Source organism: Somniosus microcephalus, chromosome 14, assembly GCF_052327205.1.
Source record: "Somniosus microcephalus isolate GS21.2 chromosome 14, FLI_Smic_1.0, whole genome shotgun sequence".
Classification (NCBI taxonomy): Eukaryota; Metazoa; Chordata; class Chondrichthyes; order Squaliformes; family Somniosidae; genus Somniosus; species Somniosus microcephalus.
Genome location: NC_141000.1, coordinates 27,389,457 through 27,516,083, shown reverse-complemented (window position 1 = coordinate 27,516,083; position 126,627 = coordinate 27,389,457). Strand labels below are relative to the sequence as shown.

At 47.9% G+C, this 126,627-nt stretch overlaps 1 protein-coding gene across 1 annotated transcript; it reads right to left on the bottom strand.

Moving 5' to 3' along the window:
* Positions 1 to 23,304: 23,304 nt before the first annotated feature.
* LOC147107394 (guanylate cyclase soluble subunit beta-2-like) lies at positions 23,305 to 101,908 on the bottom strand. Its single transcript, XM_086007385.1, has 16 exons — positions 101,855 to 101,908; positions 100,319 to 100,392; positions 90,844 to 90,938; positions 86,375 to 86,535; positions 75,256 to 75,355; positions 69,559 to 69,752; positions 60,798 to 60,909; positions 59,102 to 59,205; positions 51,777 to 51,993; positions 49,218 to 49,538; positions 40,288 to 40,436; positions 38,802 to 38,948; positions 36,997 to 37,151; positions 32,319 to 32,524; positions 30,862 to 30,954; positions 23,305 to 23,870 (listed from the first exon to the last, which is right to left on the bottom strand). Exons 1-16 carry the CDS (start codon positions 101,906 to 101,908, stop codon positions 23,719 to 23,721), a joined length of 2,334 nt encoding a protein of 777 aa, XP_085863511.1. The 3' UTR covers positions 23,305 to 23,718.
* Between the last annotated feature and the right edge of the window lie 24,719 nt (positions 101,909 to 126,627).

Genomic DNA, 126,627 nt, shown 5'->3' with positions numbered 1-126,627 from the left:
GCAAGCATATCAGTGCACATACCTGGTGGAAGGGACTTTGTGCATCTGAGGCCCTGTCACCCATTGCATCGGTGATACTCCAAATCCCACCTTCATCTGCGGCCTCTGAACGAAACTGGTCACTTTTTGGGAATACGCATACAAAGATGCGCAACAGGCTGACTAACAAGAGAGTGGAGAAACTGGTGGCTATCTGGGCGAACCTACAACTTATTGAGCCAGATACAGAAGTGTCCACCACACAGCTAGACAGTGACACAGAGGAGGAAATGGACACGTCAGAGCCAGAGTCAGAGAATCAGGAGGAGCAATGATGAGTAGAAGACTCAGAAGACTCGTGAGTAGAAGACTCAAAGGGACAAAATAAGGACAAATTACAGGCTAAATAAGCTGACGCTCTTTTTATTTTATTTTAGATGGGTCTTTTTTGTGTGGGTTCAATAAAGTTCAAAATTATAACCTAAATAAAGTTTTGAAAGCCTGTTTTTATTTGTATGGAACAGTATGTCTATTTTGATGACAAAGATAATATAAGGGTCAGAGACAAAAACCATCAGTGTACAAAAAAACTCAAAATTCCCATAAATTCCCCAAAATTCCCATGGAAAATTTCCTCTTTTAAAAATTCCCGGAATTTTGCAACCCTATTTACTATGCTTTGTGCGTTCACATACATACACTGTAAACCTATCTTAGACCATCCTGTGTTCTTTCTTAGTCTGAACCCACCTAATACCTTACTATTTCTTTCTTTAGTGCTATCCGTCTCTCCCAATCCTTTGTGCCCTTTGTTTCTCCTTTCTAATGCTACATCCTGGTGCCCACCCCCCTGCCAACTTAGTTTAAACCCTCCCCAAAAGGACTAGCAAACCACCCCACGAGGACATTGATCCCGGGGCTCTGTTGAGGTGCAACCCATCTGGCCTCTACAGGTCCCACCTCCCTGAAAACTGGCCCCAATGCCCCAGGAATCTGAAGCCCTCCCTCCTGCACCATCTCTCCAGCCACGCATTCATCTGCTCTATCCTCCGATTTCTATACTTGAAATGGAAAAATTTGCAGGGCTATCGGGAAAGAGCTGGGAGAGTGGGACTAATTGGATAGTTCTTTCAAAGAGCTGGCACAGGCATGATGGGCCGAATGGGCTCCTTCTGTGCTGTAAAATTCTATCATGCTTCTTTTATACAAAAAGGTTTCTTCTGATGACAAGAAGGCCATTGACGGGAACTCTTCAGTATAACTAACCCGCTGAAACACTCCGGGACTGGGGGAGGCCTCACCTGCTGCCACTGATCAAAAATACCAACAGCAACAAATATAAATAGTGCAAGTCGGCAGCACATAGGGTAGGTCAGAGGATCGTAGGAAAATAGGAACAGGAGTAGGCCATTCAGCCCCTCGAGCCTGTTCCGTCATTCAATAAGATCATAGCTGATCTGTACCTCAGCTCCATTTAATAAGAGCGGGGAGTGGGAGCAATTGGATAGCTCTTTCAAAGAGCTGGCACAGGCACGATGGACCAAAAGGCCTCCTGTGCTCGATGATTCGATAAGTGTAGTACACTTTATCATGTGCCTCTTCCTTTGGTAAGCTGGCCTCTTATTTGGGCTCAACAGTTTGTATGATGAAATGAAGAAGGAGTAACTACAAATGATGAAAATCTGAAATACAACCAGTAAACCCTGCACAGCGTGTGGGACGTTATCTGTAACGAGCTGTGATGAAGGGCTACACACCCGATATGTAATAACCTGTTTATTTTCGAGGTACCACACTTGGTTGCGCACTAAATAATCAAAAGTGATCACTTACTTCAGCTGAGAAAATGCTTCCTTCAGTTCGTTCTGCAACGAATTTGCCACATTGCTGAACCATTTCCATTAGAAGTGACTGCACAATGTGGGCGCAATGTATACACCATCGAACTCAGTCCATCTGCACAAGTCAGCAATGCCAACAGCGAAAACGACATATCGCCCTGCTGATGACCTGTTTATATTACAGTATAGCTTCCAGAGGCAGCTCTCAATTCAGAGGGGTGTAGTAATATTGTTGGACAACATACATTCCTGTGGAGGGAGGAAGCTCGCAAGTTGATTTCTTTCCCTCCCTCCAAGGACTTCGAGCCAGTGTCAGTAAGCAGTAGTCTCAGCCAGTGCTTGCAATCAAGGCTGCCATCTTGGTCTCGTCACAGGTGAGGTGAGTAGGGATGACACCTTCTCAAGAACAACAACAACTTGCATTTATATAGCGCCTTTAATGTAGTAAAACATCCCAAGGCACTTCACAGGAGCGATGATCAAACAAAATTTGTCACCGAGTCACATAAGGAGACATTAGGGCAGCTGACCAAAAACTTGGTCAAAAAGGTAGGTTTTAAGGAGCATCTTAAAGGAGGACAGAGATGTGGAGAGGTTTAGGGAGGGAATTCCTCAGAGATGTTGGGTCTCTGACACCTAGCCACAGTATAAGATTCCGAGGGGGATTGACAGGGTAGATGCTGAGAGATTGTTTCCCCTGGCTGGAGAGCCTAGAACTTGGGGGCATAGGGGGAGAAATTCGGTTGGTTGCGCCACCGATTAACGCCTAAAGAGGCCGAGAAGTGGGGCATTAGCCAATTTCCGGGCAGGCGCAGGGCGCCTAGCGCCTCGCCCCATATTGAGCATGCATTTAGCGCCGGCACTAAATCTTAGCGCCCGGTCATGGGCGCAGGCTGATTATGACATCATTTGAGTGTGCAACGCCTTTTGGGCGCCCCGGACCGGAAATTCAGTGGCGCCCCCCTTTGTAGCGCTTGGCGCTAATAGTGACAGCTTACCTGGAACCTTACCAAGTCGCTCTCGGGCTGGAGGAGCGTTATTTAAAGGGGACTGGTGTGGCTTAAAAGCGGCAGCCATTTTTGGAGCACAACTTCCTCGAGAGCTACAAAGAGTTGCTGAGCTGCACACTGAGAGCCATTTGACCACTGAGCCAGCGCAGGCAGATGACCTTCAGCCTTCTGACCATCACCTTGCTGTTGGTGAGCCTTGACAACAGGGAACCTTCCTGTGGGCACTTATTATGGGGGCTGAATTGGAGGGGAACGTCCTGCTGCTGAATCATCTGGAAAGGGCACTGAGATGCTGGGAGAGGGGGGCGGGCATGGCCAGACGGAGGAGGGCCAACAGACGTCGCCACAGCAGACCTTACGCTGGCAGGGTTTTCCGACAGCAGTTTTCCTACATGAACATGCCGGAGGAGCAGTGTGTCAGAAGGCTGCGATTTAGAAAGGAGGTGGTGACTGAGCTGTGCCAGCTGCTTCAGCCAGATCTGCAGCCTCAGATAAGGTGCAGGACATCTCTATCGGTGGCTGAGAAGATGCCTGCTGGCCTGAACTTCTACGCGAGTGGCTCTTCTCAGGCTGCGCGTCAGAGGCTGATCAGAAGTAGCTTCTAGGCCCCTCTCACGGAATGCTTGCTGCCATTCCAAGAACAGGAATGGAACTGGTCTGATACCCCCAAGCCTGTGAAGGGCAAGATGCATGTAAATAGCAGGCATGGCCATTGTAAATGAAGAAAGTATTTCATTACACAAAATGTGGTTCCTTCAAACATGAGAAAGCTATGGCAACAGAAAGCAAAACTAATACACTGACACACAACTGCCTCTCACACCCGGGAGACTGTCCAAAACATAAATCACATTCCGACCATCTTCCTTGGCCTTGATTCCACTGCGCCAACCAAAGCATCCAATGCCCCATCAGTGAGGCGTTCCGCCCTCTGCCTCACCCTTTCCATGTCTTGCTAGGCTGGTGCGCCACAGGTAGGCTCCCAGCACTTTGAAGGCCTACAAGGCAGTGAGTGTGTCTGGTGATGCCAATTGACCTGCCCCTTTAAGAGCTGGCCGGCGCCAGTGTGTCTCAGGGAAAGTGATTATTGACAGCACCTTCGCTGTGCCCCGCCGCCGCGAAATTGGGTTGCGCTGCCGGGTTAGCGCCTTAAGAGTAGCGTGCAGCGCCTGATTTAGCGCTGCAATCACCTTTAGGGGCGCTGCAACCCAATATCGCGCCAGGTGGCGCTAAATTTCGCCTGGCGCTGAACTTTGCGCATCACCAGGACTAGCGCCCCAAACGCGGCTATACCGAATTTCTAGGCCTAGTCTCAGGATAAGGGGTCGGCCTTTTAAGACTAAGATGAGGAGGAATTTCTTCACTCAGAGGGTTGTGAATCTTTGGAATTCTCTGCCCTAAAGGGCTGTGGAGGCTCAGTCGTTGAGTGTATTCAAGGCTGAGATAGATAGATTTTTGGACTCCAGAGGAATTAAGGGATATGGGGATAGGTCAAGAAATTGGAGTTGAGGTCAAAGATCAGCCATGATCTTTGAGGGGCCATCTGGCCTACTCCTGCTCCTAATTCTTATGTTCTAGGGGCCTTTATAATCACACAGTTGGGTTCAGTAGATTCTCCCAGACAGTACGCCTGATGATGTCAGCATTATTCACCTTTGAAACAAAAAAACTTACCAAAACTTAAAGACAAGAGGATGAAGATTAAACTTACACTCCCATCTTTAATTTACTTACATTTACCAAAAGCAAACTCTTAACCACTATGCAAGTCATTTCCTGGAGGCCTTTCTGAATAGTTTTAAGTCCTGTCCATATCATGATGAAGGATTATTAGTTTAGTTTTCTGTATTGGGTTGCTTGTGCACAGGGATGGGTAATAGTTACCAGATTGTGTATAGGCTGAAAATCCCACATCTGTAAAAATTTGTATTGGTAAAAAATCCTCCTCCTGCTAAATAATAAAAAGTATAATGTAACTAGCAACGTTTACTTCAAATGCTCAACCATCATTTCAAAAAGCCCATAGAAACAAGATAGGCGGTTTCCTCCTTCTCGAATAGCAGGCTCTCTCTTGGAGCTTGGAGATTTAACAGTCAGGGTCACATATTGTGTCATGGCCACCCTCATTGCCAATTTATAATTGGCTTAGAGAAGGCATGAAACCGGGTGCCATACCAACGACACATTGAGGACGCCCTGGAATGGAGAGGCCTGAGGACCGGTAAATTTGCCTCCCTGAAACCATCTCTCCACACCTACCTGCTTAAAGTCAGCGAAGCAATTTACCTGGCTTCAATGGTAAAGGGGGTGGTGGAAGAATTAGTTCCAATGTTAAGTACTCTGCCACAGAGCTGGTTGGGAAAGATTGCTAAATATCTCCCTGCAAAAATCCAAAATCAGCTCACAAAAAGACTTCATTTATCCCTCACATACGAACAATAACAGACAGGAAAAGACCCTCTGGTCCACCCAGCCTGCCCCACATAATTGTGATACCTTGTGTATCACGATACAGACACTCCCCACTCCACCCGAAACCATGTGATCTCCTGGGAGAGACAAAAAACCAAATAAAAACCAAGGCCAATTTGGGAAAAAAAGCTGGGAAATCTGGGAAATTCCTCTCTGACCCCCTCTTGGGTCATCAAAACTAGTTGAGATGCCCACTCTGGCCCTGATTAACGTTGTACAGTTCCTACCTCTTGTACGAGGTGATCTCTGCCCCAGCCAGAAAAAGGTCCAGGTCTCACTTGAAGGAATTCAGCGAATCAGAGTTCACCGCACGAGCCGGCAGCCTGTTCCACAGGTTCATTATTCTCTGGGAAAAGAACCACCTCCTGACATCCAGCCTAGATCTGGCCTTAAATAACTTGAGATTGTGACCCCTCTGGTCCTCCCTAACATATGTAATTGGAACAAACTGTCAACTGGAACACAACCCTTCATCATCTTATTAACCTCGATCAAATCACCCCTAAAGTCTACGCTTCTCTAAAGTGTAGACTCCCAGCTCTTCTGGCTTATATCTTGATAACTAAGCTGCTTTAAACTGGGAATTAATCTATTGGCCCTCCTCTGCACCCTTTCCAAAGACTCAAACAAGCCACTTTAATGGTACAGTAAACACTGATAACAAATTGTTATTTCTCTTTTATTAAAGACAACGGATGTTGGATAACCAGCAGGTCATACTGTTCTTGTAGCAGTGTATTGGAAGCGTGACCAAGTTTCAGAAGATAGATTTGGATTGGAATTGTTCCAGTGTAAAGTGGCTTTTGTTTGTCTGTGGCAGGGTGCGGTGAGTCTAGGAAACAATGCCATTTGCAGCGAGGAGCTGCTGCCATCCTGGGTACCACAGTACAGTGTGATCATAAAAACATTTCGTCGTGGGAATAAATTTGTTCAATTTCCAGCGGCTAGTTTGATGAAGAGATTAATTCTGCAGCACAGAACCCAAACAGAGGAATTTAATGAGCTCCACAGATACCAACATTCAGAGGTGCAAAGAAAATTAATTTCTCAGCGCTGGTGTCTATACGCATTTTGCAGGCGTTACAAAGTGTTCTCCCACTCACTGCAGATTTCAGGGCCTGAGTGCTTCGGGCTAATCAGCCATTGGGGTATCACGGAATCCTATTCATTACCCACACACGTGCATGTTCCAGCAGGGGGGTGGTCACTGGACAGTGATTAAGACTTGGGTTGATTTTCCTCTGTCTAACACCGGAACATTGATACCCCACTGCTACCCCAGCTAAGATCAGCTAACTCAGCACAGATCAGGGGCCGAACCCGAGACCTCGCTGGTCTGTATGTTCCAATTAGAGTGTGACATATATCTGCAGGTTTTACTGCCACGCTACAGGATGCATTTACCCACTGGATCATCAGGGGAGTTTGACCTCTGCCCCGATTGCCCAGCTGGATGTCCAACACCCAACGTCACAAGCATTGACCCCTGCTGTAGTTTCAGGGGTCAGCTTCATTTGCATACTGTAAGGGGGCCTAGACATTCAATGGCGCCACGCCAGTTTTTCAGGCGAAAAAGGGACGCCTAACAATCCAATATGGCGAGTGGGGCGCACGCTCGTTACATGAAGGTCCGCGCCTGCCATATTGGTAAAGGCAGCAAAAGTGCCGTCCATGTCCTGCGCCTGAAACAAACGATAACTATTTGCATATGCAAATAGAGTCCAAACTCCTGTTTGAGGCCCACTAGGCAAAATGGATCTGCCTTGCACCAGGAGTGCTCCTCCGAACTGCACCGTACTCCCCAAGACCGCTGCCAGGCCCCACTCAGTCCCCTCCACTCACCCCCCGCTTGGCCCCCTCCCCCGCCCCCCCCACCCGCTCGACCCCTCTTCCCCTCCCTCCCGCACGGCCCTCTCTCTCCCACTCCATCCCGCTCGGCCCCCTCTCTCCCACTCCCTCCCGCACGGCCCTCCCTCTCCCCCTCCCTCCCGCACGGCCCCCTCTCTCCCCCTCCCTCCCGCACGGCCCCCTCTCTCCCCCTCGCTCCCGCAAGGCCCTCTCTCTCCCACTCCCTCCCGCACGGCCCTCTCTCTCCCCCTCCCTCCCGCACGGCCCCCTCTCTCCCCCTCCCTCCCGCACGGCCCCCTCTCTCCCCCTCCCTCCCGCACGGCCCCCTCTCTCCCCCTCCCTCCCGCACGGCCCCCTCTCTCCCCCTCCCTCCCGCACGGCCCCCTCTCTCCCCCTCCCTCCCGCACAGCCCCCTCTCTCCCCCTCGCTCCCGCAAGGCCCTCTCTCTCCCCCTCCCTCCCGCACGGCCCTCCCTCTCCCCCTCCCTCCCGCACGGCCCTCTCTCTCCCCCTCCCTCCCGCACGGCCCTCCCTCTCCCCCTCCCTCCCGCACGGCCCCCTCTCTCCCCCTCGCTCCCACAAGGCCCTCTCTCTCCCACTCCCTCCCGCTCGGCCCCCTCACTCCCGCTCAGCCCCCTCCCTCACTCTCAGACCCCTCCCTCATTCTCAGCCCCCTCCTTCACTCTCAGCCCCCTCCTTCACTCTCAGCCCCCTCTCTCCCTCACTCTCAGCCCCCTCTCTCCCTCACTCTCAGCCCCCTCTCTCCCTCACTCTCAGCCCCCTCTCTCCCTCACTCTCAGCCCCCTCTCTCCCTCACTTTCTGCACCCTCTCTCCCTCACTCTCAGCCCCCTCCCTCACTCTCAGCCCCCTCTCCCCCTCACTCTCAGCCCACTCCCTCCCTCACTCTCAGCCCCCTCTCTCCCTCACTCTCAGCCCCCTCTCTCCCTCACTCTCAGCCCCCTCTCCCTCACTCTCAGCCCCCTCTCTCCCTCCCCAGCCGCTCAGCCCCCTCTCCCCCTTCCGCTCATGCGCGGCCTTCTCCCTCCCCCTAACGGGACTTTTTCCCTCCCCCTAATGCCCCCCCCCCACTCCTGCTTGGCTCCCTCTCTCCATCCCGCTCCATCTCAACTCCCTCCTGTTCGCTTCTCCACCTCACTCAGGTCCTACCTGAGGGCCGCTGCTGGCGATGCAGGGACCCCGAATTGAAATCCTCTTCGCCCTGTGAGCTGCCTTGGTGATGCCCAGCAGGTGTCTGCAGCTTGTGTAAATGAGGTTTAATATCAGGTGTGTCTCGGGCCTACCCATTCCGGTGCAATAATTGCTCCCTGTCCCCAGTCCAAATTCCAGAACCAATTCTAGGCCAGTGAGTTCCAGGCAGTGGAAGCACCTCTGGCCAAGAGCTCGCCTGTCTGTGGAGTGGGAAAGAGCTTGCTGCTACAGGAATTAAAGGCCTGCAGCAGCTAAAGGGACAGTCATCCTCACCACACTTTTGGCTGCAGAAAAGATATAACTGGCTGTTTTTTTATTAATCGTTCCTGGGATGTGGGCGTCGCTGGCAAGGCCAGCATTTATTGCCCATTCCTAGTTGCCCTTGAGAAGGTGGTGGTGAGCTGCCTTCTTGAACCGCTGCAGTCCGTGTGGTGAAGGTACTCCCACAGTGCTGTTGGGGAGGGAGTTCCAGGATTTTGACCCAGCGACAATGAAGGAACGTCGATATATTTCCAAGTCAGGATGGTGAGTGACTTGGAGGGGAACGTGGAGGTGGTGGTGTTCCCATGCGCCTGCTGCCCTTGTCCTTCTAGGTGCAAGAGGTCCCGGGTTTGGGAGGTGCTGCCGAAGAAGCCTTGACGAGTTGCTGCAGTGCATCTTGTAGATGGTACACACTGCAGCCATGGTACGCCGGTGGTGGATGGGGTGAATGTTTAAGGTGGTGGATGGGGTGCCAATCAAACGGATTGCTTTGTTGTGGATGGTATCGAGTTTCCTGAGTGTTGTTGAAGCTGCACTCATCCAGGCAAGTGGAGAATATTCCATCACACTCCTTACTTGTGCCTTGTAGATGGTGGAAAGGCTTTGTGGTGTCAGGAGATGAGGCGCTCACCGCAGAATACTTAGCCTCTGACCTGCTCTTGTTGCCACAGTATTTATATGGCTGGTCCAGTTAAGTGTCTGGTCAATGGTGACCACCAGGATGTTAATGGTGGGGGATTCGGCGATGGTAATGTCGTTGAATGCCAAGGGGTGGTGGTTAGATTGTCGCTTGTTGGAGATAGTCATTGCCTGACACTTCTGTGGCGCGAATGTTACCTGCCACTTATCAGCCCAAGCCTGAATGTCGTCCAGGTCTTGATGCATACGGGCATGGACTGCTTCATTATCTGAGGAGTTGTGAATGGCACTGAACACTGTGCAGTCATCAGCGAACATCCCCACTTCTGACCTTATGATGGAGGGAAGGTCATTGATGAAACAGCTAAAGATGGTTGGGCCCAGGACACTGCCCTGAGGAACTCCTGCTCCTGCAGCAATGTACTGGGGCTGTGATGATTGACCTCCAACAACCACAACCATCTTCCTTTGTGCTAGGTATGACTCCAGCCAGTGGAAAGTTTTCCCCCCAATTCCCATTGACTTCAGATTTACTAGGGCTCCTTGATGCCACACTCGGTCAAATGCTGCCTTGAAGTCGAGGGCAGTCACTCTCACCTCACAATATCTGAAAGATTTGAGGCAGGTTACAGAGACTTTGTGGATTCTTTGGCCTAGAAATTCAGTTTGGGGCGGCCAGCTCGCTCGCGCCCATAAAGTACCGCTGCGCGCGGAGCCACTTGCGCCCGCCGGAAATTCAGTTTCAGCGCCCCAACTCGAAGGCGGCCGCTATTCAAGGGTTTCGGCACCCCCGCTTGGGGCGCTGAAACTGAATATCGGCGCGCTAGGTGCCGCAGCGCCACCCGCTGCGGAGCGGCAGGCTGCGGTACTGCAGGCCTTCCTCCCTCCCTTAAGGGGGAGGTGCCTGCAACAGCGAGATCGCCGCTCGCTAGTGCCAGCAAATGAGCCCGGCACCACGGAGAAGTGCCGGGCTCCCGGAAAACAGCCGGCAATGCCGCGGGGGGGGGGTGGTGGAGGAGGCCGGGGAAGGAGGTGCGGGCAGGCGGCCGCCAAAAAAGCGGCCGACCGCACCTCCGCCTTAACTCGCCCCACTACCGCTACAGGACGGCCCCGTTTTCTGATCGCTGTTTGCGGCCGCTGCGGAAGAGGCGGCCGCAACTAAATATGGCGGTCGGGCCGGTAGCGGGGCACTGCGCACACCGATGACGTCATCGGTGGCGGCGCAGCGCTACTGGCTAACGCCGCCATTACCGCAGCGCTGAATATCGGCGAAAGCTCAGCAAGTGGCGCAAAAGCTCTCTTTGGGCGAAAACTGGGCGCAAAGCCTACTGAATTTCTAGCCCTTTATGTGAAACTGTTCTCGCAGGGACGGTCTGACGAAGGGAACATCAAAGAAATCTGCTGAGGTCCAGTGGTGGGTGGTGGTCTGGGTAGTCAGTGCCAACTCAACCGCCTCAACGCACATCTGGTCACATTTCACCAGGAATTACCATACCACTTAAGAATACACTGTACTAAGCAGGTTTGCCACTGAGAATAACCTCTCATTCAGAGAGTTGAAGTACCCGACTGGTTTACCATGTGCCCATGAGCTAGCGTGGTGCCCTTTCCACCCCCGGCCTTCACTTGGAAGTGGCCCTTCACTCACATCCTCATAAAGGCCTCACTTGGAATGTAATTTCCTGTTCCTCACAGCCACCTTGGGCCGGATGCCGACACTGCCCCTCATGGTTGCAAGCGGATTTGTCCCTTTTAGCTTGCCTTTATCTAGGACATGGCAGCCCAGAGCAGCAGGGAGACCCCAGCTACAAGTGGCAGCCCCCCCTGAACATGAGGTCTCTATGAGGAGGAAGCACTGCACCTTCTGTTGAGGGAATCCATCTCAAGAGTGTTGGAAATGGGAAAGAAGAAGGGAAAGTGCCAGGTAAGGGCTTGTCGTTACTTTTTTATGGCACTCTATTAATTCTGTATCATGAAACCCTCACATCATGCCTTCTACTGAAAGTGACATGAGCTTGGCTCCTTAGGGAACCATCTCTTTCTCTTCTCCTCCTCTAGATTTGGTACAAGACAAAGAAGTAGACTCCTTAGCACCCAGCAGTGCCTGTACTTTGTAGCACAGACTCACTCGCTCTATCCCTCACAAGCACCAGCCCAGAGACATCCATTGACTGCGCAGGGATGGATGTGATGGTAAAGGTGGTTTGGGAGAAAAATACACTTCACTTTGATATTTTGTTAATGGGTCTGTAGACACCCAGGGTCAACTGAAATTTTCAAGACTGAGATTGATTTTTGTTAGGTAAGGGTATTAAAGGATATGTAGAAATGGTGGGTAAGTGGAGTTGCGGAACAGATCACCCATTGAATGGTGGAACAGGCTCGAGGGGCTGAATGACCTACTCCTGGTCCTTTGTAAAAGATTAGTCTAAAATTAATGATGAAGGCTTTCTTTTGGAGAAATACGGGTTGGAAGGTTTTCTCTGCACTGTCTGTTACACAAACGTGCACCAGAATGTGTTTACAATTTTGTGTACCTGAAGGAACGGTTCTCCCCCTCTTACTGGTGATTATCAGCACAAAACAAGACTGCACGAGGCACTAATAAATGGAAAAAAAAACAAAATAGAGCAAGGCTCCAAGGGAAATGGTGCACAACATAGGAACAAGCAAGGATTGATTGCCCATTATAGAAAGGTCTCTAAGGAAGCTTTGGAACTTTGTTCCGTCCAGCTGCTGGGTTCATAGAAATATAGAAAAACAGGAGCAGGAGTAGGCTATTTGGCCCTTCGAGCCTGCTCCGCCATTCAATATGATCATGGTTGATCCTCTATCTCAATACCATATTCCCGCTCTCTCCCCATACCCCTTGATGCCTTTTGTGTCTAGAAATCTATCTATCTCCTTCTTAAATATATTCAGTGACTTGGCCTCCACAGCCTTCTGTGGTAGAGAATTCCACAGGTTCACCACCCTCTCAGTGAAGAAATTTCTCATCTCAGTCCCAAATGTCCTACCCCGTATCCTGAGACTGTGACCCCTCGTCCAAAGATGTGCGGGTTAGGTTGATTGGCCATGATAAATAAAAAAAAATTGGCCCTTAGTGTTAGGGGGGATTAAATACGTGGGGTTACGGGGATAGGGCTTGGGTGGGATGGCTGTCGGTGTAGGGACCGGGTGCTAGGGTTTGGATGATCAGCCATGATCTCGTTGAATGGCGGAGCAGGCTCGAAGGGCCGAATGGCCTACTCCTGCTCCTATCTTCTATGTTTCTATGTTTCTAGACCCCCCAGCCAGGGGAAACATCCTCCCTGCACCCAGTCTGTCTAGCCCTGTCAGAATTTTATATGTTTCAATGAGATCCCCTCTCATTCTTCTAAACTCTAGTGAATACAGGCCTAGTCGACCCAATCTCTCCTCATACGACAGTCCTGCCATCCCAGGAATCAGTCTGGTGAACCTTCGCTGCACTCCCTCTATGGCAAGTATATCCTTTCTTAGGTAAGGAGACCAAAACTGCACACAGTACTCCAGGTGTGGTCTCACCAAGGCCCTGTATAACTATAGTAAGACATCCTTGCTCCTGTACTCAAATCTTCTTGCAATGAAGGCCAACATACCATTTGCCTTCCTAATTGCTTGCTGCACCTGCATGTTTGCTTTCAGTAACTAGTGTACAAGGACACCCAGGTCCCTTATCTATTCTACCAGTTACATCCTCAAAAAACTCCAGTAGGTTTGTCAAACACGATTTCCCTTTCATAAATCCATGTTGACTTTGTCTAATCCCGTTGATATTTTCTGAGTGTCCTGTTATCACATCCTTTATAATAGACTATCATTTTCCCTACTACTGATGTTAGGCTAACCAGGCTGTAGTTCCCTGTTTTCTCTCTCCCTCTTTTTTAAATAGTGGGGTTGCATTTGCCACCCTCCAATCTGCAGGAACTGTTCCATAATCTATAGAATTTTGGAAGATGACAACCAATGCATCCACTATTTCCATGGCTACCTCTTTTAGTACTCTGGGATGCAGATTATCAGGCCCTGGGGATTTATCGGCTTTCAGTCCCATTAATTTCTCCAGCACTATTTTTTTACTAATTCTAATTTCCTTTAATTCCTCCTTCTCACTAGACCCTTGCTTCCCTAGTATTTCTTGGAAGTTATTTGTGTCCTATTCCGTGAAGACAGAACCAAAGTATTTGTTTAGTTGCTCTGCCATTTCCTTGTTCCCCATTATAAATTCTCCCGTTTCTGACCGTAAGGTTCCTACATTTGTCTTCACTATTCTTTTTCTCTTTACATTCTTGTAGAAGCTTTTATAGTCTGCTTTTATGTTCCTTGTAAGTTTATTCTCATACTCTATTTTCCCCTCTTAATCAATCTCTTGGTCCCTTTTTGCTGAACTCTAAACTGCTCCCAATCCTCAGGCTTGCTACTTTTTCTGGCAACTTTATATGACTCCTCTTTGGATCTAATACTATCCTTAATTTGTTTTGTTAGCCATGGTTGGGCCGCTTTTCCTTTTGTGTTTTTGCACCAGAAAGGAATGTATAACTGTTGCAATTCATGCATTCGTTCCTTAAATGTTAGCCATTGCCTATCAACCATCATGCCTTTTAATGAAGCTCCTCAATCTATCATAGCCAACTCATTCCTCATACCTTCGTAGTTTCCTTTGTTTAGATTTTGGACCCTAGTTTCGGATTGGACTTCTTCACTTTCCATTTTAATAAAGAATTCTATCATGTTATGATCACTCTTCCCTAAAGGGCCCCACACAACAAGATTATTAATTAACCCCTTCTCATTGCACAATACCCAATGTAGGATAGCCTGTTCCCTAGTTGGCTCCTCAATGTACTGGTCTAAAAAACCATCTCATACACACTCCAGGAATTCATTCTCCACAGTATTATTGCTAATTTGGTTTGGCCAGTCTATCTGTAGATTAAAGTCACCCATGATTACTGTAGTACCCTTGTTACATGCATCTCTAATTTCCTGTTTAATGCCATCCCCTACATTACCACTACTGTTTGGAGGCCTATAGACAACTCCCACTAATGTTTTCTGCCCCTTGCTGCTTCTTAGCTCCACCCAGACTGATTCTACATCTTGATTTTCTGAGCAAATATCCTTTCTCACTATTGCTCTGATTTCATCCTTTACTAACAATGCCATCCCACCTCCTTTTCCTTTTTTTTTGTCCTTCCTAAATATCAAATATCCTTGGATATTCAGCTCCCAGCCTTGGTCACCCTGCGGCCATGTCTCCGTAATCGCAATTATATCGTATCCATTTACATCTATTTGCGCTGTTAATTCATCTCCCTTATTATGAATGCTTCATGCATTCAGATACAGTGCCTTTAGATTTGCCTTTTTAACATTTTTAGACATCTTAACATTTTTTTTTACTATGGCGCTATTTGTCTTACTATTTTTTCTTACCCGGACCCTATTTGTTAGTGCAATCCTTTGTTAGTACACTCTGTCCCTTCCTGACACAATCTGGTTCTCCTTACCCCATCACTTTCCTGCACTGCTTCCTTGTCTTTTCTCTTTAGCATTCTAGATTTCTCTCCACCGGGACCCTCCACCCCCTTATTTAATTTAAAGCCCTATCTACCTCCCTAGTTATTCAATTCGCTAGAACTCTGGTTCCAGCATGGTTCAGGTGTAGTCCGTCCCAACGGAGCAGCTCTCTCTTTTCCCAGTACTGGTGCCAGTGCCCCATGAATCGAAACCCACTTCTCCCACACCAATCATTGAGCCACGCATTCATCTTCCTGATCCTATTGACCCTATGCCAATTTGCTCATGGCTCCAGTAATAATCCAGAGATTATGACCTTTGTGGTTCCGCTTTTTAATTTAGTTCCTAACTGCTCAAACTCTTTCACCAGAACCTATTTCTTTGTCCTACCTATGTCGTTGGTACCTACGTGGACCACGGCAACTGGATCCCCCCCCCTCCACACCCACTGCAAGTTCTTCTCCAGCCCAGAGGAGATGTCCTTTACCCTGGCACCGGGTAGGCAACATAGCCTTCGGGACTCACGCTCCTGGTTGCAGAGAACAGTGTCTATCCCCCTAACTACACTGTCGCCTACTACAACCACCTTCCTTTTTATTCCCCCCACTTGAACGGCTTCCTGTACCACGGTGCCGTGGTCAGTTTGCTCATCCTCCCCGCAATCCCCGCACTTGTCCACGAGGGTTACAGAAACCTCGAATCTATTGGACAAGTGCAGGGACTGAGGCTCCTGCAATACTACCTCCTGGATCCCCGTACCTGCCTCACTCGCAGTCACACCCTCCTGTCCCTGACCACATGTCAATTCTAAAGTATTTAATCTAAGGGGTGTGGCTGCCTTCTGGAGCAAAAGGTCCAGGTAACTTTCTCCCTCCCTGCTGTCTCGCAATATCTGCAGCTCAGACTCCAGCTCCTCAACTCAGAGCCGAAGTTCCTCGAGCCGCAGGCACATGTAGTCACCCTGGACAAAAATGTCCACAAGCTCTCACATATTGCAGCAGCAACACATCTCCTGTTCTCCCATTATTTTATTTATTTAATTAATTAGTTTAGTGTTAATCAAATTATTTACCTCATTTAGTTTATTAAATTAATTAAATTAAGTTTAGTTTTTAAAATTTAGCTATATGTTATATGTTAACTTAAAACTTAGCCCACAGTCACTACCAATCACTTACCTGCCTTACCTGTGATGTCACACTGCCGTTTTCTCTTGTTGATGTAGGTCTGCTGCTGCTTTTATCCCCACTCTCGGGCCTCGGTCTGCTCCCGCTCAGGTCCACCGCCGCTCTGCAGGAGAAGTTAGGAAAAGCAAGCACCTCCTTCCTCCACTTCACCGAACTCCCACACTTACCAAGCTCCCAGTTGTTCACTCTGTGCTTGCTGCACTCAGTTCAGATCTGAAACATCTGGATTGATTTGACCTTGTATTTTGGGCATGGATTGAGTTGTTTAATTGCTTTCAGTGCTGCTTCAAAAGCATCACATTGATTCACTTTCCTCCTATTAGAAAGAGTGAGTGTGTGCATGTTGTGTGTGTACGTGTGTGTGTCTGTGTCTTTTTATGTATGTGTATGTGTATTTGTGCCCAGGAGTGAGAGTGAGAGTGTGTGTGCGTACATATGTCTGCATCTATATATATATGTGTGTGTGTGTCTGTGTATGTCTGTCTGTATCTATGTGTGTGTGTGTGCATATATGTGCATTTGTCTATTTGCGTATGAGTCTACATGTGTGTATGTATGTGTGTGTGCCTGTCTATGTGCATGTGTCCCCATGTGTGTGTGTATGTATGTCTGTGCTCCTGTAATACATGTACCACCAGGTTCAAAGCAGAATACTATCACCCTAGTCATAATGATCAGTTGTAAGAATGGGTAATCTTGCTTGTGTTAATGATGTAAGTCAAAATGGGTCTCGTTGGTTTGAATATATAAAATAGAATTTCTCAGTTCAACTAAGCCCATGTATTGGCTCCAGAACACCAGCCCTTCTTTCCAGAGTGGCTGGGATGGGAATGTCCAGTCCCTTGTCCAAGCCTACATCTCCAGGATTTGGGCTACCAGCTAATGTACACAATGCCAAACCTGCACTCCTGACCCTGAATAACTGTCAGCATATTTCACAAAAGGATTCCACTGTCAAGATAGCTGCCATCACAAAGGGCTCCAGGCCAGCTGGTTGGATCCAAGCTCGAGCAACCCCAAGCTACAACCCAGAAGCAGCCCACATGGTGCCTGCAATACAGTAGATGGCCACTAGATACTGCGCTTTTAATGAAAAGAAGTTAAGAATTGGGATTTGACTCAAGAACCTCGACAGCTAAGGAACCGCTTGATCTTCAAATCAGGAATAGAGAGAGCCTACCCCAGGACTCATGATTTAGTACCTCTATGGCACGCCACCTGAAACTGGCACATTGATACAGGAAAGGTTTAAAACACCTCTGAGGAACCACCTGAAATCACTCATAGCAACAGGCTCTGTCCCTGAAAAACAGCAGAGAGTATGTTTTTCCTGTTCTGGCCTGAGTTTCTAGGGGTCAAAGTGAGATGTTCATTGCTAATATCACACCGCATAATACAATAGTGCAGTGACTATGTTGCTGGACTAATAATCCAGACAGCGTGAGTGCAAATCCCACCCTGGCACTTTGAAAATTTGACATCAGTTTAACAAAAAGCTGGTATCAGTAAAAGTGATCATGAAGCTGTTGGATTGTCGTTAAAACCCCAATTGGTTCACTAAGGTCCTTTAGGGAAAGAAACCTGCTGCCCTTACCTGGTCTGGCCTATATGTGAGTCCAGTCCCACACCAACGTGGGTGTCTCTAACTAGCCATTGAAGTGGCCTCGCAAACCATTCAGTTGTATGGGCAACTAGAGATGGGCAATAATTGCTGGGCTTGCCAGTGGCACCCACATCCTGAGGATGAATTTTTAAACAAAATCAGAGCCTGTTGTCCTATCAGTTCCAACAGTAAGGCCACAGGGCACCACGTGGTATTAGAGCTGAAATCTAAATGCATATTGAGGGAGAGGTGTTTGAGAGTGCAATTCACAGGGCGAGTGGGGAAGGAGGTTCAATGTGTCATTAATCACAGGAGCTAAAGCGTGTTTCGATGAAGATTGTAATTTTGGGAGCAAGCAAGATTTACTGTGTACTTCTGACTGTCTACCAGTTGAATCTTACTCTGATATATCGCTGGTCTACAAACGATACTGACTGGATTGTCACTGTGTTACATAGGAAAGGGCATTTTGGGAAGGAGGTGTGAAGGGGTAGCAGAAGAAATGATGAGAACTATATAAGAAATCGTTAGTTTTAATGTTCGCAGCATGGCTGAAAATACTGCGGTCAAAAGCGTTGTATGGGAATAATTCCATAACATTTGAGTTCGTTGTCTCTGCTCTTCCCAGACTTGCTCACTGAGCTTCAGTATTATATCTTATTTATTATTTTTACTTATCCACAAAACATTTGAGAAAGTAAAGAGACCTAAACACCTCAGTAGGATGGAATGTTGTAGAAATTTATGAATATTTTAAAATTATTTGGTGAAACACAATAGAAATGTTTCTGAGGAAAACCCTGACGTTTCAACATTCCCCCCCCCCAAAAAAAATTATAAACTAACTTCATTTTTATCTTTTCAATATGATTCAAGATGAAAACTGTTAGATCCGTGTATCTTAATGTTGTGTCCTTCAATAATCAGACAACAGACTGCAGGGAACGATTCAACAGGTGTTTACTGAATGAGGGTTACTCTAGAACTAACTATACAGATCACTACTCAGGGTCTATACACAGGTTTGGTCACTGACGGTACTACAGCATACAGCAGCTGTAAAAAGTAGTTCTCCCCTTAAAGGTACATACATTACAATTCCTCCCCTTTTAGATTAACAGTACCATAACACTCATTTAACAATTAAATATCAAACTAATTACAATTAACACTTTTAACATGCAACATTAGCTGAAAATAGTCTATTTATAAATTCAGTCTTTGGGGAGGCTTCCTGATCCTTTCTGGATAGCGCCTTTCCCGAGTGTCTTGCTCTTGGTGCGGAGGCGATTCTGGCCCCCTGTCGTCGGTTGGTTCATCCGCTTCCGATGCTACTGTTTCTGGGGTAGATGCTACCTGTACGTCGGGTTCATCACCAGGTACGTATGGGCGAGGCATGGGGTTGATTTGTTCCTGTGACTCTAGGATCTGGTCAGCATGGCGTCTCACGATGCTCTCCCCAACGTCCACTGTGTACATTAGTGGGCCCTGCCGTGTGCATATCGTTCCTGGCTGCCATTTTTCTGTTCGGTAGTCGCGGGCCAAGACTGGTTGCCCTACATTGAAGCTCCTTGTTGGCTTCTCATGGATGTGCTGGAATTGCTTACTCTCAACATCTCTTCGTACGTTTGGTCTGAGCAAATCCAGGCGAGATCTTAACCTTCGGTTAAAGAACATCATGGCTGGGGCCTGGTTGGTGACTGCATGTGTCGCATTCCGGTAGGCGAACAGGAAATTGTCCACCTTGTGCTGCAGCAGCATGTTGTCATTGTACATAGCCTTTATTGCCTTCTTAAAGGTTTGTACGAACCTCTCAGCCAATCCATTTGTGGCTGGATGATACGGGGCGGATGTGTAATGCCTTACCCCATTCCTTTTCATAAATCTTCGAAACTCTTCGGACACAAACTGTGGTCCGTTATCAGAGCAAATCTGCTCTGGCAAGCCGTTCCTGGCAAAAATGGTCCGTAGGACTGCAATAGTTTTCTCCGTGGTGGTGGAGGACAATTTGATCACCTCAGGCCATTTCGAGTGCGCATCCATGGCTATTAAAAACATTGAGTCCATGAATGGACCAGCAAAATCAATATGCACCCGTTGCCATGGAGATGAGGGCCACTCCCATGGGTGTAGAGGGGCATGTGGTGGTGCATTTTGGACCTTCTGGCATCCTGAGCAGCTCTTTGTCAGGTCCTCGATTTGCTGATCGATCCCCGGCCACCACACATAAGCCCTAGCAAGGCTTTTCATTTTCACCCCTCCCAGATGACCTTTGTGAAGCTCATTGAGCACTCTCTCCCTTAACTTGGGTGGAATTACCACTCGGGATCCACACATCAAGTTCCCCTGGCATACTGACAGCTGTTCTCTTCTGGATGAGAATGCTGGCAACAGTGAGTCGCCATGTGCTGGCCATCCCTTCACCGTCAAATCATATACCCGAGACAGTGTCGGGTCATTTCGGGTCTCCTTCTCTATACCAGCGTTAGTTACTGGCAAGCATTCAATTATAGTCAAATGAAATATTTCGACAGGATCCACTGCTGGTGCTTCCTCCGCAGTAGGCAGTGGCAGGCGTGATAGCCCATCAGCGTTTCCATGCTGTTTCGTGCCCTTATACTCGATTTCATATTGGTGCACCCCTAGAAAAAGGGACCATCTTTGTAGCCGTTGCGCAGTCATCACCGGAACGTCCTTCTTTGGATTAAAAATGGAGACAAGTGGTTGGTGGTCAGTCAGCAAGGTGAACTTCTGCCCGTGCAGATAGTGATTGAACTTTTTCACTCCCCACACTAGGCTGAGGGCCTCCCTGTCAATCTGGGCGTAGTTACGCTCGGCTGAGGTTAGTGATCGTGACGCAAAGGCTATTGGCCTCTCTGAGCCATCCGAGAATTTGTGCGACAGCACCGCTCCAATACCGTAGGGTGACGCATCACATGCCAACCGAATTGGTAATGCCGGGTTGTAATGGGCCAATACCTCTTTCGATGTGATTAGTGTTTTGCTCTTCTGGAAAGCTCGTCTACATTTGTCACTCCACTTCCATGGCACCCCAGTTTGCAGTAGGGTGTTCAGTGGGTGTAGTATTGTAGACAAATTTGGCAAGAACTTATGGTAGTAGTTTACCAGTCCGAAGAATGACCTCAGTTGTGACACATTTTCCGGTGCTGGAGCCTTGACTACTGCCTCAATCTTCTCTGGGGACTTAAGTAACCCTTCTTTATCGATAACGTGGCCACAATACGAGATCTGTTTTCTAAAAAACTCGCATTTGGGGCGGTTAGCTCGGAGCCCATATTCCTGCAATCTAGTGAGCACCTGCTCCAGGTTGGCAAGGTGATCACTGTCATTTTCGCCCGTGACCAGGATGTCATCCAAATAACACTGTGTCCCTGGGATCCCTTGCAGGACTTGTTCCATTGCCCTCTGCCAAATAGCCGGAGCTGATGCTACCCCGAATACCAGCCGGTTGTATTGGTAGAGACCTTTATGGGTGTTGATTGTGAGGTATTTTTTTGATGCTTCTTCTACCTCCATTTGCAGATACGCCTGGGCCAGATCAATCTTAGTGAAGCGTTTCCCTCCAGATAGCGAGGTGAAAATCTCTTCAATCCGCAGAAGTGGATATTGTACGGTGTGAAGGACCGGGTTCACTGTTACCTTAAAGTCCCCACAGATGCGAACCTTCCTTGGTTCCCCAGGCGTGCTGCTCAACGACTTTTTCATCACAGGGGCGATGGGTGTAGCCCACTCGCTCCAGTCTACCTTGGACAGTACACCTGAACGTTCCAGACTCTCCAGCTCTGCTTCGACGGCTGGGCGGATCGCATAAGGTACCGGTCTGGCCTTAAAAAATTTTGGGCTTGCGTTTTCTTCAATTTTAATCATCGCTGTCATGCCTTTTAGTGTTCCGAGTCCTTGCTGGAACACTTCTTTCGCGTCAGTTAGGATCTTTGACAGTTGCCCAGGTGTGACGTCATCATCCTTTTTGTCAGCCACAGTCAGTGCCTGTATGGAATGCCAATCTAGCTGTATCTTCCGGATCCATTCACGTCCTAGTAGTGGTGGTCCTCCATCTGGCAATACATATAGGTCCATTTTTGGTGTTTCCTTGCCATTATATATAACGTTCACCCTTATTTTTCCTTTGGGGTAGACTTTTTGCCCCGTGTACGTCTTCAAGACAATCTTTGTATCTCTCAAGGGTATATGTGAGAATAGCCGCTTGTAGTCCCTTTGGTTTATGACTGTTAGGGCTGATCCTGTGTCCAATTCCATTTTCACTTGGACTCCTGCTATCTTGAGCGTGACCCAGATAGTTTGGTGATCCTCCGTTTTGATCACATTATGTAGTTTCAGACAACCCAGCTCCTTGCTTCTGGAGTCTGTATCACTCTTCTGTTCGTCTGAACTACTCTCCGTCACCTTATGTACCTTCTTGTACTTCTCCTGTGGAGATTTCTTGCTGCTGGTTTTCTTTCCCGACCTGCAGACTCTTGCTGTGTGTCCTACTTTTCCACACTGTCTGCACACTTTGTCCTTGAACCAGCAATCATTATGGTCGTGTGTTGTTCTGCCGCAGCGATAGCACTTCACTGTTCCGTATGACATTTTATTTGTGCCATATTCTTGCGGTCTCCGTTGTATCTCTGCAGCGCCCCGTGCTGCTGCTTCATGTGATACTGCAATGCTGAAGGCCTTGTCCAGCGTAGGATCCTTTTCTGATAGAAGCCGTTTCTGGGTTCCTTCACTTTGAAGCCCACACACAAACTTGTCCCTTAAAGTATCTGCTAGTCCCGTTCCAAACTGGCAGTGTTTCGATAGCTTGTGCAGTTCCGTTAAATACTCAGCATTACTTTCATCTTTATGCTGGTTCCTTTTGTGAAACTTAAATCTTTCTGCTATCAGCAGCGGTGTGGGGTTTAAGTGGTCCTGTAGAATTGACACTATGTTTTCAAAATCCTTTTCTACTGGCTTCTCTGGGGTTACCAGGTTTCGTAGTAAGCCATACGTTTTGGCACCCATTGAATTCAACAATACCAGCGCTTTCTTGTCATCTGGCACTTCATTCACCTTGCAGTATACTTCTATGCGTTCGACATATGTCGTCCAATCTTCGACTTCATTGTCGAACGCTGTGATACTGCCACTCTTCGGCATTTTTGGGTGTGGTTAGACTGACTTAAAATGGCGTCTCCCGCGCTTTCCTTTCTTCCCCCGCTGCGGCTTAAAATGGCGTCTCCCGCGCTTTCCTTTCTTCCCCGCTGCGGCTTAAAATGGCGTCTCCCGCGTTGCTGCCAACACTTCTCTCGGCGGTCCTCGTGGCAAATGGCGACGCCCTGTGGGTTTCATGCGCTGCTCCTGCACTGCTGCCAACGCTGCTCTCTGCGGTCCTCGTGGCAATGGCAGCGCCTCGCGTTTTCCTGCGCGCCACTCTCCCCCATTGACGCTGCTCGGCCCTTGAACACCGGCTGCACTCTGCTCTCTCTTGCCTCTCTCCCCCGTTGACGCCGCTCGGTCCTGAACACTGGCTGCGCCCTGTGCGCTCTGCCCTCTCTCTCTCCCCCGTCGATGCTGCTCGGCCTTTATCTGTGCCGCTCGGTCGGGCTCTAGCCCGTCGCTGTCCAGGAAGGGTCTGCGCAGTACCTGTTGCCAGCCCGTTTCGCTGGACCACCGTGACTGTAAAGCCAAGCCTGGCTCTCGACAGCCTCCCCTGCGATGCTCAAATCTCCGCTGGATGACTGGGCGGTTGCCCGTGGTCGACGCCCGTGCTTCTGAACTCGACCTTCTTCCACTGTTCTCCAGGAGCGAATCCCTGGGAGGTGATGCAGAGTTGCAGGTAGGTTCGAATCTGCTCGTCGCCAATGTTAGATCCGTGTATCTTAATGTTGTGTCCTTCAATAATCAGACAGCAGGCTGCAGGGAACGATTCAGCAGGTGTTTACTGAATGAGGGTTACTCTAGAACTAACTGTACAGATCACTACTCAGGGTCTATATACAGGTGTGGTCACTGCCGGTACTACAGTATACAGGAGCTGTAAAAAGTAGTTCTCCCCTTAAAGGTACATACATTACAAAAACAATGAACTAAGGTGTGGCTCAAGTTGGGTGCACACAGCACTCTGTTTACAATATGATACAAAACTCTGACTTTCCATTTTTCTTGCTGAGAGGCTCCACATTCTTCAGGTCCAGTCCTGACTTTGCTCCGTCTTCTCCCCTCGAGATCGCAGTACTCTCTGGGCTCTTGTTACACTTGGATCTGTTGATTTCTCTGCCTTCGTAGTGAAAATAGAAAGAGTTGATATTATTACAGTCAACTCGTAAAATTACACGCTCAAACTTTAAAACCAATGCTCGTGTGTTGCATGTACTGAATTGGTTCACCATTCATAGTCATTGTGTATCATTGATGTATTAACTTCTGAGCAGAAGCCAAATTACGAGCTGGAGAGCATTAATCTATTAAAATAATAAATGAAATAAAGTGCTCGATATTTAGAAAGTGGACAATGCAGGGGAGAGCTCCTTCTTTAGTTGAGTTTGCGAACTGAGGAGCGAAAATGAATCCAGAACAGTCAGAATAGTGGTACGATAATATGTGTTCTTTTATAAAACAAATGGCAAAGATTTGCTGGATGGTAGCTTTGGGAACAACACTCATTTAAAATTGTAATTCCAACACCAAACAACAACAACGTGTATTGATATAGCGTCTTTAACGTAGTAGGACATCCCAAGGCACTTCACAGGATCGTAATCAGTCAAAAATTGACACTGAGCCACAGAAGGAGACATTAGAATAGGTGACCAAATACTTGGTCAAAGAGGTAGGTTTTAAGGTGCGCCTTAGAGGAGGAGTGAGGTGGAGAGGCGGATAGGTTTAGGGAGGGAATTCCAGACCTTCAGGCCTGGACAGCTGAAGGCACAGCCGACAATGGTTCCATTTTTCAGATTTGTTCCATTTTGCCAGGAGAGAATCATAGGCAAACACTGGTGATCCGAACTGAAACCAGAGGCCATTGAAGATCAGCTACGATAAGAATTGTTCAGATCCAACATTGTCCACGTACAAAGCCAATATCAAGTCTCACCAAACAATAAAAATTGCAACCCTAAATGATGGCCCATAGTCATTTACAACCAATCGCCTCTCCCACCTGCCTATAAAATTTTATTCATTCACAGGATGTTGGCGTCGCTGGCAAGGCCAGCATTTATTGCCCATCCCTAATTGCCCTTGAGAAGGTGGTGATGAGCCGCCTTCTTGAACCGCTGCAGTCTATGTGGTGAAGATACTCCCACAATGCTGTTAGGCAGGGAGTTCCAGGATTTTGACCCAGTGACGATGAAGGAACGGCGATACAATTCAAAGTCAGGACTTGGAGGGGAACTTGGAGGTGGTGGTCTTCCCATGCGCCTGCTGCCCTTGTCCTTTTAGGTGGAAGAGGTCGCGGGTTTGGGAGGTGCTGTTGAAGAAACCTTGGCGAGTTGCGGCAGTGCCTTCTAGGTGGTGGAGTTCGCGGATTTGTGAGGTGCTGCCGAAGAAGCCTTGGTGAGTTGCTGCAGCGCATCTTGTAGATGGTACACACTGCAGCCACGGTGCACCAGTGGTGGAGGGAGCAAATGTTTAAGGTGGTGGATGGTATCTCAATAATCCTCTCTGTGTTGCCCACATCCGGAGAACAAATGTAAAAAAAAACAACTATCCAATCAAAAGACTATGATAGCTTTTAATAATTTAGATTTTAATAACACTGATTTGATTTGTTTCTTTGGCCTAGAAATTCAGTCTGGACACTTTTGGGGCGCTAAAGTCGGGCGTTCGCTAAAGTTAGCGCCCGCCGGAAAGTGTAGGCCACTTCGCCGAAATTCAGTAGATTTGGCCAAGAGTTTGGGCGAGCGCTGAAACTGGCGTTGCAATGCTATCTTCAGGCGCTAAGCCGGAGATGCGGCCTGATAACGCCGAGGCCGGGCGCAGCGCAGGTGCGGGCATGTTTTGATTGACAGCAGACACCCTGACGCCGGCCAGCTCTTAAAGGGGGAAGGGTCGACTTTGACTGCTGCCACGCCCTGCATAGTGGAGCCCTGCAGCTAGGCCTCAACACTGCTGGTGGGCCAAAATAGCGCCTGAAGCCACGGAGAGGGCCCGTGAACGAACGCAGCGCTTCTCAGAGCATGCTCTGAGGGTGCTGGTTGATGGTGTGGAAAACAAAAGAGAGATCTTGTGCCCGGACAGTGGCAAGAAGGCTCCCAGGAGGCAGTACAGGAAAGCCTGGAAGAAAATCGCCCGCAGGGTGTCATCCACCTGCGATGTCCCCAGGAGTGCGGACCAATGCCGGAAGAAGTACAACGACCTCACTCGGTTGGTGAAGGTGAGTACCCTTTCCAGTGTCCTCCTCATCCTTGCATGTGCACCTCACATTATGGGCAAAGGGACCTCAAAGGCCTAATGGGCAGCCCTCCTCTCGCAGCTATGGCACTGGCATGATCATCAATAGCACTTTCTGCACTTAACACACTGGCCAAGCTATTCGACCATGGGAGGCAGTGCACACAGCAGCAGGGCACCACACTGGCCAAGCTATTCCACCATGGGAGGCAGTGCACACAGCAGCAGGGCACCACACTGGCCAAGCTATTCCACCATGGGAGGCAGTGCACACAGCAACAGGGCACCACACTGGCCAAGCTATTCGACCATGGGAGGCAGTGCACACAGCAGCAGGGCACCACACTGGCCAAGCTATTCCACCATGGGAGGCAGTGCACACAGCAACAGGGCACCACACTGGCCAAGCTATTCCACCATGGGAGGCAGTGCACACAGCAACAGGGCACCACACTGTACTTACAGGCCGTCCTTTCTCTTGCAGGCCAAGCTGGCGCGGAATTTGAGGAGCCAGTCTGTCACCGGTGGAGGCCGTCCTGAGTACCAGGCGCTCAGTGAGCTGGAGGAGAGCGTGGCTCGACTCATGCGTGGCCGGGTGACTGGCCCTGTTGCCATCGGAGATGCGGACCCTGTACTGGGACCCACTGGTAAGGACATGACCGGTTGGACCTCTCTCGTTGACCTTGCGCTTCAGATCTACATCCTTTCCCACTGTCCGACAAATGTGCATAATGCCACCACTCAGGCCTCCCTCGCTGACGCTCTGTCCTCACTCTAAAGCTACTCTTGTGCCTTCCTGCTTTCAGCTGGTGAGGAGGAGGTGGTCCCTCAAGCTCAGAGTGCCAGGCCCTTGGAGGAGGAGGACGACGAGGACCAGGAGGAAGGCGGCACATCGGGGGAACCCTCATCCGCGCCAGGGGATGGCAATGGAGGGGAGATGTCTGGCCTGCAGGAGAGCCAGGGGGAAGTGTTGCAGGGGAGGGTAGTTCCTGGGCCCAGTGGTGTTGATGCACGCGGGAAGGGTCGGGCAGCACGGCGGCCTTCTCCCCAGAGGGAGAGTCCGCCCTCCAGTCCGGAGACGGTCCTCGCCCAGGAGGTGCGCCTCCTCGATGAGATGTCGGCGGCGTCGGAGCGGCGCCACCAGGAGTTCATGGGGGTTGTGCAACAGATGCCTCGGGCCATTGAGTCCCTGGCTCATAGTGTGGTCGCTTTCGGCGAATCACAGGCCAGGGGGGTCGAACAACTCGCGGCAGCGCACGACAGGGGTGTCCAGCAACTCGCGGCAGCGCAGGACGTGAGTCGCGAGTACATGAGTGGTGCCGTCCAGACACTGGCAGAGCTGATGCGGGCACATACCAGGGCAGTTCGGGCACTCACTTCTGCCACACTCGCTGTGGCGCGGAAGCATCGCCAGGGCACCCGCCGCCCTGCTGCAGCACAGCGGTCTGGCCTCCACCAGCTTGCTGCGCTTGCTGCACTGCCAGCCCGGCCGAGTGCCAGTGTCTCTGCCTGCCATCAGCCAGCTTGCCCCCATTGGTGCAGCCGACACTGCCACTCCCCCAGCCAAGGTGCGACGAGCTGCTGCTGAGACTGATGCTGGCCAGCCACAGCTGCAGCAGTCACCAGCCGGCCCCTCCCGGGCCGGGCCTCATCTAGGCCGACCCCCAAGGGCATCTGCCGACACGCATTGTCGCCCTCATGAGCCTTCCCCCAGCCTTGCCACAGCCACAGGGCCCAGGTTGAGGCGGAGCAGCAGGTCAGGCAGGGGCCGGAGAAGCCTGTCTAAGGACTCGCCCTCTCGGCACACCCAGTAGAGTGTGGTGATAGCGGTTTTTTTTATATGGGGGGGCTTGTGTTCTGGGGGGGGATTATTTTGGTAAGGCCGAAGATCAAGGCATTTTTTGTTTTTATGGGGGTGTTTGTGTTGTGGAGGGGGGGGCTTATTTTTGTAAGGCCGATGATGAAGGCCATTTGGATGGGCAAGTTTTGTTAGTCCTCCCCAGGTTTTGGGAGTGACAGATGTTTTTGACTGTTTTTTGGGGGTCTTGTCTGTTTTTCTGTTTCATGTGGGAAGGGCCCTGAGTTTGTGAAATAAAGCTTTTTATTTATTCAGCATGTCCAGGTGTCATGTTTCAAGTGGTTGTTGCGTTAACCGGCTGAGGGCTTGCGGAGCGGCTGCCTTCAGGTGCGTTCATTGCCACAGGCCATTCCCTGACAGGGGGCCTAGAAGTGTCGTTCAATAAGCCGCCGGCGGACGGCCCTTGGACCTTGTGGCTCCCTCCTGGGCTGGTACTCCTCCTCCTCCTCCTCCTCCTCCTCATGGTCCTCCTGCTCGTCCTCCTGAGGTGGTGGTGCAATGTCAGGTGGCAGTGCCTGAGTCCTGCGGATAGCCAGGTTGTGCAGCATGCAGCACACGCCGACGAACTGGGAGACTCTATCCGGCGAATACTGTAGAGATCTGCCGGAACAATCCAGGCAGCGGAACCGTTGCTTGAGGACGCCTATCGTTTGCTCTATGATGTTCCTTGTGGCTTGATGGCTTTCGTTGTATGCCTCCTCCGCTGGGGTCCTGGGCGCGCGGAGCGGGGTCATGAGCCATGTACACAAAGGGTAGCCCTTGTCCCCGATAAGCCATCCCCTTGGTGGAGGCTGTGCCTCGAACATGTCAGCCACAGTAGTCTGGCGCAGGATAAATGCATCGTGGCTGCTTCCTGGAAAGCGGGCATTGACAGCTAGGATGCGCTGCCTGTGGTCACACACCAGCTGTACATCGAGGGAATGGTAGCCCTTCCGGTTGCGGTAATCCTCGGCATTGTCGATAGGTGCCCGCATAGCCACATGCGTGCAGTCAATGGCGCCCTGCACCATGGGGAAGCCCGCGATCCTGCCAAATCCGACTGCACGCTGCTCCTGCCTCTGTAGGGTCATGGGGAAGGAGATGAATTGGTGTCTCCTCGCGAAAAGTGCATCGGTGACCTGCCGGATGCAGCAATGCGCGGCGAACTGGGAGATGTTCGCTATGTCCCCAGCAGCGGCTTGGAAGGAGCCGCTTGCATAAAAGTTCAGAGCCACCGTGACCTTCACTTCCACCGAGAGAGACGTCCTGCACATCAGCTGTGGACGCAGATCTCTGTGAAGCAGCTGGCAGATCTCTGCAACCACCTCCCTTCTGAAGCGCAGCCTCTTAACACAATGCGCCGCAGTCATGGTGAGATAGGACACCTGCTGCCGGTATTGCCTGAGTGGGTAAGGCCTACGTTGCCGACGCCTGATGGCCCCTCTGCGTCTAGGCATGGCTGGCCCTCTCTCACAGCGTCTGCGAGCCCTTCGCACATAATGCTGCAACTGAGGGTTGCACCCCCATACAGCCCCCATAATAAAGTTGCAAACAGTGAAATCACAATGATTCAAATGTCAAAGCACTGGCCAGAAGCCAAAAATACCTCTCCTATGTTGTCCCAAATCAGTAAGCTCTGTCCCTTGGTCTCTGTCCAGAAATCCAAAGCAGTAAAGTCATTGCAGCAAAATGGCTGGGCTTTATAGTTCAGTGTAAGTGCCCTTTAATTAGCGCTCCCCGAGGCCCACAGGGCCTCTGTTGCGTTCCGCTTCACAGTTCTTAACAGCGCCACGCCCACATTGGGCGGGCGCCACTGAATTTCCGGTTTGGGGCGCACAAACAGCGTTGCACGACGAAATGACGTCATAAGCTGCGCGCGCAGCTGAGCGGGCGCAAACACTTTGCGCCGGCGCTAAATGTCAACTGAATTTGGGCGTAGGCGCAGATCGGTCTGCGCCCAGGCGCTAAGTGCCTAGCGCTGGAAATATACCCCTCTTATGGCGTTAACGGCTGGCGAACGCAACTGAATTTCTAGGCCTTTGTCTTTTGTGAAGCAGGCCATTTGAAAACTGGCTGAACAGCAAGGCAGGCCTTACAGTGTTCATGCAACTTCTTCTTCTTCTTCTTAGGCAGTCCCTCGGAACCGAGGATGACTTGCTTCCACATTAAAAATGAGTTCTCACGTGACTGATGAGTCCAATGCGGGACCTACAGTCTCTGTCACAAGTGGGGCAGACGGTGGTTGAAGGGGGTGGCGGGTGGGTGGGGTGCTTGGGTTGACGTGCGCTCCTTCCGCTGTTTGCGCTTGCCTTCCGCTTGCGCCCGACAAAGAGACTCGAGGTGTTCGGCGCCTTCCCGGATGCTTCTCCTCCACTTTGTGCGGTCTTGGCCCAGAGATTCCCCGGTGTCGGTGGGGATGTTGCACTTTTTCAAGGAGGCTTTGAGGGTGTCCTTGAAGTGTTTCTTCTGCCCACCTGGGGCTCTCTTGCCGTGTCGGAGCTCCGAGTAGGGTGCTTGTTTTGGGAGTCTCGTATCGGGCATGTGGACGATGTGATCTGTCCATCGGTGCTGATCGAACATGGTCAAAGCTTCGATACTGGGGATGTTGGCCTGAGCGAGAACACTGATGTTGGTGCGCCTATCCTGCCAATGGATTTGCAGGATCTTGCGGAGGCAGCATTGGTGGTACCTCTCCAGTGCTTTGAGGTGCCTGCTGTACATGGTCCATGTCTTTGAAGCATACAGGAGGGCGGGTATCACTACTGCTCTGTAGACCATGAGCTTGGTGCTGGGTTTGAGGTCCTGGTCTTCAAACACTCTCTTCCTCAGGTGACCGAAGGCTGCACTGGCACACTGAAGGTGGTGTTGGACTTCGTCATCGACGTCTGCTCTTGTTGACAGTAGGCCCCCGGGGCATGGAAAGTGGTCCACGTTGTCCAAGGCCTCGTCATGGATTTTGAAAATCGGGGAGCCGTACTGTGTGGCGGGGGCAGGTTGGTAGAGGACCTTTGTCTTACAACCTTTGTCTTATGCAACTTACCAGAAGGTGTGCGACCATCTGTGGGTATATGTTCACTATCAGCATATTTCATCACAACAGTCTTGTGAACTTGATCTTCATTATTATTTTGTTCTGCAAATTGAATAAGAGGTTAGCTATGAATTCAGTAATGGCTGATTACAATTTGCATTAATCTTGAGATTAGACCATGACACACCTGCAATCAATATTTCCTCTCAGCTACTCTTTAATCAGTGATTTTTGACCATAAACCTTATTCTTTGATCTCAATATCACAATTTTTCCTCTGGCAGGTAACTGGTTAAATTACTGGTAATAAATAACAATTATTAGTTGAGATTTTATTGTACGATATTAGTAGCAAATGTGTTAAAGTGTTATATAAAATTACGTTGTCTTCTATTTTAATCAAAACATTAATCATTACCTTTAAATTGAGATAGAAAGACAGGCAGATGAATTCCATATGGCTGCATTAACACATTCCTTACCAATATTGCACAGTGCCATTAGGCTGTTAAAAGTGCCATTTAGCCAGCAAATCTTCTCAAAAAAGTTTCCTTCTCTTCCATCGCCCCTGCGAAGCCTGCACTGTGCAGGCCCCTGCCAGTTCTGACCTAAATGCTAATCGGGGTCCTATTTACATCACAGGATGCTGATTTCCATGTTAGAAAGCCATTACCGCCCCATAACGCAAGGCAAAGGGCAGTAAAAATCGCGCCCAGTAGGTCACCTCCTACCGGCTGCTCATGCAGTAGCCCTGATAGCGAGTCTGCAACTTTGCTGGTGGTGGGAGACAGCATGAAATTTAAAAAAGGAGAAAAATTGATCAGTAAAGGGGAAAAAAGTTAATCAAAATCATCAATATCTGTAGTCAGGTCAGGTGAATAAATCCTTTCATGTGGCTGCATTTGACACAGAGAGTGTCTATTGACACCACCATGTCAGCCAATGAGCTGCTTTGTGTGAGCCAATGAGTTCAAAGCGGGGTGGTACTTATGGCAGGGCTCACCGCAAACAAACTATTTTACAGCAAAGTCTATTTGCTAAGAAAACAGAGTCTATTTAAACAGTGCATTACAGCAAACAGTCTACAGAATCTATTTAAAAAGAGTCTCTACAAACTACAGCAAATAGAACTAATGACCAAAACTACAGCAATGTCTCCCGATAAAAGCAGGGTGATTTCTCCAGCAAAATGCAGTGAGTGGAGGATAATTACATGACAGTGCCCATCGGCCGAATATAAATATTCCCAATTAAACAAATGTCGTTATTTGTGTACTAAACCTTTTCTAACACAGCACTTGTCACTGGTACTTTGAACTTTGTTGTTTACACTGTGTTGTTTTTATCTAACTAAGTAACATTACTTATGCCTTAACAATGCTAGCTGCAATTGTCACCTTTGAATTCTGGTTGCAAAAAATTCCATATAATTGTCGGAGTTGTATCACTCCTCTAGTTAAACTCACCGTTCTGCTTACACTGGGCAGATTTCCCATTGCTGCAGTCATTGGATTGGTTGGAATCTCCCCCACTGCTCATTGGTGGCTGACCCATGATATCATCCTCCGTGGCATGCAGGTTCTGGACCAGGAAGTAGGTGATCATTTTCCCTTTGCCTTTTACGTTGATTTCTCCCCTCTCCGCTATTTCAAAGCCTTTGTTTTGCAGGGCTCTGTATGAAAAGAGTATGATTCTGTTGGAATGTGCTTTCGTAATAATATAGGCAGAGGCCACAGTCCTTGTCAATATACCAGAAATAAAGAACTTGCATTTATATAGTGCCTTTGATGACCTCAGGATGTCCCAAAGCGCTTTACAGCCAATTAAGTACTTTTGAAGTGTAGTTATTGGCCCAGAAATTCGGGTCGGGGGCTTCCTGCGGGTGTAAGCCCCCGACCTGCACTTACCTTGCGCGCCGGCAGTTGAGCTGTAGGGCCCCGTGGAATTCTGCTCCGGGGCCTGGCCCAGCTGCCGGCGCGCTGTGCTTACGTGTCCCAGGAGCGTAGTTAGTGCGATGCGTCCCCTGGGATCACGTGAGCCATGGGCAGCCAATCGGAGGAGGGAAAAGCCCATTCATAAGATTGACAGGAAGAACTGTCAAAACTTATAAATACTACAGGCCCCAAAATAGCAGTAAACCTTCAAATAATTTTTTTTTTTAAATCACACTTTTTAAATAAACTATAAATTACATTAAATAACTATTTTAAACAATAATTTAAATTTTTGAAAAAATAATTTTATATTCTAACGGGGCTAAAAATAAACTTACCTTGCTTTAAAGTATTTAAAAATAATAAACCTGTGGAAAAAATGTTTTAATTTTAATTAATTGACCACTTACCTTGCAAAAAGCAGGCCTTACGCCTGCTTTTTAAATGTGTAAATCCTGCAGGCTTAACCTCGCGTGAAAACCTGCAAAAAAAAACTAAGTTCAAAGCGCACGCGCAGCCTCCCCTGTGCGCGTGTTCGACCTCTGAACCCTTTCGTTCAGAGGATTGGAAGTGCCGGTTTCCCGCGCATGCGCAGTGCATGCAGGAAACCGACACTTCCATTGGGCTTACGGGTGAGTACCCCGTGCGTACTCACTCGTGGAGACCCGAATTTCTGGGCCATTGTTGTAGTGTAAGAAATGCGGCAGCTAATTTGCGCACAGCAAGCTCCCACAACAGCAATGACATAAGACCAGATAATCTGTTTTTAATGATGTTGGTAGAGGGATAAATATTGGCCAGGACACCAGGAGAACTCCCCTGCTTTTATTCGAGTAGTCCCGTGGGATCTTTTATGTTCACCTGAGAGGGCAGACTGGGCATCAGTTTAATGTTTCATCTGAAAGACGGCACCTCTAGCAGTGCAGTGCTCCCTCAGTACTGCACTGAAGTGCTGAGCCTAGAATATGTGCTCAAGCCTCTGGAGTGGGACTTGAACCCAAAACCTGCTGACTCAGAGGCAAGAGTGTGACCCATTGAGCCACAGGTGACACAAGTAAGAGTCCTGGCTGCAGGAATCAAACACTTGCAGGTTTATTAAGGGTTAAATGAACATAGATACTCAGAGCCAACACAAGAGTACAAACAATGCCTTGCTGTAGAAGAACATACCTTACAACCACTTGAGCTCAACCTTCTAGATCTCTTCCTTTTGGTAGACACACTTTTTAAACATTCGGTCCTGGGATGTGGGCGTCACTGGCAAGGCCAGCATTTATTGCCCATCCCTAGTTGCCCTTGAGAAGGTGGTGGTGAGCCGCCTTCTTGAACCGCTGCAGTCCGTGTGGTGAAGGTATTCCCACAGTGCTGTTAGGGAGGCAGTTCTAGGATTTTGACCCAACGATGATGAAGGAACGACGATATACTTCCAAGTCAGGAATGTGTGTGGCTTGGAGGGGCACTTGGAGGTGATGGTGTTCCCATGTGCCTGCTGCCCTTGTCCTTCTAGGTGGTCGTGGGTTTGGGAGGTGCTGTTGAAGAAACCTTGGCGAGTTGCGGCAATGCATCTTGTAGATGGTACACACTGCAGCCACGGTGCACCGGTGGTGGAGGGAGTGAATGTTTAAAGTGGTGGATGGGGTACCAATCAAGCGGGCTGCTTTGTCCTGGATGTTGTTGAGCTTCTTGAGTGTTGTTGGAGCTGCACTCACCCAGGCAAGTGGAGAATATTCCATCACACTCCTGACTTGTGCCTTGTAGATGGTGGAAAGGCTTTGGGGAGTCAGGAGGTGAGACACTCACCATAGAATGCCCAGCCTCTGACCTGCTCTTGTAGCCACAGTATTTATGTGGCTGTTCCAGTCATGTCATATATACATTTATATACATAGGGTTAGAATTTGGTTTAATCTCATTTGATTAAGGTTTTTGCTTTCTTGTTACTTATAAATAGCTTGTGGATTTTTACTGTAACTAGAAATAATGAAATGGTTAAAATTGTTAATTCCCAGGATGCATTAGGGTTTACAGCATTAAGGTACAATTTAGATGACTGTGCTGATTAGCTTTTGCTGAAAGTGCAGGATGTGTGATTCATGCCTGTAGATTTTTTTTTGTCAATACAATGGGCCCAAGGTAGCGATAGGAAGTGGGGCAATCGGGCCAAGGTTATATGCTGAGATGGTAGACAGGTTGGCATCTGGTGTTTCATAGGAACTACCTCATTTCTGGGAGTCTTGTTCACAATAACATTTGTTCACAATAACATCATAGGAACAGGAGTAGACCATTTAGCCTCTCGAGTCTGTTCCGCCATTCAATGAGCTCATGGCTGATCTGTAACCTAACTCAATATACTGTACCTGCCTTTGCCCCATTTCTCTTAATACTTTTGGGTAATGAATCATCTAGGCCAGTGTGCGTGACTAGAGGCCTATAAAGATCTGTAGAGACAGTCAGAATTGAAAGGATTGGCGAAGGTTACATCTCTACCCAAAGGGGAAATGGGGTAATTGTGTTTATTTTTCTGTATGTTGACTGCTTAAAGGCATCGCATGTGTCAAAGACTTGGTCAAGTGGAGCATAATAGGCTTGAGTGGAGCATAAACGCTGGCATGGACTGGTTAAGCCAAATGGTATGTTTCTGTGCTGTATATTCTATGTAATTCTATGTGAAAACAATAAAAGGATTAAGTTGCTAATGATATTTGGTTGCCAGATTCAAATGTTCTTACACTTCTTCTTTATCTTCTAACTGCACATTATCGCCATTTTGATATCTTTCTTACTACACCAGTTCTTTCCAGTCTTTATCAAGAAGTTCCAGGCTCTCTAACCATCGATCCCCCAAGGCTCTCCGTCTGACGTCCGTGGTCCCAAGGCTCTTGGTCTGATGTCCGTGGTTCCAAGGCTCTCGGTCTGACGTCCGTGGTCCCAAGGCTCTTGGGTCGCCAACTCTGGTTGGACGTAGTCCTGGAGGTTTTATCTCATGACCACCCGCCTCCCACCACCCCACTCAGTTAAACAGCCTTTCTCCTCCATCTCCAATACATTTCTAACTAATAAACTAAAGTGTTCAAAGAAAATGTAAAAAACACATTTTTCTCCCGAGTTGCTCACAGCAGACTCCAGGACAATCCTGGAGAGTTGGCAACCCTACAAGGCTAGCAGGTGTTCAGTTTCTAGTGAAGCATAGAATGTATTATATGTTGGCTTTGCTGCAGATAAGTTAATCTCTAGGCATAGAGAAACAGTGATAAATTTAGGCCTGAATGTAAACATGTGCAGCCTGACCTGCTTCTGGCCTTTGTTTAGACACTGTAAGGCTCTGCAGGCTTTTCACTTTTAGAGCTTAACATAAGATGGATTATTTTACAAAATAGATTCCTTTACTAGCGCTCGATCTTGACAATTCCACTTAGTTTTAAAACAGACTGCTCGCAAATAAAGTGTTCATTTCTGCCAAAGTCACGTTGGGGTGAGAGGGACTGAGAGAGGATGCCTGAGTTGGGGAATTCTCCACTCTCCACACCCAGTCTTCACACTCCAGATGCCCCAGGTGAGGTCTAGCACAAACCAGGTGCAGAGTAAATCTTCTACTTTTGCTTGTCCACACATCTTAAACCCAACTGCAGTAGACTAATGGTACCACATAAAGAGATATTTGGACAGTTGACCAATAGCTTGATCAAAGAAGTAGGTTTTAAAGACCGTCTTAAATGAGGCGAGAGAGGTAGAGAGGGAATTCCAGAAGTTAGGATCAAATGATGGAGCGATGAAAATCTGGGATGCGCAAGAGGCCAGAATTAGAGGAGCGCAGACATCTCGGGGGGTTGTAGACCTGGAGGAGGTTACAGAGATAGGGAGGGACGAGGCCATGGAGGGATTTGAAAACAAGGATGAGAATCTTAAAATCGAGAAGTTGCTGGACCGGGGGCCAATGTAGGTCAGCGAGCAGGCTTGAGGGGCCGTATGGCCTACTCCTGTTCTTATTTCTTATGTTCTTATGAGCACAGGGGTGATTGGTGAATGGAGCTTGGTGCGAGTTAGGACACGGGCAGCAGAGCTTTGGATGAGCTGAAATTTACAGAGGGTGCAAATTGGGAGGCCGGCCAGGAGAGCACTGGAATAGTCGAGTCTAGAGGAGATAAAGACATGGAGGAGGGTTTCAGCAGCAGATGAGGCAGGGGTGGAGACGGGTAGAGGTCGCTACCTGTTTGCTGTCGAGCTGAGATGGATTTTGCCCGGCACTCCATGGCTCTCCATCCTTGAGGCAGTATTAACTGTGTCACCAAACAGACAATATCTGGGCATCTTTTCTCCAACCACTCCGGCCAAAACTGGTCCAGAATGTACGCCAACTCGGATCTGATTGTGGAAAAGAAAGAATTCAAACTAAGACCTCACGTAAATTAATCATAAGAACCCTGTTTCTCAAAGGTTGGTATTTTTATATTAACATACCGTTGGGTGAAAGATGATCATTCTCGAGCCTTGAATTTTTGGCCTGGTCTCCTGTCGTAACTCCTGCAGGTGATCGGAGAAACTCTACTTCCACCACCCACCCCCCATCCCAACTAGGGTAACTGTGTAAAGGCTGAAAATGGCCATTTAATTTGTTGCACTGCGGATTCCTTCTCTCTCTTGTCGGAGTTTATGATGGGAGATTGGGAGAACTCCCTCGTGGAAGCTCAGGGCCTAAATGTTTAATTCATTTTATTGTTAAACTGGCGGATACTTCTGCTTAAAAATGGAGGACAAGGAAATTGCATCCAAACAGGTTGACGGATTTTTTGCCCACAAACTGGTGCATTTCCAATAAGTGGTGTTATTAATGCCAGGAGCCACCCCATCACATGCCAATAAGGCTGACCGCGGAAATGTAGCCAGGACTAACAGTCAGTGCCCTACCAACGTTGGACTGGGGGTCCCCAGCTGACAGTCCATGCTAGGGACTCTTAAATGGGAAAGCAGTATCTGAAAAATAACACCAGAGATGGTGGGGGGAATTTAAACTCCTGGTTGGGAAAGCGGCCTAGTGAGCTGTCGGCCTGCTCAGGATTGGCAATGGGAAGACCGTTGATTTTAACGGCTGGGCCTCATGAACATGCCACTGGCCACCTTGCTGACCAGAATGCCCAGGAAGTCGTCGGGAAGAGGCTGCTCGGCCGTTAAAATTGGGCATATCGAGGGAGGGAAGGGGAGGCCTACACTTCCCTTGTGGAGCCTGGAGGAACACTCCTGCTCCTCCTGGCCCCGCCAAGGAAATAAATAAACACACCTGGAGGGCCCTCTTCTCCTGCTGACACTCCTCCCACCAGCTTCATCCTGTTGGGAAAGCCACAGCCATTTCCCCCGTGCAGGCCTCAGGTTAAAATGGCCGACCGGTCCCAATCTGCATATTTAAAGACGGACCCCGCCAGCTTCGGGCGGGTGTCCTTGCCGCCTGAAATTTGGGCCCGCGGGTAAGCCTCCCACTCAATTTTAACTACCTCGCTGTCCAGTTCCCAGTTAAAATCACCACCGCCCCCCCACCACCCGACCCCGACATGAGATTTATAGTCCCATCCGATCCTCTATACATGGAGATCTCCTGCTATATTTGAGGTGGGAAAATGGATCGGAGATTGGTCAAGGCATCGAGATAATCTGTTCAATTGTTTGTGATATATCTGTATCCCCAAACCTCCCAAAGTGTGAATTTTGAATTGTATTCGGAATATTTATGACTTTGACTTTATATTAATGTCTTTGAAATTTGAAACAGTGTCGGCCTCTTGGTGAGGACTTGTCGTCCTGGTCTTGTCACGTAACGTTCCTCAGGTTGTCGTTACACACAGACTGATGAAATGTGCCTGCAGTTCGACAGCGACCCACAGCCCACAGGCTACAACCAATCCCAGTAATTGCTGCTATTCCTTATTCAGCAACTGTACACCTTCTACGTGTCAATGCGAGAGTCACGCCCGATCCTGAACCAGGTCTCTGAACAGGATGGCGGGGGATGTGTCTTTGTACCTGAATAGGGTCTCCAGTAACCGGATTCTTTACCCTTCTTGCAGCCATTCTCATTCCCAAAGCGAAGTTGGCGACTCTCTCCGCGTGGCTTGCAACAGCAATGGGCACCCCTCCGACGACCATGTAGGCATCTCCAATGGTTTCAACCTACACACAGTCCAAAGCACATTCATTTACATATCAAAACAGTCAGCAGTTCTCAAGAGAGTTTTGTACCTTAATCCTGATGGAACAGATCCTCAAGTGAGGTGCCGGTTTATCCATTTCAAGACTGGGAGGATCTCCGGACCACGAGCACAAAATGACATGAATTTACCATTTTCCCGGGCCTAATCGTAGTTTGTGGGTATTTCCTCTTGTGGAGTTCTGTAACATTCCACACCTTTTCCCAAAATTAGCATTAAAGTTAAAAAAAAAGTAATCTCTCACAAAGCATGTGAAGGCCAGACAGGCGCCGGCAGCTCCCCTGAATTATTGAAATGAGGCCCGAGATCCAATTTCAGGCCATCCTTGACCTCCCGGTTGGATCGCGTGCTGCCCTGATACTAGGCCCGAAAACAGGCCTAGACAAATTTCTACCCCAATGATACTAAATACTACCGACTTAACCTGGTGTCAAATCCGCACACATTTGATCGTGTAAAGGTGTGTTTCAGATAGATAATATAAAAACAGATGACAAATCGATGAGGGATCAGCTACTAACATTGTGTAGGTGTCCTTTCACCAGAGCCGCTCCCAGCCACTGCTTGGCACGGGTTGCAAAGTCTTAGCGGCGCCCCTGCCCTCAACCCACTACCGACAGTCAACACTGTGTTCATCAAATTAAATAAAAATACCAGAAGAAAAGTCTGGAAACACACAGCAAGTCAGTTTGTGCAGAGGGAACGGAAAATGAGTGCTTAAAGCTGGTACCAGAGATAAAAAGCAAGGCCAACTTGGGGCTGGATTTTCCTCTGCTACACTGTCCACACACACGTGGAACAGTGATGGGAAATTGGGCAGGGAGAGCCACTACCAGAACCGCCAGGAATTTTCCAACCCACAAAAGAACGAGAGGGGAGATGAGGATAAATTATTTTTACGCAGCGAGTTGTTATGATCTGGAATGCACTTCCTGAAAGGATGGTGGAAGGAGATTCAATAGTAACTTTCAACAGGGAATTGGATATATACTTGAAAAGGAAAAATTTGCAGAGCTATGGGGAAAGAGCAGGGAGTGGGACTCATTGGATAGCTCTTTCAACGAGCTGGCACAGGCACAATAGGTGAATGAGCCTCCTTCTGTGCTGTAAGATTCTATGATTTCAACTGGTCTCTACTTCTACCTGGAGGTCCAGACTTTTACCTTTAATGTATCTTTTTGTATTTATCTAACAGTATATTTTCTTGCCCAATCAAAAACTCCAGGGTTTACAGAGACGGGGCTGGTGGTTTCCATTCTGGGACCTTCACTTTTGTTGGGTGCTAATGGCGTGCTACTCACCTTGTAAACATCATGGACTGTCGTTATGCGATCAAACCGGGAGTACATGGAGTTGAGCATGTTGACAATCTGGATAGGCTCACAGGCGGCACAGATGTTGGTAAAAGTCACTACGTCGCTGAAGAGGATGGTGCATTCTTTGAAATCTCCTGAAGCAAAGCACAGACCCATGTCACCACGTCAATCACCCCCACCTGCCCGGAGGCTGATGAGCAACTTTCATTTAAAAAATAAACACCAATTCAGGAGAAACGTCTTTACCCAGAGAGTGGTTAGAATGTGGAACTTGCTACAACATGGAGTGGTTGAGACAAATAGCATAGATGCATTTAAGAGGAAGCTAGATAAATACATGAGGGAGAAAGGTATAGAAGGATATGTTGATGGGTTTAGATGAAGAGGGGTGGGAGGAGGCTCATGTGGAGCATAAACACTGGCATGCACCAGTTGGGCGAATGGCCAGTTTTGGTGCTGTAAATACTTTGTAATACTTTGTAATCAATGGAATTTGATTTTGGATGGATTGGTGATGTTAGATTCATGCCCAGCCACAGGGAACGTTAGCATGAGGGTGGCCAATCATCCAGGATTGTCCTGGAGTCTCCAGGAATTAAGGATTAATCTCCCGGACACTGCTACAAGCAAGCCCAGGAGAAAAATTATTAAAAAACTTAGGGGGAGATATTTGGTACCTTGGTGCCTCCAGTTAGCACCTGGCGGGGGCACTAATAGGGCACTGAGGCAGTAGCGCCGCGGCGAGGTGAATCCAGCGCCCCACACCAAATTCGGCACCGCCCGTAGTGCCGCCACTACGAGTTAGCACCAGGGACATCAGCGCCAGGCAGATCGTGACATCAGTGAGTGTGCAACGCTCACTGGGCACCTGATCTGCAAAATTGATTATCGCCCCCTGCCTTAGCACCTCGCCCGGACAGCGACAGGGAGAGAAGGCGTGAAGCAGTCGGTGGCCAGCTCCAGGGGCGCTACTTAAAGGGATCATGAGGAGGAAGAGGGAGAAGAGGAAGATGAGGGGGATGAGGAGGAGGAGGAGGAACAGGAGTGAGGGAGGAGGCAGCCACTCATTCGGACTTCCGGAAGGGCGGTCCATGACCGCCTCATCAGACTGCGGCTCCAATAAATTAAACTCCAGATCCCCGTTGCGCACCACATCCCCATCATTCCATCCCTGTCGCAGGCCTTATCACAGCGCAAAGCTGAAATGAGACTTACCACAAAAGAATCCAAACTGAATTAATAAATTTATAAAAAATCAGTGAATACATATTTACAACAATATTAGCTATTTACCCTTGTGCAATCCCTTAGTGCCTCTCGTTTTCATGCCTTTGCCTACTCTAGTGCTCCTACGAAGTGTTGGCCCAGTGGCTGCAGCAGGGCTGGCGGAAGACTGCTGAGTGTCCATGCGGGAGACTTCAGATGGCCTTGCAGGACGCCCTCGACCAGCTCTGGACCTAGAAGGCCAGGCTGTAGACTGCACCACCTTAGCATTGGCAGCAGCAGTCTGGGCTGGCTGGATGACAGGCAGCGACAAGGGCAATGTCAGAGTGGCAGTGGTGGGAGCAGGAATGCTGTCATCCTGAGAGAGGACAGTGGGTTCCTGCCCTGCTGACCCACTGCCACTCCTCCAGGGCAGCACCTCAGCATCCCTAGCAATCTGTTGGAGCACAGATTGCTGGCCTGCTGCGACACCGTGAAAGCCTTGGTCAACGGTGGTAGACCCAGCCACAATGGCAGCAGTCAGAGCTTGCGTGGCATCAAGCTGAGTCTGCATGAGAGCAGTCTGAGATTGAATGACACCAACCATAGACTGCATTACAGTGCTAAGCAGTTCCGTTGCTTCTGCCTGTGCTGCAATGGAAGCTGCCAGATCGCCCATCACATGTGGCATCAGGTCTGGGTCGCCACGGTCTCTCTGGGAGTCCACCATCCTTTCCAGACTGGAAATGATGGGCTCCATGGTGTGCGCAGAGCTCTGTACAATGTTGGAGGCGGACTCCTCCACGCTCCTTACCATTGCTGTCAGGCTCTCAGGCACCCTTGCCATTGCACCTATCATCTCCGTGTGCATCCCATCACCCTTCTTCTAAAGGCCTCCCCATTAAGGTCATCATCTGAGTCCTGTGCTGCAGAACTCGCACGCGAACTCGCCCTCTGGGGAGCTGGCCCTCAAGCTACCCTTTCCCCCTGGCCTTGCTGCAGCCTGCTCGTCCCCAGTGCATCACCCTGTGCAGATCTCACTACTATACCAGCCTCTAAAGAATGCGTAGTGCCAGTATCTGAGCTGGTGCCTGCGGGTGAGACATGCAGTGACGCGGTGTGTTCTTCCTCCTCCTCTTCTCCCGCCTCGCTCTCTACGGTACCCTCAGGGATAGGCTGCTCAGGTGCTTGCTGATTATCTGAAAGCATAAAGATGCAAGAGTCGGGTTAAGGTGCGGGGAGGGGGGCAGGAACAGAGAAATGCATGGAGACAGCGTGATTAGCTGGAAACTGGGAAAGGCTTGTGGGGTGAGGGGGAAGTGGAATGTGAAGAAGGAGTAGGGATGAACATACCGTTGTTGTCCCCAAGGGAGTCAACGTCGCCGGTTGCCACGGCGCTCGCCACCTGATGCCCAATAATCTGCAGCACTCTATTCTCCAGCGCAGACAGTGGTTGGGTGTCACCTTGTCCCCCGCCTGTGCGCTCCTGCTCCCTCCTGTTGTGAGCCACCTTGGCCTGCAAGAGAAAGGAAAGTATGTGAGTGAGTGTGGAGCAATGTGTTTGTGGGATGTGCCTGCCATAGTTGAATAGCTGTCATTGTGTGCAAGGTGTGAGATGTGGGTGTGAGTGTTGGTAGGTAGAGATTGTTGGTGGGTGAGTGCTGGGGATGTGGTGCTTTGGGCAGTGTGTGCAGACTGTGGTTCAGACAGTAGCATTTGTTGAGGCATTGACTCATCCTGACCACCCAAGTGAGGTCATTAAATTTCTTCCTGCATGGTGTGTGGGTCCTGGGGACCACAGTGCTGCCGAGATCTGATGGGCAACCTCCCTCCACATGGCACGGAAGACTTGCGGCGAGTGCCTCCTGCCTCTGCTGGGTAGAGCACCGCCCTCCGTCTCTCCACAATGCCAATGAAAACCAATGCCTCCAATGCTTGGTCCGAAAATCTGCGGGCTCTCTCCCTGGACCATGGGTCTGCCACGAGTACAGCTGGTTGAATCATCCGGCTCCTTGGACTTGGCCTGCTCCTGCTTGCTGACACAGGTTCACAGCCAACAATGCTGAGAATGAGGTTCTGCAGCATCAATGAACCTCCCCTTTAAGAACTGGAAAGAGCCTGTGGCAATGATGACTTGCGATTAGACTGCACCTGATATTGGTTAGCGATTTGATTGTAACGTCACTGAGCTAGGCCGTTAGCGCTTGATTTAGCGCTTCCATCCTTTCTTTGAGCGATGACACTGAATTTTGCTTACAGCGAGATTCATTAGCGCCTGGCGCTAAATCTCAAACTTTCCCAAAGTTAGCGCCCATTCCTGGGCTATAATGAATTTCTCCCCCATAGTGTGTTATTTTCCATTTTCTTTGAACACTTTTGTTTATTAGTTATAAAGATATTGGGGATGTGAAAAAGGCTGTTTGTCAAGAATCATCCAATTGGATAATGAAGAATCTGTTCACTTTCCAATTGGTGTGGGAAAGCAGGGGATGGGCATATCAGCTGAACAATGGTAGGTCACTGTTATAATGCAGGAAACGTGGCAGCCAATTTGCACACAGCAAGATTCCACAAACAGCAATGTGAAAATGGCCAGATAATGTGTTTTAGTCAAAAATAACAACAGAAAATGCTGGAAAAACTCAGCAGGCCAGGCAACATCCGTGCAGAGAGAAATAGAGTCAACATTTCAGATCGAAACCCTTCGTCAGGATGGAGAAAAAGTACAGGAAATGAAACAGATTAAAAGGCCAGTTTGGGGGCTGGGAAATGGGGATGAGAGAACAAAAGAGAAGTGAAGAGACATTAAGAGGTATTCAAAACGAGACGAGATGGTGATAGGACTAGTAAAGAGACAAAAGACGGCCAATTAGTCATTAAGACAGAGTAATTTACCTCACTGCTGTTTGTGGGACCTGTTATGTATTGTGTGTTCTATTGTGTGTTCTCCTCCCACCTGTGGTGGCGCTGTCACAGGAGATAAATGGTTGGGTGTTCTCTGTTAAGTTTAGCTCTCTTTCTTCAGAACTTCCCAGAACTTCCTTTCCTTCCAATAAAGCACTTCATGTTTGAATCTCTGAGTTCTGAGTCCTAAATTGTGTCTAGGTAGACACAACAAGTGGCAACGAGGAGAGGATGAATCTGCGTACATTACGGGTGCAGTGAGTAAACAGAAAATTTAATTTGAAATGTGAGATGGCTACTATATTAGGAAACATCGGTGATTTCGATGAAAATGTGGAGCAATGGAGCGCATATACGGAACGTTTTGACTATTTTGTATTGGCGAATGCGGTGGCAAATGAAAAGGTCGTGCCTACCTTTTTGAGTGTAATCGGGCCAAAGACATTCAATTTACTTCGCAGCCTCGTGCAGCCAGATAAGCCAGGAACTAAAACATATAAGCAACTAGTGGAAATTCTTGGAGCACATTTTTCACCAAAACCTCTGGTTATTGCTGAGAGATTTCGATTTCACAAACGGAAACAAGAGGAGGGGGAATCAGTGACGATGTTTATTGCTGCTTTAAAAAGGTTGTCGGAACACTGCCAGTTCAAGGAGGTGCTGAATGACACCATTAGAGACAGACTTGTGTGTGGTCTGCAAAATGCAGCCACACAGAAGCGCCTTCTTACTGAGGACAACCTTACTCTCGAAAAGGCCATTGAAGTTAGTGTCTCCATGGAGATGGCGGAAAAGGAGGCTCACCAGTTGAGTTCAACAGGGAGAGTTCACAAGGTGTCGTCTGAGCCTAAAGGTGCGTGGAATGGCACATGTTACCGTTGTGGGAAAACGGGCCATCACGCTAATGACTGCTGGTGCACGGAGCTGGAATGCCAAAATTGTGGCAAAAAGGGTCACATTGAACGCGCCTGTAGAGGTAAAAAAAGAACAGACAGAGCTGGGAAGCATGGAAGCAAAATGTCTGTATTTGGACAAGAGAGGAAAAAGAGTGTTCATTCAGTGCAGTATGATGGAACAAGCAAAACAGGGGAGCGACACCTCTGAGGAGGGAGAGGTGCACATACTGACGGTTGCAGGTGATTCAAATGGCTACTGGGTGTCACCACTGGTGGAGGGACAATCAGTGCGGATGGAGGTGGACACAGGCGCGGCTGTGTCCCTTGTTTCAGACACTGTCTACAACAAAATGCTAAAGCATCTTACCCTTCAGCCAACAAACATTGTGCTAAAGACGCATACCGGCGAACCTGTGGCCATGAGAGGCGTCATTGAGGTGACAGTTAAATTGAACGGACAGACTGCAAAACTGCCACTATATGTGGTAAAGGGAAATTACCCATCGCTACTGGGACGTGCGTGGCTAGAGAAAATCACACTGGACTGGCCTGCAGTCCGCATGATGTCAAAAGAGGAGTCAGGTCTGACTGCAGTGTTAAACAAACATGCAGAACTCTTCAATGGGGAACTTGGGAGCATGAAAAAGATCAGCGTTAGACTGGACATTAAACCTGATAGCAAGCCGAAGTTTCACAAAGCCCGACCTGTACCCTATGCAATTAGGCCAAAAGTTGAGGCTAACTTGGAGGCCTTAGTCGAGAATGGAGTCCTGGAGCCTGTGAGCGTGAGCAAATGGGCCACACCCATTGTTCCTGTCCGGAAAAAGGATGGATCTGTTCGAATCTGCGGGGATTTTAAAGTGACTATTAACCCGGTGCTGTCTGCGGAACAGTACCCTCTTTTTACGGGCCTGGCCGGAGGGCAAAAGTTCAGCAAAATAGACTTATGCCAGGCTTATCTACAAATGCATGTCGATGACAAATCAAAGGAGCTGCTGACAATTGTGACACACAAGGGGCTATACAGGTACTGCCGCCTTCCGTTTGGAATTAAGTCGGCCCCTGCTCTATTCCAAAGGGCAATGGATCAGATTTTGAGTGGACTGCCAGGAGTCCAGTGCTACCTGGACGACATCCTTGCCACTGGGACAAATGAGGAGGATCATCTTCTGAACTTGGATGCGACACTACAACGACTGAAAGAGTACGGACTCAGAGTTCGTAAAGACAAATGTGAATTCTTTCAGTCTTCAGTTGAGTACCTGGGGCATGTGATTGACGCTACTGGCCTGCATAAGGCGCCGTCAAAGGTCAAGGCGATCGTGGAGGCCCCAGCACCCCAGAATGTGAGCCAGTTACGTTCATTTCTGGGGCTACTTAACTACTATGGGAAGTTTATTCCAGACTTAGCAACATTGCTGAAGCCGTTACATCAGTTGCTATGTCAAGGCAAAACATGGAAATGGACTGAACTGTGCAACGAAGCTTTCGCCCAAGCAAAGAAAGCATTGCTGAAATCGGAGGTCCTGACACACTTCGACCCAAAGCTGCCCGTGCAGCTAGCATGTGATGCATCACCATATGGTGTGGGAGCAGTCATATCCCACATCATGCCTTCGGGTGAAGAGAAACCTATCGCCTTCGCATCACGCACCTTGAACAAGGCCGAGAGTAACTATGCGCAGATCGAGCGCGAGGCCTTGGGAATCATTTTTGGAATTCGAAAATTTCATCAGTACCTGTTTGGGAGAAGGTTCACACTCCTGACGGACCACTGTCCATTGACTTCAATCTTCGGGCCCCACACCGGAATTCCGTCTCTCGCTGCAAGCAGGATGCAAAGGTGGACTTTACTGTTGTCAGGACACACATACAACATCAAATATCGCAAATCAGACTTGCACGGCAACGCAGACGGTCTCTCGAGGCTACCCTTGCTTGTTACTCCCCCAGAGCCTCGTCAGATGGACATCTTCTACTTTAGACAAGTGGAGGGAGCACCTGTCACTGCAGTTCAGGTGCGAAGGTACACCCGCAACGATCCAGTCCTGTCTGAGGTAATGGACGATGTCATTCAAGGGAGAGCTATAGGAGATTCTCCTAGTTTGAAACCTTACGTTTCAAAAAGAAATGAGCTCTCCGTCCAGGTAGGTTGTCTTCTTTGGGGATGCCGTGTCATCATTCCGCCACCTCTGAGGGAACCTATACTGCAACAACTTCATACAGGCCACAGTGGGATGGTTCGGATGAAGGAAATGGCAAGAAGCTACTTCTGGTGGCCAGGTCTCGATGGGAATATTGAGGAGAAAGCCAAAACATGTTCCCCATGTCAAAGGGTCCGGAATGTTCCACAGCTGGCAACCCTACACCCCTGGGATTGGCCTGCAGAAGTGTGGCAGCGAGTACATGTGGACTTCGCCGGTCCTTTCGAAGAGAAGATGTTTATGGTGGTTGTGGACGCTCGTAGCAAGTGGCCGGAGGTCGCTGTGATGAGGTCTACCACGGCAGAGAAAACAATTGAGAAACTTGGTGAGATGTTCAGCCGTTATGGCTCACCGGAACAACTCGTAAGTGACAACGGTCCACAATTTGTATCACAGGAGTTTGCAACCTTCCTGCATGTGAATGGTGTCCAACACATCAGGTCTGCGCCCTATCATCCCTCTACTAACGGCCAGGCAGAAAGGTTTGTGCAAACTTTGAAGCACGCCTTGAAGGCATCGCAAGGTCAGGGCTCAATCCACCAACGTCTGAACAGCTTCCTGTTGTCCTACAGGAACGAGCCGCATGCCACAACCAAAACTTCCCCCGCTTCGCTCATGATGAAGAGGCAGTTGCGGACAAGTTTTGACTTACTCAAACCTCCAAGGGCAGAACAGGTTGTCCATTGTCAACAACAAGCTCAAGTTGAAAAGAGAGAGAAAAGAGCCAAGGAGAGACGGTTTCACCCTGGAGAGCACATCCTAGCTCGAAACTACAACACTGGACCGAAATGGGTTCCTGCTACGGTGATCGCGCAGACGGGCCCTGTGTCTTACACGGTTGAGACTGCTGAGGACGTCGTCTGGAGAAGACACACAGATCAACTGTTGCTAGGAGCAGAGACAGCCACAGAGGCTCCAACGGCTGGTTGGCCTGAACTGTTTCCGGATGATACCGCAAACCAGCATCCTTTGCCACAGTGCTCTTCTCCAACACAGGAAGTCAAAGAGACTGTTCCACCTGTGCAAACTCCTGACTTTCGACTGACAAAGGCACCTTCTCCATCCAGGCCTGTGTCAATGCCTACTGCTGTGGAAGCCAGCGATGACCGCCGGTATCCTGTCAGAGAGCGGTGGCCTCCAAGACGCTTGGATCTGTAGGCTTAGTGACTTACCCACAAGACTGGGGCAGAATAAACCCCAGGGTAAAGTCAGGGGTTGAGGCAGTCTACCTCTACCCTAGGTTCATTGAGTGCATTGAAAGTAACTTACCTGTTGAGGAATACTGTGGACCTTCCATTTAAGAGGGGAGGAAATGTTATGTATTGTGTGTTCTATTGTGTGTTCTCCTCCCACCTGTGGTGGCGCTGTCACAGGAGATAAATGGTTGGGTGTTCTCTGTTAAGTTTAGCTCTCTTTCTTCAGAACTTCCCAGAACTTCCTTTCCTTCCAATAAAGCACTTCATGTTTGAATCTCTGAGTTCTGAGTCCTAAATTGTGTCTAGGTAGACACAACAGGACCTTGCTGTGCGCTAATTGGTGCCATGCTTCCTACATTACAACAGTGATTACACTTCAAAAAGTACTTAATTGGCCGTGATGTGATTTGGGACATCCTGAGACCCTGAAAGACGCTATAGAAATGCAAGTTCGATTTTGATTCATCTTCCTGCGGACCTTGCAGCGTTGAAATTGTAAGAGATAGTCCTACCTGCTTCTACCCGCTTGCCTTCCTTGAGCAGATTAGCCACATGTTTGGGGAGCATGGCATACAGCAACACCTCGGTTTTCTTCTTTTCCACCTCCAGGTTCTTGGACAGGATCCTCAGCTCCTCCTTCTTGCGTTCGAGCTGATTGGACAGCTCGATCTCAGCCAGCCTCTGCTGGTTGAGGAGGATGAGGTCTCGGGTTGTGTCGTGCTGGGCGATGTCGGCGATGTACATCCTCCTCTCCTCCAGTTCTTGGAGACAGCGCAATTGTGGCGAGCACAGGTAAATCATGCACTGGATTGATTCCATCCACAGCATCTGTCCTGAGAGAGAGAGAGAGAAAAACCCATCCTGGATCAGAGTTATACCAACTGGTAAAATAATGAAACGTTGCATGTAAAATGCAACCTGGAATCCTTGTGATGCTTTTCGCGATAGATGCTATTGCCCCAAAGTTCTATGGGTTAAGGTCCCAGTGGTTAGGCTGGGATCACGCCCTCCGGTGCCCTCCGGTGCTTACCTCACCCGAGTCAGTGAGAGGCCACCTCATTTGCATAGGACGGGTTGGCACAAGCACCACAGTGGGCACATCTCCAGTGCTTGCCTGCCCATTGCAGGGGGGTTGATCAGACCCACCCCCTCCTCCTCTCCACCACCTCACCCTGACCCCAGCTATTATTTGAACAAAATTTGGGTGGTCTTTGGGGGGTCCACGCTGCTTGCCTGCAGGGTCTACATTTTTAAAGATATATTAATTTTAGGGATGTGGGCATCGCTGGCGAGGCCGGCATGTATTGCCCTTCCCTAGTTGCCCTGAGAAGGTGGTGGCTGAGTGGCTTGCTGAGCCACACCAGAGGACAATGAAGAGTCAACCCCTCTGGTGTGGGACTGGAGTCACATGTAGGCCAGACCGGGTAAGGACAGCAGATTTCCTCCCCTCAAGGACATCAGTGAACCAGTTGGTTTTTATGACATTCCAACACCTTCATGGTCACTTTTACTGATACCAGGTTTTTATTTCCAGATTATTATTTTAATAAACTGAATTCCAATTCTCAAACTGCGATGGTAGGATTTGAACTCACGTTCTCTGGATTACAAGCCCTTGTAGAGACGGCTAAGCCTCTACTCACTCAGCATTTTAGCCCCCATTACAATTCCAGGTCCCGACTGATGAGTCGGGGCAGGAATTCCTGGCTTAGGGAGTCCCCATCGCTAGCCCCACCCCCTCCTGTCATTTGCCTTTGAAGGGATGGACTGAAGCTCCGCCCCTTGCAAGGCAAGGCCAAACTCCAGGAGGCAGAAGAGACTCGGTGTAACCAGATTGAGTCTCCGCCATCTTCCCAGGAGATTCACCAGTGTCCTGCCAGAGTTTAGCGGGAGACTGGCAGAACGATATTTGGCGAGCCTGCTACTAGCTGAAAGTTTGTATAGTATCTGAACAGGTGGACGAAGGGCTGGTCGGTACCTGTACAGGGGGGACAGAGTCTGAGCACTACTTGTACAGGTCAACTAAGGGCTGTGCACTACCTGTACAGAGGGTTGGGGGTTAAGGTTTCTGCAGTACCTGTACAGAGGGCTAAGGTTTCTGCAGTATCTGTACAAGAGGCTAAGGTTTCCGCAGTACCTGTACAAGGGGGCTAAGGTTTCTGCAGTACCTGTACAAGGGGCTAAGGTTTCTGTAGTACCTGTACAAGGGGCTAAGGTTTCTGCTGTACCCGTACAAGGGGGCTAAGGTTTCTGCAGTACCTGTACAAGGGGCTAAGGTTTCTGCAGTCCCTGTACAAGGGGCTAAGGTTTCTGCAGTACCTGTACAAGGGGCTAAGGTTTCTGCAGTACCTGTACAAGGGGCTAAGGTTTCTGCTGTACCTGTACAAGGGGGCTAAGGTTTCTGCAGTACCTGTACAAGGGGCTAAGGTTTCTGCAGTACCTGTACAAGGGGCTAAGGTTTCTGCAGTACCTGTACAAGGGGCTAAGGTTTCTGCTGTACCCGTACAAGGGGCTAAGGTTTCTGCAGTACCTGTACAAGGGGCTAAGGTTTCTGCTGTACCCGTACAAGGGGCTAAGGTTTCTGCAGTACCTGTACAAGGGGCTAAGGTTTCTGCAGTACCCATACAAGGGGCTAAGGTTTCTGCAGTACCTGTACAAGGGGCTAAGGATTCTGCTGTACCCGTACAAGGGGCTAAGGTTTCTGCAGTACCTGTACAAGGGGCTAAGGTTTCTGCAGTACCTGTACAAGGGGCTAAGGTTTCTGCAGTACCTGTACAAGGGGCTAAGGTTTCTGCTGTACCTGTACAAGGGGGCTAAGGTTTCTGCAGTACCTGTACAAGGGGCTAAGGTTTCTGCAGTACCTGTACAAGGGGCTAAGGTTTCTGCAGTACCTGTACAAGGGGCTAAGGTTTCTGCAGTACCTGTACAAGGGGCTAAGGTTTCTGCAGTACCTGTACAAGGGGCTAAGGTTTCTGCAGTACCTGTACAAGGGGCTAAGGTTTCTGCAGTACCTGTACAAGGGGCTAAGGTTTCTGCTGTACCCGTACAAGGGGCTAAGGTTTCTGCAGTACCTCGGAGTTTCAGCATCGGTTGAGTTTTCCAAGACTCCGGCATCATCTCTCGCTGCGTTTTCAATACAAACTGACTGTTGATAAATTTCCTTATGTTGGAAAGGGTAAAGGGCACTGCTGGATGGGTGAGACTGAAACATTCACCGACTCTAATGTCCATTGTTTGTAGTCCTGGCACATGCTTCTGGATATTAACTCCCGCCTGCTTCACCTTTAGCTATAGCAATGAGAAATTAACTGTAATCAGTACTTTCCGATACACAGGAAGTGTCACAGCCTTTAGTTGAGGCAATTAATCTATATATATAAATCGGTACATCTGTCTGTCTGTCTGTCTGTCTGTCATTCTGTCTGTCATCGCTGCTGCGTGCTCTGTTGGGCTATGCGCTCGAAAGTTACAGGGCATACCCTACGCGCGCGTTACCTCCAAAGAAAGCTTACGCTTTCCGAGACGGTTTTTAAGCGTATTTACGTTTCGGCCGGGCTAAATCTCGCGCCAGCGGTATCCCAAAAACCTTCAACGTTCCGCTCATTAGCATCTCATTATCCGCTCATTAGCGACAGAGTGACCTCGAGCTCGACCAATCGTACGCCGGGTTGCTGGCGTGTGCCGCCGGGCCAATCGGTGCGTGTGTGGCCGGGCTTTATCGTTCTGAACCGAGGTGAGTCGCCGCCATCTTGATTCCAAACTTTTCCTTTCTTTTTCCCGCTTTCTGCGTCTTTAAAAAAAACATTGCTTTTAAAACACATAGGCCTAGAAATTGAGTTGGGCGCCGCGCCAGGGCTTTAGCGCCGGAAATTTTGCGCCGGCGCTAAGTCCCGCTGCGCGTGCCAAAAATTCAGTAGCGCCGCGCCCAGACGGCTGCGGGCGCTACTGGAGGGTGTCAGCGCCTCCCAATGTGGCGCTGACTGCAGGATTGCGGCGCTAATCCCCCGCTGCGGCACCGATGCGGTTGCGGCAGGCTGGGGTACTGCAGGCCTCCTCCTTCTGTTAAGGAGGAGCTGCCTGCAGGCCGCGGCCGCTGCGCCGTTGGATTCGGGGAAAAAATGAGCCCGGCACCTCGGAGAAGTGCCGGGCTCTCGGCCCACACACATCTGTGCCGCGGGGGGGTGGTGGAGGAGTCCGGGGAGGGAGGTGCGGGCAGGCGGCCGCCGGGAAAGCGGCCGGCCGCCGCGCCGCCTTAATGCGGCCCGCGCTAGGACCATGAAGGCACTTCTGAAAAATCGTTGGTTGCGGCTCTGCCACGAGGGGGGGCGGGGCTTGCTGAGCGTCAAGCGTCACCCTGGCAACCGGGCCCCCCGGCCGTCTCGCACAGCCGCAATCGACGGTCTTCATCTCGGGGGGGGGCCGGGGGGGGGGGCCGCGCGACCCTCGGGGGGGGGCGCGCGCGCTCGGGGCGCGCGGGGTGGGGCTGCGCGCAGCAGGAGCAGCTGAGACGCGGCGTCTCTCTCTCTGGCTCGGGCCGGGGGGGGGGGGTGGCTTGGTCAGCGTCACGGTTACCCTGACAACCGGCCGCCCGACCGGCCCCGAGCCAGAGAGAGATGCCGTGTCTCAGCTCCTGCTGCGCGCGCAATCGGCGGTCTTCACCTCGGCGGGGGGGGGCCGCGGCCCTTGGGGGGGTCCCCCCCGCCCTCCCTCCCCTTCCCCCCTCCCCCCCCCCCGTTCCCCCCTCATCCCTCCCCTCCCTCCCCTCGCCCCCCCCTCGCCCCTTCCCCCCCTGTCCCTTCCCCCTCCTTCCCCTCTCCTTCCCCCCCTCCCCCTTCCCTTCCCCCCCCCGCCACCCCCGCCCTCCCTTCCCCCATCCCCCCCCCGCCCTCCCTCCCTCCCCCCCCCCCCCCAGTCGCTCTCTCTCTCTCTCTTCCAACAACAACATGCCCTCGAAAAAGCCTCAGGCACCGCCGGGCACTTCAGCTAGTATCATCATAAGGAGGCTGCCAGGATAACTCATCAACAACAAAATCACAGACAAACGTGTTAATCATGTCTCATTACTGGCATCAGATATTCAGTTTAAACAAGTTGCTGTTTCGGTGTCAGCCATGGCCTAACGGTAGCACTCTCACCTTTGAGCCAGACGGTTATGAGTTTCGAGCCCCGCTCCAAGAAACGTAAATGCATGGGCCTGGATTTTGCTGCGGTGGTAACTGATCGGTGAAACTATCAGCATTTGCCATCATTACCCCTCTGAAACTGACCACAACTTCAGGATTTAACGCTGCACAGATAAACGTGGAAATCCTGAAGTTGCAGTCAATCAATCACTGCGCCATCACAGGCTGCACTGTGGAACTCCCCAGAGCCAGCAATCAGTTGAAATCACATACAGGAAACTCTTTGGTACCGCGCACCGACGGGACTGGGACGGGTGCCGGTTGATTAAAAATTTCGGATGACGAGAGAGTTACCTACTGAGGCTATTTTTAACAAACAAAAATAAAAAAATCAAGAAATGTGCAGTATACAGTAATTGGGGTACTCCCAGCAGCGCGGGAGAGTCAGACTTCTGTTATTGAGGTGTTCGGACTTCCAACAACGCCAAGAAGCCGAGTAGTAGCAGTTTGGAGAACTACCCCCACTGACTAACTCGGCCACCGCGGGAGACTTGGACTCGGCAACATTTCCCAGTTATTGAGGTGTTGTTTTCGGTGTATGAATTTTGCCGGTTAATAGAGAATTCCAGATATTTAGGTGCCATTTAAACGAGAGTTTCCCTGTATAAGGATGAAAACTTCCCCTTTCACGATGGAATATCGCTGTTAAAAACCCCTTAAAACTTTAAGTCTTGTTGAAAGAGGTGTAATTGGGTTTTTAATGGTGTACTGACTGCTGAACAACTGTTCTGGCCCTGAACTATACTAATTTTATATTTGTGGAATGTCCAATTTTTCCACTAATATGATTAGAATTACAAGTTTTTTATATAATATGTTTGTTTATGATATTTCAGCTTCGACCTTAATCATATGTGTATGTCTCAATCTTTATTTCGCTCTCTGTGAAATTTATAAAAAGTAACTTAGCATTTTACTTCCTGTTTGCTGTCTGTGAGGTTCACAGAAATTCACGAAATAGAGAACACATGCAGATAGAGGCCATCCCATACGAGGCCACTTGCGCATTCGAGCCTGCACCGACATATCCCACCCTATCCCCGTAACCCCTTACACCAACACATATCCCACCCTATCCCCGTAGCCCCACGTATTTTAATCCCCCTAACACTAAGGGGTTCATTTATCATAGCCAATCAACCTAACCTGCACATCTTTGGACTGTGGGAGGAAACCGGAGCACCCGGAGAGAAACCCACGCAAACACGGGGGAGAATGTGCAAACTCCGCACAGACAGTCGCCCGAGGCCGGATTCGAACCCGGGTCCCTGGCGCTGTGAGGCAACAGTGCTAACCACTATGCCACCGTGATTGGCTGCTTCGCCAGCTTGATGACATCACTGTTGCTGACGCTTAGGATTCGCTTGATTGGCTGATTGTGCCAGATTCAAACAAAGGTCGGGGGAGCTGAATTTCACGCCACACAGCAGCTCGCTAGATCTTTGCGGGCAGCTTTCTGCGAGGTCAACGGCGAGCGCTGTCGCTTCGCCGCTGACCGCAAAATTCCGGACATTATCCAGGCTGACACTCCAGTGCAGTACCCGAGGGAGTGCTGCACTGTCGGAGGTGCCATCTTTCGAATGAGGGTTAAACCTCACAGGTGGTGTAAAAGGTCCCATGGCACTATTTTCAAAGAAGAGCAGCAGAGATCTCTCTCTGTCGTGACTGACATTTATCCCTCAACCAACATGGTCATTTATCTCATTGCTGCTGTTTATGGGACCTTGCTATGCTAAAAATTGTCTGACACATTCTCCCTACATTTCAACAGTGACTTCACGTCAATTCAGACAAGAGTACCGTACTTCATTGACTGTGAAGACCTTGGGGCCGTCCTGAAGTCGTGAAAGGTGCTATATAAATGCAAGTTATTTCTTTCTTTCATAACTATAACCCCTCATATCTGATGCAATAAATTGTACTGCCACCAGTATCAAACATTCAGTATAACTTTAGTATTAATTTACCTGAACTAGAGGCTAAGTTGTTAAACTCGGTTATAGTACAGACCGGGTTATTCATTTAACTATCAGATAGTTTCCAAAAAAAATGGTAATAATTAGGCACTAAACTGGGAGACAGACTCAGTCAGCACAATTTTCTGATGTGCCATGCAGTCATCTAATGCTCCCAGAGTCCATTCATCAAAATAGAGTCTTATAATCAATGGTCATATATTTGACTTCAGACAAGGCCTCTTGTGTTTACCACCTGTGAGAGCGCATTGATTTGTTCTTCACTGGTCATTCAGAGTTTCGTAAAGAACAATGTAAAGTTTGAACATGCACAAAATGAACTGATAATATCTGTTATGGGACACTGTGGGTCTCTGAGCTAGGCTTTATTTGGGGATTAATTGTGACATTTTAGGGTGAGGTCTCAGGTGATATTTCAAGATTTGTCACTATTTTGTGACCAAGAAACCCTAAAACGTTAGCTGATTGATGAGGTGAGAACATGTAACAACAAAAAAATCATGCTACTAATTGGATAGGCTCCAAATAACATTGCCAGCTTTAAGGGCATAGCAACACCATCAGGCTCTTTTTATCAGCTAATTCCTTAACTTCTGAAAAAGACCACAAAATAAGTAAAGGGGGCTCAGCAATCGTAAAAACCAAAACCTTTCCCTCCCCAGTCAGCTAACTACCTCTTGAATGAATCTAAAGTTTTCTCCTCCATTTCCCCATCTGGAGACTATTCCAGGAGGTGATCACTCCTGTGTGAAGAAGTTCTTCCCATCCATCTCTCCGAAGTTTTCCCTTTCACCTTTTTGGAAGTTGGAAGACCACTTACTTCCATCTCTGCAAAATTGCCCACCTTTTCCCCTACCTCCTCCTCCCTCACCCCGTGGTGAAAACTTTATCCACGTATTGTCACCCGTCCTGACTCGATTTCTCCAAGGCTCTCCCTCACCAGCCACCCGAGCTTCATCTTACACAACATCACACCACTCATCCCATCCCACTCTAATTCTCGCGCCACCTAAGCACACCTTGTCCCTCAGCAACCTCCACTGGTCTCCATACCCCAGCGCACTGATTTCAAAATGTTCCTCCTTCTCTAGATATTTCTCCACCGTATCCCTGCAACCTTCTCCAGCCTCATGTCCCAATTCACACTTTCTGACTCTGGCCTTCTTGGAATCCCTGCTCCACTCTCAGAGGTAGGGCCATCAGCCATCATTGTCCAGCTCCTTGGGGCATTTAGCTATATTAAATTGCAAGTTGTTGTGATTTTGTTTGACCCATGCTTCCTTGTTCTAGTACCTTGAAGTAGTGCTCTGGATTTACCTGATCATACCGTTTATTATCTTGTATAATTTCCTCAGTTGTTACCTTTCAACGCCCAAGAGCTCCAATTTCTCCTGTCTTTCCTCATAACCCAACTCTTTGATGCCAGTGATCAGCCGAGTGGTTCTTCTCTGCACTGCTGATGGCCAAAGCTGAACCTAGCACTCACATGTGTGGCCTGACTAGTGCACTGTACAGTTTAAGCAAGGCATCCCTCAACATATACTCTGTTGATCTAGCAATATAATTTAGCATTCTGATTGCATTGTTTACTGCCCATCCACAGTGATGTTATTAAATAACCCAAATCTCTTTCCACTTCACACCTTCAGTTATTTTCTGCACTTGCAACATCCATTTTGTTGTTCCAATTTTAAAAAAAAATCATTCTGGGGATATGAGCATCACTGGGAAGGACGGCATTTATTACCATCTCTAGTTGCCCTTGAGAAGATGGTGGTGAGCCATCTTGTGTTCTAATTCTGTGTTAGATTTCAGGAGAGTTTTTTATTCACAGGATTGGTGACCTACGGGATACGCGTGGACTGCTGCAGCTAGGAGTCCTTCAAGAGTAAATGGGCCTGTTCCTGGCTGGGGTGGAGATCATCTTTTATACAAAGTAGTAAGTACTGCAGGAAATACAGGGACAGAGTTGATCTCCTGGACGAGTATTCGATCGCGCAGCGATGGGTCAGAGAGGAATTTCCCAGATTTATTCTCCCTAATTGGCCGATTGGGTTTTTATCTGGTTGTTCTGCACTCTCCGGGCTGATCACATGGGTTCGGGTGGATGGAGATTGTGAAGCTAGTTGATACTCCCACAGTGCTGTTAGGGAGGGAGTTTCAGGATTTTGACCCAGCGACAAAAGGAACAGCGATATACTTCCAAGTCAGGATGGTGTGTGACTTAGAGGAGAACTTGGAGGTGATGGTGTTCCCATGCACCTGCTGCCCTTGTCCTTCTAGTTGGTGGAGGTAGTGGGTTTCGGGGGTGCTGTCGAAGAAGCCTTGGTGAGTTGCTGCAGTGCATCCTGTAGATGGTACACACTGCAGCCACAGAACGCCGGTGGTGGAGGGAGTGGATGTTTAAGGTGGTGGATGTGCATTATTTCACACATGCCTGTACTGATCTCCATCTCCCACTGCTGCAGCCATTTACAAATTCTATCGAACTCTTTTTGTATATCCCTGGCCTCTTCCTCCAATGCAATTGGCCCCCCACCACTCCCTCCCCCCTCCAGTTTAGTATTATCAACAACAACAACTTGTACTTATGTAGCGCCTTTAATGTAGTAAAACGTCCCAAGGCGTGGCACAGGAGTATTTTAAGACAAAAAATTTGACACCGAGGCACATAAGGATAAATTAGGGCAGGTGACCAAAAGCTTGGTCAAAGAGGTAGGCTTTAAGGAGCGTCTTAAAGGAGGAAAGAGAGGTAGCGAGGCGGAGAGGTTTAGGCAGGGAATTCCAGAGTTTAGGGCCTAGGCAACAGAAGGCACCACCACCAATGGTTGAGCGATTATAATCAGGGATGCTCAAGAGGGTAGAATTAGAGGAGCGCAGATATCTCGGGGGGTTGTGGGGCTGAAGGAGATTACAGAGATAGGAAGGAGCAAGGCCATGGAGGGATCCGAAAACAAGGATGAGAATTTTGAAATCGAGGCGCTGCTTAACCAGGAGCCAATGCAGGTCAGCGAGCACAGGGGTGATGGGTGAACGGGACTTGGTGCGGGTTAGGACATGGGCAGCCGAGTTTTGGACGACCTCAAGTTTACGTAGGGTGGAATGTGGGAGGCCAGCCAGGAGTGCGTTGGAATAGTCAAGTCTAGAGGTAACAAAGGCATGGATGAGAGAATTTGACCATTCAGTTTCTGAATCCAAGTCAATAATACAGCTTAGGAACAGCAAAGAAAGTTTTACCTCCTCATCAAAGACAATGTGGAAAGGAAATGCGTCGCAGAAAGCTTTCTTGTCTATCCAGAGCCTCTCCGGATAAACTGGCTCGAAAGAGCGTAGCACGTTACCTAGCAATAGAAATGCGTTTGGATAATTATTGTACTTTTTCTACATGGTTCCAATTCTGTACCATAATTCTTTTTATATAGAGGAATTAATTACTAGCGAGAAGTCAATCCTTTCATTAGAATGACCACTTTGAAATGACTGTAGTAGAAGGATTTGCAGGTTGATTGACAGCCTGCTCTTTAATTTGGTGTCAGCTGGACTCGGTTAGTGACACTCTCAGCTCTGAGTTAGAAGGTTGAAGGTTCAAGTCCCAACCCAGCTTTTGAGCACATATTCAAGCTGACACTTCAGTGCTGTACTGAGGGAGCAATACTTTGTTAGAGATGCTGTACTTTGGATCAGATGCTAAATTGAGGCCCCATTTGCCTGTTCTGAAGGTTGTTGTCTTTATATCTTCTCGCTCTTCCCTTGGAGACCAGTGTGAAGATTCGCTGGCAGTCTGATGTGAACGCTCCTTCCATGGCCATAACCATCTTTATACCAGTAGTTAGGGTAGTTAGTCCTATACGGCGGAAGGATACAATGGGGATGGGGTTGGGGGGGGGGCCACCCACACCCACCGGATGCAAGTATCCCGCTGGATGTCAACCCAGAATTCAGAGTTAGAGCTCGTTGGGACTGTCTGGAGTGGAGTTCGAACCTGCACCTTCTGACTCAGAGGCGGGAATGATACCACTGAGCCAATGGCTCGCGCCATTCTGCTGGTTCAGAGGTGCATTAAAAATCTCACGGTACTACTTGAACAAGGGTAGGGAATTCTCCCAGTGTCCCGGTCAACATTTCTGCCTCAACGATCACCCCAACAAATAGATTTACTGGTCATTCATTCATCTCGGTGCTGTGTACAAAATGGCTGCTGTCTTTGTTTATCTAACAATAGTGGTGCAGTTCAAAAAGTAATTGATTGGATGTGAAGTGCTACTACCAGCATGGTGCCTGGTATGAGCAGTTACAAATACAAAGAAAAACTAGTGGGCCTTTCTCGTTAGAACAGAGCACAATACAAGGTGATATGATAGAAGTGTCTAAAATTATGAAAGGCTGGGACAGGGTAGATACAAGCAGACTGTTTCCAGTAGTTCAGGGGTCAAGAACAAGGGGCCATAGATACAGAATTAAATATATGCGATTTAGAACAGAGGGCAGGAGAAACTTCTTTACTCAGAGAGTTGTGAGGCTGTGGAATTCACTTTGAGTTAGTGGTTGAGGCAGGAACTATGTCGACATTCAAGATCAGATTGGATAGGTAGATGAAAGAACAGGGAATAAAGGGCTATGGAGACAGGGCGGGTAAATGGGACTGGGACTATTTGCTCACGTGCAGGGTGAACATCAACACAAACTGGTTGGGCCTCGAGGCCTGTCTCTGTGTCGTAATTATTTTCACAAGGAGGAAAATTGAGGGCAAAGCAGTCGGGTTAAATAAATGACCAGTGAGTTCTTTAACCAAAGGAATAAAACATTCCTGGAAATTAAATGTGAGCAATATAGTGAAAGGAATGACTTCACTAGTGAGTTCTGGTCCCCTTTAGGTCCTCTGTTAATGAATTATATCATTCAATGCATAGTTATTATGTATAAAAGAACATACCTTGGCCAAATTTCACAACGCTTCTGAGAATGTCCCAGTGTGTCCTCTTCACTGAGCAGTGGGACAGTGCATGATATTTTTCCTTCATCTTATTCAGATACCTCTCAATCTCCTATGTACACAATAAGAAAGGAAATCAGTTCCTTCTGGGATGCTAACTGGTCCTTATTCAGTGCTTTTACTTTCCGTGGGGGGCCTTTTCAACTTGAACGGAAATCAATGTGACAGAAACCAGGTGGGTTCTACAACGGGCGGGCGATCCACTCCGCCAGGTTACCCTCAGCTGGTAGGGTTGCAAATCCTCCAGGATTGTCCTGGAGTCTCCAGGAATAAAGGTTCATCCCCAAGATACTGCAGTGAGGAGAAAAATTGTAAGGGCTTTAAAAAATATAGGCCTAGAAATTGGGCCACTTACCGCCACACGTTTGCACCACTGTCCTGGTGAAAAATGGTACCCGCCAATGCCACTCTAGTGTCCTTCTCTGGTGCAGGCCGCCATTTTGGTGAGGGCCTTAGTGCCTGCTGATAGCAGCGCTGGCCCTGGACATGTAAATGAAGAGAGGGTGACATCAGTTGGCGTGCAACGCCGACTTAACGACACCTCAGCCAACTTCGACGTTAGCGCTGAGCGCTGGGTCCTAAGCTCACCATGAAAACCCAGCATTCAGCAAACTGACAGACGTTAACGGGCTGGATTTTGCCAGTTTGGGCGGGCTGGGGCGTGTCAGGTGGCATTCGTGTCAGGACCCCGACTCTGAAGTGAAGTGGGGAAAAAGTGCGATTTCCCCCTAATTGGGCAATTGATCTCCAGCGTGTGGGAACCCCTGGCCCAGTGAGTCTTTTCATACAGAAAGTCACCTCCGATGACGTCATCAATGCTGCTGGATTTAAGACCTGCAAGCGGCCTTGATTCTTCTGGAGACTGCAAACTTTATGGTGATTGTAGTAAGGAATTCATTGATCGACTATGTCCAGCAGCAGGCATAAGTGTGCTCCACGCTTCGATGAGCCCTCCCTCCAAACTCTGGTGGAGGGAGCAAGATCGAATAAGGAGGTGCTCTTCCCTTCCTCAGAGAGAAAAAGCCACCCCACCAGACTAAAGCTGTGTGGCTGCAAGTGGCCCAAGAGGTCAACTCCATCTCGATGAGCCGCAGAACATGGCTGTAATGGAGGAAGAGGTTTCATGACCTTCTCCGCACAGGAAAAGTGAGTATGACTTTCCCATCACCCTCAATCTGATCCCCATCGCTTCTCTTCACCAGCACTCAGCTTTGCTAACCTCTTCCTCCACATCCCACTTGACACTTACATCCCTGCACCCTTACCCATTGCCTCTCTCTCTATGGTCACATTCACTTAACTATTCGACCATGTAACCCTCACATTCCCTATCACTGTGATGCAACAACAACAACAACTTACAACACACAGGGAGGGCCCTTTGTCTCCTTCTAAGCATCTATGCTATGCATTCTCTACACTCACTCCTTCATTCTCACTCACACTCCACTTGTGTCCCTCATTGCAGGAAAAGAGAGCCCACAATAAGAGGGAAAGAGCGAGGATAGGAGGAGGGCCACCCTCAGTAGCCCAACTCACCGCGTGGGAGGAGGTGACCCTGGAAATCACCGGGATTGACGAGGATTCCCAAGTGGGGGACGGACAGACGGGCGCATCACAGCAAGCTGGTGACAGAATAGTTTGGCTTCTCTCTCACTGACATTGCATGAGTCGCTGATAATGAATCTGATGCTCTAACAGACTGACTTATGATCTTCTGCACTATTCAATGTGCATGTAACTTTGACCTCACATCTCTGACTCTTTCCTTTACTCCCCCACAGGACCATCAAAAGCCCCCGTCCCCACTGTCCAGGAGGAAGAGCCTGAGCTTCCAGACTCCTCAGAGGAAGCTGCAACCTCTGAGGGCGCAGCGTCAGCAGAAGTCAGCACACCCAGCACCAGCGCAGACACTCACACCTCGGTGGGACCTTCGCGAGATAGAGTAGTGTTGGCACCTGGTGTATCACAGCTCACAAGTGAGCATCAGTAGATGTTGGAGACAGGGACAGCAGTGGAGAGTCCTCATCGGAGGGTGCAGGACTCTGCCAGCTCGGTACAGCAGCACGTTGACCCTGTGCCTCCGGGTCCATCCAGAAGGAGAGCGGTGCTGGAACTCCAGGAACAGGTGCAGGAGTCTCTGGCAGATTTTGTCTTCAGGGTCGCTGCAATTGTGGAGCGAATGGAAGAGTCCATCGCGAACACGAGCAGAGCCTTTATGGAGGCGTTGGTGCATGAACGCATCACTGCGAAAAGGATGGCAACCTCCATGGAAAGGATGGCTACCATAGAGGAGAGGATGGCTATGGCAGAGGAGAGGATGGCTACGGCCATGGAGGAGCTTAGTCGCCAGATTCTTGAAAACATGGTCATTGTTCAGAATAGACTGACATCTCTTGAGGAGCGATGATCAGCTATTGAGCAGAGAAACCAGACCTTCATGGAAGTCCTCTGGAGTAGGACTTCCAGTGCAGAAACGGGTCCTCATGGCCCCCCTGAAGTGCAGCAAGGTGCTGTCAAGCCACTTGCTAGCTCTGAAGTGGGGCTGACCCATGAGAGAGATGTTGGTGGCAGACAACAAGGAAGTGGGGGCTCCTCTCCAAGCGCTCACACGACCATGCCACTGCAAAGCCCTCGGTCAGAGCCCCACCAGAGTCCTCACCCAACTGAGATGGACGTCTCAGCCCCTGCACAGCCGCAGGAGCAGCAGACTGTTGCTGAGCCCTCACAGGTTCGCAACCCCAGAGGATGCCCGCCAAAGGCATTGAGACAGGAGCAGCAAGAATGTGAGCAAGGGACCTCCACATCTGCTGAAGCCACAGGGGAAGCACCACGTAGGAGCATGCATAAGTGGAAGATAAAGCACAAGTAGCCACAAGGATAGTCACTTGGGTGTTGTGATGTATTGTTTTTTGACCAGCCATCCTTGTCATGGTATCATAAACAGATTTGATGGCAAACTGTTGAAGTTGTGGCCTGTGTCATTTCACAAATGGGACTTTCACATTGAGGGCTTAGGGCGACTTGCAATTGTCAGCATGGTGGTCAGATTGATTGGAATCTGCAGGTTCTTGTCCATTGTCGATGCTCTGGTAAGAAGGTGCGAGACAAAAGTGTTTGATTGTGCAGGCTAAGCAAATATGGCCAACATGAGTGCGCCCCTTGCATCCCGGGCAACAATGTGGTCTCGCACTGGCGCCTTCTGGCCTGTGCAGCTTCAGGTGGGTGAGCAGCAGCTTGGCGCTCCTGTTGTTGCTCCTGCTGTTGGTGCTGCTGTTGTTCAGGGTTCTGCTGCTGCCGCAGCTGGTCTTCATCCAAATCTGATGTCCAGGAGGAAAGGAAATAAATGGTTCCCATGCTTCTGGTATATACCTCAGTTGAGGAAGCGCTCAGTCAATGTGGGGAGAGGGGTTTCCCAGGAGGTCACACTGGAGATGGGTGTCAGGCTCCAAACTTCCACAACAATGAGTAGGTCTGCTAAAAGTTCCCCCAGACCTGAAACAACAAAGTTCTGCCACCTGCAAATGATGATTGGTGAAAACTCCTTTTTAATGGTGAAGCTGCAGCTGTTAGTAAGCAATCCACTTGTGAGGCCGTCAGGATTTCCTGGAGTGTTCCAGAGGAGGCGTGTAGGATGGGGGAAATGTCTAAAAATCAGAAAGGCCTCTTAAAATTGGATTATAGAGGCAATTAAGTGGTAGTTAAGGGCCTTAAGGGCCTATCCCACCTCTTGGAGGCGGGATGGAAACGGGGTCTGAAATCCCGATTCTGGGAAAATTGGTCGCAGGTGGGCTGGAGGCGGGTTTGGGCCCGCACACCATTTTTTGCAATTTTACCACCTCACGCGCCTCCAAACCCACCTCCTCGGGCCTGGCAAAATCGAGCCCGTTGTCAGCACCTCTTAAAGGGACGCACACATCTTTCAGGTAATTTTGCATTTAAGCTTTTGGACAGGATTTAAATTTTTTTTTATTGAAGTAGTGGCTTGCTGCAATACATGTTAAAAGTTTTTTTAAGTGTGCAGGGAGTGCTGCTGGATGCTTACAAGGCCTCAGATGGTAAAGGAAGGCCTCCGAGAAGACATAAAATGCTGGAAATACTTAGCAGGCCAGACAGCATCCATGGAGAGAGAAACAGAGTTCACATCTCAGGTCGAGATGCTGCCTGACCAGCTCAGTATTTCCAGCATTTTATGCTTTTATTTCAGATTTAAAGCATCCATTCGCAGAGGGAAGAAGACGACGCAGAAGAGGAGGAAGCAGAAGGAAGGATGCAAACCAGACATAAGAACATAAGAACATAAGAAATAGGAGCAGGAGTAGGCCAATCAGCCCCTCGAGCCTGCTCCACCATTCAATAAGATCATGGCTGATCTGATCCTAACCTCAAATCTTCTATCACTCTGCATCCACCCGAACCCATGGGACAGCCTCTTTCTGGCCGGGATATCTGGGATGGAATCATCCGCCTGCGGTACCAGTGACCACAACCCCAATTCCCCTTTCAACATTAGTCCCACACCTTCCCTTCCCTCTGTTACTGACCATCACAGCGTCCTCTTGGCCACGATGCTGAAATAAAAGCCACCACAAAGAAAACTTTTCCAATCCAACTTTATACATCCATCCAATATGACATCAAGAAATCAACTCATCACCCTTATGCATTCCCTTAGTGACTGTCTTGTGTGTGCCTTTGCCTATCCTAGTGATGTTACGCAGTGCTTCCCCAGTGGCTGCAGCATGGCTGGTGGAAGGCTGCTGACTATCAGTGGGGACACTGTAAATGGCCTTGCAGGTTGACCTCGAGGAGCTGGTGGCTGGGAGTGTTAAATCGAGAGACGGTGTTTCTTCTTCTTCTTCTCTCCCTCTTCTTGACCAATCACTGGCTGGGCAGGCTGCATTTCTTGGGTGTGTGAAATGAGGAAGGCACAAGGGTGGAGCTGTGGTGAGGGGAGGGTGGGAAAGCAAGAGGTACATGCGAGGAGGAGGATAACGTATGAGGATACCAGCAACTTGTATTCTTTTAGCGCTGTCACTGGCCAAGGCTGAGCCATGCCCCTGCTAAGAATGGCCAGCAGTGTCTCCTCCAAGGAGGTGAGGTGAAGCTAGGAATAGGAGGTGTGCCTCGTGTTTGGTACAGATTGTTGGTAGGTGAGTGATTGGCAGAGCGGGGGGAGTCGTGCATTGAGCGAGGCTAGTGATGCAGTTGGTAGGAGACGGCTCTTGAAGATGCATTTACTGATGTTGACCACTGGAGCCAGGTGGTGTGGGCGACATTGCTGGCAGTGACGGCCTCGGTGATCTGGTCCCACATTGTTCTTTCTGGAGAGCCTCCTGGCCCCTGTGGGTAGAGGGCCAGTCTTGCAGTGTTAACCCCCTGCACAAAGCTGGAGTGCTGCGTGCAAGACCCTGGGTGCCCCTTCTCTGGCGTGCTGAGCCATTTGTGATAGTGCTGAAGCATTTTTCCCATTTTTTTTAGGTGCGGAAGGGAATTCAGCTTTAAGAGTTGAAGGCTCTCATTTGGGAATTCTTTTTAATGTTTATTTTTTTCAGTAGACAGTTGAGCTGTGAGGGCTAAACACTGCCTATTTTTACATAAATTTTAATTTTTTCATTTTAGAAGGCAGTTCCCCTTTAAGAGACCAAACTGTTTTCTGAAATGACAGCCTTACTTTAAGAGAAGGCTGCTCGTGCTGCAATGATGCTACGGCCACGCTGCATTGGGGCCTCTTGCCGGGACAAACGCCACCAGGACAGCGTTGCAGAGTGGGTTTAGCGCTGGGCTAATGTTAATTAGTCCCCAGCACCAATTCTTCGGTCCTGCCAGCGCCACCATTTTCGGCGGCCGTGAACACCAGCAGCTTTTGTGGCCTTCACGAATTTCTAGGTCATGGGGGTGAAATTCCCCTTGTTTGCGCCTCCGATGGGAGGCGCTAACAGGGCACAAATAGTTTTGCCCCCACCCCCAGGCGATAACTGCGTCTCTTGCGAAATTTGACGGGAGGTTAGCGGCGGCGCTACCAGTTTTCATGACATCATCTCGGGGCGCATCGCCCCATTAGCGCTTCTGATGCAAAATTCCTGTTTTTCGCCTGCCTGTGCACCTGTTTTTTAGCAACAGGTTCGGCAGGTGTTTTCCAGTCGGGAGGCCTGTGGAGGAGCGCTATTTAAAGGCGTCCACTTCCGGTTGTTGTTTGTGTCGGCCGGGACACTGAACTTTTTGCTGCTCAAAAGCAAAGAGCCCTTTTGATTATTGGAAGCGTTTTTGAGATTTCAGAGTCTGTTGCTGAATAAGGAATCTTCATTTGCATTAGGCTGTGATTTGCTGGTTATTAGGCAGTTCTTCTTAGAGCAATAAAAAGCAGTATGGGTCTGGTCTCCTCATAGCAAGCAAAGCTGCAAATGAGCATCTGGTGAATGATCGCACCGCCCCTTTAAGAGCTGGAAAGAAGCAGCACGAGTGATCAAATCTGATTGGAACTCACCTGAAATTCGATAGCTCGCTGGTGTTAGTGCCCCTGTAGCACCCCATTGAGGACATTAGCACTTGATTTAGCGTCCTTCTCCCTTCCTGGGGCGATGTCAGGGGATTTAGGTGAGGCTCAGAATCATTAGCACCGGGCACTAACTTTTCAAACTTTTTGCAGTTAGCAAATGGCCTTCATGGGGAATTTCACCCCCATATAATGTGTTATTTTCCATTTTCTTTGAACACTTTTATTTATTGGTTATAAAAATATTGGAGATGGGGAAAAATGGTGTTTTACTGACAATCACGATTCATCCAACCAGGTAACAACACTCCACTTTGCATGGGAAGGCGGAGCGGCACAAGGATTGACGTGTCAGATGACCAATGACGGAAGGGGGCGGGGCATGGCGGTGGGCGGTCATGTGATGAACCCTCCAGGAACACGTCCAACCAGAGTTGGCAACCCTATCAGCTGGTGATTTGAAAATTTCCCGTTACATGTACTGCACATAATTAAAGAGCTTGCAGAGATACTCGTGGTAGATTTCTTCCATCTGTTTACCCTGACTAATACATCTAGGCTTGATAATCAACATTTCATGCTTTGAGATGCCAGCCTTGGCTCGGTTGGCAGCACTCTTGCCTTTGAGTCAGAAGGTTGTTGGTTCGCTCCAGGACCTAAGGCTGGTCAAATTGGGCCATGTCGACGGCCATTGAGGTAGGCTCGGTGGGGGAGGTGGAGGTGGGGGGTTTACAATCACATAAGGCGTGGGTCCTGGGGTGGCGACAGACCAGGTTATTTTTGTGGGGCCTGGAGAAACACTCTTGCTCCACTGGGTCTCACGGCCTCTTTGGTTCCACCGCCGGTGGAACTGTTCAGAATGCGCATGGTGCATGGCACATAGCCCGACCAGTTCGACCCAAAATTGCAGTCAAGGCCATAGGATTTGCACATTGAAATGGGCCAACTGTCCGAAAGAGGCAGGCGCTTTTCATGCCCAGAGGTAGGCCCCTTTCAAACTGCCGTTGATCACATCGCTGGCGCTAACAGGATGATAAGGCTATCCACCCTGTTCTGAGGCCTTTACTGCCCATTAACACCGGGCGATTCAAGTTGAAGTTGGCCCCGTAGAATTGCACACCACCGAAGGAGGCCTTTCAGCCCATCACATCTGTACCAGCTCTCTGAAAGAACTGAGCACTTGGTGCCCTTCCTGTACCCTTTCCCCATATCTTTTAAAAATATTTATCCACTTCCCTTTTAAAACACGTATGAATTCTGCTTCTGGCTGGGCATTCCATGTCCCAACAACCCTCTGTGTAAAGAAACAGATTCCCCCTACCCTCTCCCTTTGTTCTTTTGGTGATGATTTAAATTGATGCCCTCAGCATAAAATGACTCAGAAATAGTTTTATCTGATTTACCTCATCAAAAGAGCAAAATTCAACAACATATCTGCCCCCAGGAACCATTTCAAAAGTCCGTTTAGGTAATAACCAGAATCCCCAATAACGGATTGTTTTCTGATGTGCAAAATGATTTTCTACAATTTCTTCTGTAAATCTAATTTTGTTTTTACGATGAATAATGCAACAGGGTGCTGTTGGAGGCAGTTTGATCCATATGGCATCGACCCTCATTACTGGCATACTTGACTGTGTCCTCTTGTGCTATTGAATATTTTTAATATGCGGTATCAGAATGGACTTTAGTAGACCAGTAAAAAGCCTTCTGAACAAAGCATTTTTTGGCCAGCGCTGGCAACCATTCTTGGCCAGCACCCCACACCCACTGTATGTCTACAATGGGACTTTAGGGTGGTCATGACTCTTAGTGACATCATTGTACAAACCTTTAATACACTCATATCAAATTCCTCTCTCTGAATTTTAACGGAAGTGTTATTCCATTTACATACGAGCGAGTTGTTGTGATCTGGAATGCACTGCCTGAAAGGGCGGTGGAAACAGATTCAATAGTAACTTTCAAAAGGGAATTGGATAAATACTTGAAGGGGAAAATGGGGAAAGAGCAGGGGAATGAGACTGATTGGATAGCTCTTTCAAAGAGCCAGTACAGGCACGATAGGCCAAATGATTCCATGATTTAAAAGAGTAGAGGCTTTGCTAAAGGTTTCTGCAATAACCTTGGCAGTTTGTACCCTCTAAGCCTTGAAGATTTGATTTCACAGATTTGTGTTCTTGCTGCAGAATTTGTAAAATCTACCTCTTTATCCAACTCTTTTTCCTTGGACTGCGAGCTCACTCCTGGCCTCTCCCTCTGTCCCTGTGACAGCTTCTTTTGGACAACGAGAAAAACCACATGTTCCTTCTCTGTGTGTTCTTCCTCTTCTGACTGGTTAAGGATTTCCATCTCCACCTCCGTGTCGAAGAAATCTTTGGCCACGGCTTCGATTATCCCTGGAGTGCAGACATTTAAGGCAAAAGCGACATGGTTAAGTGAGAGGGACACTGGGGTAGGTTTTCGTCTTTACTGGCATGGGCATGAAGGATCACCTTGGCAGAGTCTGGAGAGGAAAATGGAATGGGGAGGATGGCATGCTTGGTACAGAACCCGCCCGATATTCCTTCTCGCAACTTGAGCACATAATCTAGGATCTCGGCTGACACTCCAGTGTGAATGAATGAATGTTTCTTTCTTTCTTTTTCTTTCGTTCCAGGTTACATAGGATTACATAGGATATACGGCACAGAAACAGGCCATTCGGCCCAACCAGTCCATGCCGGTGTTTATGCTCCACTCGAGCCTCCTCCTGTCTTTCCTCATCTAACTCTATCAGCATAACCCTCTATTCCCTTCTCCCTCATATGCTTATCTAGCCTCCCCTTAAATGCATCTATACTATTCGCCTCAACCACTCCCTGTGTCAGCGGGTTCCACATTCTCACCACTCTCTGGGTAAAGAAGTTTCTTCTGGATTCCCTATTTGATTTCTTGGTGACTGTCTGATAGCCTCTAGTTACGCTCTTCCCCACAAGTGGAAACACTCTCTCTCTATCCACTCTATCAAAACCTTTCCTAATTTATAGGATGCGACAGCTGCCAATGATATAAAGTAGTTGTACATGCGCAGTTCCAGTGGGTTTTTTGGTTGTTCCCACAGATTAGTGAGAGAGAAAGGTGAGGGGTGGAAATTTTAGGTATTGTGAGGTCTGTAGTGTGACTTGAAGGTGATATTAGGATGTTATCAGCTTGTGAGAGTTTTATTGTGAACTCGCGGTGTGTGCTTATCGCTATCAGGCCCTCTGTCTGTTGTGGTTTGAACATGCGGCTGGTGAACAAAATGCAGGCGCAGGATGTTAGGATTTAACCAGATGGGAAAAGGATCATTGAGAAAGAGAGTAGACACACTGCGGAAAGATAGATAGAGGAACGCTAGACAAAGAAACTGGGGAGGAAAATGAGAGGGAGGGCGGAGAAGGAACACGAGAAGAGAGAGAGTGGCAGCTGTTAGATCCGTGATTCTTTAAATAGGATGTTTCCCCAAGAACTACACGGATGCTGTAACTTAACAATCAACAGGTATTTACTGGAGTAGGGTAGTCTCAAGACTGAAGTACAGAAGCCTGCTCCGGCTTTATATACAGGTGTGGTCACTGCCGGTACTACAGTATACAGGAGCTGTAAAACAGTTCTCTCTTAAAGGTACATACACAACAATTCCTCCCCTTTTAGATTAACAGTACCATAACATTCATTTAACAATTAACATTTTTAACATGCAACATTAACTGAAAATAGTCCATTTATAGATTCAGTCTTTGGGGCGGCTTCCTGATCCTTTCGGGATAGCGCCTTTCCTGAGGTTCTTGTTCTTGGTGCGGAGGCGATTCTGGCCCCTTTTTGTCGGTTAGTTCATCGGTTTCCCCTGCTACTGGTTCGGAGGCAGGTACTCGAGACATGGGGTTGACTCGTTCCTGTGACGCTAAGATCTGATCGACGTGGCGTCTCACAATGTTCTCCCCGACATCCACTGTGTACATTAATGGCCCCTGCCTTGTGCATATCGTTCCGGGTTGCCATTTCTCTGTTCGGTAGTCATGGGCCAAGACTGGTTGTCCTACATTGAAGCTCCTTGTCGGCTTCTCATTGATGTGCTGGAATTGTTTATCCTCAACATTTCTTCGCACATTGGGTCTGAGCAAATCCAGACGAGATCTCAACCTTCAGTTAAAGAACATCATGGCCGGGGTCTGGATGGTAACTGCATGTGTCGCATTTCTGTAGGCTAATAGGAAATTGTCCACCTTATGCTGTAGTGGAATTTCATTATCGCACATGGCCTTTATCGCCTTTTTAAAGGTTTGTACGAACCTTTCAGCCAATCCATTTGTGGCTGGATGATACAGGGCGGATGTGTAATGCCTTACCCCATTCCTTCTCATAAATTTTTGAAACTCTTCGGACACAAACTGTGGTCCATTATCAGAGCAAATCTGCTCTGGCAAGCCGTTCCTGGCAAATATGGTCCGTAGGACTGCAATTGTTTTCTCTGTTGTGGTTGAGGACATTTTTATCACCTCAGGCCATTTCGAGTGAGCATCCACTGCTATTAAGAACATTGAGTCCATGAATGGACCAGCAAAATCAATATGTACCCGTTGCCATGGAGAGGAGGGCCACTCCGATGGGTGTAGAGGGGCATGTGGTGGTGCATTTTGGACCTTCTGGCATCCTGAGCAACTCTTGGTTAGGTCCTCGATTTGTTGATCGATTCCCAGCCACCACACATAAGCCCTAGCAAGGCTTTTCATTTTCACCCCTCCCAGATGACCTTCATGAAGCTCATTTAGCACTCTCTCCCTTAACTTGGGTGGAATCACCACTCGGGATCCACACATCACTGTCCCCTGGCATACTGACAGCTGTTCTCTTCTGGATGAGAATGCTGGCAATAGTGAGTCGCCATGTGTTGGCCATCCCCTCACCGTCAAATCATATACCCGAGACAGTGTCGGATCATTGCGGGTCTCCTTCTCTATATCCGCGTTCGTTACTGGCAATCATTCAATTATTGACGAATAAAATATCTCGATAGGGTCCACTGCTGGTGCTTCCTCCACAGTAGGCAGTGGCAGGCGTGATAGCCCATCAGTGTTTCCATGCTGTTTCGTGCCTTTATATTCTATTTCATATTGATTCGCCCCTAGAAACAGGGACCATCTTTGTAACCGTTGTGCAATCATCACTGGAACGCCCTTCTTCTCCGCTGCAGCTTCTAAAAATGGCGTCTCCCGCGCTCTTCCTTCTTCTCCGCGGCTCAATGGAATCTCCCGCACTCTCCCTTCTTCTCCCCGTGGACACTGTTCAGCCCTTGAGCCCTGGCTGTGCTCTGCGCGGTTTTTTTTTTCTGTGTGCCTTTCCCGTTTCCGCCGCTCGGTCCTGAACCCAGCTGCTGCTTTACCCTCTCTCTCTCCATTTTGTTTTTCCTCGACGCCGCTCGGTTTTCAACCCCCGGCTGCGCCCTGTGCGCTTCACCCTCTATCTTACCCCATCGACGCTGCTCGGCTTTTTCTCTGCCGTCGGTCGGCTCCAGCCGCCGCTGTCCAGGAAAGGTCTGCGCTGTACCTGTCGTCAGTCTGTTGCTGATCGTCGTGGCTGGGGAACCAAGCCTGGCTCTCCACAGCCTCCCCTGCGATGTTCACTCTCTGCCGGACGACTGGGCGGTTGCTCGTGGTCGACGCCCGTGTTTCTGGCCTCGACTTTCTTCCACCGCCCTCCCGGAGCGAATCCTCGAAGGGAAATGCAGAGTTGCAGGTAGATTCGAATCGACACTCGTCGCCACTGTTAGATCCGTGATTCTTTAAATAGGATGTTTCCCCAAGAACTACACGGATGCTGTAACTTAACAATCAACAGGTATTTACTGGAGTCGAGTAGTCTCAAGACTGAAGTACAGAAGCCTGCTCCGGCTTTTTATACAGGTGTGGTCACTGCCGGTACTACAGTATACAGGAGCTGTAAAACAGTTCTCTCTTAAAGGTACATACACAACAGCAGCGGTGTGATTAATTCATCAGAATGAACTGCTAAAACTCACCAGTACAATTTAATGAGGAAATGTGACTTGAAGGTGATATTAGGATGTTGCCAGATTGTGTGAGTTTTATTTTTGCCATCAGCTCCTCTGTCTGTTGTGAATGTTACTTTTTCATATTTGGGACCTGACATTTATGTGCAGAATGCTCCTGCGCAGCTTCCGGTAGCTCACGGTTCGTTGGCAGCAGCTTCCGGTAGCTCATGATTCATGGCAGCAGCTTCCGGTAGCTCACGGTTCGTTGGCAGCAGCTTCCGGTAGCTCATGATTCATGGCAGCAGCTTCCGGTAGCCCACGGTTCGTTGGCAGCAGCTTCCGGTAGCTCACGGTTCGTTGGCAGCAGCTTCCGGTAGCTCATGATTCATGGCAGCAGCTTCCGGTAGCTCACGGTTCGTTGGCAGCAGCTTCCGGTAGCTCATGATTCATGGCAGCAGCTTCCGGTAGCCCACGGTTCGTTGGCAGCAGCTTCCGGTAGCTCATGATTCATGGCAGCAGCTTCCGGTAGTTCACGGTTCGTTGGCAGCAGCTTCCGGTAGTTCACGGTTCGTTGGCAGCAGTCACTCCGTAATTTTAAAGACCTCTATTAGGTCACCCCTCAGCCTTCTTTTTTCAAGAGAAAAGAGACCCAGCCTGTTCATCCTTTCCTGATAGGTATACCCTCGCACTTCTGGTATCATCCTTGTAATTTTTTTCCACCCTCTCCACCGCCTCTAAAATCCTTTTTATAATATGGTGACCAGAACTGTACACAATCCTCCAAGTGTGGTCGTACCAAGGTTCAATACAGGTTTAGCATAACTTCTCTACTTTTCAATTCTATCCCTCTAGAAATAAACCCTAGTGCTTGGTTTGCTTTTTTATGGCCTTGTTAACCTGTGTCGCTACTTTCAGTGATTTGTGTATTTATACTCTGAGATCCCGTTGCTCTTCTACCACACTTAGATTCTTATTTTCCAAGTAATATGTGACCTTCCTACTTTTCGTACCGAAATGTAATACCTCACATTTATCTGTGTTGAAATTCATTTGCCAATTATATGCCCATTCTTCAAGTTTATTAATGTCCTCCTGTAATTTGTGGCAGTCCTCCTCAGTATTGACTACCCCCCACCCCACCGAATTTGGTGTCATCCGCAAATTTAGAAATTGTGTTTTTGATTCCAAAGTCTAAATCATTAATATAAATTGTGAACAACAGTGGTCCCAGTACTGATCCTTGTGGAACACCACTTCAATTAGCGACGTGCAATCCTCCCCACCAGAGTTTCCTCCCTGCGCCATCTCCAGGCAATGGTTAACACCCAGGTGTAAAGATGAATATCTACTCCACTGTAACTGGTCATCAGTTGATTTCATGAACCTATCCACGAAGTACGTTAACACTAGACCACAAACATTAGCTCTCGTCGTAAAGCATTCACACCATGTTGTTTGAATATGAAAGTGGACTGAAAGACCCGAATGATGGGCCCAGTTTCACATTGTTGGTGCAAAATCTTTTTTGTACACTCAAAAATGGATCAAAAAACCCATATAAAATAACAAATAAACAGGGTTTCCGCCTCTCTTCTGCCAAAGTGGGAGCAGCTCCGAGGAAATCCCTGGCCAGACTTTTAGCGCCACAAAGGAACAGTGAGCGGGTAAAGTGAAGAGAAAGTGTGAGAAACAAGAAGCGACTGCTCTGGGAGCTACCTGCCCATCAAGGTATTGAATGGCAGAATGGGCTCGAGCGGCTGAATGGCCTACTCCTGCTCCAATGTACATATCAATAGCGAGCAGTGCTTCACCTTAATGACAAATAGAAAACGTGTACAAACTTACTTATCAATTGAAAGACAGCTGCCAGCTAATAATGCAGATTTTACCTGGGACTATATGACAGAGACCTTTTCTGTCAGAATAGTAATGAAGCCACATCTCTCCATCTTCCCTTTTTTCCACTCGAAAAGACGGTGCTTTCATCTCCTAGTGATCAGATAACATTGAACCTTTTAACAGTAGAAATATTCATTTCGGCAACTGTAAAGTCTGTGGGTATTATGTTGAATTAATACACAGACTACAAGAGTAACTTTAACAGGACTTTACTATTCGAAGGTCAGGGCGAATCTGCCCAATAAATCCTGACACAGCACTTATATACCGGTGTGGTCACCGTCGGTATTACAGTATACAGCAGCCAAGATCAAATAGTGCCACACCTAAAATAGTTCTCTTAAAGGGGGACGGTTACATACAATAGTTCTCTTAAAGGTAGAACAGTTACATACACTACAATCCTCCCTTTTTAGCTTACAACATACTTATTCCCCATTAAACATAACATATATTCACTTCATGTAAAAACAGTTCACAGATATAGTCTCTGCGGAAAACAGTTCACAGATTTAGTCTCTGTGGAAAACAGTTCACAGATTCAGTCTCTGCGGGAAACAGTTCACAGATTCAGTCTCTGTGGAGGCGTCTCCTGTGCTTCTTGACTCGGTCCGGACAACGCCTCCGTGGTGTAGCAGTTCCTTGTGGTGTAGTCGGTTCACGTTGCGGGAGTGACTCATCCAATAGTCCTTCCCTAACTTAACAGCTTGAACTTCCGTCACTTCTGAACCAGCATTGTTGACTTTTACAAACAGCTAGATTGCCTTGGGAAGTTTCTCTACTTCCCAACTGATTTGGCTCCGTTCGGAGGGACCACGTGCGTGATCTGGTAGAGGTGATAATGGTTCAGATGGTCATCGTCTTCTGCTTCGTCTTTTCCTTTTCTGCTTCCTGGAGACTCTCTGGGCTCCACTGTCAGCTGCCAGCTGCATGCACAGTTCCTCCCTCTCATCCTCCATTTCCCGTAGTAGCGCCACCATCTCCTGATGTTCCTTAGACTTTAGGTGATTCATCATGGTTTCGGCACTTTGGGAGTTTTCAGCACAAGCTGGGCAGACCAGGTCATCGTAATATTCAGTGTCGCTCAACAGGTCATGGTAATATTCGGTGTCATCCTGAGCTAGACCAGCGAGAGGGTCTTCTATTTCCTCCTTACCCAGCTGGACGTTAGCCAACTTTTGTTCCAAATCCAGACATCTTTCCTGAAGAGACTTCTTCATGCGTTCAGCTTCATCCCGCTTTTCCTGGGCTTCCTGCAAGTCTTTTACTAATGACCTCATTTGTGATTTCAATACTTCAACTTCATTCGGAGATTGATTGATCGGACTATTCAATCCTTCTACTGAAGTAGCTGTTTCAGCATTCCGTTGTTCTACATTGACGCGAGTCAGCGTACTTTTGGCATCCAAGGGCTGCTCTGCTGCAGTCTTCTCAGTCTGTGTTGCCACCTCAGCTATTTCAATAACTTTTGAGAGTTCCGAACCCCTTTTCTTTGAAGATTGAGGCTCGTGTTCAAGTTTTTTCCATTTTAGAGTCTTGTCCCTCAGCATATGAAGGAGTTGGCTGACTGTTAATTCTTCTGCCATCATCCGTTTCCCATTAGCTGCAGGGCTGTTTATAACCTTGCCCTGGGGCTCCTTTGCTGTTTCTACTTCGCCATCATCCGCAGCCTCCACCATTCGAATTTCCACAATTGAATCGTCCGGTGATGCTGCACCCAACTTCAGTAGGAGCTCGGAAGTCATGTCGACCAACTCAGCCTTTTCTGCCTGCAACCTGCTAACAAGCACCTTCAGTTGTTGAACATCATGTTCCACCAGATTAGAGCACGCACCTTCAGAACCCGAATCAGCTTTGATTCGTTTGGCCTCCTCGCGCAGACGGTTTGTGTGCTCCTGCTCCCTTTTCTCCCTCAGCTGCTTCTGTTGTCTTTCCAGATTCTCCCATTCGGTGTCCAAGAACTTTTGCATTGCTTTCATCTCTTGCTCGAGACGGCAACTCAATTGTTCTAATTGCTGTCGTAATTTGCAATGGAGTTGAGTTCGAGCTCGGTGTTCCTCAGTAATGTATATGTCTGTAACCTGGACAGACTCAGAATTCGCTGTCAAACTATGTTGTTGTTGTTCAGTGGAATTCTGTTCTGCAACTTTGTTCTCCTCTGGAGCATAAGCATTTATGCACGCCTTCGTTTTTCCAACCTTAGTCAGCAAGTCCATTTTAGACTTGTCTTTCGTACTTGGGCTGGTCTTATCGTCATCCGTTTCAGAGTCTGAGCTGATTGTCTGCACCGAGTCCTCACTCGTTATTGCTTTTAGGTAGTGCCATTCCATGTTTATTTTCTTGATCCACTCCCATCCTAGAAGTGGTGGTCCTCCCTCAGGTAGTACATATAAATCCATTCCTGGGTGTTCTTTGCCCCTGTCTCTCACTTTGACTCTTATCTTTTCCATGGGGTATACTTTATGCCCCGTGTATGTCTGCAATACAAACTTAGTATCTCTCAAGGGTATATGTGAGAATAGCCGGTTGTAATCCTTTCGATTTATGACTGATAGGGCTGATCCTGTGTCCAATTCCATTTTCACTCAGACTCCGACTATTTTTAGCATGACCCATATAGTTTGTAGGTCGGTTTCTTTACTCACATTGTGAATTCTCAGACTACCCAGTTCCTGGCCGTTTGGGTCTGAATCCGAATTCTGTTCGTCTGAACTCTTCTCAGCCACCTTGTGTACCTTGTTGTACTTTTCCTGCGGTGACTTTTTTTTGTTGTTGTTGGTCTTCTTCCCTGACCGGCATACCTTAGCTATGTGACCAAGCTTGCCACATTTTCTACATTCCTGGTTTTTAAACCAGCATTGGTTCTGGTCGTGTGTTGTCTTCCCACAACGATAACATTTCGATGTACCCGAAGTAATTTGATCCACACTGAGTACCGCTGCCTTCAGCTGCATTTCCGCTGTGCCTCTCGCTGCGGCTTCATGCGATGCTGCAATAAGGACAGCCCTATCAAGTGTAAGATCGTTCTCTTCGAGCAGACGCTTTTGTGTTCATTCCTTCGACAACCCGCACACGAACTTGTCTCTCAATGCCTCTGTCAGATTTTCCCCAAACTGGCAGTACTTCGTTAGTCTACGCAGTTCGACCAAGTATTCCGCGTTGCTTTCCTCTTTCCGTTGTGTTCTCGCATAGAATTTGAATCGTTCCGCCAACATCAGTGGTGTGGGGTTCAAATGATCCTTCAGGGCAGTAACAATATTAGCGAAAGTCTGATCCGCCGGTTTAGCTGGTGATAGAAGATGCTTCAATAGCCCGTATGTCTTGGCCCCCATTGCGTTTAATAAGGTGAGAGCTTTATCATCATCTGCTATTTTATTGGCCTCACAATATATCTCAATACGTTCTACGTACGTGGCCCAATCTTCCACCTTGGAATCGAAGTTGTTGATGTTACCATGCTTAGGCATCTTCACTATCTCTCACTATCTTTCTGCGAAACAACAACGAATTTGTTCGTTAACTTTTTTTTTTCCAAAATGGCGGTTTCCCGCGCTTGTCTTCTTCCCCGCCTACTGGCAAAATGGCGGTTTCCCGCGCTTGTCTTCTCCTGGCGGGAGGGTAAGCTTTTTCCCTCGGGCGACGACCGCTGGCTTTCGGGGTTCGCAGCCTGCGCGTCGGCTTCAGTGCGTTCTTTGTTCCCTTTTCTCGGCAGGGCAACTGGCGCTGGGGACAACCCGTTGACGGCGAACAGTTCCAGCCGCGGGCTGGATCTCGCTCAGTCTCCCTCGCTCGGGCTTTGTCTCTCCCGCTCGCTCGGGCTCTGTCTCTCCCTCAGCGGCTTCCAATCGCGCCTCCCAGCCCTCTCGCAGTCCGGTGCTTTCCTCCCCGGCTGCGGCTGAGTTCTCCGCGATTTATTTATTTTTATATCTTCCCGCGCCTTACGAGCCCGGTCGCAGCGCTTCGTGGCCTCGGTCGCTGCCGGCCTTTTTCACTCCAATCGCGCCTCCCAGCCCTCTCGCAGTCCGGTGCTTTCCTCCCCGGCTGCGGCTGAGTTCACCGCGGTTTATTTATTTTTATATCTTCCCGCACCTTACGATCCCGGTTGCAGCGCCTCGTGGCCTCGGTAGCTGCCCGGCCTTTTTCGCCGGTCGCGGTCTAGCTGTCTCACGACGCCGTTGCGTCTCCCAGCCCGCTTGTACCGCGGCTTCCGTGCTCCATGCTGCCCCAGTCTCAGCGCCTCTGGGCCCGACTTCTGTCCGGCTCCTTTCCCCCGACCATGGTCGAGTTCACCGCCCTTATCCTCCGTTTATTTTTTTATTTTCCCTTTACTCACAGTCACCGTGGCCGACTTGCTTCTCGTGCTGATCGGCTCACTCACCACCATGGCAGAAGGGACAATCAGTGCCTGTTGCTGATGGAAGGCTTCGTGTCTGAATTCTTCCTTCTTCCTTGCTCTGCAGACTCGAGTTTTCTCTCAGCAGAACGACGAGGGCGGGTGCCTCTTCTCGACGCTCGTTAACTGCTTCGGAAGTATTGTTGCCGTAGGGTAAGATCGAACTCGTCGCCACTGTAAAGTCTGTGGGTATTATGTTGAATTAATACACAGACTACAAGAGTAACTTTAACAGGACTTTACTATTCGAAGGTCAGGGCGAATCTGCCCAATAAATCCTGACACAGCACTTATATACCGGTGTGGTCACCGTCGGTATTACAGTATACAGCAGCCAAGATCAAATAGTGCCACACCTAAAATAGTTCTCTTAAAGGGGGACGGTTACATACAATAGTTCTCTTAAAGGTAGAACAGTTACATACACTACAGCAAGTATATTTTGGTATTTACTTTCAGAGCTGAAACATAAAGGGCTCATCTTTTGACTTTGTGCTCTGGTTAGAGAGTCCGGAAGTAGATTCAATAGGGACTTGAAAAGGAAAAGATTGCAGGGCTACGGGGAAAGAGCGGGGGAGTGGGAGTAATTGGACAGCTCTTTCAAAGAGTCGACACAGGCACGCTGGGCTAAATGGCCTCCTTCTTCGCTGTAAGAGTCTATGGCCTAGAAATTCAGTGGCCTGCGCCACCAGTTTGCGCCCAAAGAGGGCTTTTGCGCCTCTGGCCACAACCACCGCGATATTTAGCGGGGCGCTAATGGCGGTGTTTGCCTGTAGCGCTGCGCTGCCACCGATGATGTCATCGGTGTGCACAGCGCCCCGCTACCGCCCCAAGCGCCATATTAGGTCGCAGCCGCCTCCTCCGCGCCGGCCGCAAATAGCGACCGGTACACAGGGGCCTACCTGTGGCGGTAGTGGGGCGAGTTAAGGTGGAGGTGCGGCCGGACGGTTTTTCGGCGGCCGCCTGCCCGCACCTCCGTCCCCGGCCTCCTACACCCCCCCCCCCCCCCGCGGCATTGCCGGCTGTTTCCTGAGAGCCCGGCGCTTCTCCTTGGTGCCGGACTCATTTGCCGGCACTCGCGAGCGGGGATCGCGCTGTTGCAGGCACCTCCCCCTTAACAGGGGGAGGAAGGCCTGCAGTACCGCAGCCTGCTGTGCCGCAGCGTGTGGCGCTGCGGCACTTTGCGCGCCGAAATTCAGTTTCAGCGCCCCAAGCGGGGCGCCTAAAGCCTTGTTTAGCGGCCGGCTTCCATTTGGGGCGCTGAAACTGAATATCCCGATGGCGCAAGTGGCTCCGCGCGCAGCGGTAATTCTGGCGCCCAGGCGAGCTGGGCGCCCCAAACTGAATTTTTAGCCCTATGATTCTATCTGTGCTACCGCCAGGCGAGGCATTCCGTTGACTGTATGAAGGCGGAGAATTACCACCCCCTGTGCCTTAATGTACCAACGAAGCATTGATATTTACAGCCCTGAAGAAGACCATTCGGCCCATCGTGTCTGTGATGGTCCTTTGTTATAGCAATCCACAACTACTCCGGCTGCCCTGCTCCCCCACCTCCTCATAGCCATGTCTGCCTCCTGCTTCCTATGTCTACTTTCCCCTTAAATAGAAGGAAAGAAAGAACTTGCATTTACATCTTCAGGACGTCCCAAAGCACTTCACAGCCAATGGAATGCTTTTTTTGATGTAGTCACTGTTGTAATGTAGGCAAATGGGCTTCACCAATTTAACCACAGCAAGGTGCCACAAACAGCAACGAGATAAATGACCAGATCATCTGTTTTAATAGCATTGGTTGAGAAATAAATGTTGGCCAGGACACCAGAACAGATTAACCGGACATTCATCTTCCTGCTATTGATGAGATCTTGCTGTGCGTGACGCACTTTGAGACATTTTTTTTAATGTAAACCTTGGGAGGTGTGTGGTGCTGGTCATTGGCCACTCCAGGAAGGTTGTGGTGGGCCTGCTCCTTGAACCACTGCAGTCCTCTCCTCACAGATGTGATAAGGTGCTATGTTAATGTATTCAAGGCACTTACTTTGCTTTATGTCATTAACTTGCCACAAATTGATACTTTTCTTGGTTTGACGAAGATCCCTGTGAAATTTCACCGTTATATTATTTCTGTATGATATGGAATGTAACCATTTTAAAAGCAATATATTATAGTTTTATTAATGTGGTTTGATAGTTTCATCACAAGTAAATCATTCCTTCTCATTCAGAGACAACATGGAGCGGCAATACCATCCTACAGGCTGGTCAACATCAGTTGATATATTTTCTGTTGGTTGCTTATGTCAGTGAGAAGGTGGAGGTAGATGATGGTGAAGATGTGCACTGAACTGCCCAGGGAGGCTGACAGAATTATACAGATACTTGAGGTATCAATCTTATCTTCCTTTGAGTATAGAGATTGAGAGGTGATCTAATTGAGGTGTTTAAAATAATAAAAGGATTCGATAGGCTAGAGAGAGAGAAATTATTTCCTGTAGTGGGGGAATCCAGAACGAGGGGGCACAATCTTAAAATTAGAGCCGGGACATTTAGGAGTGAAATCAGGAGGCACTTTTCACACAAAGGGTGGTGGAAACCTGGAACTCTCTCCCCAAAAAGGCTGTAGATGCTGGGGGTCAATTGGACCTTTCAAGAGTGAGGTCGATAGATTTTTGTTGGGTAAGGATATCAAAGGAAATGGAGTAAAGGCTGGAAAATGGAGTTTAGGTACAGATCAGCCATGGTCTAATTGAATAGCGAAACATGCTCAAAGGGATGAATAGCCTCCTCCTGTTCCTACTTTCCTATGAGGGATGATGTGGAGATGCCGGTGTTGGACTGGGGTGCACAAATGTGAGAAGTCACACAACACCAGGTTATAGTCCAACAGCTTTATTTGAAATCACAAGCTTTCGGAGCGCTGCTCCTTCGTCAGGTGAAGTGAAGAGATGCATATAGGCACAGCATATATAGTCAGAGAATACGGCCAGATGATTACAGGTAGAAAGATTACCTGTAATCATCTGGCAGTGTTCTCTGACTATATATGCTGTGCCTATATGCATCTCTTCACTTCACCTGACGAAGGAGCAGCACTCCGAAAGCTTGTGATTTCAAATAAAGCTGTTGGACTATAACCTGGTGTTGTGTGACTTCTCACATTTGTCCTATGAGGTAGGGAGCGATGGGGAGGTAATAATCAGTGGGACTGGCCAGTTAGACTACATAGTCTTTTCCAGACCTGTACTTTCCTATGCTCCTTGGTGTAAAAACCGCTTTACTGTTTTATACTCACGCCAAACTGGCCACTCTTTAACTCATCTGTTGAAAATATATCTGTTGATGTTAAGCACTCTCTACCTGTAGAATGTTCCCCAGCTCACTGACTGTGAATGAGAAGGAAAATTCTTCCTATTAATCACTTAAGTGAACTTTTCTCAGGCTTCAATGTCATCTAATTTAGTGCCTAACATTTTAGGTCACATGATCACTTTCTCCTTCTTCCGACTTCCTTCCTTACAAGGCTATGGGGACGGCGCTAGAACTGGTACTCACTGCTGCTCATTATTAAATTGCTTTCCTGTGACAGGGACTCAGGTTGGGCCATCTCAGTATAACAACACCAACAACTTGTATTTATATAGCGCCTTTAACGTAGTAAAGCATCCTAAGGTGCTTCACAGGAGCATTATAAAACAAAATTTAACACCGAGCTACAAAATGATATATTAGGGCAGGTGACCAAAAGCTTGGTCAAAGAGGTAGGTTTAAAGAGCATCTTAAAGGAGGAAAGAGAGGTAGCAAGATGGAGAGGTTTAGGCAAGGAATTCCAGAGCTTAGGGCCTAGGCAACAGAAGGCACAGCCACCAATGGTGAAGCGATTAAAATCTGGGATGCTCAAGAGGCCAGAATTAGAGGAGCGCGACTATCTCGGAGGGTTGTGGGGCTGGAGGAGATTACAGAGATAGGGAGGGGTGAGGCCATGTAGGGATTGAAAACAAGGATGAGAATTTTAAAATCGAGATGTGCTTAACCGAGAGGTCAGCGAGCACAGGAGTGATGGGTGAACAGGACTTGGTGCAAGTTAGGATACGGGCAGCAAAGTTTTGGATGATCTCAGGTTTATGGATGGTAGAAGATGGGAGGCTGGCCAGGAGGTAACAAAGGCCTGGGTAAGGGTTTCAGCAGCAGATGAGCTGAGGCAGAGCAGGAGTTGGTCGATGTTACAGAGGTGGAGATAGGCAGTCTTGGTGATGGCATGGATATGTGGTTAAAAGGTCATCTCGGGGTCAAATATAACACCAAGGTTGCGAACAGTGTGGTTCAGCCTCAGGCAGTTGTCAGGGAGAGGGATGGAGTCGGTGGTTACGGAATGCAGTTTTTGGCGGGGACCGAAGACAATGGCTTCGGTCTTCCCAATATTTAGTTGGAGGAAATTTCTGCTCATCCAGTACTGGATGTCGGACAAGCAGTGTGACCATTTATAGACAGTGGAGGGGGTCATAGCTGAAGAAAGGTTGTGTTAAAAGCCCTGTAGGGATTGTGGCTCCATCAACGTCAGTCAATGAAGCTAACAATGAGCTAAACTCTGGGTCTGTCTCACTCAGCCTACCATATAACCCCGATATTTACTGAGACACGAGTTCAGAGCGGGAGGGAGGATTTACAGTTGGGAAATCCAGAAGTACAGGTTTTCCTGAACGCCCGGCAGTTCTAACTCCAGGGCGTGTTTTTAATTTTTTTCTCCAGGTTGACAAGCTGATTGACAGGCTGATTGACAGGCTGGTTGACAAGCTGACTGACAAGCTGATTGACAGGCTGATTGACAGGCTGATTGACAGGCTGATTGACAGGCTGATTGACAGGCTGATTGACAAGCTGACTGACAAGCTGACTGACAGGCTGGTTGACAAGCTGATTGACAGTTTGGTTGACAGGCTGATTGACAGGCTGGTTGACAAGCTGATTGACAGTTTGGTTGACAAGCTGACTGACAGGCTGATTGACAGGCTGATTGACAAGCTGATTGACAGGCTGGTTGACAGGCTGGTTGACAAGCTGATTGACAGGCTGGTTGACAAGCTGATTGACAAGTTGATTGACAGGCTGGTTGACAGGCTGGTTGACAAGCTGATTGACAGGCTGGTTGACAGGCTGGTTGACAAGCTGATTGACAGGCTGGCTTCCTGTCGGGCGGGAAATCCTGCGGCATAGTGCCACAGCTGCGGAGCAGATAGGTCCAGTGGTGGTGGGGTGGGGGGGTGAGGGGTGCAGATCGCGGGGGGTGAGGGGAGAGGAGAGATCGTGGGGGAGAGATTGCGGGGGTGGGGGGAGCGGAGAGATCGTGGGGGGAGAGATTGCGGGGGTGGGGGGAGGGGAGAGATTGCAGGGGGAGCGGAGAGATTGTGGGAGGAGGGGAGAGATCGTGGGGGGGGGAGAGATTGTGGGGGGAGAGAGTGGGGGGAGCGGTGGGGGACCAGAGGAAGTGTCAAATATGCTCAATAAATTAATCTGTAAACTAAGCAACATTACTGAACTTGTCCTAGTTATGTTATTAAACTGAAAATCAAATTTAATTTCAGATTCCACGCAGTAGGTAGAATAATTCTATTTAAGTATTAACTGAACCTGGGCTGGGTCTTGGGGTGGGGACCCCCAGGCCGGTGGGGTGGTCAGCACCCCTGGGGTTTACCTACCTTTCTCCACCACATTCCTGGGCCTCGCCAGCCTTCTCCTCTTTCCCAGATTTCCCATGCACCCCTCCCCCTCTGCTATTCTGCAGTAACCATTTACACCTCCACTGGACCCACCTTTTGTTTCTTACCTCATTATCACCTCCTTTTGCCTTGCACCATCATCCCTTTTGTCTTTTAATTACTCCTGCCCGCCACGCTATTACTCACTGGCCCCTTTGTTCTTTCTCTGCCCCCTCCTTTTCCCTGGCTCTGTACTTGCTTAAAAGCTGTTCATCCCGAACAACTTCCAGTTCTGATGAAAGGTCATCAACCTGAAACATTAACTCTGTTTCTCTCTTCACAGATGCTGCTTGGCCTGCTGAGTGTTTCCAGCATTTTCTGTTTTGATTATTAATTGAACTCTGTTGTCTATTCCTTCTTGTCAGCTGTGGCTCAGTGGCAGCACTCTCACCTCTGAGTCAGAAGGTCATGGGTACAAGTCCAACTCCAGAGACTTGAGCCCATAATCCAGGACTGAGGGAGTGCTGCACTATCGGAGGTGCTATCTTTTGGATGAGATGTTGAACCGAGGCCCTGTCTGTCCTCTCGGGTGGATGGAAAAGATCCCACAGCACTATTTCGAAGAAGAACCGGCGAGATCTCCCTGCATTGCTAAAACAGATTATTTAGTCATTTATCTCATTAATGTTTGTGGGAGCTTGCTGTGCACAAATTGGCTGCCGCATTTCCTACATTACAACAGGACTACACTTCAAAAATACTTCTTTAATGTAAAGTGCTTTTGGAAGGTCCTGAGGTTGTGAAAGGCGCTATAGAAATGCAAGTCTTTCTTCCACTACAGTAGTCTCACCGTTCTTTAATTTGTACATGTCTGTTTTAAATCTAAAAATAATATAATTATAATAAAAGTAAAACAGTTACAATTAATTACTGGTAAAACTGTATCACTACAGTTTCGATAGCCTAGTCTCATTTATAAAGTGTAGTGTTTTTTTCAACAGTTAAGGAGAGGTGCATTACCTGATACGACAGGGCCAGGTAACTGTGAAGGGCATCTAAGTTTTCGATAAATTCCATCAGCGATCCTCCCAATGTGCGCAGCATCCTGTCATACCCGGACACCTTGCAGAAAGTGAAAAAGTATCCTCCAAAGAGTTTCAGAACAGCTGCATCAGACATATCTGTGCGGCAGGAGAACACAATTCAGTTAGTCGTGTTGAGTGAGGCGTCCTGATAGCTAGTTATTGATAAACTACACAAGTTAGCACTTAATATTTCCAGTTTTGAGAAAATCACCGAGGGTTTCTTGTTCTAACACAGCCCAATGAATACAGCGGAATCTCACTGAGAGTTGTTATATGAATTAATTGGTAGTACAGTTGTTGGTACAACAATTAACTATTCTTTCCCAAACTGTGACTTTCCAGTGCCCCGGGGAGGTGACACTTCTATACTCCTAATTATATCTGAGTACTGCAAGTACCTACCAGAGAGGATCAAATGACTGGGAAGCTAAACTAATGTATGTGAATTGGTAGACACTCACATGGATATAAATTAGTAGGCAATGGGCAAGCATATAAATTAGCATGCAATTCACATACGCAAATGAGTAAAACCCACATGTATGTAAATTAGTAGGTAACCCACATGTATGTAAATTAGTGGGTAATTTTTTAAAAATTCATTGATGGGATGTGGGCGTCGCTGGCTAGGCCTGCATTTAGTGCCCATCCCTAATTGCCCTTGAGAAGATGGTGGTGAGCCGCCTTCTTGAACCGCTGCAGTCCATATGGTGTAGGTACACCCACAATGCTGTTAGGAAGGGAGTTCCAGGATTTTGGCCCAGCAACAGTGAAGGAACGGCGATACAGGTCCAAGTCAGGATGGTGTGTGGCTTGGAGGGGAACTTGTAGGTGGTGATGTTCCCATGCGTCTGCTGTCCTTGTCCTTCTAAGTGGTAGAGGTCGCGGGTTTGGAAGGTGCTGTTGAAGGAGCTTTGGTGAGTTGCTGCAGTGCATCTTGTAGATGGTACACACTGCAGCCACAGTGCGCCGGTGGTGGAGGGAGTGAATGTTGAAGGTGGTGGATGGAGTGCCAATCAAGCGGGCTGCTTTATCCTGAATGGTGTCGAGCTTCTTGAGTGTTGTTGGAGCTGCACTCATCCAGGCAAGTGGAGAGTATTCCATCACACTCCTGACTTGTGCCTTGTAGATGGTGGAAAGGCTTTGGGGAGTCAGGAGGTGAGACAATCGCCGCAGAATTCCCAGCCTCTGGCCTGCTCTTGTAGCCACAGTATTTATATGGCTGTATATAAATTAGTAGGTAACCCACGTGTATGTAAATTAGCAGGTAACCCACGTGTATGTAAATTAGTAGGTAACCCACGTGTATGTAAATTAGTAGGTAACCCACGTGTATGTAAATTAGTAGGTAATACACATGTATGTAAATTAGTGGGTAATACACATGCATGTAAATTAGTAGGTAACCCACCTGTATGTAAATGGGTAGGTAACCCACGTGTATGTAAATTAGCAGGTAACCCACTTGTATGTAAATTAGTAGGTAATACACATGTATGTAAATTAGTAGGTAACCCACATGTATGTAAATTAGTAGGTAATACACATGTATGTAAATTAGTAGGTAACCCACATGTATGTAAATTAGTAGGTAACCCACATGTATGTAAATTGGTAGGTAACCCACGTGTATGTAAATTAGCAGGTAGCCCACGTGTATGTAAATTAATAGGTAATACACATGTATGTAAACTGGTAGGTAACCGTATGTAAATTAGTAGTGTCCTACAGAGTTGGTAAAAGTCTTTATTTGCCAATTTTCACCCTTCCGAAGACAGTGATTCACATGTATGTAAATTAGTAGTTAACTCACATGTATGTAACTCACGGTGAGTTTTAGAGGGCCTTTTGACCATGGGGGGCGGTGCAATCAAACCTGTCCTCGCCCAACCTGGGCAAGCACCCACTTTCCAACAGGTGTCACCAAGTGGTGTTCGGAGCAGGGATCCCAGTGAACTTTTCCCTCTCAAATTCAGAGGCACAAAGGGCACGAAAGCAAAGCTCAATCTGCTTACCAGTGTTGGGGCTGATTCCCTGACTGCACACCATTGGCGTTCATTGTGCAGGATATTGTGGGCCCGCACACCCCAAATTATCTCAATAACTGCCCTGAAATACAATCCTGTCTCTATTATATTCTTTGTAACATTTACAGAGGAAGAATTTTGTTTTACAAATAAAGTAGTAAATCCATTCAATACTGCAGGACAGGGACCCACAATTGTATCATGTTATACACACTGCTGTGAATTGCACTTTCATTTGCAGAATAACCCATGTCCTGTATACAGCGGATGACATACCTGTATATTGCTACACTACCATCAGTACATTACAGTTTATACACAATATTGCATACCATAAATACTCCAACACATACTTTATTTGAAAACTTGTTCGCTTAAAATGTACTAAGCTTAAAAACATCGAAAGTTTTTTGCAGCTTTTCCAAAACATAGGAACATAGGAACAGGAGTAGGCCACGCAGCCCCTCTAGCCTGTTCCACCATTCAATTAGATCATGACTGACCTGTACCTCAACTCCATATACCTGCCTTTGCCCCGTATCCCTTGATACCCTCACCTAACAAAAACCTATCGCTCTCGGTCTTGAAAGCTCCAATTGACCCCTAGCATCCACAGCCTTTCGGGGGAGAGAGTTCCAGGTTTCCTCTATCCTTTGTGTGAAGAAGTGCCTCCTGATTTCACTCCTAAATGGCCCGGCTCTAATTTTAAGATTGTGTCCCCTCGTTCTGAATTCCCCACCAGAGGAAATAGTTTCACTGTATCTATCCTATTGAATCCTCTTATTATTTAAACACCTCGATCAGATCACTCCTCAACCTTCTAAACTCAAGGGAATACAAGCCAAGTTTAAGCAGCCTTTCCTCATCATTTAACCCTTTAAGTTGCAGTATCATGCTGGTGAATTTGCGCTGTATCCCCTCCAAGGCCAATATAACTTTTCTGAGGTGCGGTGCCCAGAACTGAATGCAGTGCTCCAGATGGGGTCTGACCAAGGCTCTGTACAACTGAAGCATAGTATCCTCCCCTTTGTATTCCAGCCACCTTGAGATATAGGCCAACATTCCATTAGCATTTTGCTTCCTTTTTGTACCTGTCCACTAGCTCTTATTGATTTGTGTACATGGACTCCCAAATCTCTTTGCTCCTCCTAGTTTCTCACCGTTGAGAAAATATCACGATTTGTCTTTCTTGGATCCAAAGTGAATTACCTCACACTTCTCTACATTGAATTCCATCTGCCATAGTTTTTTCCACTCACTTAATCCGTCTATGTCCCTTTGTAACTTCCTGTTCCATCTACATAATATACTATGCCTCCCAATTTAGTATCATCTGCAAACTTGGATATATAACTTTCTATTCCTTCATTCAAGTCATTGATTTATATGGTGAAAAGATGAAGCCTCGGTTCAGATCCTTGAGGAACACCACTTGTCATATCCCGCCAATCAGAGTACAGGAAACTCTTTATTATCTGGCACCAACGGGACCGGCGTGGTGCCGGTTTATCAAAAAGTCCGGATTACAGAGAGGTATAGTTTAAAAGGTACGAGAGCTCCGGACACAGCAACAAATCCAGGCTTCCCTGTTGCTTAGCAACATGTGCAGGAACTCCGGCCACAGACCAAGCGTCCCTGTTGCTTAGCAACGAGTGCACGAACCCCAGTTAAACAGCCACAGATCCAGGAACTGCCACTAATATGAAGTAAAACTTACCTGAACCTACTCCTGAATTTTGCCGGTTAACAGAGATTTCCGGTTATTTAGGTGCCGGTTAAAAGAGAGTTTCCTGTACATTCCCTTTATCCCTACTCTCCGTCTCCCAACCAATTTCCAACCCATGTCACAAGGTTGTCTCTCAATACTTTACACAGAAGCATTACTGTCTTACTTGCTACTCTGCTCAGGTCTGCTCCAATTGCAACCAGTCTTTGCCTCTGCTCTGCAGAATTACTTTGGTTTAATTGATTTTCCACAGAACCTTCTAATCAGTCACATGCTTGATATAAATGCTTGCCTTCAGGAAACTTACACATTGTTATAGATTGTTAATTTCCACTTAACAGCACAAAGTGTTCTTACTGTTGTCACAGTAATAGTTTACATATATAATTTATTTTTGGGGGTGAGGGAGAGGGAATGCACCCAAGGTACTGATTGGAACGATCTTTCTGCATGGAATACTATTCTACACAGTAAAATGTTCTATATTGTTGGAACTTCCAGATTTTTTATTCTATCTCTTTTCAATTTTACTTTTTAAACAGCTTTGTGTGCACCTGACATTGATTGCATTGTGCTGCATCGTGCGTTTAAACGTATCAATTCACGCAGGCATTGTACTTTGAATGTAACGTCTAAGCAAATCCTACTTACTGAGCATTTCAGAAGCTGCCTGGAGAAGTCTCAGTGTGATAGCATCATCATAAACCTGGTAAGTCATGAACGTGTCCTGAACCTCAGCTTGTGCTCTGAGAAAAGAAAGGTTTTTTTAGGTTGTGAGAAGGGAGAGCTAACAGAAAGAAAGAAAAATCCAGCAGCACAGTGGAAATAAAAAGAAAACTGTGGATGCTGGGAATCGGAAGTAAAACAGGAAATGATGGAAGTACACAACAGGTTGGTCAGCGACTACAAGAGCCTGACCGGTGCCAGTTCTGATGAATGGTTTACACCCAACATATTACCTTTTTTCTTTCAGAAGTTGATTGATCTATTGTACTGTCCACCATTTTCTGGCTGTATTTCAGTGTAGCAGCTAGCTTGAACCAGTTGAGAAAGAAGGCCTTGTGTTTGTACTGGGTACGCTGCTACAAACAGTCTCTGTCCTGGCGCAATGGCAGTCTTATTTTGCTACCAACGGAAGGAAGTATCAGAGGCAATGGTGCAAGTTTCAGCAATTACTGATGGTCAGGATCCATAGCTCTGGTTGATCAGGAGGTAGAAACTTTAAGGCTGCTTTTAATTGTCAGCCATGGCTCAGTGGGTAACACTTTTGCTTCTGAATCAGAAGGTTGTGGATTCAAGTCCCATTCCAGAGACTTGGGCACATAACCTAGGCTGACACTTCAGTGCAATACCGAGGGAGTGCAGCACTGTCGAATGTGCCGTCTTTTGGATGAGACGCTAAACTGAGACCCCGACTGCCCTCTCAGGTGGATGTAAAAGATCCCAAGACATTATTCGAAGAAGAGCAGCGGAGTTCTCCTGGTGTCCTGGGCCAATGTTTATCCCTCAACCAACATCACTAAAAACAGATTATCTGGTCATTAACCTCACTGCTGTTTGTGGGAGCTTGCTGTGTGCAAACTGGCTGCTGCACTTCCCACAATACAACAGTGACTACACTTCAAAAGTACGTAATTGGCTTTGGAGCATCCTGAGGTTGTGAAAGGTGCCATAGAAATGCAAGTTCTTTCTTAGACAGGAAGTGAAGTAACATAATCTAGAGCTTGTAATCCTTAGCAGTGTCCGTACTATTCATCTATTTGCGTATCTTTGTGCTTGTAATTGGAACTGATAACAGCCACGGTATCGCACCTACAGCAAGGACCTATGTTAAATTACCAGATGAATACATTTACAAACAGTGTGAATTTGTTGCAACGTCTCTGATACTGAGCTGCAAAAGAAGGCGGTGGTTTGGTGATGGGGAAGGATCTGTGCTCACTCCAGAATATCTCCTTCCTTCTCGGTCTGACCATCTCGCTCCATCATCTCAAAGAACATCTCAAATCACCATAAGTAATCTTCACTGAAACCAATTTTTTTTTCCTTATCTCCAACTCTCTCAATTTATTTTCAATCAATTTCTTTGTGTTTCGGTCCAACTCTCATTCTTGGAGCTTATTTCACTTTCTCGTTCTTATGCCATCATTTATTTTACTTCCTAAACATTGGGAGGAAGGGTTAATACCTATATTAGTAGCAGACAATGGAATTTTATGGGCCAAAAATTGTGGTTGGCGGTGTACCACTGGAGAATTCCTCCGACCTGTGAAAGGGATCCGCACCTACCTGATGGCGGACTTCCTGCAAAAACTTGCGGTCTGACGCTACGAGGCGGAGGGCAGCGTATTGGCCCACGGATCCCAGGGACGCAGCCTGTGCGGAAGTGTACCTGGGATCACATGGGCCTGGTCCTCCAATCACAAAACAGAATTAGATTTTAATCATTTCAGAAGGGAATCCCATAATCAGAAGTTATGGAGTCCCGTAATCAGATTTAATTACAATTTACAGGATTGGAATTTAATTCCTAATTAGCTTCATTCCGCCAACTTCACAAAAAATTTAATTTTTTGATAATTTTCGACATAATTAAAACTTTAATATTTGCAGAAACATTGAAAAACTCATTTGATACAGTTAAACTGTATAATTTCCGAGATTACATTTTTAAAAACATGCCTGAGGTATCCCCTTACGCTGATGCAAACGGACCCTGTGCCTGTTTGCATCAACCGCGACTTTTCCGTACGCAATTGCTGTCCAGTCGAACTCTGTGCCAGAAATAGCTTTCTCGTGGGCCGTGTGGATGGCAGACCGCAAGTTCGGGATTTGCGCATGCACTAGGGAATCCCGAACTTACGGTAGATTTCAAAGGCGATAAGGCGGCATACTCTGAGAATACGCCACCATACCCACCGCAAAATCCAGGCTGATAGTATACATTGAAGCATTTGAATGTTAATATTGCACAATGGAATTTCTCCCCATTAATGATTGGTTCCTCTATAACTTGCTGTGCCATTCAATGTCTTTAATCACCTCCACATTACAGTTTAGTTGCTGTCTCAGTCACTCAGTTGTGCTTGATATCTGTTTATATCCTGAATGTCATAGCAACAAATGTTTCCTTAGCTAAAGTATTCCTTAGCAACCAATATGTTGCAAGGCAACAAAAATTTAAAATGAGAAGAAAACGTGGCAGAAACATGAGACCCAGATTGGTATTGTATGCAACAAAGGCCTGGACTAATAATCCCGATAAAGTGAGCTCAAATCCCACTGTGACAGTTTGAGAATTTGAATTCAGTTTTAAAAAAATAATCTGGAAATAAAGGCTGGCGCCAGTAAAAGCGACCGTGAAGCTGTCGGATTGTTGTTAACACCAACTGTTTCACTAATGTCCTTTAGGGATGGAAACCTGCTGTCCTTACACAGTATGGCTTATACGTGACTCCAGTCCAACACCAATGTGGTTGACTCTTAACTGCCCTCTGCAAGTCACTCAGTTGTATAAAACTACTATAAAGAATAAATTGCAGTGCGTAGGGTTCTCAAAATTCCCGCATTCCCCAAAATTATGGATAAAGGGGCCCTGTATGGACAAGTTATTAAAAAAAACAGGGTACCCAAAATGGCTTCTGTAACCTTGTGACTAAAACCGACAGGATTTTAAAAGCAAGGCCCTGCAAACAGGCAGGCCCCGAAATGAAACTTAAAATGCAGGAATCTGTAAAGAGACTTTGTGGAGCCAGACAGCTAAAGCAAACACAGAATATGCATTCATTCGCCGTGAAACAGATCAAGTTAGAATGGGCCTAAATCGAGGCCATCAGGTTTCTGCATATTTAATCGGTAACAGCTCACAGTAGCCATCAAGTCAGGATGGGGACAATTAAGTTTTATAAATGACAAACAACCAGGACATCGAGGCCATTAAACACGGAGATAACCACTCCAGAAGTCGTTAAAGTAAATGGCTGTAATCATTGTTAACGAGCCCGCCAAAAGTTAGACAAAGGACTGACCTGATTTGGCGCGCAGATACAGAATGAAGAACGGGTATAATTGTAGGCCCATCAGTGGTGATCGCTCTCTTGACTCTTATCTCTTGCTTGTGGCCTTGGCCTCCTGCCTCTCGTTCTCATGCCCTGGCCTCATGGCGGGCTCTCTTCTCGCTCCCCGTGCCGCTCAACACCAAGGACGCCCATTACACCAGGGCCAAACGCGGGAGGAGAACGGACCCGATTCGAAAGCACACAGGACACACAGGCCACAAACAGGCAGACAAGACGAGACGAGACAAAGAATACGGTAAACTGATAAGAGCAGAGAAGGGCAGCGGGAAGACGCGTTGGGGGACAAACGCCTAGTTATAAGCTGGCGTTTGAAGAATAAGTTGGCGTTACATGCATGGACAGTAAAACCCAGAGTCATAGCCCAGTCTGAGAATAAACTGGCGTTCGAAGGATGGGTAGCAAAATCAATGGACAATAATAGCCCAGTTTAAGAATAAACTGGCGTTCGAAGCTTGGATAGCAAAATCATTAGACGGTAAAGCCCGCCAACTGACCCCCAACCGCAGCAATACCGTCGACGACCGCCCGAGGAAGAAGAAGAAGAACCATCGCGACTGACGACGACGTTAGCTGAGGAAAAGGAGGGTGCTTCGCACAAACAACTTCAGCACCGCGCCCTGAGACCACGTGGCGATGGGATACCCCAAAGGACAGAAAGAGCGGACCTCAAAACCCCACTAGTTAAAGCAACAGGTTTCGCATTGGTGAGCATGAATTCCTGGCCCCTCATAGCTTAATCTAGTTAGGTATAGGGGTGGGATAAGGATAAGGGGATTTTTAATGTATTTGTTTCCCTCGATGTGCCGTGTGTTCCCCATTCCCATATAAGTGTGATTGTTTATGCCTGTATTCATATCAGTAATTAAGAACATAAGAACATAAGAAATAGGAGCAGGAGTAGGCCAATCGGCCCCTCGAGCCTGCTCCGCCATTCAATAAGATCATGGCTGATCTGATCCTAACCGCCAATCCACTATCACAGAACCATCTCCTGAATCTAACAGAATTAGACACACGAAATGGGAGCAGGATCAGGCTACACGGCCCCTGGGCCCGCTCCGCTACCCACAGGGCCATGACCGATCCGAACCTAGACTTATGTCTAAATTCCTGCCCGCTCCCCGTAACCCTTAATTCCCTTTACTTCTAGGAAACTGTCTATTTCTGTTTTAAATTTATGTAATGATGTAGCTTCTACAGCTTTTTGGGGCAGCATATTCCATGGACCTACCACCCTCTGAGTGAAGTAGTTCCTCCTCATCTCAGTTTTGAAAGAGCAGTCCCTTATTCTAAGACTATGCCCCCTAGTTCTAGTTTCACCCATCATCGGGAACATCCTCCCCGCATCCACCCGATCCAATCCCTTCACAATCTTATATGGTTCAATAAGATCACCTCTCATAAGATTGTGTTTTATTCTGCCTTTAATAAAATGTTGGTTTTCTTGCACCAAACCACTTGTCTACTCGATTTTCTGTATCGCCGCCTGTACCTAAGTCCGGTGTCTAGAACCCAGGGGTGTGGGAGCGATTCGAACCGCTCAAAGACAGTCAGAGGTGAAGCTGAGTGGGCGCACACCACCCCCTACAAGTGGTCCAAGAAGAAGGCCCAGCAGCACCTTCTCAAGGTGACTAAGAATGGGCAATAAATGCCATCCCTGTCAGCGGTGCCCACATCCTGAGAATGAATTAAAAAAACCTGTGGGCCAAGAAAGATATAACGCACCCAAAAATACATCACTATGGGGATTTGCAGCTGGATTTACTATTTGGAAAGAAGATATTGGTAGCAAGCACTGAATGCAAAATGAGGGAACCTGAATAACCTATCAGTCCTGTCGCTCCTGTTCGCTAAGGGCACAGGTCCTACATTCAGTAAGTTGCTCTTACAAATACACGGCATCATCCGCTGCTGAAACCCTCATCCATGACTTTGTCACTGGCCCCAGACTCGACTATTCGAGTGTTCTCCTAGCTGGCCTCCCAAATCCTCCATAAACTTCAGCTCATCCAAAAATCTGTTGCCTGTATCCTAATTCGTTCACCCATCACCCCTGTATGCTTTTTCTTCATTTATTCGTTCCTAGGATGTGGGCGTCGCTGGCAAGGCCAGCATTTATTGCCCATCCCTAACTGCCCTTGAGAAGGTGGTGGTGAGCCGCCTTCTTGAACCGCTGTAGTCCGCGTCGTGAAGGTACTACCATAGTGCTGTTAGGGAGGGAGTGTGACTTGGAGGGGAACTTGGAGATGGTGGTGTTCCCATGCACCTGCTGCCCTTGTCCTTCTAGGTGGAAGAGGTCGCGGGTTTGGGAGGTGCTGCCGAAGGAGCCTTGGTGAGTTGCTGCAGTGCATCTTGTAGATGGTACACACTGCAGCCACGGTACGCCGGTGGTGGAGGGAGTGAATGTTTAAGGTGATGGATGGGGTGCCAAACAAGCAGGCTGCTTTGTCCTGGATTGTGTCGAGCTTCTTGAGTGTTGTTGAAGCTGCACTCATCCAGGCAAGTGGAGAGTATTCCATCACACTCCTGACTTGTGCCTTGTAGATGGTGGAAAGGCTTTGGGGAGTCAGGAGGTGAGACACACGCCACAGAATACACAGCCTCTGACCTGCTCTTGTAGCCGCAGTATTTATGTGGCTGGTCCAGTTAAGTTTCTGGTCAATGGTGACCCCCCCAGGATGTTGATGGTGGGGGATTCAGCGATGGTAATGCCATTGAATGTCAAGGGGCGGTGGTTAGCCTCTCTCTTGTTGGAGATAGTCATTGCCTGGCACTTGTATGTCGTGAAATTTACTTGCCATTTATTAGCACAAGCCTGAATGTCGTCCAGGTCTTGCTGCATTTGAGCCTGGGCTGCTTCATGATCTGGGGAGCTGCAAATGGAACTGAACTTCTTCTCCTTCTTCTTCTTCTTCTGTGCAATCATTAGCGAACATCCCCACTCCTGACCTTATGGTGAACGGAAGGTCATTGATGAAGCAGCTGAAGATGGTTGGGCCTTAGACACTGCCCTGAGGAACCCCTGCAGCGATGTCCTGGGGTTGCTGCAGGAATTTGTTCTGCTTTTTGAGGACAGGACGTACCCGGGCAGTTTTCCACATTGTCGGATAGATGCCAGTGTTGTAGCTGTACTGGAACAGCTTGGCTAGAGGCGCGGCTAGTTCTGGAGTACAAGTCTTCAGCACGACAGCCGGGATGTTGTCGGGGCTCATAGCCTTTGCTGTATCCAGTGCGTTCAGCTGTTTCTTGATATCACGTGGAGTGAATCAAATTGGCTGAAGACTGGCTTCTGTGATGGTGGGGACCTCAGGAGGAGGTCGAGATGGATCATTTACTCGGCATTTCTGGCTGAAGATGATTGCAAACGGTTCAGCCTTGTCTTTTGCAATCGTGTGCTGGGCTCCGCCATCATTTATGATGGGAATGTTCATGGAGCCTCCTCCTCCTGTTAGTTGTTTAATTGTCCACCACCATTCACGACTGGATGTGGCAGGACTGCAGAGCTTTGATGTGATCCGTTGGTTGTGGGATTGCTTATCCCTGTCTATCGCATGCTGCTTCCGCTTTTTAGCATGCATGTGTGAAGACGGGACTTCGTCTCTACAATGACTGTGCGGTGGTCACTGCTACCAATGCTGCCATGGACAGATGCATCTGCGACAGGTAGATTGGTGAGGATGAGGTCAAAGTAGGTTTTTCCCTCATGTTGGTTCTCTCACCACCTGTCGTAGGCCCAGATGGACATTGAAGTCCCCCACCCAGGGTACATTCTATGCCCTTGCTACTCTCAGTGCTTCTTCTAAGTGGTGTTCCACATGGAGGGGGACTGATTCATCAGCTGAGGGAGGGCGGTAGGTGGTAATCAGCAGGAGGTTTGCTTGCCATGTTTGACCTGCTGTCATGAGACTTCATGAGTCAATGACGTCCCAGGGTCAATGTTGAGGACTCCCAGGGCCACTCCCTCCCGACTCTAAATCACTGTGCCGACACCCCTGGTGGGTCTGTCCTGCCGGTGGATACACCCAGGGATGGTGATGGAAGACTCTGGGATGTTGGCTAAAAGGTAGGATTCTGTGAGTATGACTAGTCTGTGGGACAGCTCTCCCAATTTTGGCACAACTCCCCAGATGTTAGTGAGGAGGACTATGCAGGGTCAACTGGGCTGGGTGTGCCTTTGTCGTGTCTGAAGCCGGTGCCTAGGTTGATGCCTGGTGGTCCATCTGGTTTTATTCTTATTATTGTTTTTCGTAGCAGTTTGATACAACAGAGTGGCTTCCTAGGCCATTTCAGAGGGCAGTTAAGAGTCAACCACATTGCTGTGGGTCTGGAGTCACATATAGGGCGACAGAGTTCCTTCCCTAAAGGACATTAGTGAACCAGACAAGTTTATGTCACCATTACCGATACTAGCTTTTTATTCCAGATTTATTTAGTTAACTGAATTTAAATTTCCCCAGCTGCCATGGTGGGATTTGAACTTGTGGATCTGGATTATTAGTCCTGGCCTACTGGATTACTAGTCCAGTAACATTACCACTATGCTACCATACTCGCTGACCTACTGGTTCCCAAACACCTCAAAATGTAAGATTCTCATCCTGTGTTCAAATCCCTCGCTATCTCTGTAGCCCCCTCCAGCCCTACAGCCCTCCAAGAACTTTGTGTTCCTCCAATTCTGGCCTCTTGTGCATTCCCGACTTCCTTCACCCCACCATCGGCAGCCGTGCCTTCAACTGCCTAGGCCCTAAGCTCTGGAATTCCCTCTGTGCATCTTCCCCTCTCTCTCCTCCTTTAAGACGACTTCTTTGACCAAGCTTTTAGTCACCTGTCCTAATGTCTCCTTCTTTGGCTTGGCATCCGTTTTTGTCTGATCACGCTCCTGTGAAGCTTGTGTGTTTTTCTACATTAAGGTGCCATAGAAATGCAAGTTGTTGTAGTTGTTGTTGGAGGTTGACTCTCACTGGCCCTGAATCTGCTTGCTCGGTTGTGGGACCTGGGAGTGTAGCAACAACAACTTGTAATTATATAGCACCTTTAACGTAGTAAAACGTCCCAAGGCGCTTCACAGGAGTGTAATCAGACATAATCGAGCCACACAGGGCCATCAAACTCCCGCGTGATCTGGATCAGATTTCCACGTCTCACACATGAGCTTCTTCAGTCTGGCTGAAGGCGGACCGAGGTAACACCAGGCAGGTCAGTAGGCAAAACATAGAACCATAGAAACATAGAAGATAGGAGCAGGAGTAGGCCATTCGGCCCCTCGAGCCTGCTCCACCATTCAATGAGATCATGGCTGATCATCCAAACTCAGTACCCTGTCCCTGCCTTCTCCCCATGTCCCTTGATCCCCTTAGCCGCACAACACTCAGCATAATGGACATTACTTGGCACAATCCGTACAACTTCTGCCTGAATACTGTTACAAAAATAGCCATTCCAGTGGGTCGTTTAACTTCACTGAAAAGCCCAGTGTAGCGTCCTGTCCGACAGTGGTTCACTCCCTCCACAGGCTTTCGCTGCTGGACTGACTTTTTGGGATCTGATTTGTTTGAAAGCCTCTCTCTCTCCTGACCCACGGAGATTAAAAGGTTTTTTAACACCAAGGTATTCGATGCCTTCCTGAATGGCCAAACGTTGCTAATGAGTTAGCCATTGTTTATGATCTGTGCAAAACAACTGCCCATCCCACATTGAACTCACCTCTCCTTCCCCTGTGGGCGGCCAGCCCAGTGCGGGGCTGTTTGGGAACATGACTCCCTTTCAGGCAAGTTTCTGGCCACAAATGCAAATTAAAATCACTTATTTCCATGGTTTTTTCATGAGAAACTGGCCCAAAATTCCAAACTGTGAATAATGGGTCTCATTGCCAACAATAGGCTTGTCTACACTGAATGGGGGTAATTTTGACTTTGGGCGATAGTGTGAAATGGGTGCTGTCAGATCAGCTGCATTTCTCTAGATTTTCATTGAATTCAAAGTCAAAATTGTCCCAATATCAATTAAAGAGCAGCTTCAAAGTCCTCAACAGAATTATTAGTACATACCTCAAGGCCTCCCATGTGTCTTCTCCAAACTTTTCCACTACCAGAGATTTCAGGCAGGTGTTAATGAATCCATACTGAAAAATGAAAACACGTTTAAGTTGCGTTCTATTGTCCTGTTCATCTTGTAAAACGGATGACTATGTTCCAACATAAGATAACCAGCTGCTTCCATTTTGTCTTTCCTGTTCCATACCTAGTGCACTGGTCACCAGCACCCTGGGCTGACTCTGGTCGGAGCTCCTGTGACTGTCCTGCACACCTCTAACAACAGGGACTTGATCCCTGGTGCTGTGTTTGGGACTGTCCACCTTGCTCTTTCGTTGACCTGTTCTGTACTGCGGCTGAGCATTGCCACCCTCCAGGATTGCCCTGGAGTCTCCAGGGATTAAAAATTAATCTCCTGGACACTGCTGAAAGCAACCCTGGAAAAAAATCATAGGGGTATTAAAAAAACTGTGGTTTTTTAAATTTTCTTTAAATACTTTTGTTTATTAGTTTGTGGACATGGGGGAAAAACGCCTGTTTGACTGACAGTTAAGTATCATCCAATCGGGTAATGAAGAGTCTGTTAACTTCCCAATTCACATGGGAAGGCGGAGCAGCACCAGGATGGACGTGTTGGGCGACGAATCGACCAATGGCGGGAGTGCAGAGCCGGGGTAGTTGGGAGATTAGGGATGAAACCTCTAGGAATGCGTCCAACCAGAGTTGGCAACACTGGCTGCGGCTGGGTCACCTCCTGCAGGTTGTGGATGCTCATTGGCTAATTCAAGGATTGGCTTATCCGCCTTTCGATGTCGATTCCTCCATTGAGGGTCCCACTCCCCTCCTCCAGGCGCTCATCTGCCCGAAGCCGGTGGCACTTTGGCCAGGCGTTAAAACCTGCGACCCGATGGTCAAGTAACCCTGACACCCCCAGAACACACCAGCATTGGGAGTTACTGGGGGTGATTGCGCAATCCTGCGCTCCCAATGCTGAGGAGACCTGTATGGCGCGCAGAAGTTGGAGAGTCGAGCCTACAATGTTGCAGCCTTATCTCTGACCCATCGTCCCTGAGAGCGTGGCTCCTCACCAGAGGTTTGGGAGCGCAGAATCATCCTTACCATATATGAGAAGGGAGATTCGAAACAACAACAACTTGCATTTATATTGCGCCTTTAACGTAGAAAACCATCCCAGAGGCTTAATCAGAAATACATGGTAAGGATGCAGTATAATTTGAAAATCTGTGGCCATTTATTCATCAGAACAAACTGTTATAAACAATGTTTTTATTGTTGGTGGTTTCTAATGTGTTTACGTAGCCTGTCATATTCTAACCTCCATTAACAGAACGTCCCAGTATTTCCATTAACAAGTTGAAGGTGTGTCTGAATTTTAGTTTGGCTATTATATTGTATATCATATTTACAGAGTGTAAGAGCAACCTTTTGATTTGTGCTCCCAGTGAGGAGACTAAACCATCAGGAGCGTGTATGAGAAATTGTCTGTCCATTATTTTAAAAAGTAAAAAAAAAACAAGGGGTCATTTTCACCTTCACCTCCCCGAGTTTCATCCCATTGAAATCGCCCATTACGCCACCCCCCATTGTGCCCAGACAGGGGTTTACTCCTGTGTTACCCCCACACTGCTGAATTCACAACCTCCCTTTGTGGAGGCACAGGTCAGGGGGTCATGCTTCCCTGTAGGGATGAAGGAAAAACCGGAACAACAGGAACATAGGAACAGGAGGAGGCCATTCAGCCCCTCGAGCCTGTTCTGTCATTCAATTAGATCATGGCTGATCTGTACCTCAACTCTATCTACCCGCCTTGGTTCCATAACCCTTAATACCCTTACCTAGCAAAGATCTATCAATCTCAGTTTTGACATTTTCAATTGACCCCCAGCCTCAACAGATTTTTGATAGAGAGAATTCCAGATTTCCACTACCCATTGTGTGAAGAAGTGCTTCCTGTCTTCACCCCTGAAGAGCCTAGCTCTAATTTTAAAGTTATGCTCTCTTGTTCTGGACTCCCCCACCAGAGGGAATGGTTTCTCTCTATCTATCCTATCAACTCCATTAATCATTTTAAACACATCAATTAGGTCACCTCTTAATCTTCTATACTCAAGAGAATGCCAGCCTGGTCTATGCAACCTAACCTCATTATTTAACCCTTTTAACCCTGGTATAATTCTGGTGAATCTGCGCTGCACCTCCTCCTGGGGTGCGGTGCCCAGAACTGAACGCAGTGCTCCAGATGGGGTCTAACCAGAGCTTTATATGACGGTAGCATAACTTCCACCCCTTTGTATTCCAATTGATGAGTGGTAACTTTGAAGTAAAATCATGTGACTTGGTTGGTTTGCTGCTGGTTGCTGATTGGTAGCTTTTCCTGCCTGTCTGGTGAATGGAACCGGTTTTGAGTCAGTTCACATTTATGTGAGTCAAGGAGCCAAATTTAAAGGCCAGTGGGTATTTGAGCCAAATGTAGATTTTTCATTCTGTAAACACCTTTGAGGTGTGACACTTAGAATTGTGACCTCGCTTAAGATACCAACAAATTCATGTTGGATGCAAGGCTTTTAAACGTATAGCTAGTGGGGAGTGGAGCATGGGTCTGCGGTCTCCCAGTGATACTGAATACTGGACAAGCTGATAGCAACTGCAAAATGAGACAGTAGGAATGGCAGGAGCAAGCGTCTACGAAGCCTTGTGCGAATGTTGGGACTGTAAACGATGCTCGCCTGCTTCAGGTGGATCTTGATGTGTTGGGGGATTGGGCTGGTGACTGGCAAAGGATGTTCAATTTGAAAAAGTGCAGTGTTATGCACGTGGACAGGTGAATGTTGAACATACAGTACATACACCCTTCAGGGAAAAGCATTAAAGCAGTTACCCAGCGAGGCACAATGAGCTGGGTCTGTATATTTTAGAGAATCATAGGCCTAAAAATTCAAGTGCGACACAAAAGCTGCCGGTGCCACCATGGTCATGGGTTAATGGCCGCCGAAAATGGTGACGCCGGTAGGACTGAATAATTCGCACTGGGGACTACTGATTAGTAGCCCGGCGCTAAACTCAAGGTGTAACGCCTTCCTGGTGGTGTTAGTCTGGGCATCAGTCCTGAATGTGCCGTCCTGACACGGCTTTACATCTTCCAACAGCCTCTGGAAGCGAGGCTATGATTTCGCTAGGCATTGTGGGATATTAAAAGAGCAATGCATTGTCGTTTGCCAATGCCTACTGAACTGATAAAAATAAAAATGCAGTTTTCAGTCCTTACAGCTCTATGACCTTTTAAAAAAAATTAACATTTGAAAAAAAATTCCCAAATTGGAGTCTTCAGCTCTTAAAGCTAAATTGCCTTCAGCGCCTCAAAAAATGGGAAAATTGCATCAGCACCAACACAAATGGCTCAGGGAAGGGACACCCAGGGTCTCGCACGCAGCACCCCAGCTTTGTGCAAGGTTCAACACTGCAAGAGAGGTCCTCTACCCACAGGGGCCAGGAGGCACTCAAAAAAACCCAATGTGGGACCAGATCACCCAGTCCGTCACTGCCAGCACTGTCGCCCCCACCACCTGGCTCCAGTCCCAAAGAAGCTTCATGACCTCAGACCACTGGTCAAGGTCAGTGAATGCATCTTCAAAAGCCGACTCCTACCAACTGAACCACGAGCTTCACACACTGCTCAATGCATGAATCCCCCCGCTCTGCCAATCACTCACCTACCAACAATCTGTACCAAACACGAGGCACACCTCCCATTCCTAGCTTCACCTCACCCCCTTGGAGGAGACGGTGCTGACCATTCTTGGCAGGGGCATAACTGAGCCTTTTGGCCAGTGACGGGGCGGAAAGGACACAAGATTCTGGTATCCTCTTACGTTATCCTCCTTCTGGCATGCACCTCTTGCTTTCCCGCCCTCCCCTCACCACAACTCCACCCTTGTGCCTTCCTCATTTCACATACCCAAGAAATGCAGCCTGCCCAGCCAGTGGTTGACTAAAATGAGGGAGAGGAGAGTGAAGAAAAAGAAGAAACACCGTCACTTGATTTGACAATCCAAGCCACCAGCTCCTCAAGGTCGTCCTGCAAGGACATTTCTAGTGTCCCCACTGATAGTCAGCAGCCTTCCACCAGCCATGCTGCAGCCACTGGGGAAGCACTGCGTGACATCACTAGGATAGGCAAAGGCACACACAAGACACTGAGGGAATGCATAAAGGTGTTGAGTTGATTTCTTTATGTCATATTGAATGGATAGATGTATAAAGTTGGATTGGAAAGTTTGCTTAGTGCTGGCTTTTATTTCAGCATTGTGGCCTAGAGGACGCTGTGATGGTCAGTAACAGAGGGAAGGTAAGGTGTGGGACAAATGTTGAAAGGGGAATTGGGGTTGTGGTCACTGGTATCTGACATCAGTAGTAGGAAAATGCTAGAATCTATTATTAAGGCCACTTAGAAAATAATAATAGGATTAGGCAGAGTCAACACGGATTTATGAAAGGGAAATCATGATTGATGAATCTGTTAGAGTTTTTTGAGGTTGAAAGTAGCAGAATAGATGAGGGGGATGTGGTGTATTTGGATTTTCAGAAGGCATTCGATAAGGTGCCACACAAGAGGGTATTAAACAAAATTCGGGCTCATGGGGATTGGGGGTAATATACTAGCATGGATTGAGGATTGGTTAATGGACAGAAAACAGAGAGTAGGAATAAACGGGTCATTTTCGGGTTGGCAGGCTGTAACTAGTGGGGTACCGCAAGGATCAGTGCTTGGGCCTCAGCTATTTACAATCTACATCAATGATTTGGATGAGGGGATCAAATGTAATATATCCAAGTTTGCTGATGATACAAAGCTGGGTGGGAATGTAAGTTGTGAGGAGGATGCAAAGAGGCTTCAAGGGGATATAGACAGGCTAAGTGAGTGGGCAAAAACATGGCAAATGGAATATAATGTGGAGAAATGTGAAGTTATCCACTTTGGTAGGAAAAATAGAAAAGCAGAATTTTTTTAAATGGGGAGAAATTGGGAAATGTTGGTGTTCAGAGGGACCTGGGTGTCCTTGTACACTAATCACTGAAAGTTAACATGCAGGTACAGCAAGCAAGTAGGAAAGCAAATGGTATGTTGGCCTTTATTACAATAGTCTACATTTTTGGTCTCCTTATCTAAGGAAGGATATACTTGCCATAGAGGGAGTGCAACGAAGGTTCACCAGACTGATTCCTGGGATGGGGGGATTGTCCTGTGAGGAGAGATTGAGGAGACTAGACCTATATTCCCTAGAATTTAGAAGAATGAGAGGTGATCTCATTGAAACATATAAGATTCCGAGGGGGATTGACAGGGTAGATGCTGAGAGGTTGTTTTCCCTGGCTGAAGAGTCTAGAACTTGGAGGCACAGTCTCAGGATAAGGCTGAGATGAGGAGGAATTTCTTCACTCAGGATGTTGTGAATTTTGGAATTCTCTACCCCAAAGGGCTGTGGATGCTGAATTGTTGAGTATATTCAAGGCTGAGATAGATAGATTTTTGGGCTCTAGCAGAGTCAATGGATATGGAGATCAGGCGGGAAAGTGGAGTTGAGTTCGAAGATCAGCCATGATCTTATTGAATGGTGGAGCAGACTCAAAGGGCCGTGTGGCCTACTCCTGCTCCTAATTCTTATGTTGGTATGTTTTTATCCATCCATGGTGTCTCATTAGTATTTATTTTGGTCTTGTTTTCTAGCACAATATATTTATACTGGGCTCTGTTGAACACCATTTTAAATGTTTCCCATTGCTGTTCTACGTCACTGTTTGTCAATATTGTTGTCTATTTTATTTTCCCAAGTTCTATTCTCATCTCCTCAAAATCCTTTTTCACCAATCTATTATCCTGGCCCTCATCATACTTATACGATAGCAAAATACTGTGGATGCTGGAAATCCAAAATAACAGAAAATGCTGGAAAAACTCAGCAGGCCAGGCAACATCCGTGGAGAGAAAATAGAGTCAACGTTTCGAGTTTTTCCAGCATTTTCTCTCATCATACTTGTTAGATCCGTGATTCTGAGAGTATGATGTTTTTCAATAACTACACGGATGCTGTAACTTAACAATCAACAGGTATTTACTGGAGTAGGGTAGTCTCAAGACTGGGGATACAGAGGCATGCGCAAGGCTTATATACAGGTGTGGTCACTGCCGGGACTACAGTATACAGGAGCTGTAAAAGTAGTTCTCTCTTAAAGGTACATACACTACAATTCCTCCCCTTTAGATTAGTAGTACCCATAATATTCAAATAACAATTAACACTTTAACATGTACATTAAACAACAATAGTCCATTTATAGATTCAGTCTTTGGGGCGGCTTCCTGATCCTTTCGGGATAGCGCCTTTCCTGAGGTTCTTGTTCTTGGTGCGGAGGCGGTTCTGGCCCCTTTTCATCGGTTAGTTCATCGGTTTCCACTGCTACTGGTTCTGAGGTAGATGCTACCGGTATGTTGGGTTCATCCCCAGGTACTCGGGACATGGGGTTGACTCGTTCCTGTGGCGCTAAGATCTGATCGACGTGGCATCTCACAATGTTCTCCCCGACATCCACTGTGTACATTAATGGCCCCTGCCTTGTGCATATCATTCCGGGTTGCCATTTCTCTGTTCGGTAGTCACGGGCCAAGACTGGTTGTCCTACATTGAAGCTCCTTGTCGGCTTCTCATTGATATGCTGGAATTGTTTATCCTCAACATTTCTTCGCACATTTGGTCTGAGCAAGTCCAGACGAGATCTCAACCTTCGGTTAAAGAACATCATGGCCGGGGTCTGGTTGGTAACTGCATGTGTCGCGTTTCGGTAGGCTAATAAGAAATTGTCCACCTTATGCTGTAGTGGAATTTCATCGTCGTACATGGCCTTTATCGCCTTCTTAAAGGTTTGTACGAACCTCTCAGCCAATCCATTTGTGGCTGGATGATACAGGGCGGATGTGTAATGCCTTACCCAATTCCTTCTCATAAATTTTTGAAACTCTTCGGACACAAACTGTGGTCCATTATCAGAGCAAATCTGCTCTGGCAAGCCGTTTCTGGCAAATATGGTCCGTAGGACTGCAATTGTTTTCTCTGTTGTGGTTGAGGACATTTTTATCACCTCAGGCCACTTCGAATGAGCATCCACTGCTATTAAGAACATTGAGTCCATGAATGGACCAGCAAAATCAATATGCACCCATTGCCATGGAGAGGAGGGCCACTCCCATGGGTGTAGAGGGGCATGTGGTGGTGCATTTTGGACCTTCTGGCATCCTGAGCAGCTCTTGGTTAGGTCTTCGATTTGTTGATCGATTCCCGGTCACCACACATAAGCCCTAGCAAGGCTTTTCATTTTCACTCCCCCCAGATGACCTTCATGTAGCTCATTTAGCACTTTCTCCCTTAACTTGGGTGGAATCACCACTCTGGATCCACACATCACTGTCCCCTGGCATACTGACAGCTGTTCTCTTCTGGATGAGAATGCTGGCAACAGCGAGTCGCCATGTGTTGGCCATCCCCTCACCGTCAAATCATATACCTGAGACAGCGTCGGATCATTGCGGGTCTCCTTCTCTATATCCGCGTTCATTACTGGCAATCGTTCAATTATTGACGAATAAAATATCTCGATAGGGTCCACTGCTGGTGCTTCCTCCACAGTAGGCAGTGGCAGGCGCGATAGCCCATCAGCGTTTCCATGCTGTTTCGTGCCTTTATATTCTATTTCATATTGATTCGCCCCTAGAAACAGGGACCATCTTTGTAACCGTTGTGCAGTCATCACTGGAACGCCCTTCTTAGGATTAAAGATGGAGACAAGTGGTTGGTGGTCAGTCAGCAAGGTGAACTTCTGCCCATGCAGATAGTGGTTGAATTTTTTTACTCCCCATACTAGGCTGAGGGCCTCCCTGTCAATCTGGGCGTAGTTGCGCTCGGCTGAGGTTAGTGACCGAGACGCAAAGGCTACTGGCCTCTCCAACCCGTTTGGGAATTTGTGCGACAGCACCGCTCCAATACCATAGGGTGATGCATCACATGCCAAACGAATTGGTAGTGCTGGGTTGAAATGGGCCAACACCTCTTTTGATGTGATCAATTCTTTACACTTCTGGAAAGCTCGTCTACGTTCGCCATTCCACTTCCATGGTAACCCTGTTTGCAGTAGGGTGTTCAGTGGGTGTAATACCGTGGACAAATTTGGTAAGAACCTATGGTAGTAGTTTACCAGCCCGAGGAACGACCTCAGTTGTGACACATTTTCCGGTGCTGGAACCTTGACTACTGCCTCAATCTTTTCAGGGGACTTATGTAACCCCTCTTCATCGATGACGTGGCCACAATACGAGATCTGCTTCTGGAAAAACTCGCACTTGTGGCGATTAGCTCGTAGCCCATATTCCTTTAATCTGGTGAGCACCTTCTCCAAGTTGGCGAGGTGATCACTGTCATTTTTGCCCGTGACCAGGATGTCGTCCAAATAACACTGGGTCCCTGGAATCCCTTGCAGGACTTGATCCATCGCCCTTTGCCAAATAGCCGGAGCCGATGCTACCCCGAACACCAGCCGATTGTATTGATAAAGACCTTTATGAGTGTTAATCGTAAGGTATTGTTTTGAGGCTTCTTCTACCTCCATTTGTAAGTACGCCTGGGCTAGATCAATTTTGGTGAAGCGTTTACCTCCAGATAGCGAGGCGAAAATATCCTCAATTCGTGGAAGCGGATATTGTACCGTGTGAAGGACTGGGTTCACTGTCACCTTAAAATCCCCACAGATGCGGACCTTCTTTGGTTCCCCAGGTGTATTACTCAACGACCTCTTCATTACAGGAACGATGGGTGTAGCCCACTCGCTCCAGTCTACTTTGGACAGTACTCCTGAACGTTCCAACCCTTCCAGCTCTGCTTCGACAGCTGGTCTGATCGCATAAGGCACTGGTCTGGCCTTAAGAAACTTTGGGCTTGCAGTTTCCTCTATTTTAATCATTGCTGTTATGCCTTTTAGTGTTCCGAGTCCCTCCTGGAACACTTCTTTTGCGTCAGTTAGCATTTTTGACAGTCGTCCAGGTGTGACGTCGTCATCCTTTTTGGCCTCAACCTTCAGTGCCTGTATGGAATGCCAATCTAATTGTATCTTCCGGATCCATTCACGTCCTAGCAGTGGTGGTCCTCCATCTGGCAATACGTATATGTCCATTTTAGGTATTTCCTGGCCTTTATATATCACTTTCACCCTTATTTTTCTTTTGGGGTAGACTTTTTGCCCCGTGTATGTCTTCAAGACAATCTCTGTAGCTTTCAAGGGTATATGTGAAAATAGCCGCTTGTAGTCCCTTTGGTTTATAACTGTTAGGGCTGATCCTGTGTCCAATTCCATTTTCACTTGGACTCCGTCTATCTTGAGTGTAACCCAGATAGTCTGGTGATCCTCCATTTTGGTTACCTTATGTAGTTTCAGACAACCCAGCTCCTTGCTTCCGGAGTCTGTGTCACTTTTCTGTTCGTCTGAACTACTGTCCATCACCTTGTGTACCTTTTTGTACTTCTCCTGTGGAGATTTCTTACTGTTGGTTTTCTTCCCAGACCTGCAGACTCTTGCTATGTGTCCTGTTTTTCCACACTGTCTGCACACTTGGTCCTTGAACCAACAATCCTTCTGGTCATATGTTGTTCTGCCGCAGCGATAGCACTTCCCTGTTCCATAGGACATTTCATTGGTGCCATATTCTTGCGGTCTCCGTTGTATCTCTGCAGCGCCCCTTGCGGCTGCTTCGTGTGATACTGCCATACTGAAAGCCTTGTCCAGCGTAAGATCATTTTCTGATAGAAGCCGTTTCTGGGTTCCTTCACTTTGCAGCCCACACACAAACTTGTCCCTTAACGTATCTGCTAGTCCCGCTCCAAACTGGCAGTGTTTCAATAGCTTGCGCAGTTCCGTTAGGTACTCAGCATTGCTTTCGTCTTTGTGTTGGTTCCTTTTATGGAACTTAAATCGTTCTGCTATCAGCAGCGGTGTGGGGTTTAAGTGGTCCTGTAGGATTTCTACTATGCTTTCGAAATTCTTGTTCACAGGCTTCTCTGGGGTTATTAGGTTTTGCAGTAACCCATAAGTTTTTGCACCCATGGAATTTAACAAAACCAGTGCTTTCCTAGCATCTGGCACTTCATTCGCCCTGCAGTACACCTCAATACGTTCCACATATGTCGCCCAATCTTCGACTTCATTGTCGAACGTAGAGATACTGCCGCTCTTCTGCATCCCTGGGTGTGATTTAACTGTCAAAAATGGCATCTCCCGTGCTTCCCCTTCTTCTCCGCTGGCACAAAATGGTGTCTCCCGTGCTTTCCTTCCTTCCCACGCTCGCCCTTCTTCTCCGCTGCGGCTTCTAAAAATGGCGTCTCCCGCGCTCTCCCTTCTTCTCCCCACGGACACTGTTCAGCCCTTGTGCCCTGGCTGTGCTCTGCGCATTCTTTTTTTTTGTGCGCCTTTCCCGTTTCCGCCGCTCGGTTCTGAACCCGGCTGTTGCTTTACCCTCTCTCTCCCCGTTTTGTTTTTCCTCAGCACCGCTCGGTTTTCAACCCCCGGCTGCGCCCTGTGCGCTTCACCCTCTGTCTTACCCCATCGACGCTGCTCAGCTTTCTCTCCGCCGTCGGTCGGCTCCAGCCGCCGCTGTCCGGGAAGGGTCTGCGCTGTACCTGTCGTCAGTCTATTGCTGATCATCGTGGCTGGGGAACCAAGCCCGGCTCTCCACAGCCTCCCCTGCGATGTTCACTCTCTGCTGGACGACTGGGCAGTTGCTCGTGGTCGACGCCTGTGTTTCTGGCCTCGACTTTCTTCCACCGCCCTCCCGGAGCGAATCCTCGAAGGGAAATGCAGAGTTGCAGGTAGATTTGAATCGACACTCGTCGCCACTGTTAGATCCATGATTCTGAGAGTATGATGTTTTTCAATAACCACACGGATGCTGTAACTTAACAATCAACAGGTATTTACTGGAGTAGGGTAGTCTCAAGACTGGGGGCACAGAGGCATGCGCAAGGCTTATATACAGGTGTGGTCACTGCCGGTACTACAGTATACAGGAGCTGTAAAAGTAGTTCTCTCTTAAAGGTACATACACTACAATACTTATGTCCTTCTCAATTATTATCTTAAAGCCTATTATATTCTGGTCACTATTGCCTAGGTGTTCCCCTACTTTTACTTCTCTTATCTGCTCTGGTTCATTCCCCATTACTAGATCCAGTAGCAAATCTTCCCTTGTCGGGCTTCTTACATTCTGGGTTAGAAAGGAGTCCTGCACACATTGTAGGAACTCCAATCCATTATCGCCTTTACCTAACTCTTCTGGCCAATTAATTTCATGGTAGTTGAAATCTTCCATGATAATGATTTTATGTTTTTTACTCATTTCCCTAATTGGTTTGCATATTTCTTCCTCCACCTCCCTTCCACTATTAGGTGGTCTGTAGCCTACCCCTATTAGTGTGATCGATCCTTTATTGCCTTTTATCTCTATCCACATAGGTTCTATTTTTGGCTTACTGATAGCTGCACCACTGTTTTCTACTGCCATTGTTATCCCTAATCAGTACAGCTACTCCACCTCCCCTTTGTCCCTCCCTATCTTTTCTAAATATGTTACACCCTGCAATTTTTAATTCCAAGTCCTGATTTTTCTGTAGCCATGTCTCAGTAGTCCCTACTATATCTAGTCCCTCGCAACATATTATAGCCGCCCTTCTCCTGTTTTATTATGGACACTGTGTGCATTGCTGTACAGAAAATTTAACTCATTTTTAATAGCAGTTCTTCTAACTTTTTTAACCATCTTTTTACACTCCTGTTCTATAACTCTATTTATTTCCTGGCCATTTATGTCCTCCCTTAGTTAAGTCTGGTCTATGCTCTCCTTTGCTGTTTCGTTTATATTTAGGCTTGTTTCATTTCTTGTAAATCCCCCCACCTCTTACTAATGATGGGAGATACGGACAGGCAAGAGAGGAAAGATGGGTTAATATTTGGAATGTAGATCCTGCCTCTACACCGGAAACTTGTCTTTTAAGTCTTTATTTCAGTGGGGTTTTATTATACAACGAAAGGAGTTTGTCTTATTTTCACAAGTTATTCTGGCTCGCTTCACGTAAAAGTCATACGGTTCCTTCCCCATAAATTGACACACGTCACACCAAATCTAACGCTGCAACGTTGATGCGAATGTAAATATAAAGGCAGTATCACTAGCTGTCGGTATTAAGCTAATGAAAACCGTTTCCTTGTGGGAACAGCTTTCTACTCTGAAGCTTTCAATACTTGGTACAGATGTATTTCCGAAACGAATTCGACCCTTTACAGCAAAGGTGGTTTCCAGCTTACGTTTTAAAATCAGATGTTCAACAACGTGCAACTTTCAAGCCCACCCAGAATGCCTTCACTCCAGGGACCTCCCTTGCACTGGTTTAAAGGGACATAAACCTCCATCTTGACCGACGCTCAATACTGTATCTCGGCGATGAGCAGGGCTTAGGGCTGTCCCTTTCCTCCTCTCCCTCTTGTTTGTAACCTTATCTATTGGACCAGCACATTTCACAGAGCCCAGTGTCCCAGCTTCCATCTCCTGCTGAAGAACAATTGCAGCCATTCGCTGTGAATATAGAAAGTCAGAACTGGAGCTTGGAGAGAGTGAAAGAGGGAGCATTGAAAGGAAAGAGAAGAATGCAGGAGTGAATGAAAAGGGAAGAGGGGTCCTTGAAACTAGGTGCAGGGATAAAACTCAAACGGTGGGATGGAGGGGAGGATGTCTAACTCCTGGAGCTGAGAGTTGCCATTCACTTACCATGTCCACAGCTCTCGATGAGTCCGTTATCTCTATCTCGGTGCTGCTGCCGTGTATGGATTCAGCACAATAAGTGGCCGGGAGCTGCTCCTGATCTAGCAGCTCATACTTGCTCTGACCCTCCTCAGCCCTCTCCCACTAGCGCGTCATCCCCCTCCGGGACAACCCAGCTGAGAGAGAACTTTCCCAAACAAGAGGGGGGAAGCTTTTAACATTCGCTCACCTATCTATTTACTCCACCACATCAAAGAAACAGCCCTCAAGTGCCTTTGTCCAAAGTATCTCCTTGATCCTTTCATCATATACAGTACCTGAGAAAGTGATCCTCCCAGATCACCATCGCCCCCGTGCTCATGGAAATGTACAGCAGATGTGGACAATCCTTCTCACTTCTTTGCATCCTAAGCCTTGCCAAAATCAGCCACAATCTTCAATCCTTGGCAAAATCAGCCACAATCTTCAATCCTTCCCAAAATCAGCCACAATCTTCAATCCTTGGCAAAATCAGCCACAGTCTTCAGTCCTTCCCCAAATCAGCCACAATCTTCAATCCGTCCCAAAAATCAGCCACAATCTTCAATCCTTCCCAAAATCAGCCACAATCTTCAATCCTTCCCAAAATCAGCCACAATCTTCAATCCGTCCCAAAATCAGCCACAATCTTCAGTGCTTGGCAAAATCAGCCACAATCTTCAGTCCTTCCCCAAATCAGCCACAATCTTCAATCCGTCCCAAAAATCAGCCACAATCTTCAATCCTTCCCAAAATCAGCCACAATCTTCAATCCTTCCCAAAATCAGCCACAATCTTCAATCCGTCCTAAAATCAGCCACAATCTTCAATCCTTGGCAAAATCAGCCACAATCTTCAATCCTTCCCAAAATCAGCCACAATCTTCAATCCTTCCCAAAATCAGCCACAATCTTCAATCCATCCCAAAAATCAGCCACAATCTTCAATCCTTCCCAAAATCAGCCACAATCTTCAATCCGTCCCAAAATCAGCCACAATCTTCAATCCTTGGCAAAATCAGCCACAATCTTCAATCCTTGGCAAAATCAGCCACAATCTTCAATCCTTGGCAAAATCAGCCACAATCTTCAATCCTTCCCAAAATCAGCCACAATCTTCAATCCTTCCCAAAATCAGCCACAGTCTTCAATCCTTCCCAAAATCAGCCACAATCTTCAATCCTTCCCAAAATCAGCCACAATCTTCAATCCGTCCCAAAATCAGCCACAATCTTCAGTCCTTCCCAAAAATCAGTATACAAATTCAATCATGTAATATTAATCAAATACTACAAGCAAACTACATTACAATCATGTAATACTACAATTAAAATATTAACATCAAACAATACTGCAATCAGATAATGCTACAATCCAAGAATACTGCAATCGTGTAATATTGGTCAAATACTCCAATCACCTAGTCCAATAATGTAATGCTACAAACACTGCAATCAAACAATGCTACAATATGCAATACTACAATCAGACAACCCAAAACTACAGCAAATCAATATTACAATTAAATAACACTAAATCATGTACAGTCAAATAACACTACAATACTACCATCAAATACTACCATCAAACAATATAATGATCGTGAAATACTGCTGTCAAATACTACAATCAAATGACACTACAATCATGTAATACTACAGTCAAACAATATTAGAGTTAAATCATACTCAGTGAAACAATCTATAGTCAAACCATCCCATAGTCCTACAAAACTACAATTAAACAATACTAGAATCATATATTACAGATGCTAATAATATCGATATTATATTATTAAAATAACATAAACCGGTCGTATTCTACGTTTAATTGTTCAACTAAATACAGTAAATTGCAAATGCTTTCGATATCGAGTGTTTACAGTGTACAAAGTGTGATTGGTGAGATCTATGATATTGACGCCTATTTGTAATTGCCCCACATTACTGTGTGGCTCACTCTGCAGACATTTAAAGCAGACTGATGTATAGCTTCAGCTCTGAGCAGCACGTTCATTTCTCTCTTTTATTATAAACGTGTAAGACTCCCCCAAAGTGACGAAAATATTCTGCAATTTGCAGAATTCCCCTTTGCTTTTCTGCACTTTGCTCAGTTTTCTGAGCGATTGAGAGATGTGCTGCCGCCATGTGGTGAATGTCTGGAAGTGCAGGACAGTGTCTTGTGCATTCAGGGCCCTATTTCCTGAGCGTTGCTAATTTGAGCATTGGTTTTGTGGCACATGGGAAATGGCAGGCTTGCCATCGATGTACATTTATTTAAGGGTAAATTCATCGAGCCTCTGCTCCCAGTGAGGGGCTGCACTCAAAGGACACGCAGCTCCGAGAACTGGCACCACAGTAGCACTTCTATCTCCGCGCATGGCTCCTCGCTGAGAATGCAGGATCGGCAAAGTTATCTAAATGGCCATTAAAGGCAGATCCGCCATTTTACTGAAAGTCAGTGCCGAGATGGCCTGAAGGGAAGCAGGATGGACAATGTGAAAATCAGCAGAGGAGAAGAGCTGGGGCCTGAGCTCGGGCCCAGCGACCCTGCCTCGGGCCTAGCTGTGCCAGAGGAGCTCTGACCCTGGTGGTCTGGCTTCAGCAGGCCGGTAATCCCTGCATTGTGTCGAATGTTGACACCTGAATCAGAAGGGTCCTCAGTCGGGTCGCCACCCATCCTGAGTTGATCTGGACCGTCTTCATTTAGGGCTTTGAGTCCCATATCCCGACCGAACCTTGTAGGGACCTTCATCTGTCCCGACTTTAGCATAATGTGCAGTAGTTCTGATACTTCTTACAAATTGAAGATGGCGGCGAACATTACCCCTTCACTGGCGCATTCCTGCAGCTAGAGGCGCTGTTAGGGAACAACGGCAATTTATTTGTCACTTGCCAGCGTCGCCTGCTCTTTCACTGGCTCCAGAACATTGTGGAACGGTCAGGTTTAGATTTAATTCTCGTAAGTAAACAGTTCATGGTATCTTTTTTGTTACAACAACTTGCATTTATATAGCACCTTTACCATAGTAACACGTCCCAAGGTGCTTCACAGGAGCGTAAAAAGTATTGTCACCGAGCAACACGAGACATTAGGACAGGTGACCAAAAGGTTTTAAGGAAGGTCTTATAGAATGGGAGAGAGGTGGCGAGGCGGGGAGGTTTAGGAAGGGAATTCCAGAGCTTAGGGCCTAGACGGCTGAAGGCACGGCCGCCAATGGTGGGGTGAAGGAAGTCGGGGAAGCACAAGAAGCCAGAATTAGAGGAATGCGGAGATCTCGGAGGGTTGTGGGGCTGGAGGAGGTTACAGAGATAGGGAGGGGCGAGGCCATGGAGGGATTTGAAAACAAGGATGAGAATTTTCTAATGAGGTGTTGCTGGACCGGGAGCCAATGTAGGTCAGTGAGCACAGGGGTGATGGGTGAACGGGAATTGGTGCGAGTTAGGACACGGGCAGCAGAGTTTTGAATGAGCTCGAGGTTATGAAGAGTGGAAGATGGGAGGCCGGCCTGGAGAGCATTGGAATAGTCGGGTCTGGAGGTAACAAAGGCCTGGAGGAAGGTTTCAGCAGCAGCTGGGCTGAGGCAGGGGTGGAGACGGGCGAGGTTATGGAGGTGGAAGTGGGCGGTCTTGGTGATGGAGAGGTAATGGGGTCTCTCCTTTCTTTGAGGAATGAGGGATCACATGTGGAATAAAACACCCACTCCGCATATAATCAATATACACTTAGGCAGGACCTGTTTCAAACTCATCACAACCCCTTCCCCAGTGGTGGCCAATCTAATCGCATCAGTTTCCCGCCGGGTACTAGAGGTTAAAATTACTCACTTTTCCCATGTAAGATCACCTGCCATTAAGGAGGTGCATGCCTTCAAATTTGATCTGCTGCCAACTTTCTTGCATTCGACGTTGCACCAGCGAATGTCACAAACCCAAAACGATGTCAGGATCTTATGGTGATTATTGAAATGAGCTGACCATGCAGACTGTGGTCAATGAGCTTGATGCCCCTTTCACCAGCTTTGTGCTAACAGCTCACCATTCCCTCCTCCACTTCATCACTTTCACAAAATGGGCCACTCCAGAGTCCAGGGTACGGGGAAATGAACCAACATTTACATAAAATTGCACAGAATTTACAGCATAGAAACAGGCCATTCAGCCCATCAGGTATATCATGCTCCACATGATGACTTCAATCGAGAGTGAGATTGGGCGGGGTGCGAAACCAGCGTTGGACCAGATCCTGTCAGTTACCCGATGGGTGGCTTAGGTTAAAATTGCCCCCATTGTATCTCAGGTCTGTGCTTAACCCCAACCAGTCTCAAACAGCTTGCCATCCTTATATGGGCTCTCAACCTCGGGCCTGAGGAGGTTATGTCACATGACATCACAGTGAAAACCATGGCAACCCAGAGGGAAGTGGGTTTCACCAGTAGCTGAAGTGCAGATGCTGAAAAGCTCTCGACACGTAAGGGGCAAGTTTGTTTAAAGCTTACCAAAGTCTTCAGAATCTGTGGAGATCAAAATCATTTGTTAACGCAACTCGGGTGTTAAACTCATCAGGATCTGTGGTGCTCAAAACCATAGCAAAAACAGGAAGGCAGATTATTATCTGAATGGCAATAGATTGGGAGAAGGGGAAGTGCAACGAGACCTGGGCGTCCTTGTGCACCAGTCGCTGAAGGTAAGCATGCAGGTGCAGCAGGCGGTTAAGAAGGCAAATGGTATGTTGGCCTTCATAGCAAGAGGGTTTGAGTACAGGAACAAGGATGTTTAGAAGAATGAGAGGGGATCTCATCGAAACTTATAAAATTCTGACAGGACTGGACAGACTAGATGCAGGAAGGATGTTCCCGATGGTGGGGGAATCCAGAACCAGGGGTCACAGTCTAAGGATAAGGGGTAGGCCATTTACGACAGAAATGAGGAGGAATTTCTTCACCCAGAGAGTGGCGAACCTGTGGAATTCTCTACCACAGAAGGCAGTAGAGGCCAATTCATTAAATATATTCAAGAAGGAGTTGGATATATTTCTCAAGGCTAAAGGGATCAAGGGGTATGGGGAGAAAGCAGGGACCGGGTACTGAATTTGGATGATCAGCCATGAGCTCATTGAATGGCAGAGCATGCTCGAGGGGCTGAATGGCCTACTCCTGCTCCTATCTTTTATGTTTCTATGTTTCTATGTATGAGCCAGGAATGCCTCCATGCTGTCTTGTTTCCATGGGAACACTTGCCGGCCACGGTCCAGGTCCAGGTCTGCCCCTTTTGTGGAAGGCCCAGCTAATCCTGGAGTGATGTAAATGGGTCATTGTCCAGTGTTAATCGTCTCCTCATTTACTTCCCATTATTAGCAGCCGTAGAGAATCAGCCCCTTAATGTCCATGTCAGAGGGCACCTACAAGACACTGTTGAAAGTAACCAGAGAGGAGGTGTACAGGGCAGCGGGTACAGTAATGGAAGGTTTGGATAAAATGAGCCCTAATTAAAGGAATATCCATTGGAATTCAGGGTAGAAGGCGGAAGGAAAGAAGGAATTGGATTAAAAACTAGGAAACTAAGAGCATTTATGAGAGGGCAGCACGGTGGCATAGTGGTTAGCACTGTTGCCTCACAGCGCCAGGGACCCGGGTTCGAATCCGGCCTCGGGTGACTGTCTGTGTGGAGTTTGCACATTCTCCCCGTGTTTGCGTGGGTTTCCTCCGGGTGCTCCGGTTTCCTCCCACAGTCCAAAGATGTGTGGGTTAGGTTGATTGGCTATGATAAATTGACCCTTAGTGTTAGGGGGATTAAGTACGTGGGATTACGGGGATAGGGTGGGATATGTGTTGATGTAGGGGTTACGGGGATCGGGTGGGATATGTGTCGGTGCAGGCTCGATGGGCCGAAATGGCCTCTATCTGCACTGTGGGGTTTCTGTGATTCTGTGATTCTGTGTGCGGCGGATCGATGTTGGGAGACACCAGGCCCTGGTGAGGCCTCACATATACCAGTGGAAGAAAGCTCTGGGGTCGGGCATGCTGGGAGGTTGTGAGGCAGTGTGGGTGGAGAGACAAGTGGGGTTGGTAAGTGTGCAGGTTCTGCGGGTCAACGGGTGGGCGAGGTGGGGCAGAAAGCAACTCTGCACAGGCAGGCGGCAAGCTGGCAATCACTTGGGATGGGTGAGATACGGGGCAGGAAACACTTCTTCACACAATGGATAGTGGAAATCTGGAACTCTCTCACCCAGAAACCTGTTGCGGTTGGGGTTCAATTGAAAATTTCAAAACTAAGATTGATAGATTTTTGTTGGGCAGGGTTATTAAGGGTTACGGAACCAAAGAGGGTTGATTGAGTTGAGAAACAGGTCGGCCATTATCTCATTGAATGGTGGAACAGGCTCGAGGGGCTGAATGGCCTACTCCTGTTCCTATGTTCCTTCCTAATACTTCATTCAAAAATAGTTGACTAAATGATCAGGGATCAGCCATTCCCATTTCATAACTGTCCTATTACTGGATCCACTTGGGGTCCGTGATTGGCTCGGAGTCTCATCCAATTGCTCAATCCTAAAGCTGCTGCTGTCTAAATTACCTGCACTAAACCCTGAGGGTACATTTTCCACACTGGATGGCCAGCGGCAGTGAAGGGCATGAGGCAAACTGGAACCAGGATCTGGCATGCGTTGAGTTTAATTTCAATTTCCTGACCTGCTACCTTTCCCTCACCATTCTCTTCTTCATAACTGCTCTAAGTCTCTCTCTTCCTTACTCAAAGCTCATCACAATTGTCCGTGCTCCCCACTCACCAAAGTCTGAAGACCCCACCCCACCAGACAACCTATTAGTTCTGAAACATTTCAACACATCGGTGATGAATTTAATGGAGGAGGCGGGTTGGAGTCGGGTTGCCTGGTGGGCGGCTTCCGGTCCCGCTGCCAGTTTCAGCCGCTCCCGATTTAGGATTTTGGTTTAAGTGGCTTCATTAGGCCCGCTGAGCGCGCTGCCCGGCCCAATGAGTGGGAACGTGTCTGTTGCTGTCCACTGATGACGTTATTGCTGTTGTGTATGTACCTTTAAGAGAATAACTGGTCTCAGACTGCAATACCGGCAGTGACCACTCCTATATAAAAGGCGCTAGAGAGCCTCTGTTTTGTTAGATTCGTATATGCCTTTCACCAGTAAAGTTCTGTTTGTTTCTCTCCTGCTAGTCCGTGTCTCAATCATTCACGGACTTAACACTGGCGACGAGTTAGAAAGAACTTACCTGCAACTCAGCAGCAGCTCCGACGACGTTGAAGGTCGGAAGAAAAAAAAAATAGAGTCCATTGAAACTCGAGGAACGGGCGTCGACCGTCAATCATCGGGTTCAAGGCTTTGCAGGATCGACTTTCCAGAGCCAGGCTGGGTTCCTCGGTCCGTGGTTTCCCAGCTAATCGGGCTGGTGGCAGGTAGTGCTCTGATCCTTCCTGGGCTGCAACGGGGCCGGGCAGCGAGTCGGGAAGCAAGGAGAGAGAGAGAGGGCGGAGCATACAGGGCGCGGCCGGTGTTTCGAAGCTGGGCAGCGTTCGGACCTCAGAAGAGGGAGGGAAGTGTTCCAGAGGGTCCGCTCCACGACGGGAAGATAATAAAAGAAAACGAATTAATATTTAACGCGCAGGAAACCGTGGAAAGCAGCGCTAACAACAGCGGGGAAGAAGGAAAAGCGCGGGAGGCGCCATTTTGTTAAATCGGAGAAGAAGGCAAAGCGCGGGAGGCGCCATTTTAGATTTGCAAGATGCCGAAGACTGGCTGTATCACTGCTTTTGATAATACATTAGAGGACTGGACCACGTATGTGGAAAGAGTCAAGGTATATTTCGAGGCAAACGATATAGCGGAGGGGAAAAAGGCATCGGTATTGTTAAACTTAATGGGCGCTAGAACGTACGGCCTATTGCGGGACCTGATTATTCCAGCCAAACCGAAGGCGAAGAGTTTTAACGAAATTGTTGCTGTTCTACAGGAGCACTTAAACCCTGCACCGCTGTTGATAGCAGAAAGATTTAAATTCCACAGGAGAACTCAGCACAAAGATGAGAGCAATGCTGAGTATCTTACGGAACTACACAAGCTATCAAAGCACTGCCAGTTCGGAGCAGGACTGGCAGATACCCTACGGGACAAATTTGTCTGTGGACTCCTGAGTGAAGGAACACAGAAGAAGTTTCTCGCAGAAAAAGAGCTGACGCTAGATAAGGCTTTCAGCGTGGCAGTATCGTATGAAGCAGCAGCCAGGGGAGCTGCAGAAATTCAACAAAAACCACAGGAATACAGCACCCACAAAATGACACGGGGATTTGCAAAATGTTATCGCTGCGGCAGAACTAACCATGACCAGAAGGACTGCTGGTCCAAAGACAAAATATGCAGACAATGCGGGAAGATTGGACACATTGCATGAGTTTGTAGGTCTGGGAAGAAGACCAGCGACAACAAAAAGGCTACTAAGGAACCGTACAAGAAAGTACAAAAGATGACGGACAGTAGTTCCGAAGACCAGATGAGCGATAGTGAATCCGAGAACAGGAGATTAAGCTGTCTCAAACTTCACAATGTAATCGCAAAAGAGGATCACTGAACCATTTGGGTCACCCTCACGATAGCAGGGTCCCAAGTTAAAATGGAATTGGATACAGGATCAGCGCTAACTGTCATGAATCGACGAGACTATGAGCGGCTATTTTCACACATACCCTTGAGAGAGACATCCATCGTCTTGACGACGTATACGGGGCAAAAAGTATACCCCAGAGGAAAAATAAGGGTGCCTGTCGAATACAATGGCAAGAAAATACGGAAATTGTATCTCTACATACTGCCAAATGGTGGACCACCGTTATTGGGACGGGAATGAATCAGGAAGATAAACTTAGATTGGCATTCCATTCATGCAATGACGGTGGACGGTAAAAAAGATGAAGACGTCACTCCTGGACGATTGTCAACAATCTTAGCTAACTTCAAAGAGGTATTTCAACAAGAACTGGGCACGCTTAAAGGCGTAACCGCCTCGTTAAAAATAGAAGAGAATGCAGTTCCCAAGTTTTTCAAAGCGAGACCGGTACCATATGCAATTCGTCCAGCCGTCGAGGCAGAGCTGGAGAATCTGGAGAAGGCGGGCGTGTTGTCTAAGGTCGACTGGAGCGAGTGGGCGACACCCATCGTTCCTGTCATGAAAAAAACATTAAGCAATAAGTCCGGAGAGCCAAGGAAGATTCGCATCTGTGGGGATTTCAAGGTGACGGTGAACCCTGTCCTTCACACAGTACAATATCCTCTTCCAAGGATAGAAGACATCTTCGCCTCACTGTCTGGAGGGAAGCGTTTTACAAAAGTTGACCTAGCACAAGCATATTTGCAGATGGAGGTTGAAGAGTCCTCTAGGAAGTATCTCACGATAAACACTCACAAAGGTCTTTACCAATATCATCGATTGGTATTCGGAGTAGCATCGGCTCCGGCGATATGGCAAAGAGCGATGGAACAAGTCCTGCAAGGGATTCCGGGGACTCAGTGTTACTTGGACGACATCCTTGTAACAGGTGAAGATGACAGTGAACACCTTAACAACCTAGAACAGGTGCTCACTAGACTACGGGAACATGGGCTGCGAGCCAACCGCCCCAAGTGCGAATTTTTTAAGAAACAGATATCGTATTGTGGTCATGTGATTGATGAAGAGGGGTTACATAAGTCCCCTGACAAAATTGAAGCGGTTGTTAAGGCCCCAGCGCCTGAAAATGTGTCGCAACTGAGGTCATTCCTCGGGTTGGTGAATTACTATCATAAGTTTTTGCCGAATTTGTCGACAATTCTGCATCCACTGAACGCCCTGCTACGAACGGGGGTAGCATGGAAATGGAGCGATGATTGTAAACGTGCTTTTCAGAAGAGTAAGGACTTAATCACTTCGAAGGAAGTATTGGCTCACTACAACCCAGCACTGCCAATCAGGCTGGCGTGTGATGCGTCTCCCTACGGCATTGGGGCGGTACTGTCACATAAATTCCTTAATGGTTTGGAGAGGCCGATAGCTTTTGCGTCACGCTCGTTAACTTCTGCCGAGCGTAACTACGCCCAGATTGACAGAGAGGCCCTCAGCCTAGTGTGGGGGTGAAGAAGTTCAATCACTATCTGCACAGTCAAAAATTTACTCTACTAACCGATCATCAACCTCTTGTCTCCATTTTCAACCCTCAGAAGGGCGTACCGATAATGACAGCACAACGGCTGCAGAGATGGTCCCTTTTCCTAGGGGCACACCAATATGACATCGAGTACAGGGGAACTAAACAGCATGGAAATGCTGATGGATTGTCACGTCTACCGTTGCCGACGGTGGAAGAAGAAGACCTTGCAGTGGATCCAATGGAGTTATTCCACTCGACCATAGTCGAATGTCTCCCTGTGACGAATGCAAACATAGAAAAGGAAACATGGAATGACCCGACACTATCACGGGTCTATGATTTAACGGTGAAGGGATGGCCAGCACATGGCGAACCACTGCTGCCAGCATTTTCGTCAAGAAGAGAACAGCTGTCAGTGTGCAGAGGAACCTTGATGTGTGGATCCAGAGTAGTAATTCCACCTATGTTGACGGATAGAGTGCTCAATGAGCTTCATGAGGGTCATCTGGGTGGGGTAAAAATGAAGAGCTTAGCCAGAGCGTTTGTGTGGTGGCCGGGAATCGATAGAGAAATCGAAGAGATGACCAAGAGCTGTGCAGGATGCCAGAAGGTCCAAAACGCCCCACCACAAGCTCCTCTGCATCCATGGGAGTGGCCCTCATCCCCATGGCAAAGGGTGCACATTGATTTTGCTGGTCCCTTCATGGACTCGATGTTTTTAATTGTGGTGGATGCACATTCAAAGTGGCCAGAGGTAATAAAAATGTCCTCAACCACCACGGAAAAAACTATCGCAGTTTTACAAACCATATTCGCCAGGAATGGGCTGCCTGTACAGATTTGCTCTGACAATGGACCACAGTTTGTGTCTGAAGAGTTCTGGAGGTTCTTAAAGAACAATGGTGTTAAGCATTACACATCTGCCCCATATCATCCAGCCACTAATGGATTGGCCGAGAGGTTTGTCCAAACATTCAAGAAGGCTATCAAGGCAATGTGTAATGAAGATATACCCCTACAACACAAGGTGGACAACTTCTTGTTTGCCTACCGGAATGCGACACATGCGGTTACCAACCAAACTCCAGCCATGATGTTCTTCAATCGAAGACTACGATGCCGCTTGGATTTGGTTAAGCCAAACGTCCGAAGAGATGTGGAGAGCAGGCAGTTTCAGAATATGAATGAAAGGCCGACCAGGAGTTTTAAGATAGGTCAACCAGTTTTGGCCCGGGACTACCGCACTGAGAAATGGCAGCCAGGAACGATTTGTACACGACAAGGACCTCTCGTGTATACCATGGACGTTGGGGAGAGCATTGTAAGACGCCATGCTGACCAGATTCTACAGTCACTGGAAAACGTCAACTCCACACCACGATCTGATACACCTGGTAATGAAATCGACGTTCCAATTGCAGCTACCGCAGAACCGGTAATATTGGAAGCAGATGAACCAAACAACGACATTGATTTCGACTCAACATTGCCAGAAGAACCTGATACTCCAAAGAGGCGTTATCCAGACAGAATCAGGAAGCCTCCTCAAAGACTGAACTTATAATTGCTTAAACTTAACCAATGTATCTAGCAACAGTAATTGTGATTGTAATTCGTTATCATTTAGTTGTTAAATGAATGTTATGTACTGTTTATCTAAAAGCGGAGGAATTGTTGTGTATGTACCTTTAAGAGAATAACTGGTCTCAGACTGCAATACCGGCAGTGACCACCCCTGTATAAAAGGCACTAGAGAGCCTCTGTTTTGTTAGATTCGTTTATGCCTTTCACCAGTAAAGTTCTGTTTGTTTCTCTCCTGCTGGTCCGTGTCTCAATCATTCACGGACTTAACAATTGCTGCAGTTGTTTTTAAGGGGCTCCTGTAGCCTCAGCTTCTCATTTCCTTTCTGCTGCCGTGTGACAGGTTACAATGACTGCTGCTGTGCGACAGGTTACAATGACTGCTGCCAAAGCCAAGGCTGCTCCATGGTTCGATGAGGACTCCCTCCTCTTGTGGAGGGAGTAAGAGGGCACAGGGCGATTCTGTTCCCTCCCAATGGCCGGAGGAAGCCTCATCAGCAAACGAAGGCAGTCTGGCTGCACATTGCTGAGGAGGTAAGCGCTAGGTTCTTATGCTCACACACCTGGTGCAGTGCCGAAAACGGCTTAATGATCTTGTGCGCTCATCAAAACTGAGTATCACATCACACTTACCTTCAACCTGCTTCCCTTCTCTTCTCATCACCAGCACTCAGCATTGTCAGCCTGCTCCTCCACATCCCACCTTACCCTTACTTCCCTTGCACCCTTACCTATCCCTCTCTCTCTCTCTCTGTACTGGATTACTTCACCATCCTACTATGCACCTCTCACACTCGCGCTCCCTGTTATGCAATGACAACATCTAACAACACACAGGGAGGCAGCTTCCTCTTGGCACCTCACTCCATCTTTGTCTCCCTCTAAGCTTCTATGTTATGGATTCTTCACACTCACTCCATCAATCTCACTGAAACTCCACTGGTGTCCCTCCTTGCAGCAAAAGATAGCCCACAATAAGAGGGAGAGAGTGTCGACAGGAGGAGGCCCACCATCCATGACGACATTGACAAGTGCTGAGGAGGCTGCTTACGAGATCGTGGGAGGTGGCGAGGAGCTGGAAGTGGGGGACGGAGAGACAGGCGCAGCAGAGGCAGCTGGTGACAGAATAAATGTTCAACCCTCTCATTTAGATTACATGATTAACTGCAATGGCATATGATGGTCATAGAGATTGACTTTTGATTATCTGCACAAAAGGATGTGTCTGCAACCTAAAAATCATGGCCCAGAAATTCGGGTCGGGGGCTTCCTGCGGGTGCAAGCCCCCGACCTGCACTTACCTTGCGCGCCGACAGTTGAGCTGTAGGGCCCCGTGGAATTCCGCTCCGGGGCCTGGCCCAGCTGCCGGCGCGCTGTGCTTGCGTGTCCCAGGGGCGTAGTTAGTGCGATGCGTCCCCTGGGATCACGTGAGCCATGGGCAGCCAATCGGAGGAGGGAAAAACCCATTCATAAGATTGATAGGCAGACCTGTCAAAACTTATAAATACTACGGGCCCCAAAATAGCAGTAAACCTTCAAATAAATTTTAAAAAACATCACACTTTTTAAATAAACTATAAATTACATTAAATAACTATTTTAAACAATCATTTAACTTTTTGAAAAAAATAATTTTATATTCTAACGGGGCTAAAAATAAACTTACCTTGCTTTAAAGTATTTAAAAATAATAAACCTGTGGA

What these genes read in the sequence shown, in the direction of transcription:
- LOC147107394 (XM_086007385.1), bottom strand. Translation starts at nt 101,908, where the DNA reads ATGGGGGGTGGCGTAATGGGCGATTTCAATGGGATGAAACTCGGGGAG. An exon ending in TGAAACTCGGGGAGGTGAAG is followed by an intron (nt 100,393 to 101,854) that starts GTGAAAATGACC and finishes TTCATTTTTCAG; the next exon opens with TATGGATTCATTAACACCTG. An exon ending in AGATGGTCGCACACCTTCTG is followed by an intron (nt 23,871 to 30,861) that starts GTAAGTTGCATA and finishes TTCACTACGAAG; the next exon opens with GCAGAGAAATCAACAGATCC.